At 41.8% G+C, this 144,179-nt stretch overlaps 1 protein-coding gene across 1 annotated transcript; it reads left to right on the top strand.

Annotated features, from left to right (window-relative positions):
* Positions 1-61,237: 61,237 nt before the first annotated feature.
* On the top strand, positions 61,238-121,518 carry LOC124804946 (LIM domain only protein 3-like; the record flags this gene model as incomplete). Its single annotated transcript, XM_047265331.1, has 5 exons — positions 61,238-61,306; positions 65,961-66,085; positions 88,603-88,728; positions 91,798-91,939; positions 117,776-121,518. Coding segments are annotated over 5 exons (654 nt in total), but the record flags the coding sequence as incomplete, so codon positions are not given.
* Between the last annotated feature and the right edge of the window lie 22,661 nt (positions 121,519-144,179).

The following is a 144,179-nucleotide window of genomic DNA, read 5'->3' as shown; positions in this document are numbered from 1 at the left end:
GCCCTCCAGGATTCATTGTGTCAGTTCCCTCCAGCACTACTTCAGGCTTTAGTCGAGTCCATGCCACGTTGTGTTGCGCCACTTCTGCGTGTTCGCGGGCGCCCTACACGATATTAGGCAGATGTTGCAGTTCCTTTGGTTCTTCAGTGTATTGTTGCATGACAATTTCTGTGGTGTCGATAAAGTGTTATTCTCCAATACATTTTCGGCGAATGTTCTGTTGTTTGGTTTAATAAAGAGATCACGTTGTCACTGTGTTCACCTGTTGTAATTATTGATCTGCAAACCCTCTATATACACTATTATTAATACATAATGACGGATTCGTGTCTTTGCTATATTGGGTCCGCCATCTTGTTAGGAAATTTTTAACTGAAAATCCGTAATCAGCGACCACAAAAAACGCCTTATGATGCGTTTTGCCGTAATTAAACTTCTCCTCGGGGTTTCGGCTACCTTTTGGGGTTTCGGCCCCACTGTGCGACGTCTGCTGCTACAGGTGGAAGCGAACGGAAGGAGTCGCCACAGTGCTGTTGGTGTTGCCACGTACGAGGGGCGTTCGTTCTCAATAAGTAATGCAACACTTTTTTCTCGGCCGTTTTCGGTTTAAAAAAGGCGGAATTTGTTGTGGACATCGTGAAATATTCCGCCTTCGGTCCCTATAGTTTCATGAAGCTCCGACAGGTGACGGCGCTGTACGTAACCTTGAATATGGGGTTTGTAACGGTGCTTTCCAACTGGGGGCTATTGAGCTCCTTTTGGCAGAAAACCAGAGCATTGCAGATACTCACAAGTGCTTGCAGGATATCTACGGAGACCTGGCATTGAACAAAATCACGGTGAGTCGTCGGGCGAGGCATCTTTCATCATGGCAACAAGGTCAGGTAAACCTGGCCGATCACCTTCGTGTTCCAGGCAGCAAGCACACCGCTCTGCTACCCTCGGGAAATTGAAGAAACAATTTCAGCGTGCTCGTCGCCACAAAAGTACAAACGACTTCTCCTTCTCTGTGCACCCGAGAACAGCTCACAAAACATCATTGGACTGTTGTTCCTCATCCGTCCTAGCCCCCTGGTGTCGCATCTTCCGACTTCCATCTCTTTGGTCGAATGAACGATGCACCCTGTGGGAAGCAGTGAGTGGATGATGGGGGGAGGTTATTGACGCGGCAGGACGGTGGCTCCGACGTGGTACCATGCGGGCAAACAGGCTCTCTCAGCAAGGTGGCGCAAGGCCGCCACACTGAACGGAGACTATGTCGGAAAATTGAGTTTTGTAGCCAAAAGAGTGGGCAGTAATATGGTGTACTGTAAAGCTGAATAAATCAAACTTGTTTTCAGAAAAAAGTGTTTTATTAGTTACTGAACGTCACTCGTAAAATGGTTATTGACAACGTATTAAGCTTCCTTGAGGACATCCGGTGTTACTTTCGTCTATGTTGAAACTCGCATTCCACTGTATCATGGCGGGTTCTATTAGCCAAATAACCGTCTTTGTTTTCCAAAAAATAAAAAAATATTAATACTAACCATACAATTATTCGTCGTGATACAGACAGCGTCTCATAATTATACGGTAGATTATAAATGTTCTATCGGTAATGAGACGGACGGTAAATACAAACAGACAGCTACAAAAATGTAACACATCAGTAAGTTTATTTACGCTTTGTACACTTAATAATTGAGTTATACGTAAGTTTGGACGGTACTGGTTCTTGTGTGGTCCGAGTCATATACAATTAGAAAAACGCTCCTGATACCACAAAATAGTTGCACTTATCGTGACCAGAGCAGCTACTTCCCGATCAAGTAGCTTCTCAAATGCAGCCCGCTTGCCAACAGCGCTCGGCAGACCAGACGGTCACCCATCCAAGTGTTAGCCAAGCCCGACAACGCTTAACTTCGGTGACCTGACGGAAACCGGTGCCACTACTGTGGCAAGGCCGTTGGCGTCCACCTAGTTGCAGTGTTCCTCTCTGCAGTCTTCCACACTGATGTTCATAAATCTGCACTTTATCTGCGGGACTTCTGGATTGCAAAAGGTTCAAATGGCTCTGAGCACTATGGGACTTAACTTCTGAGGTCATCAGTCCCCTAGAACTGAGAACTACTTAAACCTAACTAACCTAAGGACATCACACACATCCATGCCCGAGGCAGGATTCGAACCCGCGACCGTAGCGGTCACGCGGTTCCAGACTGTAGTGCCTAGAACCGCACGGCCACCCCGGCCGGCTTCTGGTTTGCAGCTACTTAAAAACATGCACCAGCCAATCAGTCTCGAGCAGTGAGGTCACGTGGATCCACTCGCTCTGGCGGCGTGTCTGCATGCTTGGCGCTCAGTTCGTGAGCTGAGCACGGCGCACTGTGTGCGCTCGACGGAGATGCTATCGATACTGTAATAAAAGTTGATGTTTTTTATCATAGTCGTTAGCAGTTCTTTCTTTTAATGGCTAGTTCTACAACACCTCACTGCCAGCAGTTTGCTAGTCTCCTTCTTCTTCTTCTTCTTCTTGTTCATTATTTATACCATATTACGAGAGCTATTTGTACATTTGGCTTCTTGATTTTCCAGTGTTAGTTTTCAAGGTGGTGCAAGCTGCCGTGCGATGTATTAAACAGGTTGCAAAATGCACAAGCATCCAGACTGCAACGTAGTTCTTTGATCTTGGGTATCTGTGTCTTTCTGTTCGTATCAATTCAGTTATGTCTACTATGGCAGGGAGTGTCCCATCGATCATCCCCCCTCTGATGGAGGAAATACAACGTATCACTTGCGCGTCAATATATACTTGTTCTTCCACCAGCACTGTACTCTGCCGTCACATCTGTCACAGATGGCCGCCTGTCCTGCTTAAGACTGCGCGCAGGCGCGTTTTATGGACGTCCCACACCTTGCTCGCCGCCTGCTCGTGTCCCCGCAGTTCTTCAGCTACGTACCGTAGATCCTCCCAGCAGAGGCGAGCGAATAGCCGACCGGTTTCGCCTTTTCCGAGCTATTCGTTCCTAGGCGTCCAGCCCATAAGAATGTGTGCTTCATCGCAGTCGCTTTCGTCAGATGGTTTCCCCATTTGCGACCCGTATTGCCGCTGCCTTTACTTTCAGGTGTCCGGAAACTTTCTTAGACCTAATATCGGGCCACGTCCGATATTTATTTCTTGTCAAGCCATACCTCGTCTAGGATACATCTCGTTGAGTGGTCGGGATATTATACTAGTTGTTTCATTTTCTGTCTCCCTCGTCTTTAAGACCCTATGTAATTGACTGGTGCTTCACCCGTTCTGATGCGTTCTCCTAATCTTCCAGCTTGATGTACTGCCACTGGGAATGTCATGTGAGGCAGGATAATCCTTTGGAGGCTCATTTAGCTCGGTACTAAGGAATCTCTTGCGCGATTGAAGTCCACCAGTTCCGCATTAAACACCGTGTGGAAGGTATCACACAGCAAAAATCTATTTAGATTTTCCTGTATGCTCGTGTGAAATTATTCGGGATTACGGATCTGAGAATCCGCCCGACCTATGTAGCTTTCCATGTGGTGCGGGTTTCATGCATTCTGCAGCTATCTGGCACGTGCCATTTCGTCTTTTATTGAGTTTTTTGGCATATGCGGTTTGGTCTATGCGGGGGAATGCATATTCCGCTGTGGAAAAGCAAAGAGCTTGCACAATCGTTCGCCGGCCGCAGTGGACGATCGGTTTTAGGCGCTTCAGTCTGGAACCGCGCCGCTGCTACGGTCGCAGGTTCGAATCGTACCTCGGGCATGGGTGCGTGTAATGTTCTTAGGTTAGTTAGGTTTAAGAAGTTCTAAGTTCTATGGGACTGATGACCTCAGATGTTAAGTCCCATAGTGCTCAGAGCCATTTGAACTATTTTGAACGACAGTCGTTCTTAATATAGTAGGTCTGGCTTCCCATTTGCTGTTCGCTAGATTCTTCAATATGTCGTTCCTAAGGCAATGATAATTGTATGTCAGTGATGTGTGCAACACGACACCCAGATATGTTGGTTTGTCTGTGTGTTCCAAGTGACATTCAACTTGCTAGTTTCATGTTGTGTCTTCGAGGGGTTTGGTTTGAGGGAGTTCTCTTGGTAGCATTCAGTCACGATGTTTAGGGGTTTTTCCCGTTTCCCTTCTAAGTTCTCAAAGCTATTTCCTTGTGCGATAATAGCCAGATCACCGGCATGAATGAAATTAGTATTATGGCCTGCTACTGACTGATCATTTGTGTATCGATTAACTTAAAAGAGGGCCAGGACACTGCCCTGAGCGAGACCGATCTCTTCTCGACACCATCGACTTTTCCCATCCTCCAGCGGTACAAAGTTTTGCAATAGAGATTGAATAACTTCTGTCAGCTGATGGTCCTCAGATGCGTTGCATAAGCTTTTCTTTTCGTGACAGTTGTATGCAGAACTTAAGTCTACCAGAGCTGCAACTGCTATTTGTTTCTTTTCGAATCCTTCCTCTGTGTGTTGTGTAGGAGACAGGTTTGACTTGTGCACGATTTTCCTGGTCTGAATTAGCCCTGTTGGAGAATGAGCTTTTGTTCTGCGGTATGTGCTACACGATTTAAAATGGTTTGTTCGTACAGCGTATGCAAATGGGACTAGAATGCTATTGACCGGTGGTTCTTCGATTGGCTGCTTCATAAGCTTCATTACCACTGTCCCTTTGATTTTCTTCACAAATTTGGCACGTTTCACGCTTTTAGACAGCGGTTAATGAGCTGTAAAGTCCGTCATTCGCCATTAGGAGCCGCGCGGGGTAGCTGTGCGGTCTCGGGCGCCTTGCCACGGTTCGCGCGGCTCCTCCCGCTGGAGGTTCGAGTCCTTCCTCGGGCATGGGGGTGTGTCTTGTCCTTAGCGTAGGTTAGTTTAAGTTATATTAAGTAGTGTGTAAGCCTAGGGACCGATGACCTCAGCAGTTTGGTTCCATAGGAACTTACCACAAATTTCCAAAAAATTTCGGCATTAATACTAGGGCGTTTGACACGTTTCGTGCGTACATCGTCGACTCCAGCTGCTTTCCCATTTTTAATTGAACTGTGTCTAAGAATGATTCCGTATCCGGCTCTGTACCGTTTGTATGTTTTCCTGACCGCATCACGTGGCGGCAACAGTGCCAGGTCGCCTACAGTCACGCGGCGTGCAGTGGTGACGATGTTTCGGCTCATCAGCCTCTCTCTCTCTCTCTCTCTCTCTCTCTCTCTCTCTGTTTCTTTTAAACAGTCGGAGCCTCAGCCTGGTGGCTCTGGTGGCGTAACCGCGGCCCCCGCGCTCAATTCCTCGAGTTGGTCCACCTGTGGCGACTCGCTGCCGCCAGACAATGCGGCGCCGCCCGCGGTGCGTCATAAAGACAGCCGGGGAGCGCCTGCCGGCGACAGTACAGTGGAGGCTGCGCTCATTGGCCGCCGCTAATGGCGACCCGCTATTCCGACTCTTCCTGCCGCGGCCCTGAATGCCTGTCACCGGCAACGCCGGCGCAGACACAAAACACGAAAAGATTACCGAAAAACCTCCCGCGGTGACGCAGCGCCTGCCGCCTCTGACCTTTCCACGTCGCTGTAGTAAGCCGCTTACTCGTCTACCCTAGAAATGTCAGGCACGAGACTAGCAGCTCACGTGCGTACGCTGTAGAAAAAGGAGGAGGAACGGCGTGTGCCGTCCCGTCGGTGACGAGCTCGGAGAACAATTCGAGAGTGGGAGTGGAAAACTTCCCGAGTGCCGATTTTTCGCAAAACACGTTTTCGTGCTGGTGTGTTCTCGGTAACCTGTTGCATGCCTCTAGAGTCGACCCAGGTTGAAACATATGCTACTAGATGAATCGTGTCATTTGTGCTACTGTATTCCTCTCAGGAGTTTCACAACTTCAAAGATATGAGAAGTGGTTTTTGCTGACATTTCAACTAGTTAAGTACCTAACACTGTATTTCTGTACTCGTATTATCACAAATAAAATGTAGTGCCTCAGTATTAACGAAACAATAACTTTCTCCCTGCTATTTCGTCGAAAACTGACATTTTCCAGACCATGGCTGTATACAAGTCGAATGTTTCAGAGAAGAAAACAGCAACACGCCACTCTTCATAGTACTGTTTATTCACACAAACAGCGCCTTTACCGGTTCCGCTCGACAGGTTTATCTTCAGATGGCTGTTCACGTTCACCTGTTGTTCTTTATATTAGTTGTTGGAGAAAAAACAGCCAACAACTGACGTAAACAACATCACATGTAATATAAACGTGAAGAGTCCTCTGAAGGTAAACCCATCGGTTCCAAACCGGTAATGGTGCTTTTTGTGTAAATAAATATCACTATTAAATACCTTTGTTGAAAAAAAAGCCAACAACTAATGTATCAAACACCACATGTAAAATAAACGTGAAGAGTGCTTTGAAGATGAACCCGTCAGTTCTAATCCGGTAATGACGCTATTTGTGTAACTAAATACCTCTATTAACAGTGGCAGGTTACTGTTTTCTTCTCTCCTAGAATCACGTTGGAAAAATTTCCTTGTTGGCACTTAGAATCAGTTTCCTGGCAGGGCGCTTAGACAGTTCTCAATTAAATATTTATTTTCGAATTTGTCTCATAATTTTTTAGGCTGATGCGGTGAGCATCATAATTCCTTTTTGAATTTTTGGGATACAAATCAGTTATATACAGACAGGGGTATATTGTCTCTGCATTCCCCTTAGTCATTTCCACTCTCTAAGTAGCGGAAGGGTGGGCATAATTTGACGGTTCGCACATTGCTGCATTCGTACGAAAAGTGCATGAAGGTGTCACCCAAAACACGTTAAGTTACGCATACTCATTTGAAGGAGCCACGATATCGCGTTGTCTCGCAATCATGTTTTGTACGGTTTTGAGATCCTCCGAGATAAGGCGAGATCGAATAAGTATTAAAAGTCTACGTAATAAGTTAGGTTTTCTAACATGGTAGCGCTGAAACAGTGGTTACTCAGCGACAAATTCCCAAATTGCCAACTAAAAACAACTTTTATAGAGTGACCCTCGAGTATGGTGTGTGTGTGTGTGTGTGTGTGTGTGTGTGTGTGTGTGTGTGTGTGTGTGTGTTGTCCTTAGCGTAAATTAGTTTAAGTAGTGTGTAAGTCAAGTGACCGATGACCTCAGCAGTTTGGTCCTATAGGAACTTGCCACATATTTCCAAAAACTACGGAATGCAGTTAAGTCGGGCACAGTAGCCAGTATGCCCGCCCTTACTCAAAACTTTTTTTCTTCCACTTTTATTGTTCTCTATGTGAATAAATATCGAAAACTGACAGAGAAAGGTTTTCAAAGGATTTCGGTCATTTTTACCTCAAAACACCAAAAGGAAATTTATGACCACCTCCAGTTGTTGGAGACAAGATTTGTCGGCATGAAAGATAGCGATCTGCGGTGCGAAACATTTGAACTGTCAGAGAGCAATAATAAGCTTAATTTTAGTAGATAGACTAGAACAACTGCAGAGGGATGTGGGTTGCTAGTTTCCGGAGAAGATTTCCAACATTGACGTTGTTGGCAGGTATACATCCAATCAATGTGCGCCCACGAACACTATGCAGCTATTGTTAAGGACATAATGACTGCTTGTGCGAAAACTGGGCCTAAAATTTTTTGATTCACTTTACGTATACTAGGTAGTAATTATGAATTTTCCTTGAAAAAGTAAATAATAGTTATATAGTCAGTTTTTGCCTCTCAACATATAATTTGTACTGTAAACAAGTTTTTTTTTCCTCTCAGTATACATTTCCAAAGTTAAAGCTGGTTTTCTCAATCTATTTAACCCATTTTAGCTATGAAGTCATTATGCCCTACCCCGACAGGAACAACGGCCACTCGGCTGTTTTTCAAACTATTTAGCAGCTGCAGTACCCGGCTTCGCTCAGGGTGTGTAGTAGTTGAATAAAAGGATAAACTTTAAATATAACAGATAAAAATTTTATTAAAACGTATTCTATTTACAATACTTGTTTATATACAATATTTTTCATTTTGTTGCGCGGGGTATATATGTACAAATTTTTGAATTTCCTACACGTAGAAGATTCTTCAATCCGTTCATTTTGCCGTTCGCCAGTTTCTCTGTTGCTCACGGTGCTCATACTCGTTCGTTGGGTACTCAAACGTTCTTCGCGCTCTTCGTCTGTTCGTTTATTCGCTATTCTTTTTGTTTTCGTCGTTTTGCTTCAGAACTAGCAAAATCTCCTCCTCTTTTACGACTGGGCGTTGTCTAAAATATAAATCAAATCAACTTTTTATTAACAAATACATTAAGTACACTTTACACACTTTTCACACTTTATTTTCGATCTATATTCAGTCACTGTATCACTTTGACTACACTCACTTCACTGTAAGTTTCTATTCAGTCTCTGCACTACTTTTCCTCCCTTCGTCAATGATAAGAAACTGACGTTCGATCGCACATTGGATCTTGCTTTATGTACCTCTACCAATGGGTAGCGCCACAAGTGGCCAATTTCAGAACATACCAAAAAGGCTTCGAATGGTCTGCAATGTTCCAGAACATTCCACAACATTCGAGAGTGTTCTGGAATGTTCCACGATGATCTGGGATGTTTCTAATGTTCTGGAATCTTACCGAATGTTCCAGACTACTCCCGAATATTCCAGATAGTTGTGAAACATTCCGCAACATTCTGCAGTATTATGGAATGCTCTCGAATACTTTCGAATGTTCTCGAATACTTTCGAGTGTCCTGGAATGTTCTAGAAATTTCTAGAGGGTGAAACTTCCGAGTCCTTATATCTTCCAAAGCATGCCCTTCGTGAAAATCGTGGACCTTCGTGAATGGGAGACAGAGGGATACCACACCATATAACTCCCTCGCTCGTACCGGTACTCTTTTCTGAGTTTTATCGGCACGCATGTTCGTTATGTAGGCGCTTTCCCTTTCTCCGACGAGAATGAAAAAAGTCATGCAGTTTGGAGGATAGCATCACTACACATCCTGCGACTTTTGAGTTCCTAGATCAACTACAAAACAGCTATGAAAATAACAAAACAGTATTTGAAGAAGTGAGAGGTTATTTTCAGAATCAAAAAGATCGCTTCTCCGTTAAAAAGTACTCTTTCCGAGAATAAAATGAAAACTATCCGCAATTGCAGAATCTGCATCTACGTCGACATGGATACTCTGCAAATCGCATTTAAGTGCCTGGCAGAGGGTCCATCGACCAACCTTCACAATTTTCTAGTATTCCAATCTCGTATAGCGCGCGGAAAGAACGAACACCTACATCTTTCCGTACGAGCTCTGATTTTCCTTATTTTATCATGGTGATCGTTTCTCCCTATGAGAAATAAGAAAAATTGTTGAGCAGCCGATTGAAAATAAATGGTACTCCCTGACCACGAACTCTAATGAGGTAGCTGTTATGTAGGTAAAACTGTCAACAATACGAAGATCGTCGTGACCACCACAGAACTTCACTAGACGCGGTCATGTTGGCTGTGCCTTCATCTGACATCTGAACTGGCTTTCCAAACTGCTGATCGAAGGTCAGACCTTTGGATTCCTAGTTTGGCACTCAACACTTTTTTTCTTATCCGTCTTGAATTCATCCTCCCCTTATAACCTCTCCTTCTGCTCTCCATTTTTTTGTCTTCTCGACCAGACTTCTTTTCCAGTTGTTCCGTCTGTTAAGGTACTTACCTAACATGTCGAAAGTAAATAACTTTCATCTGGTAAAACAAAATTAGGGTCCCTCTTCTTTCTTTTCCCTCTGCCTGTAGCCCTTTCTCTAAGGGCTCGGCACTGTTATGCATCGGTCTTGGCACTGTTGGTGACATTTGATGCCGGGGTGGCCTTCCTGACGGGACCACTCCCCCCCCCCCCCCCCCCGGGAAGGAATCTGTGTACGCCATCTGTCTGCTTGTAGTGTAAACCTCATGTGCAAGTGTGAACGTGTTCTAATGTCTGAGTTACGTGTATTTGAGGCGGGACTTCGGTACCACCGCGGCATTTACTTATTGGATGTGAGAAACCAGCTAAAGTCCACATTCAGGTTGTTCGCTTTACCAGCCCCGTCGCCAGTCCACGAGGTGGATTCCATCCGTGGCAGGGGCTCACCTCCCCGTGCCCTGCACGCGGGCGCGTCAGCAGTCTCGGCTATCCGGGCGGATCGATAAACCAAAATTTAGTATAATGGAAGAAAATTGTCTTTGCTTCATAATATTATAATATAGGGCACCTTTCGCAGCACTAAATATGAGGGTTTCCCAGAAAGTAATGAACCGCATTTTTTTTTCTTCAACAGTTCTTTAATGAACATAATGAGAATTACACAACGAAAGATTGGTGATTTATCTACAAACTCTATTTTTCGACTTAATCTCTATCCCATTGTATGGCCTTCTTGTAGCTCAAAACAAGGGCGTGTATGCCCTGTTGGTACCGATCCTTGTCCTGGTGGCGGAGCAGTGCTTCACTGCGTGAATCACCTCCTCATCGTCCTTAAAATGTCTTCCACGAATGGCATCCTTTGATGGCCCAAACAAGTTGAAGTCCGAGGGGAATCGGTCAGGTGTGTCAGTCGTGGATGGTCTCCCCGACCACTGCATATCGTGGACCTCCGCCGAACCGGCTTCTGATGACCTCACCCTCCGTGCCCAGCGACGAACTGTACTTGTGTCGACATCAGATGCTCCATAGACTTCGCACAAGCGTTTGTGAATATTCCCAACAGTTTCTTTCTCCCCAATGACGGCATGTTGCTTGTAACGTACATCACCTACAGACGCTATTTTGAGACGGTCCTGCAACTACGCTGTGCGTCGGAAGTGACGGAAACTTTGCGCGCTCACTCAGCAGCCTTAAAATAATGCGTACGTAACGTTGCGCATTCGTACCATTGTTTTCGGCTGAGAAAAAAATGCGGTGCATTACTTTCTGGGCAACCGTCGTAATATAAAATACGAAATAAACGTAAATAAGTTCCTTCTTCTTAATACCTAATCATCTTCATTGGTGCAATCTTCTTTCGTCACTTTCGCTACAGTCTTTATCCCGCATTGTACGCAGGGTCGGCAGGGTTAAGTACGGATTTGGCACGGTTAATTGTAAGGGGTGGCCGGATGCCCTTCCTGCCGCCACATCACAATCCCCACCCAGGGACGGAATTAGTGTACCCCAACTGTCTGCGTCAAGCGTAAATCGTGAAATAGTGTGAATGTGTTTCAAATGTCTGCGAGTCGTGTAACTGAGGCGGGACGTGGAGACCAGTCCGGTAGTCACCTAGTAGGGTGTGGAAAACCGCCTAAAAAACACATCCAGGCTGGCCGGCACACCGGCCGTCGTCGTTAATCCGACGGGCGGATTCGATCCGAGGCCGGCGCGCCGACACGAGTCCAGGAAGCAGTGCGTTAGCGCTCTCGGCTACCCTCTCGGGTAATCTTCTTTCGTCACTATATGGAGGAAAACAAATTAGTATGATAGCTCGTAGTTCAAATGGCTCTGATCACTATGCGACTTAACTTCTGAGGTCATCAGTCGCCTAGAACTTAGAACTAATTAAACCTAACTAACCTAAGGACATCACACACATCCATGCCCGAGGCAGGATTCGAACCTGCGACCGGAGCGGTCGCTCGGCTCCAGACTGTAGCGCCCAGAACCGCACGGCCACTCTGACCGGCCTACAACAACATCAAGCAGACATAATTGCGTAAGCCTCTGCAGCCAGAGTCAGCCGACATAACAGTTTTCTGGATATGGTACCATGCCATACATTATGACGCGCTGCCATACCCAGAAAACTTTTATCTCGATCAAGCTGACAGTTCATAGAGACACGTGCCGTGTCTGGACGAGCATTGTCCTGTCGAAAAATGCACCAGGATCCTGTCATATGAGATGTAGTACACGAGGGAGCAGTGAAGAGTTCCCTCGGCGACTACCGGCAGTGACCTCACGTCACGCAGTGACACCGCCGGGCCCGTCTAAAACACTGAAAGAGTGTCACCTCTGGCCAGGTCGCCGCCATACCTGGCGACAATCGGTCGACCGGAGTAGTTCAGAACAGCGAGTCGTCGCCGAAGACACAACGCGGTGCCACTCATCGGCAGTTTGTGCTTCGTGGTCAGATGATGACTTGTAACGCCGCCGGTTGTGTTGTGACGCTAACGCAGCCAATGCATGGCACGTTAATTCCCTGGTCCACCTGCTACCAGTCTCCGACCAGTGGTGCTGGATGACACAGGAAGTTGGAGGCAGTCCGTTACTTGCCCTCTGATGGTAGGCTCAGATGTGGGAAGGTTAACACGTACTTGGCTCACGACGCGGCGACCCTTTCTTGTGGTGGACCGGGTCCTTGACGACGAGTATGGCTGACCTAAAATTTCCATGCACTCCAACTTCGGGTCGCTGTCTCTCTCACCCCACGAATTTGAGTACTGCACGATTCGGCTAACCTCATAAATAGTGACCCGCAATAAGGCCGCTTTCAAACTCTCTCTACCGCTGATAACGCTCTCTCACTGCAGTACACGCTATCTCCGCGACCGTCAGTAATCTGGCACTGTTTATGCCTGTTCTGTACCACACCTAACCTGGTGACAAACCTCTGGTGCCTGTAGTGTCCGTAGCAGAGAACTGCAGCTCGAATTGTTTATGTACCCGCCGATGGCGAGCATGTTACAGTGACATCTGACTATATTGTCTTGGCGCTTCACGTTTTGTTTTTTGTAAGGAAGCGTGTATTAGCAGTCATTATTCCCGCACTTTAATAGCAAATGGAACGAACGAGAAGGAACCGTACTATGTAGTACAACGGGAAGTACCCTCTACCGTGCACTTCAGTCTTTTGGTGTGCGTGTGTAGTTAGGAGAGGAAGTCAGCCGTGCTCTTTAAAAGCAACTATCCCGCCCGTTTCCCATAAGCGATTGAAGGAATTCGCGGAAAACGTAACTCTGGAAGCATATCAGTCCAGTTGCTCTCCAGTGCGGCACCGAGCTAGGTTGAAACCTATAGACATTCATCTACGTTGTGCATTGTAAAGTTAACGAGTTGCGCTTGCGCTCTGACGGCGCTGAAAGAAGCGAATCTCTAGCACCGTGTCCTTCCACTAAACAAGACGTGTGGGTCGCAGTTTCTTTTCAGGTGCGTTTAAACGTGTGCAAATTTTGCTGCGTTCTAGATGTACGCGGCCGCCGCACCAAGATGCGAGAGGAAGCGCACAGTGATTCAAAGTAACGCATGCATCTCGTTTGTGAATACGAACCACCGCTGCAAGTGTCTCCACTCTATTCGCGGAGAGACGCGCTACTGACGTTTCCGCTTCTCCACAGCACTTACTGGTTTTCATGACGGCTGCCGATTATTGAAAGGTTTTGCACTTTTTCGCATTAGCACCGTGGCCGAGTGGTCTAACGAAAAACTAATAGAATTTGTGGAGGATTATCGTACATTTTCTTGTTTGTAATTCCGCCTGCAACAGACAGAGTGACAGGAAATGACTGTGTACAATTCCTCAAAATAGGAACAACGTGGATATAACGGCACACATCCGTGTCCACTGGAAGTGACCTTTACGTTAAATAGTTCTGATAATAAAAGCCTGCAGTGCCTTCAGAAATTTTAGAACAGGTATATCGAATATTGTAATAGAGGTACAGGAACTTCATGAGGAAGTTAATAATAGGGGCAATATTGTTTCACTTAAACACAATTACTTCTTCTCAGCGGAAAAAACAGACTACCCAACACAATACTACAAAATAAATGGCTCTGAGCACTATGGGACTTCTGAGATCATCAGTCCCCTAGAACTTAGAACCACTTAAACCTAACTAAGGACATCACACACACCCATTCCCGAGGCAGGATTCGAACCTGCTATCGTAGCAGTCGCGCGGTTCTGGACGGAAGCGTCTAGAACCGCTCGGCCACCCCGGCCGGCCACAATACTACAGCGAGTAGGAAAAGGCTGCGTAAATTTCTCTTTCCAGGCGACGCGTCCGTCGTAAGACGTAAAGTAAGTCACAAAGTTTTCTCAGCTAACTCTTGCATCGGATCTGTAATTCCAAAAAGTAACTGGAAGAACACTTTGAAGAACAGTCCCAAGTTACTCGCAATATCTGCTCTCTATTTTCTTGATATTATTCATCCCTTTCCTGCGTTTTAACTGTATATATACCCAGAGTGAAGTTATACTTCTACGAAGGACGTTGTGTAAGGAAACAAATGTAAGAGTAATGAGTTCACCTGCTTCAGCTTCCATGTTGATTGGCTTCCAGAAAATTCTCCATACAGTAGTTAAAATCTGAAACGCGTTCGCAACTACACGTCGGGTCGTTAAAAGCCTCTAACTGTACAAATGCCTCGCGGATCCTGAGTCCCTTTCACCAGGAAATGGTTTCATTTCTAGTTTGATAACAGAAAGCCATTATGTGTGATGAAGACATATGGTTTGGGGGTTAATACTTCCTGGATGAGGCTCTTCCTGAAGGATATTTACCTTCCCGTTTCCAGCAGCCACCCCCTCCCCCCCTTTCCCCTCCCCTCTCGCCACGCCACCAGCCATGAGAAGTCCGGTCTGGAATACCTTCGATCTTCGTTTACATACCGAAATACGAGTAAATAGTTTCAGTCGAACAGAGCAAATAAAACAACACTAAAATTTTGCTTGTAATTAAAATAGCTGTCTCCGCTGCTGTGTGGTCACTGCAGAACCACATGTTTGCCGTCTAAAGCTTCCAAAACAACGTTTGAAATTTCTTCGCTATCAGTGGCTCAAGAACATGAAAGATTAGCTCAGCTACGATTACCTCAAAGTCACCCGCTGTCATACAAGTAACGTTTCTAAACAGCCTTCGGCCTGCCACCTTTATCTCTTTCACCCTCCTCACACATGCATTACGACGCAGAAAGTGTTCCTTTATGGAGTTCTGGCGTTTATTTCTCCTATCTTATATTACTCTCATAATAATACGTCTGAGACGGCAGCCACTGCTAGCAAAGCGGGTTCTTGAACACTGGAATAGCCCGTCTGCTACATTGTACTTGTGAACAGAATGGAGCACGCGCACATGTTGAGAATGCAGCAGGCCCTCTGTCAGGCGCAGGTGTAGGGCGTCTAGGCCTAAGGCGCTCAGCTGTAAACGCAGTTTTAGCACTTCTTCTATTCCTACTGTCGGGCTCCGGTGACTTACTGCGAGTGAACAAGGACTGTAAAAAAGTTCTGGTCTACCGAGTGCATCAGATGAGGTAGACAAGTTGTTCCTTGAGGAGGAGGTCGCCTCGCAGATGATACTGCCTGGATTCATGCAGACTGCAGTCTTCATTCCGAATGAGGTGGCTCAGTGGTAAAACGCTGGAGTCGGTGGCGGTTCAAAAAACCGTCTGGCCGTCCAGACAGGTATTTTTTTTGATTTCGCTAAGATCTTAAGGCAAATGCCGGGTATAGTTCCTTTGAATTGGCACAGCCCCATTATCTTCCGCATACTTCCTAACCCGGGCTTGTGCTCCGTCTCTATCGACCTCATAATAAATTGTGGCGTAAAGCATATTACCAAACATAAATTAAATTTAGACAGTTGCACGTAACTGTAAATTCAAAAGTCGTGAACATAGCGGTTGCAAACACCTTGAGAGACACAAACTCTACGCGTTGGATCAAAGTTGTATGTCGCCTGGGTAATGTTCGTAATTGTGGTTGCTTTATTTTGGATAATGTCAGTAAATGACATCTTATCATTACAATGATATATTCCTGTTTTTCTTTTTTTTATTGTGTAGTTAAAAAGGTGTTTTCTAATATTTCAAATGGGTCGTACATTTACAATTTTCAACCTGTAAAAAATGGCTCTGAGCGCTATGGGACTTAACACCTGAGGTCATCAGTTCAAAAATGGTTCAAATGGCTCTGAGCACTATGGGACTTAACTTCTGAGGTCATCAGTCCCCTAGAACTTAGAACTACTTAAACCTAACTAACCTAAGGACATCGCACACATCCATGCCCGAGGCAGGATTCGAACCTGCGACCGTAGCGGTAGCGCGGCTCCAGACTGTAGCGCCCAGAACCGCTCGGCCACTCCGGCCGGCGAGGTCATCAGTCCCCTAGAACTTAGAACTACTTAAACCTAACTAACCTAAGGACATCACACACATCCATGCCCGAGGCAGGATTCGAACCTGCGGCCGTAGCAGTCGCGCGGTTCCGGACTGAAGCGCCTAGAACCGCTCGGCCACCGAAGCCGGCTCTCAACCTGTAATTGTCCCACACTGCAGACATATAATGCGTTTAACAAAAGATTTTTATACATATTGAACAAATAAACGAAATAATAATGAATTACGAGGAAACTTGAGCAAATTATAAAAATGGTTGGAGAAAATGAATATTTCTGGGCGGAAATAACAAAAGGCTACAATAGTATAGGAGGAATGCGGATAATCCCTCTAGCACTGCCATCTTGGAATGGAACATCTTCGGCTGGCAGCCCCTTATTGTAACTTGGTGATCCTACACGACAGTGGTGTTTTTCCAGACGGTCAGAATTCTCATGCATCCTGAAAAGAATCTGCAGAAATTAAAACTTCCGGGCTAAGAGGCCGTGGTCCAATAATAAAAATACTTCTCCCTGACGTTTCGTTGCCAGCTGCGGGCAACATCATCTGAGGTGAGTCTACGACTGGCTGCTAGGCCGTGGAGGTCCTGTTTATATAGAGCGCGTAGAGGGCGCCACCACTCGTCACGTGTTGTCAACAGTAAAACTATCTCTGGCTGGCGTCATTACTCTCGATCGAAGGTAATCGATTGTCATATCTTTGGTACAGAGTCGATCGCCATATCTTATCTAGCTTCAAGCCTTCTTCTTTCCTGTTAAACACCACAATAATTTTAACAGGAAAGAAGAAGGCTTGAAGCTAGATGAGATATGGCGATCGACTCTGTACCAAAGATGTGACAATCGATTACCTTCGATCGAGAGTAATGACGCCAGCCAGAGATAGTTTTACTGTTGATAACACGTGACGAGTGGTGGCGCCCTCTACGCGCTCTATATAAACAGGACCCCCACGGCCTAGCAGCCAGTCGTAGACTCACCTCAGATGATGCTGCCCGCAGCTGGCAACGAAACGTCAGGGAGAAGTATTTCTATTATTGGACCACAGCCTCTTAGCCCGGAAGTTTTAATTACTGAAGACGCCGGCCGTGAAAGCCTACACGTTATGATTAGAATCTGCAGAGTTAGTTACAGCTAATTAGTGTCAGTCAGTTTTTTTGTGTATTTGCGATCTTATGTCACAATTAGTCTCTACTACTTACACTTTTTGCACGTCTGTATGGTTGCAATAACTAGTCACAATTTACATTTACAATTTTTAACGTGACGTAGCGGCAACAGTAGTCGCTCACGATTTACTGTATGTACGTTTGCTGAGTAAGCGCTGAAGTTTGCTTTTTGGTGTGCCTATGTTTCCAAACGTTTACTCGGTAAACGTAAACACCGGTCACGGATTAGGCCTTAGGCCCGTTCCCACTGGCCGGCTGCTGCCTACGAGACAGAGAGAAGGGCGGTCTGCGATGTTGCGACACGTCATCAGCATGTCGCCAGTCGCTGCAGCCGTTATTGCCAGTGCTTGAATCCCGACGATGCCGCTGCCTTTTTATTCGCGAAGCTTCTCGTTTCGCCCCACGTGGTGATGTGGGCCCAGTTCCAGATCTCCCTACCACAGAAGAATCTGAGGAGGTAACGGGAATCGAACGCAAGTTGTTCTGCACCAAAGGGAGCGATGCTAACCTTTCGACTGCCGAGGCGTGTAATATTTCTGCCCTTACAGCCATCATATTCATGTACAAGAAGGTCTTTCTAGAGCAGTTGGGAAGGCAGCAGTTGCAAGATGACGTCATGTGGTGTGAGGTACCGATGACAGATGGTTTACTCGGTACGGGTACCGTGAGGAAGTCCGCCTAAATTGTGGTCCTTCTTCGCGATTGACTGCTGCATTCGGAAGTTGCACGTCAAAATGATAATCTTCTGTTATTGATATTATACAAATTAAAAAGAGTATTTACTTAAATTTCAGATGAAGGCATATCTCAATAGCGTGCTATCATTCCATTATTTTACAAGTATTAATAACCAGCAGAGTAGTAAACAACTACTAAACGAAGACAGACGAAGCACTTCGGTGATTTTCGGATCGCGCCTAACTTGGATGGTGGGCGAAGTGGTTCGTCTGTGAGATCAGTGCTGGTTCGGCAGTGTCTGAGGAAAGACATGTTGTCCGCCGTGGTATCAGTTACGACTTAATTTGCAATTGTAGTTTGTAAATGAGAGAACTGTAATTACGGAAATAAACAATTCATTAATTTGTTAAAGAACTGAAATTATTTGTGACTCTAAAGTGGAACATAATTGTGCAGTTTCTCGTGCTCTGCTAATAAATAGCGAGTGGTATCGCTACAACCAATACAGTTGAAAATTTAATTACTCACCTCATATCAGTTCCTCGCTAAGAGGTTCTTACAGCCTCAAGATTACAGATTCACGACCTACGTGCCGATTTCCACGCAGGAGACAACTACTATAGAAAACCGCAGGATGGCGAACATTTATTGGAACTCATGCCTTCCACTCAGGGTGGCGGGAGCAAATAGGAACCTCGAGTGTACTGCAGTCTTAGTATAAATGAGATCAGTGACACATCATCTGTGGTAACACAGAGGAGGTATGAGGAAGAGAAATTTCCGAAGGAACAGGTTTATCATACGCAAATATCCCTCTCCCTCACTCCCTCCCTGCCTGTCTCTTTTTTTCAACTTGCCGCGCATCATCTTGCCACTGCTGCCTTCCCAACTCCTCCAAAAAATGTTCAAATGAGTGTGAAATATTATGGGACTTAACTGCTAAGGTCATCAGTCCCTACGTTTACACACTACTTAATCTAAATTATCCTAAGGACAAACATGCCGGAGGGAGGACTCGAACCTCCGCCGGGACCAGCCGCACAGTCCATGACTGTAGCGCCTAAGACCGCTCGGCTAGTCCCGCGCGGCAACTCCTCTAAGAAGAGTTTGTCGTACTTGAATATGATGGCGAACTAAGTTTGCGTGGTGTAATCGGAATCATTGTTTAAGGATATGATAGTGTGTCGGTTTGAGCGCACAACAAGGTCTTTATCGTCTGTATTAAAATTTTATAAACCAGCTGTCGATAGAAGTCGTAAAGTAATAAAACTTCAACAAGAATTACAATATAACTCCCTACCCGGACGGGCGAGCGCACACACACACACACACACACACACACACACACACACACACACACACACACACACACACATGATGGATGATCATTGGAATAAAAAGAATGCGCCAGCCACCATGCAACACACTAACATCGCCTCTCCTGCCCAAAAGCTTATGTTCTTGCGCAGACACTACACCAAAGGGTTATAGCTTTACCATACACTTCTCGTCGTCATCATCTAAAGTACTAAAGTAGAGGCCATAGCCCCACACAAATTTAGTTCTGTCCTCCAACACAGTGTGTAGGATGCACTCAGTTAAGGTGTGGCGTTCAGTTGTTTCCACACCACAGGCATCGCAGTATGGGGGATCCTCTCCCTGGAAGACAGCGCCCTATTCGGAGGCAGGTCGGAGCCACTTCAGCTCGCCGGAGTGAACGCCACGGCTTGTTGTCCCCCACTGCCTGTCCTTCTCAACAGTGTTGTTCTGTACGGACGTGTTCGCCTCTAGTCCTCTTGTAACGCGGTCGATAGTTTGTCAGCGAGTGCCTTGATATCAGTCCATTTGTTTTGACTTTCGTACTTCATACCGCGGTGAGCCACGCGCGCTGCTGGGAAGTTGTCCCCCAGACGCTCAACTTGCCCGCCCCGCGGCTCATTGTCCCCGCCAGCTCTGCTGCACCCAGCCCCCTCCCCCGCTGTCCACAGCGCCCCCTGTCCTCTCCTCTCCTGTCCTGTCCTTCGCTGGGCGTTGTCTCTCTCCGCAGACAGGGAGGCGTGCCACGGTGTGGCCTGGTTCGCCGGCTTTTCACTCGGGCCGAGGCGCCCGCGGCAAGATTTGTGTGGCTAAATTACCGACCCGTTTAATTAAAATAGTTTGCGCCTCTCGCAGAACCGAGATGGCTGCTCCGCGCCCGTAGCGGCCGGGCGGCGCGCCGCTTCCGGAAAACTCGACAACACACCGCGTCTCGCAAGTGTCTGTCAAAAGTTGGCGCCGCAAACTGTGCACTCGTGTGTGGACACCGGCGCTGCTCACCTCCGCCACATGACAGCTGCCAGTTTCCGTGAAGTAAGGGCGCGCACTTTACTAATACTCTGAAGTTATGTCCACACGGTAGCTCATTCTTCGTGCGTAAGTGCAACCTGACGGAAACAGAGCGCATGCGCACTTAATTAGTGCGTAGTGCTGGTATGCGAGCTCCCATAAACACAGGTTCTCTCATTGTTCAAGCAGGCACCTCAGCATCCACTTCTTCGCTCTGGAGTTTGTGCTGCGTTTATTGTGACGAAATGCGACAGAAAGAGAAAACACGAAGGCACGCATGAGTAACATGTTATCTAAATAACAGAGGTGCTATGTACGAAAAACACAAAGTGACGGCGCCATTTGTTTGCAGATTTCAGAAGAACGTCGTAGTAAGATTTCGGCTTTCGACGTTGTAAACTTCAACTCGTTATCTCTAGGCATGGTACTGTTTGGTGTAACGCAATTTCCGCGCGATAAGGTTAGTAATATCACTCCGTTATCTGGCAACCGGTGACTCATATAACCAGTCGGAGCAGTTTATTCCGCGGATCGCTCGAGTGATTTTCTTAGTTGCAATGCGAGTGCTAGTTGCTTTTCATTACGTAAATTATACCATTTTAAAAAAAGATTCTATAGCTTCACACAAAAATGATTAACTATCAACATCCTTGGATTCGACATATTCAGAAATCTCATAGGCGAGCTACGTACCGGTTTGCAGCGTCAGGTGAAACACAAAATTCTTCAGCTGCAGATTACGACACACTGAAGAAATCCAAAACGAGGCTCTCAGTCGAAAAATTGTGGTGAACGTGAACAAAAATCTAGCTATTGTTTCTACCAAAAATGGCTCTGAGCACTATGGGACTTAACAGCGATGGTCATCAGTCCCCTAGAACTTAGAACTACTTAAACCTAACTAACCTAAGGACATCACACAACACCCAGTCATCACGAGGCAGAGAAAATCCCTGACCCCGCCGGGAATATTGTTTCTACCTACAAACGAACAAACCAAACCGAAAAGTTATTACAGATGGAGAACCGTGGAAAAATTACGTCAAATATCGACGCCTCTTCACAGGTTCAAAATTAGCATTCAAAAAGCACATCGAATATACCCATAATAAAGGAATCGACTCTTTTGTCAAATATATCCCCTGATCAAATGAGATTCAGGAGATTCAAACGACACAAGAACTGAACTGAAAATTTTCAAAATGTTTCTTCTACTTACGCTCACTTATGGCGCTGAAATTTTGTCATTAGCCACCAATTAATAACTTCAAGAACGTTCAAGTTGTACTAAGCAAATTTCTGTGCATAGCAATAGATGCGCCTTGTTAGCTGCCAAACTCAATCATTCACACAGACCTTCAGATTCCAAAAATTGGAGTAACAAGCTCAAAACTTCTACACAAAAATGGAATATTTGCCACCTCAACTTGTGCATTCCATAGCACCAGTACCTCCACTCCCCCACCTAGAAATAAACTCCCTAGATTTATTCTTCGTCTCAACAATTCAGTTTCTAAATTACTAAAAATCTTGGAACTCACAAAAAGGCAATACTCGTGATTAGTTCAAAAACATAGTTTTCGTAACCTTTAGGCTCACGTGAGAAATAAGTACGAGCCTTTGCTGTCCCCATCTACACACGTGATGAATCCTGAATCCCTTCGAATTGCTCTTTATCGAAGTCACAACGGCTGGTTCTCGAACATAGCTACGAACTAACTTTTTGTGAACCGATATGTTGATTCGCAAATCTTTTATCTCCTCTGTTGTTGTGTAAGACGATTCTAGTTTTTGTTAATGAGTACTGATTTATGCTCGCGTTACATGTGGTCGTAACGATCTCTGTTTCCTGCTTTTAGGCTATTGAGTTAGCATCGACTCGGTTTTCACAAACTACGTGACCTGCGTCCTTTAGTATGAGGCTGCGTGTCTGCCACGGTCGGAAGCAGCAGACAGCTCCATCTCCAGTTAGAGCAGAGAACGTAGTCGAATACTGGTTGTGGGGAGATGTGGAGTAGCAAAACAGAGCTCTACGCGCAAAACACCATCGCACTCACTTATTTTGATACCCATTTATTTACGAAGAGCAGATGGTGAGTCCGCGCGGGGACAAGGTTTCGTCGTTGCCGTTTGCCAGAAGAGAGCAGCGAAAGCACTTTGTATAGAATGTGGGAGTGACAGAGACGGAACACGAGCTGTTGTCTCTTCACCTATCTACCCAGCGTGCATTACTCGGTAGCCTTCTTAGATGGAACGCCGCTGCAAGCGTCACAGCTGATTTCTACCTCTATACTCCCTAGTATCTGGTGGAGGGTACTTCGTGTGGCAACGTCACTTCCTCTTTTTCTTTTCCCATCGCGTATTGTTCGCGGTAAGAACGATGCCTGGTAAGAGCGAGTGTGAGCTCGAGTCTCTCTAAATATTACCTTCATGGACTTTTCGCGAGACACACTCGGGAGGAAGCAATATATCTTATGTCGGTCAAATCTTGTAGGAACGTACCCTCTCTGAAGTTTAACAGTAAAGCAGAGACCACGCAGAACACCTGTCTTGCAGCCTCCTGAGGACTCTTGCAGTGAATCTGTGTCTGCCGTTTGTCTCAGCCGGGATTTAGTTTATGAAGTCGTTCCACTTTAAATCTGACCCTACGGATACTCCTAGATATTTATGGGTGTGATTGCTTCCAGTGATTATTCTGCAATTGTATAATCATACAATAATGTGTGTTGCTGCCAGGTTATGTTCAACACGTAACATGTGTATATGTTGAAAGTCAATTGCCAATCTCTGCACCAGGCGCTTATAGTGTGCACGTCTTCTTGCATTTCCCCAAATTTTTTGCACATAAAGCATCACCCGCAAAAAACCTCATGGAACTTCAGACATTATCCACTACGTCATTTACATATTTTGTGAAAAGTAATGATCCTATAACGCCCGCTCGGGGTACGCCCGATGTTGCATTTACGTCTGCATAGTCCTCTCCGTTGAGAATGACATGCGACGTTCTGTTTGCTAGAAAGTCTCCGTCAAATTACACAGCTGGCCCGGTACTCATTCCGCTCTGTTCATTAGGCGACGCTGCTGAACTGCTTCGAACGCCTTCCGGGGGTCAAGCAGCATCGCATCGACCTGGGCGCCGGTATCTACTGCTTTCTAGCTACCTCTCGTGGACGAACAGGGGGCGACCGATGTTTTCGGAACGCATGTCTACTCTTACAGAGGAAATTTTTTGTGCCTACAAAAGTCATCATACGCGTAGACAGAAGACGTTCCAAAATTCTACAACAGACCGATATCAAAGTTATAAGGCTACGGTCTTTTGCGTTCGTTTAACGATCGGTCTTGACAATGGGGATGACCTGCGCTATTTTGTTCAGTCATCACGAACACTGCCCTCCTCCTGCTACCTACGGCACACTGCTGGGAGAAAAGGGATAAGTTCTCTCGCATCGTCTATTGTAAAATCGTATTGATGTCCTGTCAGGTCCAGTGACTTTTCATCTGAGCGATTTCAGTTGCTTTTTTTTTTTTTTTTTTAATCCCATGCTCACTTATTTCAGTATCTGTCATTGTCTCGTTCGGGCGACGCTTTACGGGAGGAACTACAGTTCCCAAAGTACTCATCCTATTTCGAAATTTTTTTTTCACTACGAATACCCATGGAAGACCGAGGAAAACCACCGTTCAGGTCGTGTTGTCGGTGGGGCCGGGAGGTGCTTGCGCCTGATGTATTCTACTAGGAGCCTTGTAGGCTCAACACAAACCGTTAGCGTCATTACCTTTATTACTTTCACCACAAGTACCTTTTCATTAGCAACTTTGAGCAAACCACAAAATCAGTTACCTCTCTATTGTATTTCGTAAATAGTTTAGCAGGCTGGACATGGAGGTCTTAGTCTTAGTTTCTAGCTTTAACGTACCCTAATCTCTTCTAGTTAAGGTAGTTTTCAGGATGGTAGATGTTAAAGACATGGTAAGCGATGGCCAGCGTCTTGAGGGTCATTCCAAGACCCGGGCCGCCGCCCACAACCAAGTGACGGGCAATATTATACCTCTCTCTCCTCTATTCAGTTCTCTTCCTTCCTTCTTTCTAAATATTTAATTTCGTTTTGTTTATTAATACCTCAGTTGATTTTGTATTAGTTATAAGTTTTTCTAATGCTGCACAAAAAAAGATACCAAATGGATCTAAACAAATAGAGCCCGCCTCCACGTGGCGGGACACGGGCAACGGTGTGAGTGGGGATGGGAACCGGTGTGGTGTTACTTTCAGTCACTCCGGACCCCGGATCCAGTCACAGCGGCTAAGTGGCAACATACGACCCATCATAAGAATTTAGACGGTGGGTCATAAAAAACAAGCAGCTAGTGAAAAAAAAAATTTCGAAATCTGAGAATGGCCTCACCGTGCTGCCGGCTGCGCCGTATGGAACAGTTAAAGAACACCACGACGTCGGCCTGCCCACCCTGGCGGTCATACGCAATTCCTCCGCAGTAACGGAATTATTAATTTCACGGCATGGCGAGTACAATTCAAAAAGTTTCCTTCCTCCAGAGTGACGCGAATGTTTCCTAATTTAACATCCGTGCTCATTACGTTTGAGGGAAGATTGGGGGGAAAGCGAAATTCATAACGAAGATTAATCACCCGTGACGGCAATTCGCCCAAAAATCGGAAGTTGGCATTAAACGGGACGGGCGGGCTGCCCTCGGCTGCCCTCCCCTCCCCTTCCCTCCCCTCCACTCCCACCCGTCCCGCATTCCCCCACCCCACCCCCCACCTACTGTTTTCTCCGAGGCGCCCCCACTCCCCCTCCCCCGCACCAACCTCGGCCAGACTTCTTCACGCACACACACACACACACACACACACACACACACACACAGGAGGGGGGGGGGGCGGCTACCCATCCTACCACACGCTGGCTCGCTAGCGCGCGCGCAACTTTTTTAACGAGCAAATTGTGCTGGCGCGTTTTATTAATTAAAAAGTCTTTCCTAGGCTGCTCCTCTTCTTTTTTTTTTCCTGCGGAGTTGGGACTTTCTGAAAGACAAATGAATGGTGCTCATTAGACGGCAGGGAAACAAGAGGCGGCGATATTGCGTTAAAAGCGGCCGACTAAAGATGGCGTGCCGGCGGGGCCCGAGGTGACGCAGCGCGCGGCCGGTAATGAAGACGAATGCGCCCAAATTCCGCGCGCCTACAAAATAAATCCATTACCCCGCGGGCGCGCCAGCCGGCGATCCGCGGCCGCCGCCGACGCGGCGCTCCGTTCGGCCGCCGCCCGCACAGCGCAGGTGCCTGCCGGCGTCGGCGCTCTCCTGAAACGCGCCTGTCTTTGCCCGGGAGTGGACTGCAGCGGGCATGGCCGAGAATTCTGCCCGCGGACCGCGCCGTGGCACTGAGCCCAGCTCGCGCACACCCGCCCACCGCCACGGCACGCTGTCTCAGCGTGACGAGTAGAGATGGGTAGTTCGCGAACGAACGGGTGCAATGGAACGGTTCACCAACACGAACGAAAGGGCCGAGGAACGAATTCCAAGGAACGATCGGTTCATAGTTCACTTCGGTCGCGGCGGTCTACTTATAGTTCCCGGGAACGAGGAACGATCGGTTCATAGTTCACTAGTTCACTTCGGTCGCGGCAGTCACTTCGGCAGTTCTCGTTCCAGCTTCGGTCGCGTGCTCGTATCAGTCTCGGTCTCCCTCGGCCGCACTCGTCGTTCTTCGCATGACCACCTGTCTCAGTTCCACTGCCGACTGCTCCTAGTTACTACAGTATCCAGTTGTTCGTTTCGTTCACTGCACTCGCCTATTTTACATGTGTTCCAAAATGTTCTTGCACTTGGGTCTGGCTATTCAGCGTCCACGACCGATAATCAAAAAGTATTTTATAGTTACGTGAATTACATAAAAATTACGTTGTATGTAATAGGTACGTCTTTTCAGGTAACAAAAGGGCATATCAGCTCACTTCATTATATCGATGAACAGCAGAAGACATACTTATAACTAGGCAAGTTTTTTTTTTTATTCATATATTTTTTGGTTTCATCGACTTGATTTAGCAGCTAACTTTCAATAATTTCCTTAATTTTTAGTGTAAGATAATTCGTATAAAACGATTTTCGTGTATCTTTCATATACAAAACATTACATTTAGGAAGGCTCTAATTATTTTTAAGTTTGGTTGTTTCCAATTTGCATTACCTGCTAGTTAGGTTTCTTTGAAAAAAAAAAGTGGGTTGTGGGTCATTTTGGCTCAGTAGGAAAAGCAGTGCCTCTCCATTTGAAAAGACATAGATTACCAAAAATCGTATTTACTTATTATCTCAAAAACATTTGTTCAGAAGGAGCTTTCAAACCAAAAGCTTTACTACTGCGAACTTAATTATTATTATTATTGCTGCATTAACTTTAATAATGCAACATAAACACCTAATTTTTACTAGGCGTGTGACGCAAGTATGATGAGAAAACCACATTTTATTTTATGCTTCCATAAAGTCTACTTCGCCTACGAACTCAGAGACAACGTGAAGTATGTATAGGGTGTAAACGATTATTGTTTACAACGTGGCATAGCTATGTAGTGGAAGTCGAAACGAAGAATTTTATACAAAACACTTATGGTCTATTAAGATGGGAAATAGCCACCAACAGGTTTACGAGACTACATGTGCTATAGCCCATGCGCGTCGCGTGAGATTTTCATTATCTCTTCTCCAGCTCTCTACACATCGTCATCAATTGTTTCGCCATTGTTGTTTGCATTAGCTTGTTATTTCTTCACTGCTTAGTTATTACATATTTATCTGTTTGTTGTATCTGCTCGTAACGGGCAACACATCGCCCGTAATTGGCGAGCAGTCTGTACTCGGGGCCGGTTGTCCGTGCGCCACCCTGTATTATTTCCCTGCGATCAGCTACAGTTGGCTAAACGAGAGGTTCTGCAGAATCACAGAAATTACTTCTAAATGTGTGTAAGAATTCTGTAATGAATAAAAACTCTATACTCCAGGGGGGGGGGGGGGGGGAGGTAAGTGCCCCCTCTTGGTGCGCTCCATCCCTCAGTCACCCACACTACTAGTTTTCAGTTTTTCATAAGAAATATATACCAATCACAAATGAAGGGTGAACGAGTAAAAATGAACGGTTCACAAAAAAGAACGATCAGCAGTGAACTAGTTCCCAAGGACGAGCGAGTTTGCCCATCTCTAGTGACGAGGGGTAACTGCAATGCGCCGCGTTTAAATGGCAATACAGTCGCAATGCGTATGGTCCCGTTTTGTATTTCACACTTCTCAAGGACATAGATATAAAACAACAGAAATAATCAGTATTATTCAATTATTTTTGGAACGCTGAAGAGATAATTTCGTCTGGTACAAACTGTCAGCGTACGGACAGACGAAGACAATTTCATAGATTTCCGCATTCGGGTTGCCACGTAATCGTGGGTTATTTAGTATTGTAATCGAGATATTGCAGCATTTTTGAAACCTAATAATGCAGACGTGAAAATACCCGAGGAATGTATGAAGGGCGTTCAAAAATAAACGAGCCGCAGGCATAATTAGAGAAACCAGTAACTATATGTTAGAAGTATTGACCCTGGCTGTTGAGACACTTGTCCCACCGTGACAGAAGGCGGTGAATGGCTGTCTCATAAAATTCCCGCCCGCCGGAGTGGCCGAGCGGTTCTAGGCGCTTCAGTCTGGAACCGCGCGACCGCTACGGTCGCAGGTTCGAATCCTGCCTCGGGCATGGTTGTGTGTGCTGTCCTTGGGTTAGTTAGGTTTAAGTAGTTCTAAAAGGGGAACCTCACCAACGCACCCCCCTCAGGTTTAGTTATAAGTTGGCACCGTGGATAGGCCTTGAAAAACTGAACACAGATGAATCGAGAAAACAGGAAGAAGTTGTGTGGAACTATGAAAAAAATAAGCAAAATATACAGACTGAGTAGTCCATGAGCAAGATATGGAACATCAAGGAAAGTTTGAGCTCAGGAGCGCCGTGGTCCGGTGGTTAGCGTGAGCAGCTGCGGAACGAGAGGTCCTTGGTTCAAGTCTTCCCTCGAGTGAGCCGGCTCGGTAACTCAGCGCGTTCGGTCAGAGGGTTAGCTGCCCTCTGTAATAAAAAAACTGAGTTAATGGAACAACGACGAACTGAAATAGGTGTCTTGCGACGTCCGCCCCGAGCAGATACAATGAACGAAAACGGACAAAATGAGATTAAAAAAAATGAAAAATTTAATTTTTTATTTTCAGGCAATCGGTCCGTCCGATGTGAGGTTTTCGACAAGTGAAATACTATGTGAAAAGATTCTATGCTTTTGCGAAGCTGCATAGGTACACAGAGCAGTATTGTTTACGTGATCGTGTGTCAATTATCAAAGTTCAGGCACTCATACACAATCAACTTCGTTCTCCAAAATTCCAGGACATGTTCAGATTTGCATGGACATATGCAGGATTTGACGGTCTACACACGGAAAAATTTGAAAACGTTAAAAACATTTGTTTTGACAGAGCACAGGGAAAACTGTGCGACTGTGAAACTGTTGCATTCATTTGTTGCAGTTTATGTGACAAACTCTTTATGTTTTCATCACTTTTTCGGGAGTGATTATCACATCCACAAGAAAACCTAAATCCATTCGCCAAGTGTACAATTTAGGTGGGTCGACAACATATTCCTGTCATGTGACGCACATGCCGTCACCAGTTTCGTATAGAATATATCAGACGTGTTTTCCTGTGGAGGCATCGGTTGACCTATGACCTCGCGATCAAATGTTAGCAGTTCCCATTGGAGAGGCACGTCCTTTCGTCTACTAATCGCACGGTTTTGCGTTGCGGTCGCAAAACACAGACACTAAACTTATTACAGTGAATAGAGACGTCAATGAACGAACGGACAGATCATAAAGAAAGTAAACTTTTCACTCGACGGATGACTTGAACCAAGGACCTCTCGTCCCGCAACTGCTCACGCTAACCACCGAACCACGGCGCTCCTGGGCTCACACTTTCTTTGATGTTGCCTATCTTGCCCATGGACTTCACAGTTTGTGTATTTTGCTTATTTTTTTCATAGTTCCACACAACTTCTTCCTGTTTTCTCGATTGATCTGTGTTCAGTTTTTCAAGGCCAGTCCACGGTGCCAACTTATAACTAAATCTGAGGGGAGGTGCGATGGGGAGGTTCCCTTGTAAGTTCTAGGCGACTGATGACTTCAGATGTTCTATAGTGCTCAGAGCCATTTGAACCATTTTTGAACCACAAAATTCCCGGGGCTGCGATGTTAATCAGTTCCGCACGTACGGCTGGACGTCGTAGACCGAAGTGAATCGTTTGCCCTCGAAGCCTTTTTAAGAGGACCAGAAGTGGCGTAATCACAGGTAGAGAGGTCCGGACTGTGTGGAGGGTGGCCGAGAACCTCCCATTTGAATTTCTGCAGGAGTGCCACAACTGTGTTGGCCACATGAGATTTTGCATTGTCATGGAGCAGAATGACCCCACAGGTGAGATTGCTTGGTCGTTTTGATTTGATCGCTTGGCGAAGGATGATCAAGGTTTGCGAGTAACGCTGGGCATTCACTGTTGTCCCTGTGATTACACCATTTTTGGGTCCCTTAAAAAGACTCTGAGGGACAAGCGAGTCACCTCTGACGACGACGTCCAGCTGCACGTGCGGAACTGGTTAACATCGCAGCCCCGGGCATTGTATGAGACAGCCATTCACTGCCTTGTGTCACAGTGGGACAAGTGTCTCAACAGCCATGGCCCAATACTTCTAACGTACAGGTACTGGTTTCTGTAATTATGCCTCCGGCTCGTTTCTTTTTGAAACGTATAATATAGACGTGTTGGATAGTTTTAACGTTAAACGGATGTTCTTTAAAACGAGAATTACCTTGCAGGTCAAGCAGTTACATCTGCACATGTAAGCGGGAGCTTTCAACTGAAATGGCAAACGCTCTCGGAAACATTTAAGATTGGCAGTGTCCTCAAAATGTTTCCTTGTGGTTGTTTCAAGGCCACAATGAATTATGGAAATCTTACGTTTCCTATAACTCAAGTATTAGAATGTGTTACTTCTACAACATCATTTTCTTTTCATCCCCACCAAATTAGGAAGGAGTTGAAACTTGCTGACAGATTAAAACTGTGTGCCGCACTAAGACTTGATCTCGGGACCTTTGCCTGTCGCAGGAGAGCTTCTGTGAAGTTTGGAACGTGGGAGATGAGTTACTGGCAGAATTAAAGCAGTACTGAAAGGGTCGTGAGTCGTGCTTGGGTAGCTCAGATGGTAGAACAGTAGCCCGCGAAAGGCAAAGGTTCTGAGTTCGAGTCTTAGTGCGGCACACAGTTTTAATCTGCCAGGAAGTTTGACATCGGCGAACTCTGCGCTGGAGAACGAAAATTTCATTCTGCATTAAGAACTTGTATCTCATCTTCCATTATCTTACTGTGGGCTGCATGCAGTCACGTACACATAAAATACAAGGTCTGTATTGATTCCACTTGCTCTAATTTTCGTTTCTCCACTCCTTTTTCTGTTTAGTTCACTTCCATCGAAAACTATTGAAACTGACATCCTGCGTCCAACTTCAAAAATTTTGTTCACGTGCTCCATTCCTGAAAATGTGCTCCATTCCTGAAAATGTAGCACAAAGTGCTTTTTGGTGTACAGACCAATGAATTCCGTCTGTCGATCTTCGTAATTTATCCCACTTTCATTGCCAGTTAAATCTTTAAATTCTCTTTGCGTGGTACTGAAGTGTCGTTTCATAGGAAATTTGCAATAATTGCTGTTTATGCTACTGCATAATATATATCAAGAGCTCTCGTCCCCCTATTCTGTCATTCCTTTTTGTTTTTGAAGGCTCGTGGAGATACATCGCTAGACTGCCTGTTTTTACCTCTTTCTCTGCAAATATCGATTGGGCCTGTGAACGTCCTTCATACCGCGAACTAATAGTGAAGGGTAAACAGTGCTAACACCACGGTGTTGCCGAACTGAAGAGAGTTGTGCCGACCGAAAGATGCCACACCGCAGTACTAAGCGAAATGTGTCTCTGTACCGGGTACTTCCGGGAAGGAACTGCCAAAACCGGGACAGCTCGCACCTTGACCCGCTTATAACACTGCTTTCCGCTACTGTTATACCATAACCTTAAAGTTGGAGGCACATTGTGAAATAACACTATCTTGATAAAGCAATTATGGTATAAAGCAACAGAGCAGTGTTACCCTCTGAGAGGAATTTTGTTATGTTCATCGTGTTGTACCTAACGGAGGCGGCTTATCGGTAGTGAAAGTCAGGATTACGTAAATATTTAAACAGTAACAAACAATATTTTACCTATCTACACTGTTCAAAGAATAAGGAAAACGGTCGCCAGCTTAATTAGGCAAGAGAATGATTGACATTCTTGTTCAAGAATATGAGTAACTTTAATGGACAAACACAACCTATACAGGGTGAAAAGTATTTAAACCGACAAACTCCGGGAGGTTCTAGGGGACATCAAAACAAATATTTTTCCCTAATGTCATTTTTTCCTATGAGGATTATTTAAACCGGTGGAAGCCGTATTGCGCTCTTCAGTTGTTAGAGACACTATTACGATGTTCAGTTGTTAGAGGGCGTATTACGCTCTTCAGTTGTAGGCAACTGCTGTCCACCAGTGTAGTAGTGCATTGTCTCTGTTTTCTAATGGAGCGATACACCTGGAGTGAGTACACTGATATGGTTGGTGCGTACTACGTAGCGCACCACAACGGAAGAGCTGCACAGCGGGTTTATCAACAACAATATCCTAATCGGCGTATCCCGCATCATGCGACCTTCGCTGCTGTGTACCAACGTCTGCCTGAGACCGGGTCATTTAGCAGATTACCTGGACAGGGACGCCGTCGCACGGTAAGAACGCTGCAACTTGAGGAAGCTGTCTTGCAGCATGTGGAGCGGGATCCTTCAATCAGCACTCATGAAATTGCACGTAACATGGGGACGAATCAGACGAATGTAAGAACAGTCCTTCGAGAGCAATTGTTACGTCCATTCCACTTACAGAGTGTCCACAACCTGGAACCAGTTGATTATCCACTCAGAGCACAGTTTTCGCAGTGGTACCTGGAACTGTGTGAAATGCATCCTACATTTCCATCCTCTGTGCTGTTTACCGATGAAGCAACGTTCGGGCGTGATGGAGTCTTCAACATGCACAATTCTCATGTTTGGAGTGAGGATAAACGACATGCCACAGTTACTAGCGCTCATCAAGTGCGGTTCTTCGTTAATGTGTGGGTCGGTGTTGTTGGAGACCGTATAATTGGGCCGTATCTGCTACCTAGTTGTTGTGCCTTGGTTATAAAAAAATGGAAAAGTGTTTGTTGGTTTAATTAATTTGCCGCCAGAGAAATCTTCCTCTACCGGTCTAAGTACTCCTCATAGGAAAAAATGACTTTAGGGAAAAATATTTGTTTTGATGTCCCCTAGAACCTCCCAGAGTTTGTCGGTTTAAATACTTTTCACCCTGTACTTTGCCACACGCGAGTGCACTTAACTCTGACACCTGCATATGTTCACGGTAAGATTGAAAGCTGGCAGAGCAGAACAGACTATTTGCATAAATATAACAGATAACAATACACACTATTACTTTCAGGGCTTATTCAAACTGAATGGTCTTTATAACATTACTATTAATATTCACTGTAGAATCATAAATTGGACATAGGTTCAGTATTACTTTTCAAACATTTTCCTAGCTGGCATAAAATTGTAAATGTATTTCACTGCAAAATTATGAACTGATCACAGGTTAAGTCTCTTTCAACTAAATACTTTTCTATTTAGAATGAAAGTTAAATGGAATTCACTAACAAGTTACTTCTCACTGTCTTTTGAATAAAGAAATTATTGTTTTCATAGATATTGGTCTTTCTATTAATCGTTATCTAGCATGAGAACAATAGACTATCTGTTGATCCTGTTACGCCATTAATATGCACTTTTAATACACAAGGGGAGTCCAATATTGTGCAGAAGTTCACTTGAATAGGAAGAGTAATTGAAACTTGCTATAATTAAATAGTGCACTTGCACTACTTTCAGTGGAGGGGGGCCCTTAATCTTGACCACTGTAGCAGAGCATACTAAACACACTTTCAATACACTAAAGAAACACGTATTAGTTCTCAACTCTTACTGCAGTAGAACACAACTTGACATATATGTAAGAAACTGACTCACCTTTTGCGATTTGCAACAAGCAGCAATGTGATCATTTACCAAGAAAACTTTACCATCCTCAGTTTTATGAACTTTTAATTTTGAAATTGGCAACAATATATTAATAAGGAGTTTTAATTGAAAAATTATTTTCAGCAAGCATCATGTACTTTAGCTCACTCTCTTGCCACATTAACTTTAAGTTTCTTTCAATAAAGGACACTCAGTAAGCACTTTAGCGTGGGAGGGGCCCTAAGTGGATATGTGTCTGAGGATAAATCACGGTAGGTACAAAAGTTCAGTTAAAAATTACCTTGTAGACTAAACATGCAATGAGCTGATCCTTCACTGTACATTACTATAGTGTTCCATTACAGTGATTGCGCAATGTGGTGGCGATTGCATGTTGGTAGGTGGATTTGCAGGTAGAATTGCCGGACACTCTCATTTCTTGGTGGCGATGATAGACATCAATTCCAGAATAGCTCCAGCTCTTTATCCATCCATCCGAGGCATTGGAAAGCCCCACGAAAAGCCTCTCTCAGAACCAACACAATACTCAACTTTTACATGAGCAGTTGACAGTTTGGTAGCTCGTCCCCGACTGACTCTTTGTTCCAACTTTTCTACCTAGGGCAACCACAATTTGCACGCGCTCACAGTTCCGTTCCCGAGAGGAACCACAACACCTTTTACATACAGAATAACTGATAACCCTAAGTGAAGGTCAGCAGTTTACATAACAGCAAACAAACATCTTAAATAAAACAGAACCTCTGCACATATTGACATTTCTATAAAAAAAATTATTTAGATAAAATTATTCAACCTTAAAGATAACCAAAGAGATTAAGTGAGAAAAAACAAAACATATCATTTGCTCATATTGCACATGTCACAGAGATTACTCTTCATTACAGTATCGAATTAATTGTACATTAATTACAGAAGTTCAGCTATGGGATGTTGAACAAAACAGAAAGCTAAATAAATCAACCAAAGGTATGTAGTGTGTAAGCTTTGGTGTTACACGCTCACCCTGCACGCGGGGAGTTTGGCGCGCCGTTGCTGGCTCTGGAGTATAGCATATCAGCGATATTCGACACTGTGGAGTCACTGCTGTACGTTACGACTGTCTGTTGGCTGGTCGCTAAAGAGGTTTCTCCGCGCATTGATCTGTTTAAGAACTTCGTATCCTACGAAGTCGTCAGATTCGGATGTAATTTCAGTTCAGTTTTACAGAAAGTACTCATGGACATTGGCTCTTTACTTAGCTCGCACGTGTAGCGAGTCTCTCGCCCAACGCAGAGCGTCAAGCGTCTGCAAAAACGCGCTAGTGGCTACTGTGTAGCAGAAGGACCCGCAAAATTACGGGCCAACATCCTCAACATCGGTGTGCTGCAGAAGTCTAGAGCACATTCTAACTTCGAATATAATACACCTCATTCAGAAAGCGTCGCCCGAGCGAAACTCGTGTGGCTGTTTCTCTCAAGATCCTGCGAGGAATGGATGAAGAGCAAGAGGCGGATTCCATACTCCTGGATTTCCTGGAAGCGCTTCACACAGTCCCGCCCTGAAGACTGTTAACAAAGGTTCGAGGACACGGAACAGTTTCTCTGATATGTGAGTGGTTGGAAGACTTCCCTTGTAACAGAACCCAGTACGTTGCCCTCGACGGCGAGAGTTCACCAGAGACAAGGTCATCGTCGTGAGGGCCCCACGGAAATGTGATAGGACCGCTCTTATTCTATGCACAAACGATGCGAGCGGTAGAGTGAGTAGCAGTCTATGGCCGTTTGCTGATGACGCTACAGTGTGAGGGAAAATGTCATCATTATTGACCTTAGAAGGATACAGATAATGACTTAAAATTCTTGGTTGGTGCGCTGAATGGCAGCTTGCTCTAAATATAAAAAAATCTACTGCAAATGAGTACGACAAACAGTTGTGTACTGATCGAATACAGTCACTTCAATTAAATATGTAAGCGTAAGGTTACAGAGCGATGTGAAATGGAACAAGCACGTTTAAGACCATAGTAGGGAAGACCAGTGGTCGACTTTGGTTTATTGGGACAATTTTAAGAAAGTGGAGCACATCTACGAAGGAGACCGCGTCTGGAGCACTAGTGCGACCCATTCTTGAGTACTCCTTTAGTCTTTGGGATGCACGTCAGACGGATTAAAGGAAGGTATCGCAGCAGTTCAAAGGCCCGCTGCTAGATGTGTTCAAATGTGTGTGAAATGTTATGGGACTTAACTGCTAAGATTATCAGTCCCTAAGCTTACACACTACTTAACCTAAATTATCCTAAGGACAAACACACACACACCCATGCCCGAGGGAGGACTCGAACCTCCGTCGGGACCAGCCGCACAGTCCATGACTGCAGCGCCTTAGAACGCTCGGCTAATCCCGCGCGGCGCGCTGCTGGATTTGTTGCCGACAAGATCGATCAATACGCGACTATTATGAAGCTGCTTTATGAATTCCCATTCTCAAATGGGACTCCCTGGAGAGAAGACGGTGTGTTCTTTTTGCGAAGTGCTAAAAATTTGTTGACTGCAGAACGGACCTCCTGCCGCCAACGTTCAGTTTTACTTAAGGAGCACGAAGATAAGATAAAAGAAATAAGACCTCGTATGAAGGCATACAGACAGTCCTTTTCTCCTCGCTCCATTTGCAAGGAACAGGAAAGAATGACGTAGTTGTAGATGGTACCGTCAGACACGCACTAGATATGGTAGCTTGAGGCGTATGTATCTAGATGCAGATTTACATGTACGACCGTCTGTTGGATAGTTGCTATGAGATTTGTCTGCTCATTGATCTCTTTCAGAATTTCGTTGAATTTTATTTCTGCATAGCAGGTCTTGTCATCATCCAAAAGAAACAACCCCATCGCTTCTGAGGTCTTTCTGTCTTCAACAGTGTCCACCTTGCGCATCAGTATAGGGGCACACTCAGGATGAATGTCTTGACAATTTTTTTTCTTTTTAGTATGCAAATATTATATAACACTCCATCTAAAATATATCTTGAGCGTGTTCACACACACACACACACACACACACACACACACACACACATTCGTGGTCTAGTAATAAATAATGTTGTTGCTGTTGTTTCTTGTTGTCTTCAGTCTGGCCTCTGGTTTGATGCAGCTGTCCTCGCTACTCTATCCTGTGCAAGCTTCTTCATCTCCGAATACTTACTGCAACCTACATCCATCTGAAGCTTCTTGCTGTATTCCTCCTTTTGTCTCCCGCTACAGTTTTTGATCCCCACACTTCCTTTTCTTACCAACTGGCGATTCTACTACTAACCAAACACTTATTTTAGTCAAGTCGCGTAATAAAATTCTTTTCTCCCCGTCAGATTCAGTGCCTCCTCATTAGTTATTCCGGCAACCCATCTAACCTTCACTATTGTCCTGTAGCACTACATTTTAAAAGCTCCTATTCTCTACTTGTCTGAACTTTCGTACACGTCATTCCATACAGGGCTACACCCCAGACAAACTGGCACAGAAAAGAATTTCTAACATTTAAATCTATATTCGATGTTAAAAAAATTGGAGCTGGGGCTTCGGTATTTAAAGAGCTCTCCGTAGTTTTGTGACGTGAGGTTTACTACACATGACCGCATGTGGCCTCGTTATTCTGCTACCCTTGCTTTACTTCTCTCTTAGCAGCTAGTTAAATTGGACGATGGGTGTTTTCTCTAGCCGTGTCTATTGCTTCTTGCGGCATCCCGCCGCGCGAACGAACGTGCGTCTTATTTTGCTGTCCTCCTCTGTTTTCCCACTGCGTGTGCTCGGTCTCATTCAGCTACTGCAGAGTTGCAGACTGCGCTGCCCGTCTGTCTTGAATCACCGTGCTTCTTGGTCCGCTGTTAATGGTGGCGTAACCGGCCTATCTTCCCTCAAAGTGGTTGAACTCCGTTAAAAATTTTATAACTTGGAACCCGTATTGCTCTGTGCTGTAACTACACTTTTATTATTAACACGGAAAAAAATCACTATTCTGGTATGAAGGTTGAAAAGTAAAGTAATCTGTGAGCTTCTGGTGGGCCCCCTAGAGTCTCACCTGTACACAGAGGGAAGCCTGTGGTGCTGTTGTCCGAGTACACAGCGGGACATGATGCTGTTGTGGCCTGGCGTGTATAGACCGCGGTGTGTGCGACCAGTCCGTGTGTCCCTGGCTTCGGTAGGGGACGCCTAGCAGCGTGGCAACCCGCTAGCCGCAGATGTGTTCCACGGTGGTATGCGGACAGGCGAGTGCCCGGACACCCGATTAACAAATTCATCAGGGGTAATTCAAGAGTTCTAAAACCGCCCAAGTCGACTGTTCGTCATGTCGCAGTGAAGTAGAAACACGAACGGTCAGCTGCAGCCCGACTGAGGCCAGGCAGATCTCACGCGCTGATGGAGAGGGACCGTGGAGTATTGCGAAGTGTGTTTGTAAAAAGAAAATCACATAAAATCAGCCGAACGAATCACTCGTGAGTTGCAAAGTGAGCGGTGCTCACTCCCAACTATGCGTTTTCGTGAACTTCGCTGCCTAACTGTGTTTGGTTTCCCGCCCTTGTTGCGGTTACGTCGTGGTTCTTCTTCTTTCTATGTGTGGCAGCAGTGATGTGTATCGATATTTGCTCCGTGTACCATCTTTGGTTTGGTGAATATAGTTTCTGGCTAGGGGATCTGGAGGCAGTCGGTCAGTTGTTGCGGACGAGGGAAGTTATCTCCACGCGGTGCAGTCGGCTGGGGCCGCTGGCAGCCCCTGCGCAGTGTCGGAGCGTGTGTGGAGCTGTCCGATCGCTACGAACTTCATGGTTCACCGACCCTGGACGTCACAGTTGAGGAGTGGTTTCAACTACCCAAGCCACGTCCATTCATGTTTTGCTGGTTTGTTTCGGTGGTTTGCTGGTGGGGAGGTTTCCCTGTGAGCAACACCGACTGTTTCTACTGCTGAAATTTAGCCACCATGCGGCGCAATTAATTATTTTGGTCGACTACAATTTGAGTGCACGAGTGGAATTTTCTGTCTTGTTGCCGTTAGCGTCCTGGTTATCTGCCCTGGCCACTAACGTAATTTCAGGCAGCGTCCTTTCCTCACCTGTTGTCGCTGTACAACATGGTGTGTAATTTTGACAGCTAATACATACTCCAGTGTGGATTATCACGTTTGTAACCTTTCCGGTTTGAGTTTTCATGTACTGATTGACGGGAAGCAAGTCGTTGTGTCGGTCGGTCCGTGGCTGTCCCCTGGTTGGGTTCCGACGGATCAAGTGTAGTTGGGCTCACCACCTGTCTGGCCTAAGTGAACGAGGGCAGACCGATCTCCCTGGAGGCTTCTGAGTGCCACCAGTGTTTAATTATCTGTTATCAGCTACTTTAAATTCGAGGCTTATGGCTATTTTTTTATATCCTTAAAAATGTTGCAAAATTAAGTTTTAAATTTATCTTTCAAGCTTAAACATTGCGGCCTTCTGCCTTTATAGTAATATGATTTAAAATTTTGAAACTTAATTGTGGCCTTCAGCTATCGGTATTGGACCTTGCATATGTATGTTATATCTGCTTAGCCTTAAGGCTTTCCACGTAGCCGTGATACGTTTCTTTATTTATTTGATTTGCCTCTTTAATTGCATTTTAATCTTGTTGATTTTTAAGATTTCTTGTTGTTAAACATTCTGGCCTTCTGCCTTTAAAAGTCTATGGTAATATATTCTAAAATTTTGAAATTGAATTGAAGCCCTCATCCATTTGTATTGCACTTTGCATATGTTTGCTGGTTTTTTTTTAAATTAGTTTATTGCTATTTTAACTGGATTTTTATCTTGGCGATTTGTTAAGATTTCTTGTTTGGAGGCCTTCAGCCGTGAAAGTGTTGCATTCGGTAAAGGTCCGGCTATGTGCCGCTTTGGTTGTAAAGGTTACTAAATGACAATAAATGACAATTAGAAGGAGAAACTGACCTCAAACTTTGGCGCTTTCCAGAATCCTATTACCTGTTCTGGCCAGCGGGCTTAGCGGGCGTATCACAAAGGGTTACCAACAATGCAGCTGGCACAGTGACTGTGCACAGAGCGTTAAAAGGAATGCATTAAAATGGCCGAGTAGCTCCTCATGAGCGACACATTTCGGCAGTTGTCAACCGCACTGGTTGAGGAACTCTACGTCCTATTACAAGGATTCCTTACCAACCTAGTGAGCAGCGTGGGACCACGTGGCAGAGTACGTGTTGCCGTCCGTGGTCATCACACACCCTACTAACAAGGGAATCTCCCCATCGCACCCCCCTCAGATTTAGTTACAAGTTGGCACAGTGGATAGGCCTCGAAAAGCTGAACACAGATCAATCGAGAAAACAGGAAGAAGTTGTGTGGAACTATGAAAAATAAAGCAAAATATACAAACTGAGTAGTCCATGCGCAAGATAGGCAACATATAGGATACGCTGAATTCAGGAGCGCCGTGGTCCCGTAGTTAGCGTGAGCAGCTGCGGAACGAGAGATCCTTTGTTCAAGTCTTACCTCGAGTGAAAAGTTTAATTTTTTATATAATCAACTTCGCTCTCCGAAATTCCAGGAGAGGCACGTCCTTTCGTCAACTAATCGCACGGTTTTGTGGTGCGGTCGCAAAACACAGACACTGAACTTAATACAGTGTACAGAGACGTTGATGAACGAACGGACAGATCATAACTTTGCGAAAATAAAGATAATAAACTTTTCACTCGAGGGAAGACTTGAACCAAGGACCTCTCGTTCCGCAACTGCTCACGCTAACCACGGGACCACGGCGCTCCTGAATTCAACGTATCCTATATGTTGCCTATCTTGCGCTGGACTACTCAGTACTTTGCTTTTTTTTTTATGGTTCCACACAACTTCTTCTTGTTTTCTCGATTGATCTGTTTTCAGTTTTTCAAGGCCTATCCACTGTGCCAACTTAAAACTAAATCTGAGGGGGCTGCGATGTGGAGGCTCCCTTGTAAGCAGCACATCCCACCTGCTGTAATGTCCAGGGGAACATCACCAATTGCCGTAACTTCATCGTAATTACTGGATTTGTTATTTCTGTTCGTCTCATAGAATCTTTCAGTTACCTTCTGTACAAATTTATAGCAGTTCCTCCTATGTATTGTCCAAGTTTTATCGAGCTATTTTACTTGGGAGTGACACATCAAACGAAAGTTACTTTTGCTTTAAAGTTTTGCTCATCAGTATAGTAAACTTTGGATCTGACAGGTTGCGCATTTTCTAAATGCAATAAATAGCAGTTTCCTGTAAGAAAATATGTATTTTTGTTTTATCTGTGTTTTTTTCCGTTATGTCACTGGTACGCGTTAAATAATGGAGAGCTGAACTGGTGGACACCTCTTGACTAACGCCTGAAATAGATCACAATTAACTAAAAACTGGCGATCTGTCAGAGTGGAGCTAGCGGAAAGCGCTGTAAAGTAGCGCACGTGGGGAAACTCGGAGCGCGGTCGGAGAGGCAGCCCTGCACACGGGAGGCGACGCAGCGTTGCGGCGCCTTAATCACGTGTTTTACACGTGCCCCGTGGCCCGGCACGCAGGTAATCTCATTGGGCGGCGCGCCCTTACCTCAATGGCTAGAGTAATCACCGGCGCGCTGAATATTCAGCACTTGTTAACGAGCGGCGCCGAGTCCGCCGGGGAGCGCGCTGCGCATGCGCGCCGCGGTGCGTCCGCGCGCCACACGCCGCCTTATTGAAAGGTTATTTCTGTGGCGACGCCGGCGCCACCAAATGAGCGGCTTGCAGCTTTCATCGCCGCGTCATCAGCGAACGGACAACAAAATAGGACACCGCCGGCTTTTAATGACTTCTTTTGAAAACGCACCGTGCAGATCACTTCTGTATCCTTTTCTATTTTCCGCTCTCCAAGAGAGATGGGGAGAGAGCGGGAAGCTGAAATTACATCGAGAAATGTCTTAACGCGGACAGCGCCCGGCGAGATACGTGCGTGTCCCCGGCTGCCGTGTTTATTACGCGCGCAGCCATTATCCGTGCGTGTGTCGGCTAAACTGCGGGCCGCAAATGAGGCGGCGGTGCCAGCCATTCAACAGTTGGCGGACGCTCCGCGCTCAAAAGGCGAGCGCGCACAAGGGAAACAGAAAGGCGAGGCTGAGTGGGAGGGAACCGCAGTGCTACGCGCTACAGTTCGCTTAACTACGTCCCGCGCACCGCCGCGTTCCGAATTTTAGCAATTTGTGCGCGTGGCGAGTCCACTGTAAATAAATGGTAAGAGGTCAACGGGAAAACAGTTTCGCGAAGGAAGTAAAGGCGTGGCACTACCATACAGTACGAATATACACTGATGGGAAAAAAGAAGGAGTTGTGCGACGTAAACGAAAGTTGGTGGGCGGTTTCTACATATTAAAGAGGAAGAGTCGCTCCAGTACCGTCACCATGAGGATGCAAATCAGGTTTGCTTTAAATACGCGCTTCAACGGTGTAAGCGATGTTACTCGAGAATGCCATTAAGGCGACAGATACGCCATTATCAACATCTCACTAAGTATGATCGAAGGCTAGAAGAAGCAAAACGTTGAAACCTGGGGGTCAAGGGAAAGCAGGATTGTGGACGGGGTCGTAATCAGTTACTATTGGTTGCCTTTTACAGTTACACACATTTATTTTTAAAACAATAATTCCAGACTCAACAATAAATAAGAAATAACACACGTTATTAATGAAGGAATAAACAACTGTGTAAATAATAGTGTTTTCAGCGTGTTACAATTTAGCAAATCACCATAAAATACAGATACAGATAATGTTAAAAAAAAAGCCACTGTGATCACGGCTGAAGGCCTTACACGCCAAGAATGGCAATAAATTAAGAATGTTTAAGAACTCGCTGGAATTACAATTTACAGGTATTGAAATATCAAAAGGCAAGTGGCCACAAAGACAGCAGAAGGTATCAGACGCCAAGAATGACAGTAAATAAGGTTTTAAGGCTTACTGCTAAAATACAAATATCGAATTATTTTTTCAAAGCAAATGACCACAATCACAGCTGAAGGCCTTACACGCCATGAACGGCAATTATATAAAAAGTTTAGAAACCTGCTGTAAAACAGCAAATACAAGCAAAGGTTAATTAAAAGAAACAAGCAATTGACCACCAAACGGGTGAAATGAGATGATGGTAACCTTGTAACAAAACCCTTACATTGCTAGATTTGTTCCAGAAGGCGACCGGAATTATTAACTAGACATACATAACCTTTAATGTAGGCACTACAAGGTATGGTAATAAATAATACAATAATGAAACACAAAGACCAGCCACAGACAGTGCTCCAGCAAGGTCCAACAACAAACACTTCCGCGAGCGATGAGATAGGCAGCCAAGAGTTGCAGCCACTTCACAAGATGGTAACTGAGACTAGTAGCAGTCTAAGGAATGACTAATGATAATCTTGCTGAAGCTACCTAACGTCCAGTAAACCAAATGCAAGAATGGAACAGCACGCCAAAGCCAGAACCGGCGGACTGCACCATACAAGCAGAATACTGTGCTTAGAGCACCCAGAACGAAAATGGATCACTACCACCAGAGTAGAAGAATCTCAAACGCTCTACAATCAAGAAAGCTGTCAAAACTACACGCCTTACTGAACAGCAGCGGCGAGGAAACTACACAGCCATTACATACACTAACCCCCAGGGCAGGTAATTGGGGCGTTGGCGGCCACCAGGTGGGAAAAATACCGCTGGTTGAACTTGTCGAATTGTTACAAGGTGAACGCAGTAAATAGTAATAAGAAGTGGAGGAAAGATAATCAAATCCGCTTTCCCCAAGCACTCCACTCTCCGCTCTTCGCCTCAGTGACACTACGAGCAGCAACACGAACCCAGAAATGGTTCAAATGGCTCTGAGCACTATGGCACTTAACATCTGAGGCCATCAGTCCCCTAGAACTTAGAACTACTTAAACCTACCTAACCTAAGGACATCACTCACACCCATTCCCGAGGCAGGATTCGAACCTGCGACCGTAGCGGTCGCGCGGTTCCAGACTGAAGCGCCTAGAACCCCTCGGCCACACTGACCAGCGGGAATTTCATGAGACAGCCATTCACTGCCTTCTGTCAAAGTGGGACAAGTGTTAAAAAATTTCTCCTCATCAGAAACGGTTTTCTTGTCATTGCCATTCAACGTTTTATATCCTCTGTAATTCGGCCATCGGCCGGCCGGTGTGACCGAGCGGTTCTAGGCGCTTCAGTTTGGAACAGCGCGACCGCTACGGTCGCAGGTTCGAATCCTTCCTCGGGCATGGATGTGTGTGATGTCCCATAGTGCTCAGAGCCATTTGAACCATTTGAACCACCCTGGCCGGCAACACCAACCCAAGTCACTGGAGAATCGCGAGATGCCACGGTGGTGGAGATTTCTCTACTGAATTGAAATGCACTCATCTTAAAGCCTGCAGGATCTGGTTTACGACGAGATCGTGCACCCTCGTGACCACAGCCCTTCCATCCGGCAGTCCATGCGCGCCGCTAGCGGCCCCGGCGTGTTCTTGCACTGCGCTCAGCTAAACGGATTGCCACACTCACACGACACGGAAAAACAACGACGTCGCTCCAAAGATAGGGCAACAGTACTACATATCGATAACCACCGTTGCTGCCACTAGCGGACAGGCAACGCTTGCGAAACCGAGTGGCGCCGGCCAGCACAAGAAGAAGACAAACAAGCGCAACCATGCCAACTAAACTATACCGTCTGGCTTCCAACAGAGGGCGGAAACGTACAAACAGCACCAACGCGAGCCGCAGCACGGCTCAAATGTTCCTTCTATGATACTGCAGAAACAATTGGCAGGCATGGAGACGCAGTACACCGATACCTGCAGCGGTGGTCGTGAGAATACTGGGCTCCTGATGAACACGTGGCCATACCGAGAGAGAAGACCGTCGTGATCGGCGTGTGGCTCTGGCGCATCGTACTGCATCTGCAGCGGCCATTTGAACAGCAGCTGGCATCACTGTGACACAGCGAACTGTTACAATACTGGTTACATCAAGGACAGCTCAGAGTCAGAACCCCTGTTGCATGCATTCCACTACCGCCATTTGCAACTTACGCGAGAGCTCATTGAAGGGCAGGGTGGAGGTCAAATGGCTCTGAGCACTATGGGACTCAACTGCTGAGGTCATTAGTCCCCTAAAACTTAGTTAAACCTAACTAACCTAACGACATCACAAACATCCATGCCCGAGGCAGGATTCGAACCTGCGACCGTAGCGGTCTTGCGGTTCCAGACTGCAGCGCCTTTAACCGCACGGCCACTTCGGCCGGCGGGGGTGGAGGTCCATTGCGTTTTCTGTTGAAAGCTGGTCCTGCCGTGGTACCAATGATGGCCTTCTGTTGGTTAGGGCAGTTGAGGGCCTGAAACCAACCTGTTCACGGCCTAGACACACTTGGGGTTACGGTCTGGGGCGCGATTTCGTATGACAAGAGGAGCGCTCTCGTGGGCATCCAATGAACCCTGCCTGCAAATTTGTCCGTCGGTGTGGTGATCCGGCCTGATGGGCTGCCATTCTTGAACAGCATCCCAGGGGGGGGGGGGGGGGTTCCAACAGCATACTTTCCCACACATACTGCTGTTGTTCCCCCATGAACCATGGACCTTGCCGTTGGTGGGGAGGCTTGCGTGCCTCAGCGATACAGATAGCCATACCGTAGGTGCAACCACAACGGAGGGGTATCTGTTGAGAGGCCAGACAAAAGTATGGTTCCTGAAGAGGGGCAGCAGCCTTTTCAGTAGTTGCAGGGGCAACAGTCTGGATGATTGACTGATCTGGCCTTGTAACAATAATCAAAACGGCCTTGCTGTGCGGGTACTGCGAACGGCTGAAAGCAAGGGGAAACTACGGCCGTAATTTTTCCCGAGGGCATGCAGCTTTACTGTATGATTAAATAATGATGGCGTCCTCTTGGGTAAAATATTCCGGAGGTAAAATAGTCCCCCATTCGGATCACCGGGCGGGGACTACTCAAGAGGATGTCGTTATCAGGAGAAAGAAAACTGGCGTTCTACGGATCGGAGCGTGGAATGTCAGATCCCTTAATCGGGCAGGTAGGTTAGAAAATTTAAAAAGGGAAATGGATAGGTTGAAGTTAGATATAGTGGGAATTAGTGAAGTTCGGTGGCAGGAGGAACAAGACTTCTGGTCAGGTGACTACAGGGTTATAAACACAAAATCAAATAGGGGTAATGCAGGAGTAGGCTTAATAATGAATAGGAAAATAGGAATGCGGGTAAGCTACTACAAACAGCATAGTGAACGCATTATTGAGGCCAAGATAGACACGAAGCCCACACTTACTACAGTAGTAGTGAAGGGAGACGAAAATTTAATAGTTATGGGTGACTGGAATTCGAGTGTAGGAAAAGGGAGAGAAGGAAACATAGTAGGTGAATATGGATTGGGGGACAGAAATGAAAGAGGAAGCCGCCTGGTAGAATTTTGCACAGAGCACAACATAATCATAACTAACACTTGGTTTAAGAATCATGAAAGAAAGTTGTATACATGGAAGAACCCTGGAGATACTAAAAGGTATCAGATAGATTATATAATGGTAAGACAGAGATTTAGGAACCAGGTTTTAAATTGTAAGACATTTTCAGGGGCAGATGTGGACTCTGACCACAATCTATTGGTTATGACCTGTAGATTGAAACTGAAGAAACTGCAAAATGGTGGGAATTTAAGGAGATGGGACCTGGATAAACTAAAAGAACCAGAGGTTGTACAGAGATTCAGGGAGAGCATAAGGGAGCAACTGACAGGAATGGGGGAAATAAATACAGTAGAAGAAGAATGGGTAGCTTTGAGGGATGAAGTAGTGAAGGCAGCAGAGGATCAAGTAGGTAAAAAGACGAGGGCTAGTAGAAATCCTTGGGTAACAGAAGAAATATTGAATTTAATTGATGAAAGGAGAAAATATAAAAATGCAGTAAGTGAAACAGGCAAAAAGGAATACAAACGTCTCAAAAATGAGATCGACAGGAAGTGCAAAATGGCTAAGCAGGGATGGCTAGAGGACAAATGTAAGGATGTAGAGGTCTATCTCACTAGGGGTAAGATAGATACCGGCTACAGAAAAATTAAAGAGACCTTTGGAGATAAGAGAACGACTTGTATGAATATCAAGAGCTCAGATGGAAACCCAGTTCTAAGCAAAGAAGGGAAAGCAGAAAGGTGGAAGGAGTATATAGAGGGTCTATACAAGGGCGATGTACTTGAGGACAATATTATGGAAATGGAAGGGGATGTAGATGAAGATGAAATGGGAGATACGATACTGCGTGAAGAGTTTGACAGAGCACTGAAAGACCTGAGTCGAAACAAGGCCCCCGGAGTAGACAATATTCCATTGGAACTACTGACGGCCGTGGGAGAGCCAGTCCTGAGAAAACTCTACCATCTGGTGAGCAAGATGTATGAAACAGGCGAAATACCCTCAGACTTCAAGAAGAATATAATAATTCCAATCCCAAAGAAAGCAGGTGTTGACAGATGTGAAAATTACCGAACTATCAGCTTAATAAGTCACAGCTGCAAAGTACTAACACGAATTCTTTACAGACGAATGGAAAAACTAGTAGAAGCCAACCTCGGGGAAGATCAGTTTGGATTCCGTAGAAACACTGGAACTCGTGAGGCAATACTGACCTTACGACTTATCTTAGAAGAAAGATTAAGGAAAGGCAAACCTACTTTTCTAGCATTTGTAGACTTAGAGAAAGCTTTTGACAATGTTGACTGGAATACTCTCTTTCAAATTCTAAAGGTGGCAGGGGTAAAACACAGGGAGCGAAAGGCTATTTACAATTTGTACAGAAACCAGATGGCAGTTATAAGAGTCGAGGGACATGAAAGGGAAGCAGTGGTTGGGAAGGGAGTGAGACAGGGTTGTAGCCTCTCCCCGATGTTGTTCAATCTGTATATTGAGCAAGCAGTAAAGGAAACAAAAGAAAAATATGGGGTAGGTATTAAAATTCATGGAGAAGAAATAAAAACTTTGAGGTTCGCCGATGACATTGTAATTCTGTCAGAGACAGCAAAGGACTTGGAAGAGCAGTTGAATGGAATGGACAGTGTCTTGAAAGGAGGATATAAGATGAACATCAACAAAAGCAAAACAAGGATAATGGAATGTAGTCGAATTACGTCGGGTGATGCTGTGGGAATTAGATTAGGAAATGAGGCACTTAAAGTAGTAAAGGAGTTTTGCTATTTGGGGAGCAAAATAACTGATGATGGTCGAAGTAGAGAGGATATCAAATGTAGACTGTAAATGGCAAGGAAAGCGTTTCTGAAGAAGAGAAATTTGTTAACATCGAGTATAGATTTAAGTGTCAAGAAGTCATTTCTGGAAGTATTTGTGTGGAGTGTAGCCATGTATGGAAGTGAAACATGGACAATAAATAGTTTGGACAAGAAGAGAATAGAAGCTTTCGAAATGTGGTGCTACAGAAGAATGCTGAAGATTAGATGGGTAGATCACATAACTAATGTGGAGGTATTGAATAGGATTGGGGAGGAGAGAAGTTTGTGGCACAACTTGACCAGAAGAAGGGATCGGTTGGTAGGACATGTTCTGAGGCATCAAGGGATCACCAATTTAGTATTGGAGGGCAGCGTGGAGGGTAAAAATCGTAGAGGGAGACCAAGAGATGAATACACTAAGCAGATTCAGAAGGATGTAGGTTGCAGTAGGTACTGGGAGATGAAAAAGCTTGCACAGGATAGAGTAGCATGGAGAGCTGCATCAAACCAGTCTCAGGACTGAAGACAACAACAACAACAACTGCTGTTGTGGCCCAAAATGCTCTACAGCGTGTCGACATGTTTCCTTGGTCCGCTCGATAACCAGATCTGCCTCCAATCAAGCACATATGGACAACATCGGACGACAACTCCAGCGCCTTCCACAAAGAGCATTAACCGCCGCAGTGTTGACCGACCACGTGCAACGGGCTTGCAATTCCATCCAACAAACTGGCATCCGGCGCCTGTACAACACAATACATGCACATTTGCGCGCCTGCATTCAACATACGAGCGGTTACACCAGTTATTAATGTAGCATAATTTCACATATGCAATGGCTTATCTCGCGTTCATTTTAACCTTTAATGTTAAGGTATTCTCGAATGACGAATGTATTCTCCAAATTTCATTACTCTACATTAGTTTTTCGTGTTGCGAGTTTGTCCGTCAGTGTATATGGACCTGCAGAGCATGGCGCTTTGCGCATGTGACCAACGTAAAACGGAAACAGTCACGTGGCGCTGGTATGACACCGGTGATTACGTTTGGCATTAAGACATAAATTTTAACATTGCAAATATTTACACCGAGCGAGGTGGCGCAGTGGTTAGACACTGGACTCGCATTCGGGAGGACGACGATTCAATCCTGCGTCCGGCCATCCTGATTTAGGTTTTCCGTGATTTCCTTAAATCGCTCCAGGCAAATGCGGGGATGGTTCCATTCAAAGGGCACGGCCGACTTTCTTCCCCGTCCTTCCCTAATCGGATGAGACCGATGACCTCGCTGTCTGGTCTCCTTCCCCAAAACAACCCAACCCAAATATTTACTCTGCTTCCTGATCTACATCTCTACGTCTACTTGATTATTCTGCAGTTCACAATAAAGTGCCTGACAGAGGGTCAACGAACCAGCTTCAAGCTGTCTCTCTACCGTTCCACTCTCGAACGGCGGGCAGGAGAAACGAGCACTTAAATTTTTCTGTGCGAGCTCTGATTTCTCTCACTTTTTCGTGGTGATCATTTCTCGCTATGTAGGTGGGTGCCAACACAATGTTTTCGATTGCCACTCCAGTTCACATTTCATATATGTAGAACTATCTCCCCTATTTCGCGATAATACAAAACGAGTTGCCCTTCTTTGAAATTCTTCGATGTCATCCGTCAGTCACACCTGATGCGGATGTGACCCCGCACAGCAATACTTGAGGATATGGCGGACAAGCATGGTGTAAGCAGTCTCTTTAGTAGACCTGTTGCACCTTCTAAATGTTCTGCCAGTGAATAACAATCTTTGGTTTACTCTATCCGCAACATTATCTATGTGATCGTTGCAATTTAACTTATTTGTAATTGTAATCCCTAGGTATTTAGCTGAATTTACACAGTTCAGATTTGTGTGACTTACCGCGTAATCGAAATTTAGCGGATTTCTTTTAGTGCTCATGTCAACAACTTCACACTTTTCCTTGTTCAGGGTCAATTGCCACTTCTTGCAACATAGAAATATCTGATCTAAATCATTTCGTAATTCGTTTTGGTCATCTGATGACTGTACAAGCCGGTAAATGACAGCATGGTCTGCAGTCTAAGAGAGCTTAACAGATTCTCTCCTTTGTCGCTAATGTACATCAGGAACAACAGAGGGCCTATAACAGTTCTTTGTGGAACGCCAGGTATTACTTCTGTTTTACTCGATGACTTTCCGTCTATTACTACGAACTGTGACCTTTCTGACAGGAAATCACGAATCCAGTTGCACAGCTGAGGCGATATTCCACAGGCTCGCAGTTTGGTTAGAAGACACTAAATAGTCATTTATAAAACAAAATGTTGCTGCTATGGATCCAATTCGAAATTAGTCAAAGGTGGGAACTACTTTTTCAAAGTGAGTATCTCAAAGATCAGATTATAGTTATCTTAATAATAAGAAGTACCTAATGTATCGATTTATATGGAAAAGACAGCGCGGTCAAGGCATCAAAATTCAGGCTCTTAGGATAAGCATTTTAGAGCATATTTTACTGGACTTTTTTTCTTGTTATAATTCATACGACCGCCTCTGAAAATTGCCTAGCCTACAACCTCAGCAACAACAGTATCGGTACCTGCACTGTCGGAGGTACCAGAACGGTCTTCGCTTATAACTTTCACTTCGGTCGTTTCCAGAGCAGAGTCCTTTAACTAAAATCTATACATTTACTCTCCTCCGTCGCCCTGAAAGCGTGTAACGTCACCACGGACTCACTCTCTTTACGGCAGTCTGAATTATTTCCTTCTTATGATTGTTTTTTCTGAATAATTGTGCTTATTCTAGAGAAGTCATAGAGTTACTAGGACGTTGTGAATGATTACGTACGATTAGTATTTTACTTTATTACCCGTGTAGGTCTTACGGGAAGAACAGTACCCCCAGCTGTGGAAGTCCCGCATCCAGTCAAAGACAGGGGCGGACATAGTTCGCCGTTCCAGTCCCTCCAGGATCCACTCAACCTATCAGGTCACTGTCAGGGTTCTTTCTTGGGGTGCAAAACACGGCGAGAAGCTGGCTAGGCTAGCTCGCCCGCCTCCTCCCAGTGCCGCGGTGAAGAAGGGCTTCATTCTACGTACAGCAGGGCCAATAGACCGGCCACAGGCTTGTGCCCCAGACTTTACCATTGCCTAAATATTACAGTTTCCCTAAGGTTGAACAGAGATTAAACATTGTACCCAGAAAGTAACACATAATAATTTACTTCCTACAAATATTTCAAAGTGTCATAAACAGCTAATTTGCTACACGACGTAGCTCCAAACTCGGATTTGTCGGGCCACTTTCAAATTGCCGCTCTAGAAACGCATTTCGCAATAACACCTCAGCATAATTTGTTAAAACAGAGTTTCGGCAATATGGGTTGCGTCATTCACCAGTCCCTCTGCAGGTCATTTTGCAAATGGATGCTGTCTTCTGGCGTTGCTGCTTTGTTGTAGACAACAACATCAACTTCGAGCAGCCTTAAAGCGCTTCCGACGCTTTCTACTAGGTCAGTTTTGTACACTGTAAACAGTAAAGGTCCTATCACACTTCTTTGCGGCAGTACGGAAATTACCTTTGAATCTGTCGATTTTGTTCCTTTAAGACCGACGTGTTGGGTTCTATCTGCAAGGAAGTCTTGAATGCAGCTGCATCCACTGATCAGGTACTCGGTAATCTCGTCTTTCACGAAACGGCACTGCGGGACGGAGTGAAAAGCCTTCCTGAAGCCAATCGGCATCAACGTGAGCGCCTACGTCTGCAGCGCTATGGATCTCGTGGATGAATCGAGTGGCTGAATTTAGCAAGATCTCTGTTTGCGTGAATCTATGTTGTTTATAGAGGAAATTTTTGTTCCCTAAAAACGTAATAATCCTTCAACATAAAACATGTTCCACATTTCTACAACAGATTGACGTCAACGACATAGGCCTATAACTGTGTGCATCTGGCCTACGACCCTTCCTGAAAAAGGAAAACACCTGCGCTTTTTTCGAATCGGTACGTACCCTTTATTGCTCCAGCTGCTGCTTGAAGGGGAGCACGTTCTTTCACATAATCTTTGTAGAATCGTACAGATATCTCATGTGGTCCCGATACCTTTCCTCACTCGACACATGCACCTACTCCGGGGACACTACCGCACTGTGGGAGTAGCCAACCTGTTGTTCTGACCAAACTGAGTATGGGGTGACATTCGCGGATATGCGCACCAGAGGCGAAAATATAAGGCACTGTTAATGTTCGACTTCGGTCGGAATGTAAGTGGAAGAATCGTTTGCGTCCTTTCGAGGGGAAAAGATATGAGAAAGTAAGATTTTTGTCTGAATGTCAGTAACGGACTTTACATTAGCTGCCCGAGTTCCTCACTGCGGCCATATACTAGGGTGTAATTCTTATTTTGTATTACGTTTTTTTTATGTTTGTGTCAAAACGACTTCAAAAGGTAAGACAAAGAAAGCAAGTAACACAGCAGTGCTGCTAAATGCAGAAAAGCATGACACTTTAGTGGCAGCTTAATACTGAGCAGCAGACTCAGAGCCGGCACCGTATACCTGTTCCACATAACTGACTAGTGTGTTTTTTTAATTATTATTTCATTTTGTAGGGTTCCGACCCGAGGTCCTTACAACCAATACATAAACAATATTGTAAGTAGCTTAACATCACAATAACGGGGCAAAGTATTTGCCATGGCGGTAATAAAAACCCCGCACCATGACAGATTACAGATGCGTAAACTTTTTGTGTTGCAATCAATAGTTCATAACTAAATTGTAAACAATGTTACAATTTACAATATTACTCTTTACAAGTTTACAATTTACAATAGTACAAACGACTGTTTACAATGATATTTAACCCGTAACGTAGATGACTGTGTGGTCACTATGGTTATTGAGCTGTACGATTTGTCAGCCTCGGTTTGCATCAGCCACGTGATGACAGCAGCACCATTCCACCTGCCCAGTGGGTCTACCACTTCCAGATTTAGGCGACAGTCTTCAAGTGTCTGCCTGTTCAGGGTTTTCAGCATTTCCGTGATGCTGTTCCATAAATCGATCCACCTTGTCGCCTTTGTGCTACGGCACTTCCCTAGTACTCAAACGATGAACCGAAGTCTGCCGCCTGCTTCACCTACGACTGAGCGTGTGTGATAGTTTCCTTGTATGACCTGAGCGGTTCCATCTGTCACTTATTCATATTGTAGTCACAGGATACGACCTTTTTTTGTGAAGTGCAAAATTTCACATTTCTGAACACAGAAAGGAAGTTGCCTTCATTTGCACCACTTTGAAATCTCCTGAAGATCTGCCTGAATATTTGAAGGGATCGCATCACTGTAGATACTTGCATCATCTGAGAAAAGTCTGAGTTTACTATTGACATTGGCCGCAAGGTCTTTGACGTACATTAACATCAAGGGTATCAACACATTTCCGTGCGACACAGTGGAAATTACTTCAACATCTGTCGATGATCGTGTATCCAGAATACTATACAGCCCCCATCTCTTGATATACCACAAATGATCGTGATTTCAAACGCTCAAAACTGCTCAAAAATGTGGTTAGAATACAAATCGCTCATCCCGAAAACAGTGGTGCGAACCATTCGCATGCAAAACTGCGCCTCTTAACCAAGAGATACATTTGAAAGATCACCTAATCAAGGACTATGAGAAGAACTTTGGTAAAGCAAACTAACAAAATATAGATATAATAGGACCAAAATCACGCTGCAGACAAAAAGATGTTAAGTTCGTGATGGGTGGTTCTGTGCACAATATAAGCTCTACGTGACAAGGACCACTGATGTTGACTAGAATGTGAAAAACCGCAAGTAATGTAACATGATCGTGATTTTATCAGCAGCCTTCACTCTGTGGTATAAGATAAGCTCTCTGCACCGAAGTGAAAGCCTGTGTTACAATATGCTTTGTAAAAGGCTGGTTATGTCACTGACATAGCAACATAAGCTATCTAAAATGCAATTATTGAAACGTTTAATATTGAACTTAAATGCAGAAGTGATGTTAAATGTGAAACAATAGCTTTAGTCACATGTGAATTTCTTTCTGTTCCACTTTGCTTTTACCAACTCATTGAAATCCTACATCTGCAGCTTAAGGACTGAACTGGTATACAACGCTATAAGGTGAACAAAAAAGTTTGTTTTTCAGATAGCGTAATGATTTTATGCAGAGGGAAATATAGCAACAAGTCACTACATTGAAATATGTGTATCTTTTGTCCTGCTATATCAAGATTTTGTTTCTTCTCAATACCCAGGTTCCTTTCTTAGACCGTGAACAGGTGGTTAATGTTCTCGTGGTAAGAAACGCTGCTCGGCATGCGAATGGGTCATGCCATTATAACAATGCAGCCTCGCGCGGTAACATTCAATAAAATGTTCTTGGGTTTCCACGAGATTTCGCCCAAGTTCTCCTTAGCCATTGTCAAGTGATACAACTGCCAGTGGGCTGTTGGTAGGTCACTAGCTGCCGGCTGTGACGTCATTGGTGGTCACGACACCGCGAAATACGGGCATACATTGACTGGGCGTTCGATGCGCTCATTTCAACCGCGCGATCGCTAGAGCCCGCGCCGTGCCGAGCTGGAGGTCACCGTCTCTATTTAGAGTGTTATCGATGGTTTTTATTTCAATAGCTTCTTTAATTATACAGTCCCAGAAGGCGTTAGTGGGAACAACGACTGAGGTTTCGTCAAATTTTATGCGATGAGAGTTTTCTAAACCATGGTCAGCCAAAGTAGATTTGTCGGGGTAGCGCAGGCGATAAAACGTGTCACGCTCCTACCTGCTTTGTTGCACAGTGTGTACTGTAAGTCCGGCGTAAAACTGGCCACACAGGCAACGTATCTTGTAGACCACAGGTGTTGGTAGACCTGTTGCGTCTTTAAGAAGTCTCATTAATTGACGGATATTTGTCGTACACCTGAAGATCGATTTAAGTCTGTGTCTTTTCAGTAGGCGGCTTACCTTGCTCGACTTTCAGATTTCTTGTCTTTCTGTAGCTCCTAGTGGAGCAAGATGCCAGCTGAACAGACAGAAGATTATATAGATCTTCAGGTCTTCGACGAAAATCCAGTAATTTCTGACACCACTTAAAGATACAGCAGGTCTTAGAACGTCAGGCATACAGTACGTACTGTGCACCAACGCAAGTAGGAGAGTGAAAGGTTTTATCGCCTAAGGTGCCCCGACAAATCCTGTTTGGCTCAACATGCTTTAGAAACCGGTCACTGTGACGAAAGCGCTGTCGTGACACGATCTAACGGCTGTTTTGACTGTGTAACAAAAGCCGTGAAAATAAAAATCGCAGATAACAGCCTCAATAGAGGCCGTGGCCTGCTACTCGGCGCGGCTTGTGATCCAGCGATCGTGGACTCATCGAACGCCGAGTCAATATTTGGCGATGCGGCGTCACAGCCGGCAGCTAGCGTATGCAAGGGCGTATTATCAGCCCGCTGGGAGTGACACCACTTACCAATGACCAATGAGTGTTTGGTCGAAAGCTCGTGGAATTTTAAGAATGTGCTATCTTTTTCATTCGACTCTGTAAGATGGCAAGAACTATGCCCCTTACATGAAGTCATTAAAGATCACCTAATTCACGTTGAGCGAACAGTAGGGCTGAACAAAAATGACTGACAAGGCACAATGCATCTTGTAGAGGGTATACTATGGACGTATTGGAATAATTAATGTCGGGTGATGGTTTTAAAGTAATTCATACGACATGAAAACTTTGCGGAAACGCGTCGATTTACTGGAGGCTAGTTTAACCCAGGGAAGTATTCGAGTTGATCGCGGCTAGGTAGCGGCGTGCGGCTGGGGAGCGGCGAAGGGAAGCGACAATAGACAGCTTAGGGCGGCTCAAGCTCTGAGAAAGCGGTAACAGGGCGCGGCCTCCGGCTGCCTTAATATGAGTGACAGGGAGTGGATGGTTGACACCATGCAGGTGTATCGGGAAGCTGACGGAGAACTTGTACGCCTGTTGATAAATGTCCGTCATCCCGTTTTCAGTGAAACATGTGAGTAAATCACCCAAAGCTATGGTGGAGCGGTCAACAGAGGTCAAAATATGCGTGTTTGTGACTATAGCAACTTCACACTGAATTAACGGTCCGCAGAGTCTGAAGTAAATCAGGTGAAGAGCGACAGAATGAAATACGTCGGCCTCTGATGGGAACATAGGACTGAGGAATTTGAAGTACTCTCCTGGGAGTCAGAATTCCGGAAAAATTGGTGTTTTGTGCAGACATTAACCTTGATAGGTGGCCTGGGAGGAGCTAAATAGCAGGAGTTGAGAGGAAGGGAAATTTTGTGGGAATTTGTTCACTTCCCAGAGCAGGCATTGGTCGGCGCTGGGAAGCGACGCATAATTAACGCGACTTGCGCTGCAATTGGCATAAGTGATTTTGCTGGAGGGGAAACCGAGGTGAAGAGCGGACTGGGAGAAGTCCCCGTAGTGGTCTTCCGTTACCAGCTTGCCTAGAGTGCGGACGTGGCGTTCTTCACTCAGCTTGCCTGTGAAAGAGTGAGCATCTCTGCAGTTTAGGACAGCAAATTGAACGATTGAGCTTGGAGATAGAAAGTTTTGGTTCAGCTATGTACTGAGCAAGATAGCTAGAAGTGAATAGACGAGTGCAGCCTTGCAGCACCACGAGGTCAGCCGACGTCCACACAACGACGCCGCTCTGTCACGCTGTATTCGGTGATATTGCGCCAGCTCCGGCCACTGATTAATTTGTTGGATCACGTCGGCAAAGTTTCCACGAGGGTTACATGGGCCGTGTATTGTAGAATTCTTCTCGCACTTCGCATTACGCCTGGGTCAGTCGATAGGAATTACTTTTGAGTTATCGCGCTTTACTCCACGCAAACGCAATTTATTACCACTGCCTGATAGGAGAGTCTTGTAATGTGATGATTGAAGGTCGGGAGTTAAAATAAATTTGTGCTAATCGACTGCATCTGTTTTCAATCAAGTAGTTGAAATCCCAAGTCACTTTCTTAATTAATTTTATGTTCAACATTTTCATCTGGTATTAGTTTTAGTTAAAAGTGATCAATTCTGAATCAATTAAATTCAACACTGCCACCGCAGTTCAATCAGGAGTCACAGGGCCTTATTACTTTTTTTGCGTTATCCGATATAGCGGCAGGTTTGCACTCTCTGTTGATCTGTTAGTCAATTATCTGAGGCGGACACACGCCAAAACCAGATAAGTGACGGATGGGGTGTTACAACTCATATCATTGGTTTTGGGATGAGCGATTTATTTTCTAAGCACATGTCCCTGTGGTTTTGAGCGTTCTACATGACGCGTTCGGAGAGACTGTGAGAACGTGTCGCAAGTTGAGGACCAGTGCGCAGGGGGAGCGCAGAGGCGGCTGTGCGCGCGCCTGCAGGCCGGCTGTTGACGCGACGTGTGGGCACGACGCCACGTCGCCGCCGGCTGCAGCCGGCTAATCACGGCCCGCGCTTCTAAGGAGCGAGCAAGACGCGGGCGCGTCTTTGTCCGCCGCCGCGCCGTCCCCGTCCTAATTACTGGCGGCCGGCGCTGCGCGGGACGCGCCGTCACAGCCGGCGTGGCGTCCGGGGCGGCTGTGTCCCGCCGCACCGCTGGGCGGGGCCCACCGGCTGCGCTCCCGAGCTCGTGAGGCGGGGGCGTAAGGGGTGTGCTCCAAAGTGTCAATTAGCACTTCCAGAAAATGAGGTTGCCTCACTATATTCTTGTTATCGAGCACTGCAGTCTTTCACGACCGGTGTGTCTGTCCTTTCTGATACCTGTTTTATGGGCATTAGGCCGTGGTCCGAGCCATATACAGGGTGTTACAAAAAGGTACAGCCAAACTTTCAGGAAACATTCCTCACACACAAATAAAGAAAAGATGTTATGTGGACATGTGTCCGGAAACGCTTAATTTCCATGTTAGAGCTCATTTTAGTTTCGTCAGTATGTACTGTACTTCCTCGATTCACCGCCAGTTGGCCCAATTGAAGGAAGGTAACGTTGACTTCGGTGCTTGTGTTGACATGCGACTCATTGCTCTACAGTACTAGCATCAAGCACATCAGTACGTAGCATCAACAGGTTAGTGTTCATCACGAACGTGGTTTTGCGGTCAGTGCAATGTTTACAAATGCGGAGTTGGCAGATGCCCATTTGATGTATGGATTAGCAAGGGGCAATAGCCGTGGAGCGGTAGGTTTGTATCGAGACAGATTTCCAGAACGAAGTGACCCGACAGGAAGACGTTCGAAGCAATTGATCGGCGTCTTAGGGAGCACGGAACATTCCAGCCTATGACTCGCGACTGGGGAAGACCTAGAACGACGAGGACACCTGCAATGGTCGAGGCAATTCTTCGTGCAGTTGACGATAACCCTAATGTCAGCGTCAGAGAAGTTGCTGCTGTACAAGGTAACGTTGACCACGTCACTGTATGGAGAGTGCTACGGGAGAACCAGTTGTTTCCGTACCGTGTACAGCGTGTGCAGGCACTATCAGCAGCTGATTGGCCTCCACGGGTACACTTCTGCGAATGGTTCATCCAACAATGTGTCAATCCTCATTTCAGTGCAAATGTTCTCTTTACGGATGAGGCTTCAATCCAACGTGATCAAATTGTAAATTTTCACAATCAACATGTGTGGGCTGAAGAGAATCCGCACGCAATTGTGCAATCACGTCATCAACACAGATTTTCTGTGAACGTTTGGGCAGGCATTGTTGGTGATGTCTTGATTGGGCCCCATGTTCTTCCACCTACGCTCAATGGAGCACGTTATCATGATTTCATACGGCACACTCTACCTGTGCTGCTAGAACATGTGCCTTTACAAGTACGACACTACATGTGGTTCATGCACGATGGAGCTCCTGCACATTTCAGTCGAATTGTTCGTACGCTTCTCAACAACTGATTCGGGGTCCGATGGATTGGTAGAGGCAGACCAATTCCATGGCCTCCACGCTCTCCTGACCTCAACCCTCTTCACTTTTATTTATAGGGGCATTTGAAAGCTCTCGTCTACACAACCCCGGTACCAAATGTAGAGAGTCTTCGTGCTCGTATTGTGGACGGCTGTGGTACAATACGCCATTCTCCAGGGCTGCATCAGCGCATCAGGGATTCCATGCGACGGAGGGTGGATGCATGTATCCTCGCTAACGGAGGACATTTTGAACATTTCATGTAACAAAGTGTTTGAAGTCACGCTGGTACGTTCTGTTGCTGTGTGTTTCCATTCCATGATTAATGTGATTTGAAGATAAGTAATAAAATGAGCTCTAACATGGAAAGTAAGCGTTTCCGGACACATGTTCACATAACATATTTTCGTTCTTTGTGTGTGAGGAATGTTTCCTGAAAGTTTGGCCGTACGTTTTTGTAACACCCTGTATATCTGCCTAACGTTTAGTCCTTCCAGTACTGGAGACCTGACCAGAGGCTGTAACACTCAAAAAGGAGTTACAGTGTCAAGCAAGTTCATCTAGCCGAACTGTATCCACGTAACGCTCGAGCCGTTACGTCATCAGGCCAGTGCCTAAGGTCGTGAAGTCCCACCGACGAGTATTATGCAGCTTGCAGTGGGGACGAACTGGCGCTGTTTGCTTGATCTAGCCCTAATGCCCGCAGCTATTCTATTTTCAATGCTTTTTCTTTTCTGTTAGTTATTTTTGTGCAGACTGATGGAGTGTCAATGGGAAACGCTGTAAGTGTCGTTGCATCCAGTTTCTGTGTGGAAAAAGTTGAGGCAACACACCTTCAGACGGTGAAGAACGAACTCTCTTGCTGGTTTCGATACGTTGTTGATGCTTTCATTATAAGGCCTAATGCAGAGTTATATCTGTCAAACTTCTCAAGTTTTCTGCATGCTATTAATCTCTACACCTCAATGCACAGGTTGAACCATATGATTTTCTATTTCCAGGCCACGCTCTATCTCTTTTACACCTCTGTCTTCCTCTACTGCTGCGTCTGGATTCAGCAAGTTATCAAAACATGTCCTCCAGAGCTCTTTGAGATCATACTTCTTGTCTACTTCTTTTTCATCTGTATCAACCATTTTTACGTTCCCTCAAATTCCTCGTCTCCCTTTCCTGATCATTCCAACAGTATTTTCTTATTTCGTGTGCTATCGTGTTCCATCACTGTGATCCATTTGCTATGCACTTCCAAGTTTCCTCTAAAACCGCATTCTGCGCATCCCTCTTTCTCACCTGGTATTCTTCTTTTGCTTCTGCTTTGGTTCGTGCCGAGTTTACTATTCTCTAAACGCCTTATTCTTCTTCAGAACTGCTTCTTTAAATTCAGAATTCTGCCAAGATGTCTCCCGGTATCTCCTGCTATTTCCGGTTCTCGCACGGACCACCTCTTATGGTTCTACTAGAGTGCTGCTAAATCTCGTCCAGTCTCCTACCACAATTTGCAGCTATTTTTCACGTATTGTTGCTTCAGCTGAGCTGCTTTTAGCTTCAGCTTCCGTACTCTTATTTAGTTTTCTGCTCATTTTCTCTCCTTAGTTTCTCTGATGTTCATTACTAATTCGTTGCTTTTAAAGTTCTTAAATTACTTGTGTGACTCGTGTACTTCTCTTTTCAACAAAACGCATTTCAAATAATGTATGTATTTGAACTACATTTTATTGTATAAACCGTGTTAAAGCGATGTAGTAAGCACTAATGTAAACTAATAATTATTATTATTTTAAAACCTGTTATGTATTTTACTGTTATTTTTGTTATTATTATTGAATTCATTCGCATTTGTGGCACACTAAAACTCTGAGTAGTGCGAATTATATTTGATGGTGAGGCGTTAACTATAGACATTGATACTCTACAAAAAAAAGTAGACTACATACAGAACAACAACAACACCAAAAAAATCACGTGGAGGGGGTGTAGGTGTGATTCTCGTCCCTTTCTCTCCCTTCCAAACTACAGAGATGATAAAACACATTTTAAAAATAATTCTAGATCACGAAAATTCTGTCACCTCTCCCTGCGAAACAGAACGCTGTGTCGGCGTACTGGACAGCAATGCTTTGCTGGTTTTCATCTGAAACTGATGACGACGGTGTTGTTTACGTCGTAAAAAAACCATTCAACCGCCAAGATAGCATAAACTATATCGTTATTTGTTGTTTTCGCCTCGTTGCAGAGCCTGGGGCGCTGGAGCAGCAACAGCAGCAGCAGCAGCAGGCGGCGGCCGGGGGCGGAACGGGGGCGGCGGGCGCAGTGGCCGGCGTGGCAGTTGGCGTGGGGACGGCTGGCCGGCCGGTGGCGGCGGCGGGGGCGGCGGGGGCGGCGGTGGCCAGCGCGGGGGCCGGCGCGCCGCCCAGGGAGTGCGCCGGCTGCGGGAAGCGCATCACCGAGCGCTACCTGCTCAAGGTAGGCCTGCACACACACACACACACACACACACACACACACACACACACACACACACACGTAACTGAAAGAAGCGGCCAGCGACGTCACCGTCGGCTGGTGGTGTGTTCGCTCCAGACGGAACGCCAGCACGTCACGACGCTTAGTCCAGTACCAAACGGCGTTAGTGATGTTACAGGGTACGTTTGGTGACACAAAAAGTTGGAGTATAGTATCAGAACGAAGCAACTGCCAACGATAAAGTTTATTAATGGAAAAAGCTAACTTCATTACGGTGTTCTTCATAGAATTCTTACGGTATTCTGCGGTATGATAGATAGGAAAAGTGTAGTCCAATTATTTCAGAAGATCAACAGGTATTTCCGAGCGAAAATATACACATACAAATACATCAAACAATATTAATGTGGGGCGACACTAAGAGCCTTTTAACCGTGTTCATTGTGGTTATTTAACGTTATGTGTACCAAAACCTAAAACAAAACAATTGTACGAGGATAGTTTGAAAAGTTATCGGAATGGAATAGAAAGAAACGACTTACCTTAGCGGAAAACATTTACTTTTCAGTGTAGTTTCCTTGTGCACTAACGCACTTGTTACAGCAATGATCCAAGGTATTGGTTCCATCTCCAAGATTATATTCCTCCAGGCCTGCACAAAATACCTGTCAACTTTTGCACTTGCACCTACATCTACTTATATATATGGAAACATTCCACGTGGGAAAAATATATCTAAAAACAAACGAAAGCGTTCGTATGTTGATAGACACACAAATAAACACAAACACACACACACACAAAATTCAAGCTTTCGCAACCCATGGTTACTTCATCAGGAAAGAGGGAAGGAGAGGGGAAGACGAAAGGATGTGGGTTTTAAGGGAGAGGGTAAGGAGTCATTCCAATCCGGGAGCGGAAAGACTTACCTTTGGGGGAAAAAAGGACAGGTATACACTCGCGCGCGCGCGCACACACACACATATCCATCCACTCATATACAGGCACAAGCGTCTATGGGCGCTTTGTCACTGTTCGCGCGGCTCCCCCCCGTCGAAGGTTCCAGTCTTCCCTCGGGCATTGTGTGTGTGTTGTTTTTATTGTAAGATAGTTTAAGTTAGTTTAAGTAGTGTGTAAGCCTAGGGATCGACGACCTCAGCAGTTTGGTCCCATTGGAACTTACCACCACCCCCTATTATCATGTATCTTTTACTGTAATTGATCCATGACGTTGGCATAGTATTGTCCCGTAATTGTCTGACAAGTGGAAAGATATCAGCGTAATCCTTGCCCCATCCCAGAAAACTGTGCTTTGAAAATCGACATGGATTTCCTTTGCTTTCGTAGCTTTCTTTACAAAGTGCTTCATCATTGATCGAATATCGGCTTTCTCTCATCTTCACAAATCAGTACACGGAAACAACAAAGAGACGTCCTCACCACAGATCTCAGAGCACTGACGCGTCACTTGTTTACTGATAGAGGATGACCCATTATTGCGTGGTAATCTTGTTGCGCTAGCGGTGACATCTAGCGGTGATTCCACGAACTTTTCAAACCACGTCGTATTTTTTACCATCCAAGAGCTGAATTATTCGTTGTCAAAAAGACGTTATTTAATAAAAAAAAAGTCTTCATCTATTAAAATTCTTATTCGTCGTGGAAGAACAGTCATGGGATAAGCCAAGTTATCACGGAAGCCTTTGCAATATGTCACGAAAAGAAAGCAAAGTAGCACTTGGTAAATAAAGAACAAGAATGTGGAATAGCACGAAATCCACTACTGTAGCATAAGTGACCTTGGGAAATACATGTATGTTAACGACGACGACACCATCCAGCTCACCAACGTCGATGTCAAAACTTTCTTGCCGACATACCTTCACGTTGATTTCCCGTTCTGTTGACGGCCTCCCTGAATGCCGCCATTTGAAGTGCATTGTGCAGTGTTCTGACATTCCGTTTCTTTGCGTCTAGTGTGGATCGATTTTCGAGTAAGTGACTTCCCTGCCTCGGTCAGCTACTCGTGGCTGGTGACCTTACTGCAACGCCTCTGCTATATTATTTTCTGCACTGAAACTCGCCTATCACCAGTGATCGTTTTTGTTTACATGTTGGCGCCGAAACTGCGTGTATTCTGAGTGCTGTCTGCTGCCAAGTTTGATAGCGAAAGGTTCAAATGGCTCTGAGCACTATGGAACTTAACTTCTGAGGTCATCAGTCCCGTAAACTTAGAACTACTTAAACGTAACCAACCTAAGGACATCTCACACACCCACACCCATGGCCGAGGCAGGATTCGAACCTGCAACCGCAGCAGCCACGCGGTTCCGGACTGAAGCGCCTAGAACCGGTCGGCCACGACGGCCGGCGTAGCGAAAGGAATTCATTACCTAACTCGTAATACAGTATCAGTATTAAGGAACTAGTGACTACTAATGTCCGAAGCGAAATTAATTGTGGACGTTCTTCAGACAGGTTGCGTGATAAATTCTTCATATTGCTGAGACCCGAAGAAATAGGAAATGTGTCGTCCACACATTTCAGAATATCAATATTTATTTGCTGCAGGAAATATAATGATGCAATCACGTCAAACAATATTTATAAGGCTATACAGAGCGGATTTTTGCTTCGTCCTTCGTGTGTTTTTATTTCTAAGTGCCAAATAACATCCAGAACTATTTTTCTCCTTCGACAGACCTTGATGTTTGAAACATCATCAATTAATGAAAAAGCCAAATTAACGAAAATAACGATCGATAACACTTCGCAATAACTTATGAAGAGAGAGAGAGAGATACGCGATGGAAGAAAATCTATTTCCACTATAAACGATACGGCTTCTGAGCGTAGCGCGAGCCTGTTCTACGCATCTAATGCCGTCGACCTAGACTGGACGTAGAATACTCGCGTTCCTTCTGGCGTAAAACAATACATCGAATGCTTACCGTCTCACAATACTTCTTGCGCTTTTTTAAGCAATGTTTCTTCAGTTTACCTTATCCACTGAAATTAAAAAAAAAAAAAAACATTAGTATTGATAAACATATAAGCGGCCGAAGTACGTTTCAACAAAATTCTTCCGGGAGATTGGCGTGTCCTGATTTGATAATAATACCACACAGCCTAACACAGGGAAAGCTAGATTCACTAGAAGCTAACTGGCAAGTGACTACTGACTTAGATAGCCGATGAATGCGAACAGTACCTTTTATATTGACTTGTATGGTTTGTACAAAATGGGTCGCTCATAGCGCAAGAATTGTAGAAATAACAAAAACCAGACACCCAATGTGCCATTTTATGGGTTTCCTAAGGACCATAAGAGAAATGAAACGGCACATTAAATGACTGCTTAATTACGATAGTCTAGAAAGACTTGTTGCTCTTTCGTTCGCTGAAATACGAAATTCCTAGAGCTCATGCTTGACAAGAAACTTTATTGGCCTCCTCACGTGTCTTACTTGGCTGCACGCTCTACCTGGTCCCTCAGTGTCCTACGTGCCGTAAGCAGCCCTTCCTGAAGAGCTGATTGGACTACCATTCCCCGTTTGTCCATTCAGAACTAGACTATGGTTGTTCCTTTTATTCATCTTAACACAATCCACCATTGTGGAATACGTTCGGCTGGCCCGGTTGAGATTCTCTACCCAGAGACTGCCGAACTACCACTGTCATCCAGATCCTCCTCAGTGGATACGCATGCTCTTTGTCAGTCATGCCCAGCCACCCATCCTAGGCCCTCTTTTTCGATGACTGGCTTGAGCGGCAGTATGGGGCGCGCCCTTCTTCTGTTACCTCCCACAGTTGGCTTTCAGCTACTGCTACTGCAGCTTCACTTCACGCTACCTGGCACGTTCCCAATGGGTGTGAACCCTTCGCCACCTAGACGTCGTGTGGCGGCTACTGTTCATTTCAGACTTCATTCACTTCCTAAGGACAGTACTCTGGATTCGGTCTATCAGTTTCTCCACCTTCGCACGCAACTTAGCGACAGCACCTTCGTGTACACTGATGGCTGCTCTTCCCCTTCTATCAGGCCACCCAGTACACTCAGCAACATATTTTTAATTGTGTCATATGCTCTGACTCTCTGTGCCTTTCAGAGCGCTGTGTGCTATGCAGAGTCCAACCCTTACTACAACAGGATCAAGAAAGCTTCCACTTGTTCACTCTTTAGGGACCGACTGTGATGTTCATGTGGGTTCCTGTGACGTCAGTCTGACGGGAAATGAGGCTACTAACGCTGCTGCCAAGGCTTCCTACCTCGGCCTGCTAGCTCTTCCATTCCATCGGATGATCTCCGTGTTGTTGTCTGTCGGCAGATGCTGTCACTTTGGCATCGCCACTGGTCTTCTCTTCATGGGAACAAGCACCGCGGGTATTGAATCTCTCCCAGCGGCTTGGTCGACCTCCACTCGGCCCTCTCGTCGCGAGGAGATCATTTTAGCTAGGTTGCGTATTGGGCACTTTCTCTTTAGCCATCGCCTTTGGTTAAGTGGTGATCACCCACCACTTGGACTGCAGTGGGTGTCGTGAGTGCGTGTGTTAAGACTGTGGCAACTACTTGTGATGAGTTACAGCCTTTCAAAACATACGTGAATGAGGAGCCGGCGGCCGTCCAGTACAGTGATGCGTGTTTTGCCGGCAGGCGCTGGACCTGTTCTGGCACGAGGACTGCCTCAAGTGCGGCTGCTGCGACTGCAGGCTCGGAGAGGTGGGGTCCACGCTCTACACCAAGGCCAACCTCATCCTCTGCAAGAGGGACTACCTGAGGTGAGTCCATCTCAACCTGTCCGTCGAACGACGCTCCAGTTTCACTGGTATACTATAATGGTTCAGTTTAGACTATTTATAACGAATCTGTCAAATTGAAGGTAAATACATCTAATTTATAAACGTTCTATATGTGCACCTTGAATTATTCGGCACACATCCAACCTAAAATATAATTCTTCCAACAATACAGTTAAAGGTTCAGGGTAATGGAAACAATAGCGTCTTCAATTTTGTATCTTAACTTTGACATATCATTAGGTAATGGCTGTATGTAGACAGGATCTTTTATAAAGCCCCAAAGATAAAAACGACATGGCATGATGTCAGGTGAACTTGGGAGCCCAGCAGGAAAGAGCTCTGTCGTGTTGACTGTTACGAACAACCCAACAGTCAGGGGCTTCGACGTTCAACCACTGTCGTTCGACGAGATGCCAGAGGGGAAGAGGGGAAGAGTTCTATCTTGTTGGCAAATAATATTTTCAGGTTCCCCTCCTAACTGGGACAGAGGAGCTCACAAAAATTCGTTGGATTGTTCTTCCCCATCCATCCTACAGCCCTGCTCTCGCACTTTCCGACTTCCATCTGTTTGGCGCAATGAAATATGCACTCCGCAGGACGCAGTACGTGGACGAGCGCGGTTATTGATGCACCAAAGACATTGGCTCCGACGTCGACCAGTAGAGTGGTAGTATGCAGGCGTACAGGCCCTATCAGTAAGGTGGCGTAATGCTGTCGCATTGAACGGAGATTATGCTGAAAAACAGGTTTTTGTAGCCAGAAGGTTGGGGAGTAACATAGTATATTCGAATCCAGAATAAAACCAACCTGCTTTCAGAAAAAAATGCGCTGTATTACTTACTGAACGTCTCTCGCACAATCACTGTCGCTGCGTGTCCATTAATTTCACATGCGTAGCAACATCTCCCCGAAACACTGCCCTCCCTCTCCCACACAGCACCAACCAAACGCCTCCTCCATAGATAAAAAGTACATGAATACTCGTTGCTCTATGCTGGAAAGACGATAGCGCTGTGACTTAACAGGACCTCCCCTTTCTACAGTTACAACCTTTAGTCATCGGGAATAATATAAAATATGAAGGTGGCATTTATTTCCATTCTCGCTGAATGGAGGTGGACACTTTTTGTAGGTTTTCTCAGCTGATTGATTGATCTCTCCAGCGAGGTCCAGCTCATGACGTAGGGCACGCCATCCAACAATTCCATCCGCCTTTATAAGTACTCTGCTTTTTCTTTTATTCTCTGTCTTGAAAGGTGGAGCGCGCTTCTTATAGGGGAAAGTGCCTATTATCGGGTTCTCTTTTGAAATTTAAAATTATCGGTAAATTAGAAGTTATGTTAAGTGTCTTACACTAGTACTCAGGAATATTTAAATACTGCCCTTCCAAAATATCTGCCAAATCTTTTCTCGTTCTTTAACATCAGAACAAAGAATTGAAACTTGTAGTTTTTACCTTCGGAGAGTATGGTTCCTAATTTCTGGTTTTCGGATTTCCTAACTACCCGTGAGTAAGATGAGTAAGCAAATCTCCTTTATAGGCTGACTGTATTTTACCTACACCCTGTCAATGAGCCGAAGGCTGCCGTTTCCTTCCGTACCACTGTGCCTTTGTGATCATCCCGTTTCATATGCGTGCAAATAGCTACCCCCTACATAGGAGTAGAACGATTGCAACTGTGACTCATAGGAATTCACGCTTAAATCTTATCAAGATCTGACAATATTTGAACTTCCCCAAAACCGTGGTCTCAACTAAGGGCTTGAAGTCAATTTTATTTTGATTATATGGTGATGCGTCCCATACAACAATATCAAGGCAGTGTGTGTGTGTGTGTGTGTGTGTGTGTGTGTGTGTGTGTGTGTGTGTGTGTGTGTGTAAAAGAGAGAGAGAGAGAGAAAGTGTATGGTTTACTCCATTTCTGGTACCAGTTCACTGGCATGCTGAGAGAAGCTCACTATTCTCTATACTGTTTTACGAACGAGACAATCGAAGCAATTGATGGACGAAATGGACCTGCACAAAGAAAGCCAAAGTCAACTGCAGCTGCCGGAAAGGTGAAGCCCTTGATTTCTGAGTTACGAGAGTGATTGTCGTTCTTGATTACTTTGCAAGGAGTAAAACAATAACTGTCGAAAACTATGCAAGTATTTTTCGCCAGATATATGTGAGACAGTGTGTGAAAAGAGACTTGAGGTACAAAAAAAAAATTATCTTTCATTAAGACCATGAAAATTGTTTCGGCGATGGAAAATGTAAATTATATGAAGTACAGAACGTTGCAACGTTCATACTGTTTTGATACTATTCACCAGATTTGGCACCTGTCTGACTCTCAGATGCTCTCACATTATCACATCGAAACTTTTCTCTAAAACGTCACTAAAGGTCTGGAAGAAGAAATAAAAACTTTGAGGTTTGCCGATGACATTGTAATTTTGACGTAGAAAGCAAAACGCTTTAAAGTTGGACGGAACGGATATAATCATGAAAATAGGTTTCGTGATGAATATCCATAAAAGAAAAAAAATAATGGGATGTTTTCGAATTGAATCAAACGATGCTGAGGGAATTAGATAGGTAATGAAACGCTAAAAGTAGTTGGTGAATTTTGGAAGTGGGCAGCAAAATAATTGAAGATGGCCGAAGCTGAGAGGATATAAAATTCGGATTGGCAACAGCACGAAGGGCATTTCTAAAAGGGTAAATTGTTAACATCGAATATAAATATGTCAATAAATTATTGCGAAAGTATTTGTATGGAGTTTGGGCTAGTGCGGAAGAGAAACGTGGACAATAAACAGTTCAGACAACGAGCGAATAGAAGCTTTTGAAATGTAGTGCTAAAATGCTGAAGATGAAATAGGTTGATAGACTAATTAATGAGGCGGTACTGAACCGAATTGGGGGAAAATGAATGTTATGGCACAACTTTACAAAACGAAGGGACCAGTTGATAGGAGACAGTCTGAGATATGCAGAATTCGTGAGTTTGGTAATAGAGGGAAGTGCGAGGGGTAGAGAACAGGGAGACCAAATCTTGAATACACAGAAGGTTCGAGTGGATGTAGGTTGGATTAGTTCAGCGGAGAAGAATGGGCTTCGAGAGCTGAGACGAAGCTGTCTTGGGACAGAAACAGCAACACAAGAAGCATAAGGGAAGCAAGGATTTGATTGTTGCACTAGTGGGGTGGGTTCAACAAATGCACGTGGTAATAAACTGGACTTGTAATAGAACACAAAACGGCACTATATACATGTTAATATATAAAATTTAAGTTATTGTGGATACCGGGTAGAAATCAATCGGTAAAATTCTTTTGTCAGTGGTATCTCGAAAGAGAAATTTTTCTATATGGCAGTGAAGTAAACGTCGTTTAGATATGGCAGTAAACATTTGCGCATGCATGTCGGGAATCCACGTCTTTCCAGCAAGTGCTGTAGTATTAAACAGTAATGAGTTAGTGAACGGGGCAAGCAGGACAGTGAAAGTCATGAAGAGAGGAGAAGTACGTGGAAAAGAACTTCCATCTTGTTTAGTGCTGACTACACAGTATAGTAAAAGTAAGAGACTCAGTGTAGTGTTTTCTGTCTCGACGACAGCGAAAGTCATTAGACACGATCTTTGCTCGCGTTTTTTGTTATTGCAACGGAAGGAAGGGCGCGTCCTTTTGAAGGACATGTCCGAAAGAACAGAACCATCTTCATATAGATAAGGCTTATCAGCCAATGATCTTCTTCAATGCGAATGCACTCACATTGCCAGAACTCTTACGGGAATCTGTATATTGATTGCCGCTAGTAATGAGTATAGCGGGTAGGGGCACTACAAATGCCATACAGTGTTATAGCCCCTTTGCTGTTCCTTATCTATATAAACGATTTGAGAGACAATCTCAGCAGCTGTCTTAGGTTGTTTGCAGATGACGCTGTCGTTTATCGACTAATAAAGTCATCAGAAGGTCAAAACAAACTGCAAAACGATTTAGAAAATATATCTGAATGGTGCGAAAATTGAAAGTTGGCCCTAAATAACGAAAAGGGTGAGGTCATCCACATGAGTGCTAAGAGGAATTCGTTAAACTTCGGTTACACAATAAATCAGTTTAATCTAAAAGCCGTAAATTCGGCTAAATACGTAGGTATTACAATTACGAACAACTTAAACTGGAAGGAACACAGAAAAAGTTGTGGGGAAGGCTAACCAAAGACTACCTTTTATTGGCAGGACACGTAGAACATTTAACAGATCTACTATGGAGACTGCCTACACTACGCTTGTCCGTCCTCTCTTAGAATACTGCTGTGCAGTATGGGATACTTACCAGATAGGACTGCGGAGAACATCGAAAAAGTTCAAAGAAGGGCAGCACGTTTTGTATTATCGCGAAATATGGGAGAGAGCGTCACAGAAACGATACAGGATTTGGGCTGGACATCATTAAAAGAAAGGCGTTTTTCGTTGCGACGGAATCTTCTCACGAAATTCCAACCACCAACTTTCTCCTCCGAATGCGAAAATATTTTGTTGACGCCGACCTACATAGGGAGAAACGATCACCACGATAAAATAAGAGAAATCAGAGCTCGTACGGAAAGATATAGGTGTTCGTTCTTTCCGCGCGCTGTACGAGATTGGAATAATAGAGAATTGTGAAGGTGGTTCGATGAACTCTCTGCCAGACACTTAAATGTGCTTTGCAGAGTATCCATGTAGATGCAAATGTAGAAATGTACTTTGTGGACAATAAGTTGAAAGTGTGGGTCGCACGGGGAGCGTGCCAGAGATAAGGCCCTGCAGTCACCTTATCCTGTGTGTCCTCGATGGCTCAGTCGGATAGAGCGTCTACCATGTAAGTGGGAGATCCCGGGTTCGAGTCCCGGTCGGCGCACACATTTTCAACTGCCCCGTTGATATATATCAACGCCTGTAAGCAGCTAAAGGTCTGGATTTCATTGTAATGTCATTCTACGAGAGCTGCAAGATCACCAATGGTCCGAAAGAACAGATTCCATCTTCATAACCATATAAAAAATTATAAGATTCCATTAATATGCAGAAGAGGAAAGCTTATGTTCGAATGTAGTATCTACTTATTAATAATAATGAATATGAAATTAAATTAACAACTTTATATGGGTAAGCCCCCCCCCCCCCACCCCCTGAACCATGGACCTTGCCGTTGGTGGGGAGGCTTGCGTGCCTCAGCGATACAGATAGCCGTACCGTAGGTACAACCAAAACGGAGGGGTATCTGTTGAGAGGCCAGACAAAAGTATGGTTCCTGAAGAGGGGCAGCAGCCTTTCCAGTAGTTGCAGGGGCAACAGTCTGGATGATTGACTGATCTGGCCTTGTAACAATAACCAGAACGGCCTTGCTGTGCGGGTACTGCGAACGGCTGAAAGCAAGGGGAAACTACGGCCGTAATTTTTCCCGAGGGCATGCAGCTTTACTGTATGATTAAATGATGATGGCGTCCTCTTGGGTAAAATATTCCGGAGGTAAAATAGTCCCCCATTCGGATCACCGGGCGGGGACTACTCAAGAGGATGTCGTTATCAGGAGAAAGAAAACTGGCGTTCTACGGATCGGAGCGTGGAATGTCAGATCCCTTAATCGGGCAGGTAGGTTAGAAAATTTAAAAAGGGAAATGGATAGGTTAAAGTTAGATATAGTGGGAATTAGTGAAGTTCGGTGGCAGGAGGAACAAGACTTCTGGTCAGGTGACTACAGGGTTATAAACACAAAATCAAATAGGGGTAATGCAGGAGTAGGTTCAATAATGAATAGGAAAATAGGAATGCGGGTAAGCTACTACAAACAGCATAGTGAACGCATTATTGTGGCCAAGATAGATACGAAACCCACACTTACTACAGTAGTACAAGTTTATATGCCAACTAGCTCTGCAGATGACGAAGAAAATGAAGAAATGTATGATGAAATAAAAGAAATTATTCAGATAGTGATTGGAGATGAAAATTTAATAGTCACGGGTGACTGGAATTCGAGTGTAGGAAAAGGGAGAGAAGGAAACGTAGTAGGTGAATATGGATTGGGGCTAAGAAATGAAAGAGGAAGCCGCCTGGTAGAATTTTGCACAGAGCATAACTTAATCATAGCTAACACTTGGTTTAAGAATCATGAAAGAAGGTTGTATACATGGAAGAATCCAGGAGATACTAAAAGGTATCAGATAGATTATATAATGGTAAGACAGAGATTTAGGAACCAGGTTTTAAATTGTAAGACATTTTCAGGGGCAGATGTGGACTCTGACCACAATCTATTGGTTATTACCTGTAGATTAAAACTGAAGAAACTGCAAAAAGGTGGGAATTTAAGGAGATGGGACCTGGATAAACTGAAAGAACCAGAGGTTGTACAGAGTTTCAGGGAGAGCATAAGGGAACAATTGACAGGAATGGGGGAAATAAATACAGTAGAAGAAGAATGGGTAGCTTTGAGGGATGAAGTAGTGAAGGCAGCAGAGGATAAAGTAAGTAAAAAGACGAGGGCTAGTAGAAATCCTTGAATTTAATTGATGAAAGGAGAAAATATAAAAATGCAATAAATGAAGCAGGCAAAAAGGAATACAAACGTCTCAAAAATGAGATCGACAGGAAGTGCTAAATGGCTAAGCAGGGATGGCTAGAGGACAAATGTAAGGATGTAGAGGCTTATCTCACCAGGGGTAAGATAGATACTGCCTACAGGAAGATTAAAGAGACCTTTGGAGACAAGAGAACCACTTGTATGAACATCAAGAGCTCAGATGGAAACCCAGTTCTAAGCAAAGAAGGGAAAGCAGAAAGGTGGAAGCAATATATAGAGGATCTATACAAGGGCGATGTACCCGAGGACAATGTTATGGAAATGGAAGGGGATGTAGATGAAGATGAAATGGGAGATACGATACTGCGTGAAGACGTTGACAGAGCAATGAAAAACCTGAGTCAAAACAAGGCCCCGGGAGTAGATAACATTCCATTGGAACAACTGACGGCCTTGGGAGAGCCAGTCCTGACAAAACTCTACCATCTGGTGAGCAAGATGTATGAAACAGGCGAAACACCCTCAGACTTTAAGAAGAATATAATAATTCCAATCCGAAAGAAAGCAGGTGTTGACAGATATGAAAATTACCGAACAATCAGTTTAATAAGCCACAGCTGCAAAATACTAACACGAATTCTTTACAGACGAATGGAAAAACTAGTAGAAGCCAACCTCGGGGAAGATCAGTTTGGATTTCGTAGAAATATTGGAACACGTGAGGCAATACTGACCTTACGACTTATCTTAGAAGAAAGATTAAGGAAAGGCAAACCTACTTTTCTAGCATTTGCATACTTAGAGAAAGCTTTTGACAATGTTGACTGGAATACCCTCTTTCAAATTCTAAATGTGGCAGGGGTAAAATACAGGGAGCGAAAGGCTATTTACAATTTGTATAGAAACCAGATGGCAGTTATAAGAGTCGAGGGGCATGAAAGGGAAGCAGTGGTTGGGAAGGGAGTAAGACAGGGTTGTAGCCTCTCCCCGATGTTATTCAATTTGTATATTGAGCAAGCAGTAAAGGAAACAAAAGAAAAATTCGGAGTAGGTATTAAAATCCATGGAGAAGAAATAAAAACTTTGAGGTTCGTCGATGACATTGTAATTCTGTCAGAGACAGCAAAGGACTTGGAAGAGCAGTCGAATGGAATGGACAGTGTCTTGAAAGGAGGATATAAGATGAACATCAACAAAAGCAAAACGAGGATAATGGAATGTAGTAGAATTAAGTCGGGTGATGCTGATGGAATTAGATTAGGAAATGAGACGCTTAAAGTAGTAAAGGAGTTTTGCTATTTGGGGAGCAAAACAACTGATGATGGTCGAAGTAGAGAGGATATAAAATGTAGATTGGGAATGGCAAGGAAAGCGTATCCGAAGAAGAGAAATTTGTTAACATCGAGTATAGATTTGTCAGAGAGTCTTTTCTGAAAGTATTTGTGTGGAGTGTAGCCATGTATGGAAGTGAAACATGGATGATAAATAGTTTGGACAAGAAGAGAATAGAAGCTTTCGAAATGTGGTGCTACAGAAGAATGCTGAAGATTAGATGGGTAGATCACATAACTAATGAGGAAGTATTGAATAGGATTGGGGAGAAGAGAAGTTTGTGGCACAACTTGACAAGGAGAAGGGACCCGTTGGTAGGACATGTTCTGAGGCATCAAGGGATCACCAATTTAGTATTGCAGCGTGGAGGGTAAAAATCGTAGAGGGAGGCCAAGAGATGAATACACTAAGCAGATTCAGAAGGATGTAGGTTGCAATAGGTACTGAGAGATGAAGAAGCTTGCACAGGATAGAGTAGCATGGAGAGCTGCATCAAACCAGTCTCAGGACTGAAGACCACAAAAACAACAACAACAACAACAACAACAACATGGGTAAGGCTGGCTATATTCGGCTACTGCAAAAAGTTTAACGACTTCTGCCGACACAAAGACCTATTGATTTCGACTATAGATTGTAAAAATTTTCTAGGCACATTCATCCCCGTTTTCTGTTCTGTATTTCTCGGTAAAGTCGGAAGTCATAGTTACGCTTGTGTTCTGTTTGACGTCCCTGCGAACGTTAGTAATCAACTGATTAACTGGAAGTGTTAGAATAGGATTAATGGAATTTCACACTCGCTAATATAAATAAGTATCGCAGTTGAATGTGAACGTACCTATAACGTGCTCACACGGCACACTGGTACTTCCACGCCTTGCAGGCTATATCATGAGACGCAAGCTTTTCAGATTTCGATATACACTCGTTTCATCGCCGTAAAACTTGCAGTATCTGAGTATTGGCTAGTTAGAAGATAAAATCTGTAGGCGATTATTCGTAGCGCACGTGAATGTTTCCAAAAAGGCTAAGAAGGTGTCGACTAACCTAGTTGGGTTAGTAAATATTTCCATTTACCAGTTTTCTGGGAATCCCAGTGAATGACCGTCAATTCTTTTTTTTTCCATTCAATTGTTTTTGCCAGTATTCGCCCTTATTGCTCCATTTATTTATCTATGCAATCATTCACTGTATTTTGTGGTCTGCTGCTGAAAGCATTGCTTTCCGTCGGATCTTTTACTGACCACTGTTAAACCTGGCAGTGAAAGAGGCATCAGTCGTCAGCTGACCGTTCTTTAGTTACGCCCGTCAGTGGAAGCCGGAGCAATGTCTGGACGCTTTGTTTGTGACGAAAGAGTTATTGACGGGGTATACCTAACACAGTGAAGGAAAAAGGCGTACAGACGTTTATTGAGAGGATTAAAACGAGAAAGGATGGATATCTTGGTGAACTGTATCACTTTTGTTGCTGAAACGTGAAGAAAATCTTGTTAGAAAGATCATTGTGCTAGGATGGGTACAGTGAAAATGAGTCTCACGTTTATTGATCGCCAGTTCAAAAATTTTACCTTAAAACAAACTGTTTATTTTGTGGGGAAGAAACATCACATGATGAGATGGAAAAACCTTTTTGCCTAAAAGTGTTATTCGTGAAGTTACAAAGACTTTTCAAAATTGATAATGGAAATGGTGACAAAACAGAATAATGACTGGGGAACTAAAAAAATTTCGAGTAGGGCGTATTGAAGATCATCTCGTTGTTGGAGGTCAATACTATGGTAATTGTGCCAAAATTGTTTTCAGAGCTTATGCTCCATTTCACGGTAGCGCTGGACGACAATAAGATGTTGAGGTATCTGCCTAGGTGAATTTCATTTACTAGCATTTAGAAGCAAATGAAGATAAACATTAGTTTGCACACCAAGACTTCCTGAAGAATTATCATGAATACTTCCCAGAGATCTAGACTATACAAAAAGAGATGTTTTTATTGGTTTTAAAAATAAGTCTGCACAAGGAAACTATTCTATTCTCTCGAAAAAAGGGCTACTCAGTCTTACCTGACATGCGGTATGAGGTCAGAAGCATTGACCAGCAAGAGGAATGTACCTGAATTGTTGACACTGCTGCTGTAATCCCGGAAGGGTGGGGCCGGGGGTTCAACCCCCAAAACCTGCTCTCTACGCCCATGGCAACAAGTAGATAAATCAGTACAATATACGAGGATCGGAAAGTAACTCACAATAATTTTCTTCTCCCCTGGTATTGCAGCTAGAATGTTGAAATTTCACGACGATATAGTCCGAAGTTTGCGCTACAAAGGTTATTTTGCTTTGATGTGCAGCTGTAGCGAGAGGAGCCTGAACTACGAAGCAGACATGGCGCACACGTTACTGTCGTCAACTTGTGAAGACCTGCGAAGCGTAGTTCGATATTTGTGGGCCTAAGGGCATATACCGAGTTAAATTCGCAGCGATATGCGTGGCGAGTGTGGGGACGACTGTATGGACCGTATCAATGTCTGCAGGTGGTGTGCAGTCTTGCAAGAGGGCCGTCTGAACATTAGTGATTCGCCACGCTCCGGGCGGACGGTAACAGCTGCAACACAACTGAATGTCGGGGCCATTGAGGCAGCAAATTTGAACGACCGACGTGTGCAATTGCGGAACTTACCGCAGCAGTTTACCATTTCCTATGGTACAGTGTACGATATTGTTCATGACACGTTGAAATTTCGTAAGGTTTGTGCGCTCTAGGTGCTTAAGAACGTGACAACCACAAGGACCAGCGAATGATGACAAGCTTGGGTCACTTAACGTGTTACGCCGCAGAAAGGCATGACTTTCTGAAAAGAATAGTCACTGGTGATGAGTCGTGAGCATACCACAACTTGTCCATTACCAAGCAGGCCTGAACTGAGTGGAAAAATGCCGGTTCCCCACTGCAAAAAATGTTCGAAGGAAATTGCTCGTGACATGAATACGCATGGTGTGTTGTTGTTGGACTTTGCTGAACATGGGACCACTGTGAATGCTGCAGCCGACATCAAAACTTTGGTTAAGTTGCGTCGCGCCCTTCGTGGCAAACGTCACAACAGTAATGCTGGCGGTGTCGTACTTGTTCATGACAATGCTCCTCTCCCCCCCCCCCCCCCCCTCCCCTCTGTTGCTGCTCCTGTTCGTGAGCAAATCGCCAAATTTTGGTGGGAGACTTCCACCATACATCTAGACTTGGCACAGTTCGATTTTCATCTGTTCGGTGCCATAACAAAATTCGTAGGCGGCCAAAGCTTTGCGACAGATGCGGAAATAGCAGTCCGCAGGTGGCTATACTCCACCCGAACGAACTTCTACGAACAGGACATCTTGAAACGGGTACAATGATGGGAGAAATGTGTTGAGAACATTGGTGACTATGTGGAAAAGTAGGTAAAAGCTGTAAGTTCACTTTTGTGTGTTTTGCTCTGTTACCTATTGAATATTTTGGTAATAAAATTATTGTACGTTACTTTCCGATTTTCCTTGGTATTTTTACATAAAAGACACCGATTTTCAATGCCAGAGAGAGAAATTTACTCCTTTCTCTGATACGTGAGCAAAGTTTCGGAGATTTATGATGATTGCTTCCTCAGCGTGGCGAGCAGCACGAGATACAGGGAGAGGGAACGGCAGAACGAGGCGCAGGAGGGGGCGGGAAGTAGCGGCCGGAGGGGGAAATGGCAGCGTCCCCTGGGGCCCGGGAAACGAACCCGCGGCCCGCCAGTGTGGCCCGGCGCGCGCTATCCGCAGAGTTAATTAGTTTAGCCGCATTTGAGGCATTGTCCCGTTTAATTTCCTCCGATTGTTATCTGCGCCGGCGAAACGGGGGAGCCCGTCCGCTGGCGAGCCTCTTCCGGCACGCGGCGCGGCCGTTTTATCTGAAAATGAAATCTTGGCAATCATCGAGCGAGCCGGAGATGCGGGATTGCGGCATTTGCTCCAGCTGCTGCCTGCTCGTGTAAACTGCCGCCGGGCGCAGCTTCGCTCCAGACGCTACGCCACGACTAAATTTTATGCTCTATGTAATCGGTATTGTCGAGGCACTTACCCGTTACACAGAATTTGTTACTGGACGTCATTACAGACGAGTATAACGCGTTTAAAACATGCGGTTACCGCTGAGCAATGAGCACGCTGTTTCATTGACAAATGAATGGCGCGGATAGATATGGACCAAAACCTCGGCGGAGTTGTACCACTTTCCTCAGAAATTTTACACTGTTGACTAGGAGACGAGTGAAGTGGTTGTAGAAAACTGTAGCAGACGTGACAGGTATGATGGAAACAAACTGGAAAAAAAAACTATCATACGTGATTATTGTACTACACGCTGAGAAAATTTACAAAATTTCCGTTAATATGAACTTAGAAAACTAGAATAACGAGTCGTTGTAAAATATTAGTGACAACTCCACTATCATCACAACTGAACTTTATAATAGAAGTGAACCGTTTGCAAAAACGCGGGTGAGTCAAACTAACAAGATAGGTGGTAATGGAGACATTACATTTTCGCACAATTAACTCACGCCATTATTGGACGCGCGAAATGTATCTGGTAATAAGGAACTGGAGGATTACCGAGGACCTATAATATATACCTTCTCGAGGATTACGATTATTGTCGACTCCACCCACGACGGGTACGAATTACAGTACATGCGGGGAAAAAACATGACGACTGATACAACATATTCGGTACTCCCTGTATTTCGCTGAGATTAAGAAACCGGAGGAATACGAAAATTATGAAGTACGCGGCAAAGAGTAACTGCATGTTTCCGTTAGGTACTTGGAGTCCACTCAGGATAACGAACTGAAGCAAGTACCAGTTATTCGGTATTTTTCCCGTTCTATTCACGTAAGGAACGAGGCAAAAATGATTGTTTACATGCCTCTGTGTGTGTTGTAATTAAATTAATCTTACCCTCACAAACCTATGGGAGCTGTATGAAGCGGATCGTAGTATATTGCTAGAGTCGTCATTTAAAGCCGGTTCTTGTAAGGAGGCTTTCTACTGATAGAATTCGCCTATCTTTACGAATTAATTGTACCAAATCGAAATGTTCCCCAGATCTTTTCTCATTTCCTTTTGATCTGCGAACAACTATACTTTCCAGCACCACCAGCGAACGATTTTATGGTGCTACAGGCGCTAATGATAAATCAGTTATATACACTGACAACGTTAGCTTTCTTGGGACACTCCCCATATTACTTCACTTCCTATCGAACATTCACCGAACTAGCTTCTTCTTGTCTAATATGCAAGGTCAATCAGATATGGAAACAAAATTTTCAGAGTCTGACGTGGATATTCATTCTGTCCAATTGATCTTCAAAAGTTTGTTGGTTCAGTTCTTTCAACATCACAGCGACACTCTTCCGCGGATCAAAAGACTCTGTTACCGTTCGTGCTGGCTTTCTCTATATACATTCAATATCCCCTGCTAGTCTTATTTGGTGCAGGTCCCGCATACTTGAGCAATATTCTAGGATGGGTCGCACGACTGATTTGTAAGCAATCTCCTTTGCAGACTGGTTGCATTTCCCTTGTATTCTATTAATAAACCTAAAACTCCTACCTGCTTTACCGACGACAGATCCTACGTGATCGTTCCACTTCATGTCCCTACGAAGTGTTACATCCAATTATTTGTATGAGACACCAGATGTGACTCACTAATATTATTTTCATAGGATACTATGCTTTCTTTCTTTTTGTGAAGTGTACAGTTTTACATTTTTGAACATCTAAAACAAGCTGCCAACCATTGCACCACTTTTGGAATCTTATCAAGGTCTGACTGAATATTTGTACAATTGCGTTCATGTTGTACTTAATTGTAGATAACTGCATCATCTGCTAAAAGTCTCAGCTTGCTATTAATATTGTCCGCAAGATCATTAATATACAACATGAACAGCAGTGGACCCAACACACTTCCCTGGGTACACACCAAGTTATTTCTAAATCTCTCGATGTCTCCCCATCCATAATAACGTGCTGCGTTCTCTCTATCAAGAACTCCTCAGACCAGCACATATTTCGTCCGATACTCCATATGGTAAGCGAAGGGGTATTGAGTCAAATGCTTCCCATAAATCAAAAAAACCCTTGTGCATCTACGAACTGCCTTGATCCATGGCTTTCAGGATGCCATGTGACAAAGTGTGTGTTGGGTTTCACATGATCTATGTTTTCGAAATCCGTTGTGTTTGACCTCAGAACTTGTTCAAAGATTCTACAACAATTTGACGTCAAAGATATTATAGGTAGTTTGTGGATCACCTCTGATACCCTTCTTACGGACAGGTGTGACCCGTGCTTTCTTCCAACTACTGGGTGCACTTTTTGTTCGAGGGTTCCATAGATTATATTTAATAGAAAGGCTAACTCAGCTGCGATTTGGGTATAGAACATGATAGGGATTTCATCGGGTCCTGCAGCTTTATTCAGTTTTAACGATTTCAGCTGTTCTCAACTCCACCGACAATAATGTCAAATTCACTCATCTTTTCAGTGGTAGGGGAATCAAGTTAGAGCAATGCTCTCGGATTTTGCTTTTTAAAGGGACATTTGAAAATAGAGTTAAGGATTTCTGCTTTTGCTTTGCCACCCTCAACTTCAGTTACAACCTCGCCCGTGAGTGATTGGACACTTAACTTTGGTGCCACTATCAGCCTTTAATTGTGACCAGATTTTCTTTTTTGGGGGGTGGGGGTGGGGGGTGGGAGGGGGTAGGGGCAGGGGGATGTGAAAGATCATTTGACAGTATTCTGCTATGGTAGTCACTGAAAGCTTCACGTACTGTTCTCTGTCTAGTTTGCTGAAAATATGAATCTTTCTGCTTGTTTTAGCAGTCTTCCAAATGTGCCCTTTGTGTTTTGGTATTCATTGTTGCTATAATTGCGTTATGGTCACCGATACCAGCTTAAATATGGTCTTCCTCAAAGAGGTTAGGTCTGTTTGTTGCTATTAGATTTAATGTATTTCCATCACGAGGGTTCTGAACGATGTGGCATAGGTAGTTTTCAAAGAAGGAATTTAGTAACATATCACAGGATGTGGCTCAAATGGCTCTGAGCACTATGGGACTTAACTTCTGAGGTCATCAGTCCCCTAGAACTGAGAACTACTTAAACCTAGCTAAGCTAAGGACATCACACACATCCATGCCCGAGGCAGGATTCGAACCTGCGAGCGTAGCGGGGTTCCAGACTGTAGCGCCTAGAACCGCGCGGCCAATTCGGCCAGCTTCACAGGATGTCTTTTCATGCCCACCACTGATAAAACTATAATTTTCCCAATCAATTGTTGGATGATTAAAGTTTCCTCCAATGATTACAGTATTATTGGGGAACTTATGTATAAGCAACTGAGATTTTCTCTAAAGTTTTCAGTTATATTAGGAGGAGAATCTGATGATCGATACAGAGAACCTATTATAATTTTTTGTTCGCCCTTTATATGGAGTCTTACCCAAACAATTTCACATGCAGTTTGTTTCTATCTTGGGAAATTTGAGTTTCTTGTCTACTGCAACAAATACACCATATCCATTTCCCATTTCCCTATCGTTTCAGTATAAATTTGCCCCAAAGATCTCACTAATGTAATTTTCAGGTTTTAACCGGATTTCTATGCCTATTAGTATGTGAACCTGAGTGTTTTTTAGAAGCGCTCAGAACTTTGTTATGGATGCTTCGGCAAGATTCTGATACTCTCATCAGATGGAAGTATTTCTTGGAATCTTAAACTGATACTTCTGAGTTTTCCACAGCTGTCGTTATCTGGATTGGAGGGAAAGTTGCCTAATCTGAAAGAACTCTTGTGTGTATCCCCCACACAGTCAGCTACTTGAGTAGCTACATCTGGTGTGTAGTGCACACCTGATTCATTTAGGACCCGGCAGCTCTCAACCCTATGGCTCACGTCTAGGAAGTGCCAGCCTAGCTTGTCACAGAACCCTGGGAGTTCTGGGTCAAGCATTCCAGTCGACTCAGAAGCAGAGGCCACGATTTGTTGTGGACACAATGCTGCAGATTGTGAGCTTCGTTGAAACTCTGTGAGCAAGGCTTGTATTCTCAGCTCTCTCTCTGCTAGTTGCAAGAATGGTCCAAGTATGAGCTCAGAGCCCAGACGATTGACATCTGTTCCAAAGTGCATGACAGTTCGTAGGTGGTTGCACCCTGTTCCCTCAGTGGCTGCCAGAATAGTTTCTTCATCACGGTGAATGAGGCCCTCAGGCGTACTAACTTAGTGTACCTGGTGTATTTCTTTGCATCCCTTGCTGCAATTTCCCTAAGAAGTACCATTATTCGCCGTATGTTGAACTGTCAATGTTTAATGGACTCCTACCCTTTTGTGCTTGCCTCCTTTTGACATGGGACATAGGTTTCCCCGAAACAGGTGAAGTAGTCCTATTTGCTCAGTTTCAGTGAATGAAAGCACCTCGAACTTGTTTGTTAGAAGGATCAGTGTAACACCCTGAGTCCTCGTTGTTCCCTGTCTACCCTGTGCAGAATGGCTAGACCTAGTATTTACATGCTACTCAAAGTCAAGTTGACAGGTACTGATGGGACTTGTATTTCCTCCAGGAGAAACAGTGTCCACAAGAGAGGAGAGTAACTGAAGTACCTTTGGTACTTCTGGCACACAACTCTTGGTAACCCTTGCACACATCAGCTTGTAATGGTTTGTATCTTTCAAAATGGCTCTGAGCACTATGGAACTTAACATCTGAAGTCATCAGTCCCCTAGAATTTAGAACTACTTAAACCCAAACTCCCCCCCATGAACCATGGACCTTGCCGTTGGTGGGGAGTCTTGCGTGCCTCAGCGATACAGATAGCCGTATCGTAGGTGCAACCACAACGGAGGGGTATCTGTTGAGAGGCCAGACAAACATGTGGTTCCTGAAGAGGGGCAGCAGCTGTTTCAGTAGTTGCAAGGGCAACAGTCTGGATGATTGACTGATCTGGCCATTTAACAATTACCAACACGGCCTTGCTGTGGTGGTACTGCGAACGGCTGAAAGCAAGGGGAAACTACAGCCGTAATTTTTCCCGAGGGCATGCAGCTTTACTGCATGGTTATATGATGATGGTGTCCTCTTGGTAAAATATTCCGGAGGTAAAATAGTCCCCCATTCAGGTCTCCGGGCAGGGACTACTCAAGAAGATGTCGTTATCAGGAGAAAGAAAACTGGCGTCCTATGGATCGGAGCGTGGAATGTCAGATCCCTTAATCGGGCAGGTAGGTTAGAAAATTTAAAAAGGGAAATGGATAGGTTAAAGTTAGATATAGTGGGAATTAGTGAAGTTCGGTGGCAGGAGGAACAAGACTTCTGGTCAGGTGACTACAGGGTTATAAACACAAAATCAAATAGGGGTAATGCAGGAGTAGGTTTAATAGTGAATAGGAAAATAGGAATGCGAGTAAAATACTACAAACAGCATAGTGAACGCATTATTGTGGCCAAGATAGATACAAAGCGCACACCTACTACAGTAGTACAAGTTTATATGTCAACTAGCTCTGCAGATGACGAAGAAATTGAAGAAATGTATGATGAAATAAAATCAATTATTCAGATAGTGAAGGGAGACAAAAATTTAATAGTCATGGGTGACTGGAATTTGAGTGTAGGAAAAGGGAGAGAAGGAAACATAGTAGGTGAATATGGATTGGGGCTAAGAAATGAAAGAGGAAGCCGCCTGGTAGAATTTTGCACAGAGTAGAAGTGCAAAATGGCTAAGCAGGGATGGCTAGAGGACAAATGTAATGATGTAGAGGCTTATCTCACTAGGTGTAAGATAGATACTGCCTACAGGAAAATTAAAGAGACCTTTGGAGATAAGAGAACCACTTGTATGAATATCAAGAGCTCGGATGGAAACCCAGTTCTAAGCAAAGAAGGGAAAGCAGAAAGGTGGAAGGAGTATATAGAGGGTCTATACAAGGGCAATGTACTTGAGGACAATATTATGGAATTGGAAGAGGATGTAGATGAAGATGAAATGGGAGATATGATACTGCGTGAAGAGGTTGACAGAGCACTGAAAGACCTGAGTTGAAACAAAGCCCCCGGAGTAGACAACATTCCATTGGAACTACTGACGGCCTTGGGAGAGCCAGTCCTGACAAAACTCTACCATCTGGTGTTCAAGATGTATGAAACAGGCGAAATACTCTCAGACTTTAAGAAGAATATAATAATTCCAATCCCAATACTGACCTTACGACTTATCTTAGAAGAAAGATTAAGGAAAGGCAAACCTACTTTTCTAGCATTTGTAGACTTAGAGAAAGCTTTTGACAATGTTGACTGGAATACTCTCTTTCAAATTTTAAAGGTGGCAGGGGTTAAATATAGGGAGCGAAAGGCTATTTACAATTTGTACAGAAACCAGATGGCAGTTATAAGAGTCGAGGGACATGAAAGGAAAGCAGTGGTTGGGAAGGGAGTAAGACAGGTTTGTAGCCTCTCCCCAGTGTTATTCAATCTGTATATTGAGCAAGCAGTAAAGGAAACAAAATAAAATTCGGAGTGGGTATTAAAATCCATGGAGAAGAAATAAAAACCTTAAGGTTCGCCAATGACATTGTAATTCTGTCAGAGACAGCAAAGGACTTGGAAGAGCAGTCGAATGGAATGGACAGTGTCTTGAAAGGAGGCTATAAGATGAACATCAACAAAAGCAAAACGAGGATAATGGAATGTAGTTGAATTAAGTCGGGTGATGCTGAGGGAATTAGATTAGGAAATGAGACACTTAAAGTAGTAAAGGAGTTTTGCTATTTGTGGAGCAAAATAACTGATGATGGTCGAAGTAGAGAGGATATGAAATGTAGACTGGAAATGGCAAGGAAAGCGTTTATGAAGAAGAGAAATTTGTTAACATCGAGTATAGATTTAAGTGTCAGGAAGTAATTTCTGGAAGTATTTGTGTGGAGTGTAGCCATGTATGGAAGTGAAACATGGACAATAGATAGTTTGGACAAGAAGAGAATAGAAGCTTTCGAAATGTGGTGCTACAGAAGAATGCTGAAGATAAGGTGGGTAGATCATGTAACTAATGAGGAGGTATTGAATAGGATTGGGGAGAAGAGAAGTTTGTGGCAAAACTTGACCAGAAGAAGAGATCGGTTGGTAGGACATGTTGTGAGGCATCAAGGGATCACCAATTTAGTATTGGAGGGCAGCGTGGAGGGTAAAAATCGTAAATGGAGACTAAGAGATGAATACACTAAGCAGATTCAGAAGGATGTAGGTTGCAGTAGGTACTGGGAGATGAAGAGGCTTGCACAGGATAGAGTAGCATGGAGAGCTGCATCAAACCAGTCTCTGGACTGAAGACCACAACAACAAAAAACCTAACTAACCTAAGGACATTACACACATCCATGCCCGAGGCAGGATTCGAACCGGCGACCGTAGCGGTCGCGCAGTTCCAGACTGAAGCACCTAGAACCGCTCGGTCACACCAGTCCGGCTGTATTTTTCAGTTGCAGACTACTCAAGTATATCCTCAAGTCTTAGCTATGGAATTTTTTCTGGGTCACAAATAAACAAAATATCAGCAAACAACAGAAAAGAGCTATTAGAGTAATAACCAAAAATAGTAGCTGTGCTCAGTGTAAAGATATGTTTAAAATAGAGGGTACACTTTTAAAGTTACTGCACAAACAGTTTTGTCTGTGACCATGGCGCAGGTTCTAGACTGAACCTGCATTTACAAAAAAAGAATAAACATAAATCAAAACTAATGGAGGGACGCTGACACATCTTTTCAATCAAGCTACTGGAAAGGCGTAGAACACAAAACGAAAATCAAACATACGCGTTGTGGTCCTGGTGTCAGCGGATAATGTGTTTGTAATGTGTGCAGTGACTACTATTCAGAAATGAATAAACTATATAGTACCGGTACTAAGTTTGTACATTACATGTGAAATAACTTACTTATAACAATGTATTAACAAAACAGTACTCTACACTCGGTATAGACTGACGGTGATTGCACACTTTCAAACAGGCCGGCCTTGTATTCGGCAAACTTGATTTAGGTTAAACCACACTCTCTATAAAGGCCTAAATCACTTCAAGCTAATAACGGGACGATCATTGCTGGAATACCACTGTCGACTACCTCTTCCGTCCTTGTCAAACCAGACCTGTTGTTAAGTATGGAAGTGCCTGTATAGATGAATTATGGTTTTGGTTCTTAAAGTTTTATACCACGTAAAGGTGATACACATAGTACACAACACGAATATGACAAAAATCGCAACGAATTTGACAAAAAGTTGCACCGAATTGGATACAGAAGCACCAGAATTGGCTACAAATAAAACCGAAATTGCTTAAAAATAACACAGAATTTGGCCATAAAATAGAATGACTTTTCCTGTCCCCAGTTATTATGGCTTCTTCCCATTACATTTCCATATGGCGCAGAAGAATGGTTGCTTAAACGCATCTGCGCGCATTGTAATTAACCCAGTCTTGCCCTACAGGAGCGATACATAGGAAGTTGTAGTCTTTTCTCTGATTCCTCATTCTTGAACGTTTGTGAGTAGGCTTCCATGGGATGGTTTGCATCTATCTTCGAGCATCTGGTAGTTCTCATTCTGTGTTGCTCTTCCATGGATCAAACGAATGTGTATCATTTGTGCTGCCTTTCTTCACATGCATTCAATATTCCTTGTTAATCCTATTTGATGTAGTTCTCACACTCTTGAGCAATATTCTAGGATGGGTTGCATGAATCAGTAGTAAACAAACTCCTTTGCAAACTTCATTTTCCTAGTGTTCTACTAATGAACCAAAGTATGGCTCCTAATTAACCTAGACTGAGCTTATGTGATCATTACAGCCAGGTATCTGTATTAGTTTAGTGATTACCATTGTGACTACTTGATGTTGTATGCCTAGTTCAGAAAGATACGTTTCTGCATTCTGAGTAGTTTACAGTTTTATATTTCCGAACATTTAAAGCAAGTTGCTAATCCTCTCACCACTTTTAAGCCCTATCAAGATCCGAATGAATATTTATCATGCTTTTTTTTTTTTTCTTTTTTCAAAAAACTCTTCATTACAGACAACTGCATCAAGCTCAAAGTACTTATCTACATTAAGATATGGCAAATAATAATTAATGTGTTTTTCCATTTGTAGTTGTATAGTGTTGTTGTTGACGATGATGATGATGACCTCCCTCTATAGTATCCCCCCCCCCCCCCCCCCCGCCACACACACACACAAACACATACACTTCCCTCCATTACCAAACTGACTATTGCTCAATGCCTCACAGTATGTCCTATTGACCAGTCTCTTCTTTTAGTCAAATTGTGTCATAAATTTATTTTTTCCCCATTTAGATTAAGTACCTTCTCATTTATTACATGATCTACCCATCCAATCTTCAGCATTCTTCTGTAGCAGCACATTTAAGAAGCTTGTATTCTGAGCTGAAATGCTTATCACACACACTTCATATCCATACAGTGTTCCTCTGTAGCACTACACTCCAAAAGCTTCTACTCTCTTTTTGTCTAAACTTTATATTGTCCATATCTACTCCAGACACATACCTTCAGAAAAGAGTTCCTAACATTAAAATTTATTTCTATGTTACAAATTCCTGTTTTTCTGAAATTCTTTTCTTGCTGTAGCCAGTCTACATTCTGTATCCTCTCTTCTTTGGCTATCACCAGTTACCTTACAGCTCAAATAACAAACTCATCTGCTACTTTTAGTGTCTCGTTTCTTAATCTAATTCTCTCAGCATCACCTGATTTAATTCAGCCACATTCCATTAATCTTGTTTTACTTTTGTTGATGTTCATCTTACACTCTCTTTTCAAGACACTGTCCATTCCATTCAATTGCTCTTCCAAGCTCTTTGCCGTCTGTGAGAAAATTGTTTGAGGGTGTAAGTGCTTTTTGAGTCATTAAAGTCTCTGACAACATCTCCTGCATTGGCAGACAAAATGTTTGGTGGAGTCTTGTTGTGGACCATGGCCTTACCCCTCCCCCCCCCCCCCCAAAAAAAAAACCAAACTTACCTTAGGGGGAAAAAAGGACAGGTAGACACTCGCGGGCAACCCCCCCCCCCCCCCCCACACACACACACACATCCATCCGCACGTATACAGACACAGGAAGATGTCTGCCTGTGTCTGTATATGTGCGGATGGATGTGCATGTGTGTGTGTGCACGAGTGTATACCTGTCCTTTTTTCTCCCTAAGGTAAGTCTTTCCTCTCCCGGGATTGGAATGACTCCTTACCCTCTCCCTTAAAACCCACATTCTTTCGTCTTTCCCCCCGCATAGCTGCAATCTCTAAGCTTATTTGTGACAGTCTTTTTGTTGTGCCTATTTCCACTATATGGAGAGTGACAACTTGCTTTTTCATAATATTTTTAATTCCATCCTGGATTTTCCATTGTTTGGTAAACCGTTCGTTGTGTTATGAATAAACAAGAGACATTCCATATGGAAATTAACTAATAAATGGTAGAAACATATCAACAGAACTATTATTAAATGTTTCAGGCTCTTTGGCACAACGGGGTCGTGCGCTGCCTGCAACAAGGTGATCCCAGCCTTTGAGATGGTGATGCGTGCTCGCAGCAATGTCTACCACCTGGAGTGCTTTGCCTGCCAGCAGTGCAACCACAGGTGAGGCAACATCGCTGAGCAAACGGTTGAATATGTTCAAGATGTATTGCTCTGCTCCACTTGCCTTTTTTTCCCTGCAGTAGTCAATTGGGACATCCCTAATACATCTCAACTACCAGAACAGCTTGTAGGGATAACATTAAGGCTACAAAATGTGGTGCAAAATGTATAGAATGGACAATGGGGTCTCAGTGTCAATAAAATAAAGAAAGTTGATGCGTTAAATTACTGTAACAAAGAGTGGCTCGTGTGGCCTGGAGGCTTAGTACCAGTATGACTCAATGGCAATAATCAACAGATGCTAACATGCTCAAAGTGAGTATCCGTGGTTTACAGTGGTAACTGACTGATGTCTTATTGATTTCCAGAACTCTTGTACCCTCTATAGACTTCTTTACTACAAATATGTATTTCCTTTACAAAATTCTGCATTTGTCTTGGGATGGATACCAAAAAATTATGTTAAGGCCAGAATCAAATAAACACTTTTATTGTTAATCATGCATTCAACAGAGATAAGAGAACTGATTTTTTTGTGCATTTTGAATTGTTAATTGTGTATCAACAGTACTGCTGTTGCACATAGACATATCCTTCAGTCCATAAATGAACAGAGATCACAGTGCCTGCTCTATTCCAGTGTCATTCAGCAACAATTTTTCACCAGGGAACAATGCCTGTGCCGCAAGATTCTAAAAATTTTACATTGTTGCTGGCAGCAATCCCGTCTATTATGGCTTATAAAAATACAATTTTGTTATCATGCAGAATACTGCAACTCAAACTGCCATAGATTCTCCCTCATGCTATACAATAAGAATAAAGCAGTCTGGAAATTCTTTAGACTTGGGGTTTTCTCCAAACCTAAATATACTCTGTAGCAGTATACTGTGTGCCAGTATGTATTTCACAGTTGTGCACCTATCACAGCAACTCTCTTCAACATTAAATAATTTCTCTCTGTTATGGTTCATTTTTTAGCACTATTTCTGAGAGCTGGTTGCATCTATAACTGATTTATGTAAGAATTATAATCTTATGCATAGGACTCATTGTTAACACTAAATAAAATTATACAGGCTTTGTAACAGCTACTTTTGTTGTGAGTGTACCTCAGTCTGTCCTTTTTTTAAGTCTGCCACTCTATTGTAGATCTTGGCCCAAGATGCATAATGTGCAAATGGCATACATGAGAACTTCATGAGGCTGAAATAACTCTAGTGAAAGTGTGTGTTTCCATTACTTTTCTCATCCTATATGAGATTTGATTACAAGAAATCACTCAAAAGTCAAGGAAAGCAGTGACATGGAAGAGGTTGCAGAGACTGAGAAGCAGACTGAAGATGAGATCATGGCAACTGCAAGAACATTGGAAACATGATATTAAATAAAACCCTCATGGTACTGGAACCAAGCATACCTTAATCAGCCTAAGCAATCATGTGCATATTTCGCCTGGACTGAATTAACATACGCAGGAGCACATGCAAAGGTTGTCGGATCATATACCCATTACAGCAGTATCCTCCAACATTCCTTTTTCTACATTCATCACTTACGTGAAAACAAACTACTTTCTTTCTTGCTTGTTGCATCTAACTTTTTATTTAAAAACATCTCAATCCTCCATCTCTTTATCAATAAACTATGTGTTACTTCAACAATTGCTAAACATGTATTTGGGTAGAGTGGTGGGAGAGAGAGAGAGAGAGGGGGGGGTGGGGGGGGGGGGGGTGGGGTGGGGGGGGCAGAGAGGATAATGAGCTATATTCCACATAATTCTTGTCATTGATGTATACTGAATCTTTGATGGTACGGGTTGTAATGGAGTACTATCGTGTAATATCTGGGAAAAGGAATCAGAGGAAAAGGATAATGAAGCATCAGCTAGAAATTTTAATATGTGACATTATACCTCATTGAAGAGAAAATAAACAAATGTGTGAAGCACAAAGGAGCTGCAGTGAAGGCATTAATTTATTGACAAAAATTTACATGTACCATCATGCGAAAAGTAACTCTTTCATTTTTGCTATTTCATGCCTTCTTGTGTAGTTTATACATTTGATGGTTAAGGACAACACCATTCTTATTCAAGGCATTCTGCTCACATGACAGAGCTATAATTAAAGTTGGTTATTTTTCTTTTGCATACAAGTAGGAATTTACAAGACCTATGACATCTTTCCTTGAGATTTAGATGATGATTTTCATGTATTTAATGGTAGTTAACTGTTTCTGAATACTGTGTGTTTTTGTTTCCTATAGTCAGTGGAATGGTAAAAAGCCTGTAGTTCAGAAACACAATTTTTGTTTTATTTTGTCTTCACTGGATTGTCATCATTGCACCACCATGGAAACATATTAATAAGAGAAGCACACATAATTCTCTGATGGGCCCAGTATATTTCAGGAAATGGCAGATGCAAGTTACGGGTGATGTATTATTCACACACTCCTTTGTGACACTCAGTGTGATGGATGTTGGGCACTAGCTGAAATGGTTTAAATAAAAAACACCCAAGCAGCAATGACTTCTTCCCTCCACTGCCAACCTTCCCTGAATGCATAAGAACTGAGGCTAGATCCCATCTGCTTTTGTATATGGATGCAGACACTACACACAGAGTTAAAGACACAAGAAACAAAATGCATCACAGCAAAGACAATACAGAATAGTGGCAACAGTACTAATATACACAAATTGTGTGCTGGGCTAAGGGTGGCAACAGCCCAAACTAAGTAAATATCAGTCCAAAGTCATACACTGTCTTGCGATTGTTGATGATTCTGCTGCCCCATCAGCCACCACACTGAATTCTTTTCAGAGTGTACAATTTGTATTAAAACATTATCAATAGTATAAACCTCTGCACATCCTAGCCTTAGAGAAATTGGTGTTTTAGGGTAGTCTTCAGTATATCCATAACAACTGACAGTAATTTCTAAAACATTTTTAAAAACATTGAATTATGTATATACATATTCATTGTGAAAGCTTTGATGTTAAAAGTATTTCCTATTCTGTGAGTATGTTCGAAAGCTATTAAATTTTCATCTATGATTCAGGTTTTGTGTTGGAGACCGTTTCTACCTGTGTGATAACAAGATCCTGTGTGAGTACGACTACGAGGAACGCCTCGTGTTTGCAAACATGGTGTACAACCCCAGCAGTCTGGCGCACATACGAAGGCAAGTCAGTAATTTGCAGGTATGCCCCACACGTACATGTACATGTTCGTGACTCATTCTCCTTGTATGACTTTTCCTCTTGTAGAGTCTACGAACATTCTAGAAAAAACACAAACATTCCAGTAATGCTCTACATTTAAAGAAATGTAAGTCCTCAGTGTTCATTATAGTTATATAATAATAGAATGCCACTTTTTTGTGAAAATACTGTCATTTTGAGCTTTATTTCTTATATGTTCTAAACAGTTACATTCACTAAACAACCATTTATTGTAAACCATGTTCAAACAACCATATCAGATTAAATTTATCAGAAACATTAAAGGACCTATTGTTGCTAAGGAAACAAATAATGGCAGTAAAAGTTACAGATCAACAGAGAAAAAAGCAAAATTCTCTTAAGAAAACTATAAAATTATGAGACAGCTTTACTGTCTAGAAGAAACATTAGCAATGTTGATGAATACGTATAAAAGTACAGTGTACTCCTGATTATTCAATTGTAGATTATCTGGTTTGCAGATTATTCATGCATCTAACCAAAAAAATGCACTATTTCTCTCTAGAAAAAGAGCAATAAACAAACCACTAACAATAAGTGTCATTTCCGTTATTTAAACAACTGCCGTGTGACAACACAGAATATGTGCTGGCACTAAAACAAAAATTAGAATTAATTAAAAGATTTGAGAACAGAGGAAACTGCTGCAAAACTAAGTGTTGATTATGGAACTGGAATGCACACTATTCAGGACGTTGAAAAGAATAAGCATAAAATATATGATTTTGTCAGAAAATAAAAGTCTATTTCTGGACACCTGCATGAAAAAGCATGAAGAGATTTACATTTGATGAGTTAGATGCCTCTCTTTTGCAATTGTTTAGCCAAAAACGAGCAGGAGGTGTCATTGGTTCAGGTGTACTGTAATGCCGATGAAAGTACTCTGTATTGGAAATATCTACCAACCAGAACACTTGCTTTTAAGAGTGAAGTTCATGCTCCTGGATATAAGTTGTCTAGGGAACGCATTACAATTTTGTTCGGTGATAATGCTTCTGGAAACCACAAAGTGAAACTACTACTGATTGGAAAATCAAAATAATCCCGAGCATTCAAGGATGTTGCACTATGGCTCTCCCTGTGCATTATTATGACCAAAAAGGAGTGTGGATGGATAGCGAAATTTTCAGAAAATCATTCCACTCAGATTTTGTACCACAACTTCAGCAGTCTCTATAAGAGAAAGGATTGCCACAGAAGGGTGTTCTATTGCTTAATAATGCCTCTTTGATCCTGATGAGAGGGTTCTCTTATCTACTGATGGTCTCACTGTAATTATGTTTTTACCTCCCAATGTGACTGCCATTGGACCAGTTCCATCTGTAAAACAGCATTGCTGGTTGGTATACTGAGAATGCAAGTTGATGAGGATGATTTGGCGGAATTCTGGAAGAAGTTGATAGTCCTAGATGCCACAAGCAGGATTTTTTATGCCCAGTAGGAAATCAAGCCACATACACTAATTCGATCATGGAGGAAAATTCTTCCAGATATAGAAGAAAGTGATTTTCAAGGTTTTGGTTATGAAGAAATAATAACTGCACAAATAATGTATCTGGCAACGGGTTTAAATGGTTTTGAAGATGTTGAAGAAAATTTGAATGAGTGGCTAAATATTGATGCATGTGAACCCAACTTCTGGTACAGAGCGATGCCAAAACTGTGGCCGCTGCTTCACAACAAAACAAATGAGAGGACAATGAATGTGAAAGTAGGGATGAAGACAGTGACCTTGTCAGTCATTGTGCCACATTGCAATGTGTTGTACTCTTCCAGATTATATGGGCCAGAAGAGGGTCTTGATACAATGAAATTTGAAGTACCGTGCAATTCCTGTCATAAGCAGATCAAATCACAGACTGTTTCAAGAAATAAACAGACCTATGCACAGAACTTGTAGAAATGTTTGAATAAAGAATGCGTGTTTGAAAATATCTTGCCTTTTTTTTATTATTCGTGCATCTTCTCCCCTATATTACCAAAAAAAAATCAGGAGTACACTTATATCCAAAATCCTAGCTTTAGGGACAAATAGTGCCATCCCCAGAGAGAGAGAGAGAGAGAGAGAGAGAGAGAGAGAGAGAGAGAGAGAGAGAGAGAGATGGGTATAGGCCCCAATGGAAGGGCAGGTCACTAAGACACCAGGGTGAGAGGGGTTGTTCTGAGGCAAAGATCTTTATAACCATCCCTAATAAGTTCCTTGCTTCTCCCTGAAGAGGGGTCAGTTCTGGAAGCTAGGATAGTGTATGTCATTTTATGTGGACTGACATTTCTCCTGAAGATGTGTAGTGGCCAGAAATTCTGTCTCACAATTTTACGGAGAAAGAAGCAGATCTATTATATTAAGAGAAACAAGCTAAAATCAGAGCAAATATATTACTCAGTCTGAAAGTGTGAATGCACCTAGTCATTTGGATGTATAATGTTGCATTTGAACACAAATGTACTTCAGAAGTGAAACAGGTCAATGAGCCACTCAGCCAGTAATGAGATGATATGCTTCAGTAAAATGATACACTAATTCTTTACAATATTAGAGACAGAAGGGAAGCATCTATGTATCAGTTATTGAAACAAGAACTAAGGTAGAGCTGAAAGGCAAATTAAAATCTTATGAGATCTCTTTGAATGCTTTTGAATAGTTCCTTTGACAGGAAAAAGAAAACTATATAAAAATACAACATGAAACCAAAATTCTCTGGACATCCTAAGCCTCTGTGACAACAGGTTCCAAACAGAGAGAGATATAGGTCCAGTCACAATCCCACAACATTATAGACATATTTCCTGACAGAATGAGTCAGTGGAAAGAATGAATGAGTTCAAGCAAGACGTGGAAGAAGCAAAAAGATTGTATGTTCTCACTTCAGGGGCAAAATGGAGTTTCAAGCAAGCATCTTTTTGTTAGACCTAAAGAATTAACTAATAGAGATTGCCCATCTTGTTACTTCTCCAGCTGTTTGTGTCAACATAATAGAAGACTTCCATTGTGGATCTGCCCCAGAGGCCAGTGACAGAATTCATTTACATGCAACAGAACCTGATTGATACTGTTATTCTGCTACCCAGACAGAGCTGCTTTGAGAACATTTTTCCACACGAGTGACTTATCTTCTCCAGCCCTTTTTCTCTTGTACACTTTCACCCATGTCAGTTTTCATGACTAATTTTGAAATGTACAAATCATGCAGTTTGGATATCCTTTCTCCTTGGCACCCCAAGTGGCTGCTACTAATTGTGACACATCCTGCATAAAAATCTTGCAGCTCAAAACCGACTGTTCTAGAAGACCAATGTCTAATACAGTGGTGGAGACAACTCCATTGTTGCTATGTGGATGGTTTCATATAACAGTGAGTCACACAGTGTGGCATGGCATGCAGGTGGCCATTTGGAAACTTATTGAAACTGCACTTTTGTTATTGTGAAATATCTGGTGAACCATTTCTGTGTAAGAACATTGTGGCAGCAGTGAAATTTGGATATTGTTTTGATGATGGTTCAAGACTTTTTGTCCTGATTCATGCACTGATCATTAATTTTTGTCAGTGGTAACACAACATTTTAGATAATACACTAATGTTAGTGTAATCTGCAACTGACAGAAAGAATGCCCCACATGAATCCAGACTCAGAAGATGTGGTAATGACACACCAGCAATAGATAATTAACTCCACATGGAGATGGTGTACACTTAAGCCAAGTGGCAGCCTCTCTTGTTTACCCATATAATTCAGCCTTACAAGAAGCTTGCCACTGAAGAGTTATGAACTAAAGTGGAAATCTGAAACCAAGCGCTGATGTGGCTCACTGATTTTGAAGTGCATAACACCAATTTGTGGCGCAGTTTGAACAGTGAAGAATGATTAGTCTCTTGCAAAAAAAAATTAAACTAAAGTAGACAACACACAGATGCTAGTGGAGGAGGCTGGGGTGGGGATGGAGAGGGATGCAGAGTAGGGGTGGGAGGTTGCAGGGACATGGCAAGGGTAGGGTAGGGTAGGGCAGCTAGATGCACTTGAGAGGTTAGGAGGTTAGGTGAGGGGAGGGAGGGGAATGGGAGTAGAAAACAAGAGTAGTAAGAGGGGAAAAAGACTGTGGGTGCATTGGTGGATGGTGGAATAGAAGGCTGTGTAGCGCTGGAGTGGGTTTACAAAATGGGGTAGGTGGGTGAAAGACAGGGAGTATGAGGACAGTCAGTTTACAGGAAGGTATAATATATTGCAGAGAGAGTTCCCACCTGTGTGGTTCAGAAAAGTTACTGTTGGTGTTGGTAGGAAGAAGCTAGAGGGTGCAGGCTGTGAAGCACTCATTGATTCCAAACCTACAACCTACTTCCTGGGCACCATGATCGACTCACCCACAATTACTTCACATTTGAAGGCATCACGTACAAAGAAAACCATGGTACGGCAGTGGGCACCCACAAGGCATCATCCCATGCCAGCCTATTCATTGGCCATTTAGAGGAATCCTGCCTAGCAACCCAGTATCACAAACCTCTCACCTGGTTCAGATTCACTGGTTACATATTTGTGATCTGGGCCAAGGGCGAGGACATCCTATTCACATTCCTCTTGGACCACAACACTTTCACCCTCATTCACTTCATCTGATCCTCCTCAATCCAACAAGCCACCTTCCTTGATGTTGACCTCCACCTCAAAGATGGCTGCATAAGTGCCTCTGTCTATATCAAACCTACTAACGACCAGCAATACCTCCACTTCAGCATCTGCCACTCATCCCAAACCAAGAAGTCCCTTTGATACTGCCTAGCCACTCATGGCCATCACGTCTGCAGTGATGAGCTGTCCCTCTCCAAATATACCAAGGGTCTCACTGAGGCCTTCACAGACTGACATTACTCTCCCACCCTTTTACTGAAAGAGATCTCCCATGCTTTATCTCTTTAGTTGCCCACCCCTCACATTGCCCTATCATCTGACCACAAAGGAGCATTCCCCTTGTAACTGGAGCAACTGAATCACATTTTCTGCCAGGGTTTTAGGTAACTCTCGTTGTGCTCTGAAATGAGGAATATTGAATGCACTCTCATTTCTGCCCCCCACAACACTGGTATTCTGCTGGCCACTGAACCTATGCAATATCCTCATCCATCTGCACTCCACCCATACTCCCAACATCTTGCTTCATGGCTCATATCACTGTAATAGATCTAGATGCAAAACCTGTCCCACACATCCTCCCACCATCGCCCACTCTAGTCGTCACAAGCATTACCTATCCCATCAAAGGTGGGACTACATGTGAAACTAGACATGCGATTTACAAACTAAGCTGCAACCATTGTGTTGGATTCTATGTGGACATGAAAACCATGAAAACCAACAAGCTGTCTCTCCACATGACAGGCCACTGACAAACTATGGCCAAGAGAGAGCTGGAACACCAAGTTACTGAGCATGCTGCCCATCACAATGTTATTCACTTCAATGACTGCTTCATAGCATGCACCATCTGGATCCTTCCTACAGACACCAGATTTTTTGAATTGCACAGGTGGAAACTCTCCCTGCATATATTCCACATTCACATAATCTCCCTGGCCTCAACCATCATTAGTTTATGCCTTCACCCACCTATTGCCATCCCTGCCCCCACTCCAGCAATGAACAGCCTTCTATTCCACCATCCACCAACACATGTGCAGTCTTTTTTCCCCTCTTACTTTTCTCTTTTTCTGCCCCCTTTCCCCCTCCCCCTCATTTAACCTTCTGACAGTGTCTAGCTGCCCTACCCTGTCCCCACCATGCCCCTACATGCTTTCAAAAGCAGCACTGTACCATCCCCCACCCCTACCCTGCTATCCCTCCCCATCCGCACCTCAGTCTCCTTATTCCCACCACCCAGATATACTAACTTCTAAAGCCAGATAACATTTCGGTTGTTTACCTTGATCATTTTTGTATTGTCAGGAACCTATTATGTGGTATAAAATATGTCTCAGTATTCTTACCATATCAGTTAGAATCTGCCCTTTTCTGTACCAGTGTGGTAATGTAGTAAAGGTCCTGTTCACAAAGCAACAGGTTTTGTAGCAGGGTTAAAATAAAACTGTTCTGATGATGACAAATGAATTGTCACAAATGTGAATGATTGGTGGCCAGTGCTAAATAGAAACATACAAGTCTGTTCTTTGTATATACAGCAGGTTTGTCAGTGAAGTCGATAAGGAGATGGGTGCATGGTCTGGATTGTAATTACTAAAATGCATTTAAAAAGAAGCAAAAATAACATGCTAGTACGCAGAGAGATGTTAGTGGTCATATACCAAATGAAACAGTATGGGGTCTAGCTGGATAACAATCTAAAACAGGCAACACAGACAAATAAGTTAATCACGAACATCAGGTCAGCATATTTTGCACTTGCAAATGCTTCTAATAATTGTATTAACTAGGCTTATTTTGCATAATTCAAACTCTACTGGCTTACAGATTTTTCTTCTGAGACAGTGTACCTATAGCACAAAATGTGTTTGTTCAGCAAAATCAAACAATAAGAATAATTCAGGTAACTAAGAGAAGGCTATCCAAAGATCGTAGAATCATTAAACTTACTTTCAAGTGCACTGCTCTATAATTGTTTCTATAATAAAAAAATCATTTTCTGTTTAATTATGTTACATAACATCAACACAAAACAGAAAAATAATTGTCATGTAGACTTTGCCTCTCAGTGGATTTCAAAATGGGTTTCTGTGTCTTGTTCACACAGTTCAGGCATGCTACTATCTGACATAAAGCATTAAAAATTCCTATCAGTTCAAAAAAATTAAAACCATGTTACAAAACTGTGGTGACAACGATTACAAAAACGCAAAGGACAACTAAAAGAAGTACAAATATATATGTATATATCTTTTCAGTAAACTACATAAAAAAGGGAGTCATGTCATACCTCAATGAGGAACTTGAACTTTTAGCTCTGGGCAAAAGCATGTAGAGGAGCTATGGCTCAAGTTTATAAGAATAGTTGACACTGCAATGCATAGATATGTACCCAGCAGAAGAGTTCATAACAGGAGGGACCATCCATGGTATACAATCATGGTAAAGAATCTTCTAAAGACACAGAGACTACTGCATTATAGGTATAAAACAAAGCATATGGCTATACATAGAGACACAGTAAATGATGTGCACTTGGCTATCAAGAGAGTAATGCATGGCTACCAATGCAGAATTCGATCAAATGACCTTTCATAAAACCCAAAGAAATACTGGTCACATGTAAAGGCTGTTAGTGGCACCAAAGTTAATGTCCATACATTCCATTTCCATTTTATTGATCATCTGTTTTGTCATATAAAATGATACAGAACTTGTTACACATTGATACAAAGAAAACTTAACCAAATGTGTCTGTATACAAATCATACTCATAATTAAATACATAAACAGAAACAAAGCATACAGATATAGATACAAAACTCACAAACAACCAAATACATGAATGAAACAAATTCTAAGTTTACATTATGCCCAACATATGCAGTGACACATGTATTCGAATTTGTAAAATTCATGTACTCATCAACACTGTAAATTCTTTCACTTATAAGCATCTTCTTAAGCTCATTTTTAATAATGTGCAGCTTTGATATCCTTTTAATTCATAAGGGAAGGACATTCAAAAGAATTTTGGGGTGATATATTACACTTTTATGATACTGGGATTTCTTATGTACTTCTCTATGAAAGTCAGTTCTGTGCCTAGTTTCATAGTCATGGTAATCGCTGATCAAAGAAAAGAACTGGGGGAATATGATTTCAAAATGCTCATTTTTGAATAGTAAGGGACTGTTTTGCTAGACTTGAAATACCCCAAAATAAGTCACAATATTGCAGTAGACTGTGCATGAATGCATAAAAGGCACTCTTACTCTTTCTTCACTGTAGGAATTTTTGAGCATTCAAAATATGTAACAGCATGTACTTAATTTTTTATTGAGCCCTTCTGTATGTTTATTCCATTCATGATGCTCATGTAACCAAATTCCTAAAAATTTAGTATCTGAAGTTTGTAGTATTTTCCGTTCATCTAACTTCGCTGTTATATTAGGGTTTACTTTATTTGATGTATGTCTGAAATTCATCCATTACATTTTCTTCTGATTAACAAATAGAGTGTTATCTCTAACCCATGTAACTGCTTCTTCAGCTATTATTTCTAATTTTTTTTAAAGTCAGTCACATTCTGAATTTTAACAAAGAACTAGTATCATCATCAAACATAGCATCAGCTTGTGTTAAACAACTTGGTAAGTCATTTAGGTATGAATATCAAGAACAGGGGTTCCAACACTGATCTGTGGAATACACCGTGAGTAACTTTCACATATCCAGGAAATTAGGATTTAGAACTATTTCTGCTTTCTGGTACAATTTAAACCATGGACTCCACAGCAGTATAGTTTGTCAAGCAATACTTTATGATCAACTAGCTTAGCACCGGCTGCTTTGCTCACATAGACTGTATGGCCTGCAGAGATTTTTTTCTTTTGTTTCTGTTTTTACTCAATCAAATTTTTATGTTGTACACAATTGCAACACCTTCTAAGCTTTTCACTTTTATGAAGGCCAAATAAGCATGGTCTTTTCCAGATGAACTTCTGACCAAACAGTTATTCTGGTAGCTGGAGTCCAAAGTTTTTGTTAATCATGTCTTTTGCATTCTTGTGGAGATATTTCCATAATAACTATCATACCCTAACAAATATTTCTTTATATCTAACCAAGATGCAAAATACCAGTTTTCACAAATTTAGCTTTAAAATTTTTATAATGCAGTGAAATATTTCCTTAAAAATTTGCATCCTCTATTACACATCCTTAGGGGGCTGAATTTCCAGAAACACTGAAACTCATATCTTTTTTATTTCTAATAAGAAGTTAAATGCCAATTGGCACAGATGTAGCCTTAAAAATCCTTTAGTAGTTCTTTCTTAATCATTTATTTTCAAAATACTTTTACCCATTATTTTGCCCCCTTAGTGGTTGAATTTTCAAAAATTTTGAAACAAGTATCATATACCAGTTGTCATAGTTCTGTCTTCAAAATCTCCTTAGTAGTTATATACTTTCAAAAAGCCTTTCATTGCCTGTTTCACCCCATTAAGAATGTAGTTTCGGACAATCCTTTCTTAAATAATGCCTACAGTATAAGATCCATACCCTCTCCATACTTCAAGTATATACTTAGCAGTTTGGGCTGGATAATTATGAGTCACTCTGAGCCTATTTCACCCCCCTTATGGGTTGAATTTCCAAAAACAGTGGCATGTATATGTTTTATTTCTAACAGAGAAGCCAAATACAAATTTTCATATTTAGCTTCAGAAATGCTTGTGCAATGAAACATTTCCATAAATACTTTGATCCCCCATTTCACCACCATAAGGGTTGAATTTCCAAAAACAGTGAAACACATCTTTTCTTATTTGTAACTGAGAAGACAAATTTAAATTTTCATGGATTTAGCTTTAAAAATGCTTTCATAACAAAATATTTTCATTAAAAATCTCAACCCCTATTTCACCAACTTAGAGATTCAGTTTCCAAAAACACTGTCACAAATATTTTTTTAATTGTACAAGAGAAGTCAAATACCAGTGTTCGTAGATATACCTTAAAATACTTTAGTAGTTCTTTAATAATGATATTTTTCAAAAAAACCGTTTACCCACTGTTTCATTCCCATAGAGTTAAATTTCCAAAAAATTATGGAACAAGTATATCTTTATTTCTGACCGAGAAACCAAATACCAATTTTCATAGGTAGCAACATTTTTCAAAAAACACATTCCTCCCATATTTCACCACCTTAGGGTTGGAATTTCGCAAAATCCATTCTTAAATGACACCTACAGTATAAGATCCACATCTTCTCCAAATTTCATGTTTCTATCCTTAACGGTTTCGGTTGGGCAATGATGGGCCAGTCAGTCAGTCAGCCAGGACATTGCCTTTTATGTATAGAAATAACTTCAAATGCCTTAGATAATCTAAAAATAGCCACAGTTTATTCATAGTGTGTAAGCTTTCATGACCAGCATCTTCGTCATTGAATGACCTCGAATGATGTTTCCCCCAGTTGGCAACAAAACATCAGGAAGAAGAAGTTTTACATATCGACCATGGCCTCTCAGCCCAGAAGTTTTAACTAATGAATCCACAGTTTACTTCATTACGATCAGTGGAATTTAGAACAAGTCTTAGAAAATAATATAAAGGATGAGTCACTAACTACTGCCACCAAGAATAACTCCGAAAGTATGATAGGAGCAGAAAAGTTTGTGGGACAAAAGTTGCAAGGGGCAACGGGGGCCATAATGTGACATTGGTTTTTTGTTGCTAGGTGGGGTCACTTCAGAGATATGAAGGTCAACTTTGTTTTTTTTTAAATGTGATGCTATAGTTTGGTACTTATTTTCTGATAGCGGCTATCAAGACAAATCCAGTGTAATGTAACAGTAAGGTCTTTGAAGATCAACGAAGGTCACAAAGGTGGCATGACTGTCCATTTACAGAAGGTGTTTGAAGTGTTGACCATTGGTATCAATGCAGTGGTGCAGTCTTCTTATCATGGATTGAGTGGTATTCTTTACCACTTTGGCACTTATCAAAGCACATACTCTGACAATTCTCTCTCGCATATCTTCAGGTGTAGTTGGAACTTCTTTATAAACAATGTCTTTTACAAATCCCACAAGAAAAAATCCAGAGGTGTCAAGTCTGGCAAATGAGCTGTCCATGACACATTTCCTTCCCGTCCAGTCTAAAGATTTGGGAATTTTCTCTGCAACTCATTTCTAGGCATCAGCGAAAAATGTGCCAGACACCCATCATGTTGATACCACATTCTGTTCTTTGTCCCTAAAGGTATTTCTTCCAATAACAGACCTAATGTTTCTTGCAGGAATGTGGTGTACATCCTACCATTAAGATTTCCTTTGATGAAATAGGAGCCTATAATTCTGTCCTCCATAATCCCACACCATACATTCACAGACCACAGTTTTTTGTGTGCAACTTTCCTCAACCAACATGGATTTTCAGTTGCTTAATAATTCATGTCATGAAAATTAACATTTCCATGGTTCATCCATTCCAGTCTCATCAGTAAATAAAATCAAATTAATAAATTAGTCATCATTCTGAGTAAGAAGTTGAGCCCATTGGCAGAATTAAATGTGACACACAAAATCCTTACCAGGTAATTGTTGGTGGAGACAGATGTGGTAAGGATGATATTTATGGCAACGTAGAAGACCAGCAACATTACTCTGGCTCATGCCAGATCCCCTTGCGATTTGACACTAACAAACACAAGGATCTCGAACCACAGTAGCAAGAGTACCAATTTCCATTTCCTCATTAGTAACTTTCTTTGGCCGGATATGTTTCCGATACATTAAAGATCCAGTTGTTCTAAATTTAACATACACATATTTAAATGTACAACATGTACATATAAGTCTCTATCTCTCACTGAACTTCATTGGCATTCTCCGTAAATGAGAGGCATATCAACTTCATTGAAGGAATACATCACTCGCATTTGCTTGATTCAGCGATACTAGTCTTACCATTCCTATTAGTGTTGTATTGCGAAACCATCGAATGGTGTTTACATGTCAATGGCATGTTAGAGGGATACATGATACTTGGCTAATATGTACTATTTGCACGATGTATGAACTGTCAGGCATGTGCTTTGATAAGTACCGAAGTGATAAGGAATACCGCTCAATCCATAAGAAGAAGATTGCATCATGGCATTGATACCAATGGTCATCACTTCAAACACCTTCTATAAATGGACACTCATGACACCTTTGTGACCTTTTTTGACCTTCAGAGACCTTACTGTTACACATCATTGGATTCATCTTGATAGCCGCTATCAGAAAATAAGTACCAAACTATAGCATCTCATTAAAAAAAAAAAAAAAAAAAAGACCCCGCCCAGTAACAAAAAATCAATATCATATTACGGCCTCCATTGTCACAAGCAACATTTGCCCCACAAACGTTTCCGCTACTGTCATACATGCGGAGTTATTCTAGGTGGCAATAGCTAGTGACTCACCCTGTATAGCAGTTTGTCAATCTATTTTTTTTTAAACCAATTTGTTCACTGGCAAATATTCCACTTTTGTTCAAAACAACAGAGAGTGTTTTGTGCACTATTCTTTCAAAAAGTTTTGAGAAATAACTTTGATAAAGGTCTGTATTTTTTTACATCATAAGGATCACTGTTTTTATATAATGGTTTTTTTAGTGATAGCTTAAGTTCTCTAGGGAAAGTAGCGCTGAAAGAATCATTAATTATATCAACAAGCAGAGGAACAATATATTTGCTGTGTTTGATGACTTTATCTAAAATGCCATCTGTAACACAGGACAATTTATTTTTTAGTTCACTGATTTTATTCTCTGCCTCTTGCATTGTTACAGGATACAAAAACATAGTTTTGGGGTTTACAGAGATGTTATGATTAGCCTTTATGTGACCTTGGTTTTTTTTATAAGATTTTGTACCATACTTGTACAGTGACTAATGAATATAGTGCCAATATGTAAAGGATCATTTACATTTTTACCCTGCTTTTGATAACAATGTTGATGTTTTGCTTTGCCTAAGCTTGTATTTATCACATTCCAACTGATTTTACTTGTTTTGTTTCTGTTGATATAGGACTCATTGCTTAATTTTTTTTCTGCTGTAATGACTTTCTTGTAAGCTTTTCTGTAACAGTTTACATACGTTTCAGAGATGTATTTTGCCTAGCTGATTTAATTAGCTTTCTGAGTTGCTCTAAAGATTTTCTTATCCCCTGTGTTATCCAAGTGTTGGTTCTGGTTTTTACTTTACTTTGCTTAAGAGGCAATGCAATTTCTTAGTTATATTTGTAACAAGCTAAAAATGACTCAAACTTCATATCTACATTGTCATATTTTTCCAAATGCCAGTTTGAATTTTTTTAACAAAGACTAAAATATCCTAATGTTGTCCTTATTTATACATTTTCTGTACAAATATTTCTCACTTTTCCTAGGATGTGTTCTGAGTACATTTACACTAAATTTTATTGCCCCCATGATCTGACAATCCAGTGTCAATCACTTTTAGATTACGGCCAAGTGTTTCCAAGTCAATTGTAGTTTTAGAAGTCTTTCCAACTCTAGTGTATCTACAGACAGTTGTGAATATAACAAGTTATTCAGTTTAGAAGCATTTTAACCGGTTATTTTAAAGTTTACATTGAAATCTCTGGCTACAATAATGTTTTCTTTCAAATTATTTAATTCACTAAAGAGTCTTTCTACACTGCCCAAAAATGACATAAAGTTGCCTGATGGGTAACGGTATATGCACACAGTGATTATTTTGGGCTCTTTAAGTTTGCAAGCATAATATTCCAACTGTTTTTCAATGTTATTTATGATACTGGACTTAATCTCTTTGCATTCAATTCCTTGCTTAACATATAAGCATATTTCTCCATCTATAAAAGTCTCTACAGAAGCTACTAACAATTTTAAATCCTTTCATTCTAGCAGTAAAGGCTTGGTTTTCCTTTAACCAATGTTCACTCCCACACAAAACTGAAGTATCCTTTAGCTGATCAAATAAAAGTACTTGTAATTCAGCAATCTTGCTAGTTATATGCTGGATATTCTGATAAAAAATACTATTGATTTATTACCCTTGAGAACTGTCACACTGCTCACCTCAATGTTTGGTTGCTACTTGTCTTCAATAAAAAATCCTCATAGTCTGGTGGTGACACACTTCTTTCACTTGATGGGCAGGTGGTTTTTACTGCCTTGGGTGGTTTAGTTGATACTGTTGTTGTTGGTAGCAGTGGTGTAAGCTATCCTGTTGCTTCTTAAGATGATGACTACAGTGCAGTAAAGCATGCTGTTGACTGGGAAGTAGGATGTAGGAGAATGCCTACTGAGTTTATGGTGTCTCGAATTTCATGGCATAGTGGTGTCTTTCCCTTAATATTTGGATGTGGACCATGTTGTGTAAAGTGTTCCCTCTCAGAGGAATCCACAGATACGAAATGTGGGTTCCAGAACACTTTGCAAATCTTTTCAAACTGCCTCTTGGTCTTAATGATTCCCTCATTCACAACTGAAGTGTTTACAAGGTCACCTCTGTGAGGAATCCCAATGATAATTACTGGTATTCTACTAGTAGAGTTAAGAATTTCTTTCAAATTCTCTGTGGCTTTGAATAATTCATTCCTGTACTCATCATTAGTGCCCCCAATAATTACTGCATATTGTAAGAAACTGGAGAGATTTTCAACGTTAATGTTTCTTGTGATTTCTACCAAAGGTGCCCCAAGGCCATGTCGTGGTTATCACAGTACATCATTACATCAGCTCTGGAAATTTGCAGATGTTTGTTTGTAAAGTTCGCTGTGCCTGAATGTAGTTATATCTTCCGTTCAGTCTGTGTATTGAAGCATTTTTAAGAGTATGACTGTAGGTAGGCCTACTGTGTTTACTACGTATTTCAGATTTCCCTGCACTCATTTCTGCCTTAATTGCATGACTGTTTAATGCTGAATGACATGTTTTCACATTGTTTCCAATGCACTAGCTTCATTGACCTAACATGTTCGCAGCTGTTACCATCTAAATTGTTATGAAGGCTTTGTGTAATTTTTTAAGCATTTCAGAATACTCTTCACACATTTCCACATCACACTGTAGAGAAGTCAATTCATTTTCCATTTGTCCACTGGCAAAAATTTCAGTTGCAGACTAACAACCTTCACACACAAACATGCTACACTCATAATTTGAGTAAGTTAATATCACCAAAACACTCTGTATGGTACCATTTTTGTAATGTAGAACAAATTCAGATTCCTTTATGAACAATTTTGAGACATAATAAACACTCTACAGAGTCCAAGACATTAGGTTTCTCTGAATGATTTATACACAGTTCAGTATTGGACACAATCTTGGTGACAATGATTCATGGACAAGACAGGAACTGAAATTGGGGTAGGAAAGCAGAAATCCTTAACTTTGTTTTCAAATGTTCCATTACAGAGGAAAACTCTGGAGAACTGCCCCAATTTAATTTTTGTACCTCTGAAAAGATGACTGAAATAGATATTAGTGTCAGTGGCATTGAGAAACAGCTGAAATTGTTAAAACTGAACAAAGCTACAGGGTTCAATGGGATCCCTATCAGAGTCTATACTGAATTTGTGGTCGAGTTAGGCTTTCTTTTAACAATGGTTTATCATTGACCCGTCAAACAAAAAACCATATCTAGTAGTACAAAGAAAGTGGAGGCCACACCCATTTGGTGGTGGAAGTGATCCACGAAACTACTGTCCAATATCCTTGACATCAATTTGTTGTAGAGTCTTAGAATATATTTGGAGCTCAAACATAATGAGATATCTCCAACAGCATGATCTCCTCAGTGCCAACCAACATGGATTTCCAAAACATCAATCTTGTGAAACCTAACTCACACTTTTCTTACAAGATATATTGCAAGCTGTGGATCAAGGCAGAAAGGTAGATGCAATATTTCTTGATTTCTGAAAAATCATTTGATTCAGTACCACATCTACACTTATTATTGAAATCAAGCAAAATCTGTGACTGGATTGAGGATTTCTTGTTAGGGACAACACAGCAAGGTATCTTGGATGAAGAGTAATCAATAGATGTTGAAGTAGTGACAGGTGTGACCCAGAGAAGTGTGTTGTGGCCCTTTCTGTTCATATTGTATATTAATGACCATGCAGATGATATTAATAATAAAGTAAGGCTTTTTGTAGATGATGCAGTCATCTATAACAAAGTACTGTCTGAGAAAAGCTGCACAAATATTCAGTCAGACAACTCACTTTCAATGTTTATAAATGTAAAATAGTGCACTTCACAAAAAGAAAAAAACATGACAGTCTGTGACTACATTATCAATGAGTCACAGATGGAATGTGTTGACTCATACAAATTCTTAGGTGTGACAGTTTGTAGGGATACGAAGCGGAACAACCACATAGTGTCAATTGTAAATAAAGTTTATGTTTCTTTGGTAGAAAAACCGAAAAATGCAATCCATCTCTGAAGGAGACTGTGTGCAAAATACTCCTGTGACCCATCCTAGAATATAGCTCAAGTATGTGGGACCTATATCAGATAGGACTAACAGGGGTAATTGAATGTATACAGAGAAGGGCTGTGTGAATGTTCACAGGTTTGTTCAGTCCGTGGGAGAGTGTCACAGATATTATGAAGAAACTAAACTAGCAGGCTGTTGAAGATAAATGGTAACTTTCCTGAGAAAACCTACTTACAGAGTTTCAAGAACCAGCTGTAAATGATTACTCTAGGAATATACTACAACCCCCTACGTATTGATCCTATAGGGATCATGAGGACAAGATTAGATTAATTACAGCTCCCACTGAGCCATTTAAACAATCATTTTTCCTACGTTCCATACATGAATGGAATGTGAAAAAGCCCTAATAACGGGTACAGTGGTATATTTTCTCTGTCATGCACTTCAGAGTAGTTTGCTGACTGTAGATGTAGATTTTGTATTATCCATACACCAATTCATCTAGATTCAAGGACTGAAGATGCCTCATAGTTGCATGATAAGTAGCAGTGCTCTTTGTAAACAGGCTTCCGCTCCTAAGGAAGATAGATAACTATTTTATGTGATACATACCAATGTGATCCTGTAAATATTTTGCTATAAATATGAGAAAAACAAGAGACATTTAATATATTTTAGAATCAGTAGCTTTTTCCTCCAAATTAGCTACCACCCCATTAATTTTTCTATTTTAAATTTAGCCTGATAAACAAAAATAATTTATTGAAGTTCAATTGTAATTAAATATTAATGCAGTTTCTAACAGCTGTTTCACTTTGATAATATGTTTTAATTCAACAACACTGAAGGAGCTCATCTATAATTGGACTAATGGATAATGATGAAGGTAAATCAATGTAAAAATGAAATACCTAAAATTAACTTTCTACGTGTCTTTACAATAATTTGCAATCTGTGATACAGATATTTTGTTTGTTAGGAAAAGGAAAGAAGGAAGAAAGGAAGGAAGGAAGGAAGATTAGGATTTAAAATTCCTACAACGGATAGGTCATTACAGATGGAGCACAACAAGTTCCTCTGGGGGAAGGAAGTTTGGCCATTCTTTGTAAACAGGCTGTCCCAGTGTTTGCTTTGCATCTGCATTTCTGTCAGTCCATGACTTCCTTGTTAAAGCTTTTGTATATGCTGCCATCCAATACATCATTCATGACTTGCTATTTCTTCCTCCCCCATCTTCCCTTTGTTCCCCATACCATTCTGAGAGGCTTTTTACAAGCCTGTCCTTTTCATATATGGCCTATCCAGTTTCTTTTTTTTTTTTTTTTTTTTTTTTCTTTCTTCCTTACCTCCTCTTCTCTTACACATGTCCTTTTGAATGTATTTTTATAAACTACTCCTTTCTTCATATATGTTCCATCCAGTTCCTTTTCCTTTTATATTATTATTAAATTAAGTAATGGTGTCTACTCCTCCACTTCTCACTGATCTTTTTTCATCTTATCTATCCAAGTTTCTTTTTTCATCCTCTGCCACATATCCATTGCAAAAACCTCTAGTCTTGCTGTATCCTCCTCCCTCAATGTTCACATTTAAGCACCATAGAGGTGGACATTTTGCAGCAGGAAACTCTTCCTGCAGACTGTCTCTTATGCCATTACTATCCTGGTTTTAAATCCTGTGCTGCACATTGTCACTAACTGTTCTGCTTCCTAGTCATTTAAAGCTTTGCACATGTTCTAGTTTTTCTCCACTTAAAATTATCTTTACATTTCTATCTCCTGTTAGTGCTATTATATCTTTGTATTGTTTTGATTCCACAGCTATTTCCTTTAACTCCAATGATGGCTTTTTTTATTCACTGCCAGAAAGAACCACGTCATATACAAACATCACTGACCATATCCTTCTCTCTCCAAATTTATAAGACTCCTGCTTTTCCAGTCCACTCACTTTTTACTTATAGATATAACCTTATCCCAAGCCACATTATCAAAACATGATGAATGCATAAAGAACAGAAAAATAAGTGAAAAGAAAAAACAAGTAATATTTATGTGAGGAGTTCTATTATAACACGCGGTTCTATACCACTCTGCTAAATTTCATACTTCTTTTGGCATTTCCATACAAAACTGTAGAAAAGCCTAAATCTGGTTATCTATGTAGGGATTTGAGGCACTGTCTATCTTAATGTGAAGCTAGTGTTACACTCTGCTTTGTTCAGTATTTGTTCACAACATTTAAAAAAATCATGTCAGTTATACAAAACCCTCTTAGAATAAAAGTGATAATAAGAAAATGTATTTTTGATTTGATACAATTTTCACATAAAGTGTACTTACATGATTTCATTATTTATTGTAACAGTGTTCTTCAGTGGTATCCATAAAGTCCATTATATGAGGTCTGTTGGAAAAATTCTGGAACATTCATAATTTCACACAAATGATGTGCTGGAGCAAAATGTGGTTGGCTCCCTCCACATGCCTGTGTTTAATGTGTAACTGCCAGAAGTTTTATTGTTGTATATCTGTTAGTTACTTTTTGGTGCTGTATTCAGTTGAATGGTGTGTCACACAGTTTGCGGTTTTTGAGATGCCAGAATTAGAGGAGCAACATATCTGCATTAACTTTTGTGTGAAGCTCAATAAAGCCTTTACAGAGGCACACCAAATAATGAAGGAAGCCTACAGTGATGAGTATTTAAGCTTCACCCAGTGCTATGAATGGTTCACATGGTTTAAAAATGGTCAGATGGAAGTTAAAGATGATCCTGATTCAGGATGCCTTTTACATCTACCAATGACCCTCATGCCAGGAACATCAACAAAATTGTGCATGCCAATCAAAGACTGACTGTCCAAGAGACTGCAGGAGAATCCAACATTTCAGTTGGATCATGTCATGAAATCCTGGCACAGCATATTGAAATGCATTGTGTTGCCACCAAGTTGGTCCCACGACTCATGAGTCCAAACCAGAAATCTATGAAGAGCTTTTAGATTGCAGAACTGAGAACAAGATGTACCTTAAGAGAACTGTAAGTGGTGATGAGATGTAGGTCTATAGTTATGATTTTGGGACCAAGGTTCAATCTTCACAATGGATCAGGAAAGTTTCTCCAAGAGCAAAGAAAGCTCACCAGGTCAGGTCAAATGTCAAAGATGTATTGATAGTTTTCTTAGACTTTGAAGGATTATTTCACCAGGAATTTGTGCCACAGGGACAAACTGTTAATCAATCATACTATCAGGACACGTTGTGATGTCTGCAAAAAAATGTGAGAGGGAAAGACAAGTCATGGCTCTAGCATCGCAATAAGACACCTGCACATTCATCACTGCTGGTGCATGATTATTGCACAAAGAATGAAATCACTTTGCTGGTTCATGCTCTGTACTCTCCAGACCTAGCTCTAGTGGACGTTTTCTTATTTCCAAAGTTGGAAACACTATTGAAAGGAGGAAAAGTTGCAACAATAGACAAGGTAAAAGAAGGCAGACGGCACTTCGTATGATCCAACAAGAAGCATACCAAGACTGCTTCTGGAAGTAAAAATGGCACTGGGTGTGGTGTATCAATTGTGGAGGAGTGTATTTCAAAGGAGATCAAGCACAATAAGTAAAAGGTGAGCATAGAACAATTTTGTGGACAAAGTTCCAGAAGTTTTTGAACAGCCTTATAACTACACAGATAAACCTCATATCTAAATTGTAAAATGCGATGAACATATAGAAATAAATTCCCATACAATATCATCGTCATCCTAAGAATATGCCTTTGCAATAGGTTCTTGAAGCCAATGAATTCCAAAATCATATAATTTTTGTTGTGGGTGGGCACAGTGATGGATTGTTGTTGTTGTTGTTGTGGTCTTCAGTCCCGAGACTGGTTTGATGCAGCTCTCCATGCTACTCTATCCTGTGCAAGCTTCTTCATCTCCCAGTACCTACTGCAACCTACATCCTTCTGAATATGCTTAGTGTATTCATCTCTTGGTCTCCCTCTACGATTTTTACCCTCCATGCTACCCTCCAATACTAAATTGGTGATCCCTTGATGCCTCAGAACATGTCCTACCAACCGATCCCTTCTTCTGGTCAAGTTGTGCCACAAACTTCTCTTCTCTCCAATCCTATTCAATACTTCCTCACTAGTTATGTGATCTACCCATCTAACCTTCAGCATTCTTCTGTAGCACCACATTTCGAATGCTTCTATTCTCTTCTTGTCCAAACTATTTATCATCCATGTTTCACTTCCATACATGGCTACACTCCATATGAATACTTTCAGAAATGACTTCCTGACACTTAAATCAATACTGGATGTTAACAAATTTCTCTTCTTCAGAAACGCTTTCCTTGTCATTGCCAGTCTACATTTTATATCCTCTCTACTTCGACCATCATCAGTTATTTTGCTCCCCAAATAGCAAAACTCCTTTACTACTTTAAGTGTCTCATTTCCTAATCTAATTCCCTCAGCATCACCCGACTTAATTCGACTACATTCCATTATCCTCGTTTTGCTTTTGTTGATGTTCATCTTATATCCTCCTTTCAAGACACTGCCCATTCCATTCAACTGCTCTTCCAAGACCTTTGCTGTCTCTGACAGAATTACAATGTCATCGGCGAACCTCAAAGTTTTTATTTCTTCTCCATGGATTTTAATACCTACTCTGAATTTTTCTTTTGTTTCCTTTACTGCTTGCTCAATATACAGATTGAATAACATCGGGGAGAGGCTACAAACCTGTCTTACTCCCTTTCCAACCACTGCTTCCCTTTCATGTCTCTTGACTCTTCTAACTGCCATCTGGTTTCTGTACAAATTGTAAATAGCCTTTCGCTCCCTGTATTTTACCCCTGCCACCTTCAGAATTTGAAAGAGAGTATTCCAGTCTACATTGTCAAAAGCTTTCTGTAAGTCTACAAATGCTAGAAACGTAGGTTTGCCTTTCCTTAATCTTTCTTCTAAGATAAGTCGTAAGGTCAGTATTGCCTCACGTGTTCCAGTATTTCTACAGAATCCAAACTGATCATCCCCGAGGTCGGCTTCTACTAATTTTTCCATTCGTCTGAAAAGAATTCGTGTTAGTATTTTGCAGCTGCGGCTTATTAAACTGATTGTTCGGTAATTTTCACATCTGTCAACACCTGCTTTCTTTGGGATTGGAATTATTATATTCTTCTTAAAGTCTGAGCGTATTTCACCTGTTTCATACATCTTGCTCACCAGATGGTAGAGTTTTGTCAGGACTGGCTCTCCCAAGGCCGTCAGTAGTTCCAATGGAATGTTGTCTACTCCGGGGGCCTTGTTTCGACTCAGGTCTTTCAGTGCTCTGTTAAACTCTTCATACAGTATCGTATCTCCCATTTCATCTTCCTCTACATCCTCTTCCATTTCCATAATATTGTCTTCAAGTACATCGCCCTTGTATAGACCCTCTATATACTCCTTCCACCTTTCTGCTTTCCCTTCTTTGCTTAGAACTGGGTTTCCATCTGAGCTCTTGATGTTCATACAAGTGGTTCTCTTATCTCCAAAGGTCTCTTTAATTTTCCTGTAGGCAGTATCTATCTTTCCCCTAGTATGAGCCTCTATATCCTTACATTTGTCTGCTTAGCCATTTGCACTTCCTGTCGATCTCATTTTTGAGAGGTTTGTATTCCTTTTTGCCTGCTTCATTTACTCCATTTTTATATTTTCTCCTTTCATCAATTAAATTCAATATTTCTTCTGTTACCCAAGGATTTCTACTAGCTCTCGTCTTTTTACCTACTTGATCCTCTGCTGCCTTCACTACTTCATCCCTCAAAGCTACCCATTTTTCTTCTACTGTATTTATTTCCCCCATTCCTGTCAATTGTTCCCTTATGCTCTCCCTGAAACTCTGTACAACCTCTGGTTCTTTCAGTTTATCCAGGTCCCATCTCCTTAAACTCGCACCTTTTTGCAGTTTCTTCAGTTTCAATCTGTAGTTCATAACCAATAGATTATGGTCAGAGTCCACATCTGCCCCTGGAAATGTCTTACAATTTAAAACCTGGTTCCTAAATCTCTGTCTTACCATTATATAATCTATCTGATACCTTTTAGTATCTCCAGGGTTCTTCCATGTATACAACCTTCTTTCATGATTCTTAAACCAAGTGTTAGCTATGATTAAGTTGTGTTCTGTGCAAAATTCTACCAGGCGGCTTCCTCTTTCATTTCTTAGCCCCAATCCATATTCACCGACTACGTTTCCTTCTCTCCCTTTTCCTACACTCAAATTCCAGTCACCCATGACTATTAAATTTTCGTCTCCCTTCACTATCTGAATAATTTCTTTTATTTCATCATACATTTCTTCAATTTCTTCGTCATCTGCAGAGCTAGTTGGCATATAAACTTGTACTTCTGTAGTAGGTGTGAGCTTCATATCTATCTTGGCCACAATAATGCATTCACTATGCTGTTTGTAGTAGCTTACCCGCATTCCTATTTTCCTATTCATTATTAAACCTACTCCTGCATTACCCCTATTTGATTTTGTGTTTATAACCCTGTAGTCACCTGACCAGAAGTCTTGTTCCTCCTACCACCGAACTTCACTAATTCCCACTATATCTAATTTTAACCTACCCATTTCCCTTTTTAAATTTTCTAACCTACCTGCCCGATTAAGGGATCTGACATTCCACGCTCCGATCCGTAGAACACCAGTTTTCTTTCTCCTGATAACGATATCCTCTTGAGTAGTCCCCGCCCGGAGATCCGAATGGGGGACTATTTTACCTCCGGAATATTTTACCCAAGAGGACGCCATCATCATTTAATCATACAGTAAAGCTGCATGCCCTCGGGAAAAATTACAGCCATAGTTTCCCCTTGCTTTCAGCCATTCGCAGTACCAACACAGCAAGGCCGTTTTGGTTATTGTTACAAGGCCAGATCAGTCAATCATCCAGACTATTGCCCTTGCAACTACTGAAAAGGCTGCTGCCCCTTTTCAGGAACCACATGTTTGTCTGGCCTCTCAACAGATACCCCTCCGTTGTGGTTGTACCTACGGTACGGCTATCTGTATCGCTGAGGCACGCAAGCCTCCCCACCAACGGCAAGGTCTATGGTTCATGGGGGGGGGGGGGGGGGGGGAGTGATGGATATGAGCTAATAAAAATTTATTTGACAATGCCCTGTTCAGTTATGAATCAACTATCACAAATTGTGAATAAACTAACATATACATCTAGCATTACAGGGAAGAATAAAATATAAAATGATTGTGACAGCTTGCTCACATACACCTCTTATGATGCAACTCTTTGGCTGGGTCTTTGGAAAAATTAATATTCTCGATAGAAAGTTGAATAGTCCCAAATATGCCAGCTTTGTCAGTTATACATTACCAGAATTGCTAGAAAACATTCTTCATTGTACAAAGCACATAGGATGTGCTAAAAACATGATGATTGTCCCTCATGATCTGCATTTACAGCATGCGATGTTCTGAACAGAAAGTTCCCAAACAAATAGATTGGCTGAGTAATATGCATCACTTGGCTGGTTCATTCTGTATATTTTTTTCTTTGGGTAATAGTCTAGGAACTTGTCCACCAGTCTCTACAGTCAATGTGCAAAAACAAATGAGAGCATATTAGTATAAGATCATCACATCAGAAATGCTTCAATGAGCAAACTTCTTTTCTCTTCTTCTCCTCCTCCTCCTCCTCCTTCTTCTTCTTCTTCTTCTTCTTCTTCTTCTTCTTCTTCTCTACAATGCTTGATGGGCCTTGACCTACTCTAGGACATAGTTCCATTTGTCTCTCTCCAGTGTCTTGCATGTCAATAATAATTATTAGGTCATCTTGTATGTCATCCATGTTTTGGTCTTCCCTTGCTTCTTCATTCCATTGTTGCATCACTATTTTTTGGGGGTATTCTCATGATTCATACAAAAACCATAGCAAACCCATTTCAGGTAGTTTATTTTAATGAACTTTATGAATTCAAGATCTTTATATAATCTGTAAAGTTCAAAACTATATCATTTATACTATACTCCACCTTCACTAGTCACCCATTGATTTTGCACAATGCTTCCATTCAAAACATCCTAATATGTTTTCATACTAATGTGTCAATGTCTAGGTTTCTGATCTGTATGTTTATATGGGGCATATTAAAGTTTTAGACAGTTGACACTTTGTTTTTCTGGACTTAAGTTGTTTGGCCAGACCATAATAGCATTTGTTAGCTGAGTGGCTTCACTTTATTTTCACATTAATGTCATTTTGTGATATGAACAGGTTTCCCAGGTAGACAACTCCACTAACGGATTCTGTTCACACCTATCAAATTCCAGCACCTTATTTAGTCTCATTTCTGTTGCTGCTGCCCCCAGTGCCTTATATGTTTCTTTTGCAGCTAGTTCTGCTTTTGCAGTAATATCCACAAAATCTGCATAAGTCAGAACTTGCAATGTTCTGTTGAATCTTGTGCCTCATATATTGATTTGAACTGAACCTATTACTATCTCTAGTGCTATGTTAAATACCACATATGGCTCAATCAACAGTTTGTCTCAAAGTCACATGTGCAGTACATGATTTTCTGAACAGAAAGTTACCAGACAAAGGACTGGCTTAGTAGTGTGCATCAGTTGGCTAGCTCATTCAAAAAAAAATTTTGTGGGTAATAGTCAAGTAAATTGTCTTCCATGATCTACAATCAGAGTAAGAAAACATGCGAGAGCACATAATGTGTATCAGAAATGCTTGAATGAACTAATCAGTCAATGATAAAATAATTTCAAAATTTTTTAAATGATATGAATTTTACTTTTTAGCTGTAACTGTTTTATTGCACTGTTGCAACTCAGCTTTTATGCCTTTTAAAGTCTATGATTTGATGTTATATCACAGAAATACATTAAAAATAGTGGTCTTGCAGGGCTGTACCACTCCTGATGGTAATATGCTTGAAAATGGCATAAAAGTGCAATAGCACAATAAAACAGATGCAGCTAAGAGGCAACATGACATTATTTAAAAATCTTAGAAAAGCAGTGATCCCCTATGACAAGAAGTAAATTTCAGAAATGTGTCAGCTATGCAGATCATTGCTTTAAGCATTAAATAAAATGAAGTAAGACAAGAATTGGATCTAGTGTCGTATTTTAGATACTCAAAGAGGATAGGTATTAAGAAATGCAATGGGCATTAAAAAAAAAAAAAGCTGTTTTCCAAGTTCAGTTTCATTTAATCACAATACATCATTCAAGTGATTTTTGATAGCAGAACACATAGGGTTTTTGGAACCAAATAATCTGTTTGATTCATTTACTTGTCATATCAAAAATTGCATACTTATTGTAGAGAGAGTTGCAATACAACAAACAGCAGTTTTTTGTCATAATTTAATAGTCCCTACCACATTTTTAAAATCCTCGTTTTTGGGTTTCATTTTATGCTACATAATTTCTCCAGTTAATAAGAGCATTGAGGCATTTTGTACCAGATAAAGACAATTTTAAAGTTTTTGTTCAAGGTAATGTTTTAGTTGAGTTGTGAGCAATTCTTATATGTATTACTTTTTTCTTGTATGTTATGTTTGACAAAGAAAAAAGATCACAAACTAACTATATAACTTTTTTTCAGCCAGCAGGAGACAATTTAACCATCAACTACGAGAACCATGTTGTACACCTCCATCATGCACAACCAACAGGACAGCCACACTCGTACAGTGATAAAGTGTCCATCCCCAATACCAACCAACATGGTCGTGATGATGGCTCTAGTGGTTATGGCAGCCCAGACTCTGAAACATTTGACACCCAGTGCAACTGATTTGGACCTATTTGTTTAGCTACATCAAGGTAGTAGCAGTCTATGTGACTCATTCTAAACAAACACTGGAAGACTGCTTATTTAATTTTTTGAAGGAAAAAGCAGAATATGGAAGTGAATGCCCAAAGTGCAGTGAAATGCCATATAAGTAACAGTTTATAACAGAGGAATGACTTTTGTATACTGTGGACTCAAACTGTTGCAACCAGTGAGTGACAAAGTGTGTGATATTATCAGATGTGAAATGTATTTAGCTTTTCTTAGAATTACAAAATTTACCAATATATAAACTCAAGAAGAATCTGAAAAGATTTCAAGCCTCACCTTGTTATACTCAAACATTTTCCTGTAAAATAAGTTACTAGAAAGAAATCATTTGCAAAATATAATTGTAAATGACAAAAATGCAATATACATCAGAAACTGTAATACATAAAGCTAAAGAGACTGTAAAGATATTTTTACACATAGTTTGTGAATCTGTGCTAGTCGATTCGCCAAATATGAAACTTTGTTTCACGTATCCTTATTAATGAAGTATACGAAATTAAGAAAGAATATAATGGAGATCAGTATCCTCATGTATACCATGTAGTGGCCAGTGACAAAATAATGAAAAATTTACTCAGACGTGTACAGTATAATTCAGAGACATAATAAAATATTTCAATCAACTGTGTAATTAAATACAATGTGCTCAAGGAATCTGTGCAAAATTTGGAAGTATTGTCACTCTGTACTTTTTAAATGTCAATGTTCCAGTAGGAGAAAGCTTAAACAAGTGAACTACAGTGATATTATATTACATTTAATGAAATATAAGGTCATGACTTCACTATTGCCCTAATTATGCTCCAACATGGCATGTTTAGTCCAAGAGACTCCAATGACTGGGCAAGAATCTTTTGTTATTGTTAAAAATCTGGGGAAAATTACAAAACTTTTCAGATGTGATTGAAGGTTGACAGGAATATAAATGGTTTAATATATGCAGAAATAATTGTGAAAACCAATAAAATATTTTCTTCAGGCTTTTCTCATTTTGTTTACTTGCATTAATATGGAGTAGAAAAGCTGTCAGAGGATGTTTGCAAATAGGAAGCTAAGATGAAGTCTTTGCATTCAATGAATTTTATCAGAGTCTTGAACTAAAACAAGTGTAAATGTAATAAACAGGCATCTTGTAACATTCATTAAGAGTATGGAAAATACAACAGTAATAATAAGTCCCAGAATGATAAGGGACTTTCCTATAAGAACTACAGCAGCAGTAACAATGGAATCACAGGGAAAACTGATTCACCCTAGATTCAAAACAAAAGTTCACAAATAATACAACTGACAGCAAAGCCAGTCTAAAATACCTATTGAAAATTTAACACTATGTCTTTCTGATTGTGAAACCAGAGACTATAATATGATCTTTGTCCCTTAAAATTTTGTTTTTAGAAGTTTCCCATAACCTTGTCCCCTCCCCCAACAATCCCCACTCCTCCACACTGACTCAAGGCTTAATGAACAAGTAAGTAAGATAAAAGGAAGGTAGAGTTTAGAATCTTGAAATAAAATTGCAATTATAGCACCAGACAAATAACAAACTAATTCTGAATAGTTCTCCTCAGAAGAGCCGTAAGGATCACATTCTCCTGTGGAAGTGGGATTGTTCATGTAAAGCTTGGAATTTAATCAGAAGCAGATTTATGGGTGCTAAGCCAGCCATTGCAAACCTAAGAACCATGTAATCTACTCACAAGTAGTGTGGCAAGTAAGACTCATGCCTTCAGTGCTAACCAATGTGTATTTCAACAGACCATGGTTCCTAATTAGTAATCACTGGTGTTGCCACTGGGCATAAACAGTCAGTAATAACGTGCATGGTTATAGAAATGGGTGAAAAATTATGTTCTGACTAGTGGATGCAAATTAATTGCTGTGTGCTTTGTGAATGATAGATCTAACATAATATGTTTGTTTTTCTGTAACTGTCTGTGGTTACAAACTGGATACAGTAGGCACATTATTCTAAAGTGGTTTATGCAAAAGGATGCTTTCAGGAATTACATGCATAAATAAGTAATGGGCCTATGCTTTTTCATGAGGATGTGGTTTTGAAGAAGCGTGCATTTCAGAACAAGTTGGATGACGTTCATCTTCTGGCTGCACTGTTTCTATACACTGTGGACTAAATTAGCACAAGGTTACAGTTTATCATTGTCAAGCCTACTGGGCCATGAATATTTACAATAATAACCATTTACTGTTTCATAGAGGCATCTATATAGCTTTAATATACCTTGCAACACGGTTCTGAATTTTTATATTCACTTAGGTCTGTTATTTCTGAGTGCTGGTAGGTGACATCAAAAGGCCAACTTGGCAATGAATCCATTTTTTTTGTTTTCCAGAAATGTTTTGAAAGGATTGGGTACAAAATAGAGCAACCTGTCGTCTGCAAGACAAAGCTCACCAATAAACCAGTGGTTCATCAATATGCTTGTTAGCAGAGTCTCTTCTGTCCACAGAGAAGATATGTTTGTCTGTTTTTATTTTCATGCAATCTTAAAGAATAGATAACTCCATTGAATTTTACATATTAAGAAAATAATCTCAGACTTTCATGCCTGGTTTCAGATGGAAAGTTTCTAGTTATGTATGAGTGTACTATGTCTTTCTTTTCTTCTTCATTAATTTCCTAGGATATGACCTTGCTTCGAAACAACAAAATAATGATCCTATCTGCTTATTGTGGTGGGTATAATATAAGTGGAAATTAAGATAATGATCCAAATCTACTTACTGTGATGGGTATGAAACAAGAGGAAATTGCTTGTGAATTGAATGTATAATCATTCAGTTATGCCTCTTCAACAAATGTAACAGAATTCATATGGTTATGGTCTAACTTCTACTGTCAACTTAGTTTCAAGGGAGCATAGCCTTTACAATAGTTAATTTTCTTTGGAACTACAATGAATCACATTTTTTCTCTCATTAAAATGTGGAATATAGTGACACTCACTTGCTAGTTCCTCAAAAATAAGAAATGTTTCACAACTTACATAATTTGATTGAATTATTTTCTTGTCATGTCTTTTTTAATGAATTGAGGAAGATATCTTGCTGATTACTAAGACAAATATTTGCGTGGATGTAAAACAGTTTGTGAAAATTAATTTTGTTGACAACTGGAATTTATGTATGCAAAAGGAGATGCCAAAGAGCTTTAGGCCTTCTTTCAGTACTTAAACTGGAACTTACATCAACTGGAAAAAGCAGAGTTTGATGTGAAACTGACTACATGTACAAAAATTTTATACTGTGTAAATTTCAGAGCTGTAAGACCCCTAATCTTGAAGTGTCAGTGTGTTGTAAACATTGTATTTATTAATATCAATTTTGCATTTTAATTGAACATTTATTAAGGGAGGAAACCTCTCGGTCAGTTTCAGTGACTGCTGCTTTTTTTATCCTCACTTTCTGTGATTGTATAGCTTAAGTCTGTTATACTTTTCACAAAATTTAAATATGTTTATACAATAAAGTGGAGCTAAGTGCACTTTCCTTTCTTCCATTTATTTTGGGAAAACACTCTCTGTAAGTTTTTCTGAAAATTAAATGTAAATATGTTACCATGAACAAAGATGAAATAAATGTTGTCTTTTGTTACACAAATGTTTCCACACAACTTAATGTTTTTATTTCTGAATCATATTCATTTTTTATGCCAGGAAGTTTTCACATAACGTTGTTGGGATGAACACATTATTACATGGAAATGGAAATGAGCGTCTGGTGTCATTGGCCGGGAGGCCCCTTGCAGGGCAGGTCCGGCCGCCCTGGTGCAGGTCTTATTACATTCGACGTCACATTGGGCAACCTGCATGCTGGATGGGGATGAAATGATGATGAAGATAACACAACACCCAGTCCCTGAGCGGAGAAAATGTCTGACCCAGCTGGGAATCGAACCCGAGCCCATAGGATGGGAATCTGCCGCGCTGACCATTCAGCTATAGGGCCACACACATTATTACATGATTAAGTGTAAAGCACTACAAAATTGTTACAAATGCATGTTCCATTTTTCACAATATGTGAGCTGTGTGGTTGTTTTAAAACAAATATCCAGTGCTTAATCGATACTGCATGAGTCGTGAATCAGTGACAAATTTGATGAAAAGGAAATCAGTCATTCTCTTATTGTTGCAGCCTGCAACATATAAAAATAAATAATAATCATGTTTTCTTCTAGTATTATTCATTTTCAAATTGCTATATTTTCCAGAGTATTACATGTACAAATTTGAACGAACCCTCTGACAAGTCAAACAACTCTTTGAACATTTGTGTCAGACTTCTTTCAATATATTTAATATCTCCTGTTAGTACTGTTTGGTATAGGACCCACACACTTGAGCTATATTCTAAGATGTGATGGCCAAGTATTTTGTAAGCAGGTTTCTTTGTAGAGTGACTGCATTTTCCTAGTGTATTACCAATGAACTGAAGTCTGCCATGTACTAGACCTGCAGTTGATCCTGGGTGACCATTCCACATCATATACCCACAAATTGTAACGCACAAGTATTTACACAAGTTGTGACTCATTGGTATTGAAATCATAGTATACTACTTTTCCGCATTTTGTGAAGTGCACAATTTTATATTTCTGTACATTTAAAGCAAGTTGCCAATTTTTGTGTCTCTTTGACATCTTATTGAGATCTGACCTGATGTTTCTGAAGCTTTTATCAGACAATGCATCATTAAAGATAACTGAATTCTTCACAAAAAGTCAAAAACTACTATTTATATTTTCAGAAAGATCAATAATATGTAGCAGAAACAGCAGGGCTCCCAGTACATTTACCTTGTGGTATGCCTGAAATCATTGCCATGTCTGTTGATGACTCTGCACTCAAGACAACATACTGAGATCTTCCTATCAAAGGCCTTCCATCCATTCACAAACTTTTTTCAATACCCTATACAATCGCACCTCCGTTAAATGTGTGTCTGGTATTGAGTAAAAAGATTTTGGAAGTCAAGACATCCTGTATCCATTTGTTTGCCTTGATCCATGGCTTTCAGGATGTCATGTACAACGTGTGATCAAAAGGTAATGCTTTGAGCAGTGATTCCACCATGACTGGTACGCTTTCTGGAAGGTGGTGTCTGGAATTTTCTTTAGAGCATGTGTTATCACCTTTTAGATGTCCTCAGTGGTATAAAATGGCACCCTTTCATCTTTGTTTTGATGTGCAGAAACAGGAAGAACTCTGACGGTGCCATGTTGGAACTGTACGGTGGCTGCAGCAGCATTGCCAATTTGCACTTCGCTAGGAACTCCTGAATCAACAGACCCGTATGGCACAGTGTGTTGTCATGGTGCAGCACCCGTATTGAAGTGGGCATGTGCCTTGTGTAGGTAATGTGATCTGCTAGTCTTTCTAATATTCTGAAGTAACAGGCTGTTCAGTCATTCCTTGGTGCAAACTCTGAATGGATCAAGCCTTTCATATTGAAGAAGGTGAGAACATGGTTTTCGTTTTTTATTTGTTCATTCTTGCTTTCTTGTGTTTGGAATATAAGGGAGTATGCCTCTCTAAACTTTGGCATTTCATTTCTGAGTCATACCCAAAAACCCATCTCTCACAGCCGGCGATGACATTGTCTAAAAAGCCTGGGTCTTTTTCCAGCTGTTCCATAAGTTCTGTCATGACCTCCAAATAGTTGAGCTTCTGTTTGTCACTCAACACTTTTGGAACCAATTTGGCACACACTTTATGCATGTTCAAAACATCAGTAATGATGTTAAACATAGCCCCATATGACATGTTAAGCTCATCCGCTAGCCACCAAAGCCTTGTACATTTGTTGGCATTCAGAAACACACACACACACACACACACACACACACACACACACACACACACAGGTTACATTACCAGGTGTTGAACTTGTTGACTGTCATCCAGAGCCGGCTTTATCAATAACCTCTTCCCAGCCCTCGTTAAATTGTTTTAGCCACCTGGAAACTTGTGAGTAAGACATCGCAGACCCTGCAGGCCTCTTGAATCATTTTGTAAGTTTGAGCCAGAGGGTTTTTGAGTTTTGAACAAAACTTGATTCAATAGCATTACTCCAAAGTTGACTGTGTCTTGAACAACAACACAAGCAGTGAACAAGGGTTTACGCAAGACAATGATGCTGACAGTTCCACAGTTTCAAGCAGACTGTGGAAGAAAGTGCTGAAAATCTGATGGCCTCCCACTCCACCATTCCTTGCCATCAGGGTAGTGCTCTGGCCAATAGGAGCATGAGGAAACGATCAGTTGCACTACATTTTGATCACACCTTGTAAGAGGATTCTGTATGATCCATATTTATGGAAGCCATACTGGTTACCATGGATATCATTCAGTTCAAGATACCACATTACATTTGAGCTCAGCATGTGTTCCAGTAGTTTACAATAGATTGATATCAATGGTATTGAACAGTAGTTATGTGCATCAGTTCTGCCTATCCTTCCTGCAGACAGAGTGTGAGTTGTGCCTTCTTCCAGCCATTAGGCATAGTTTTCTGTTTGAAGGACCGATGGTATATTACAGTTACAATATGAGCTATCTCAGCTGCATATTTTGAATAGGATCTGATAGGGATTCCATCAGGCCCTTAAGCCTTGCTTAATTTTTGTAATTTCATCTTATCCTCCATGCTATGTCACTCATGTTCACAGTGGAATGAGAATTATACTGGGGCTGTACTTATATGCCTTCCTTAGTAAAGGAACACTTGAGAAAAGAATTCAGAATTGCTGTTTTTGCTTTGCTGCCCTTAATTTCTGTTCCTGCGCTATCCATGAGTATCTAGAAAATAACTTTGTTGCAACAGATAGCAGTAACATATGATTAAAGTCTTCTTGGTTTTACTAGGTACATATGTATCCAGTCCTTAGTCAACTGTTCCCTTAAACTTGAGCCACAGTTCTCTTTGTGCCTTTCAGATGTGGCATAACTGACTCTTTATATTTTACTGAATATGTAAATTGTTCTACTTGTTTCAGCTGCCATTTCTTTGTTCATAATCAAACCAATCTTGTGACATAGAACACATTCTGGATATGGCACAGTTGGGTTTTTTATGCAGTTGGGTGGCTAAAGAATCATGTTCAGTAGCTGAGTGGCATATGGCTATTGATTCTCTTCTTGGTCCATCGCATACTATTACGTCCCAGCTAGCACTCAAGCTTATTTCAAGGTGGATATTGAGTTTAGGTTCAGTTGAAAATTCAAGATTGAAAAATGAACCTGTTACACAGTTTACATCAAGCTGTAAAAATTTAGCTTGAATTAAAATAATTTTCCCAAGCTTGAAATAAACTGTAATTTCTCTGGGAGGCTGTACAGCATATGCGTGCGCAGCATAGCTTCCATAGACGTCCACGGGAAGTGCCACAAGCATTTATAAGCCTTGCAGTTGCACTGAATCTGCTAGGTTTACGGCCATTTTATTTTTGTGACGTGCATTAATGATTGTTGACTGTTGTGAAGTTTGTTTTATACTGGAAAATAGTTCAGAAAGTGTGTGGTGTCCCCTGCCTTACTGCTACACCGGGTCTGAAGAAGGTATATAGTGTATTACAGGTACGCTGGTGCATTTTTTCTCATATTAAAAATGTTAAATATTATTACGTAACGTAAAGAAATATGATATTCTTTTACGTAGAAAAATTGAACCTGGATGAAAGTGAAACGGATTACCAGCTAAGAAAACATATTACAAGTTGTTCAGCAAAAAGAGGTCATTTTAAACTAGCGCTCTAAAAATAAAATTAAAACTTAATGTTATTTTACCTTTTTAAAATCTCGCCTTTTTATATATATCGCCCTATTACATTTGTTTACTTGTAAATACTCGCGTGTGTCACACCATGAATGAATAATCGTGAAGTGTGAAACGTTTCTTTGCTAATACAAATAGTAATGACATGGTGAACGGGAAAAGTGCATCAAGAACCAGTCACTACATAGGTGTCAGTATTTTTTATTTATGTAGCTTTGACTGGTCTTCAATTGCTCTTAATTTTGTTGTTCCCTAGGTGAAATAATACTGCAAATCCTACTGGTACTTCTTACTTTTATTGTTATTTGTAATGTGGCTGAAATCTAATAAAAGGCAATATTAAAATATGACAAGGAGAACATTTTTTGTTCTTTTACATTTCAGTTCCACTGAACTGGTAATTTCTTAAATTCATTTCGATTTCATCTTTTATTTCATTTTGATTCAGTTTTACTCACCAAAATATAATTGTGGATAGAATAAACCGTCTACATTTTTCTAAACGGTAGTTTCCTTATAAGCTTACAGTATGATGTGTACATGGTTTCAAGTAATTGTTTCTTTAAAATTTTAGATTAAATGGCCCTGAAACTGTTAGAAATAGTGATGTGTGGCTTCTTCATGAAGTCATCGCAAAATTACCCAAATGTCATCTTTACTTTCAATATTTCAAACAAAAAGTTATTTCAAATTACTTTAAAAACCCTTTGGAATGAAGTCACCAGAAGCAGCTGCTTACTCAGTGACGTTTATACTAGTTAATGATTCTTACCACATCAGTGAGTTTGAAGTTATTTTGCTAATCTGGGGCATAAATTATATTTAGGTTGATCAGTTTCAACTTTTTACATTTTTTATGTTTAGGTATGGCTAACATTTTCTTTTACCTGTTACAGGATCATTATACTAGCAGAAGTCAGCGATATTTGATCCTGCTCTCGTCTATCTGCTGGGGCCGGAGGGGCTTCAGAATAATTAAATTTTAAAATAAAACAATTTTAAACACTTTGAAAATAAAAGTTTTAAACATACATGTCTTGATAATTTTTTTTCACACCATTTCCATTCTGATATTTATTTAATTAATTAGGTTCAATAAATTCAGATTAATAATTATATAGCTTAAAACAAACGGTAAATACCAGGCTGTATTCCACGTGTGTAGATACAGCTGGAGCCAAACTTGATAAGTCAAGCTTGAAATATAACTTGAACTCTGCCAACTTCGATGTTTGTTTCAAGCTTGAATCCAACTAACAGGCTTGAATATTCCAGCTTTGATCAAGCTTATATACTTGAACTTTACATCTGGAAACAAGTTTGAAACCGGCTTACTGTGCTATCTGGGGTTGTCCATGAGGTTTTTCCCTCACATGAAATTTTATTGAATCATTTTAATTTTTCTTGACATGTGTTGTTAATGGTGCATTTTACTGAGAAGTATGGCATTTTAATTTTTCAAACTGTTTAATTTTTGTGCCCTTTTTGACTAGAAAATCTGCTGTTTCATTACCATTAATACCAGTGATAAGGTATCCACTGAATTCCAGTTTTATTTTTCTTCTTTTGTAGAGATTTAATTGGCCTTCTTTAGTCTGAATAGTTTTTATATCTTGCATGTTGATAAGTGTTAATATTGTTGCTCTAACATCACAAAATATGTCTGTTTTGTTGAATGTGTGTAAAAAGTTGTTTAACTGACTTATTGCAATTCTGATAGCTTCAGCTCCACCTTCAATATTTGAGTGGTGTGGTTCTAAGGTCTGGCAGAAAGAGAGAATTTTTCTGTATATTCCTACACCAATGTTTTCTTCTTTTTCCATTGATGAGCCATGTGAGTAGAAGGGGAACCACTGCTCTTCGATGTATCTCAGATTTATTGTTTCCAGTACCATAGTTTCACTATCAATTTGTGTGTTTCACTTTTTTTTATAGTTACTCATTAAGTATTTTAATTGAGGAAGTGTAACTGTAGAGAGTGAGAAAATAAATTCTTCAGCATCAATTTCTGGCAGCTTATGTTGTGATTTTATGTCTTGTAGTTTTTGGATGATGCCAATCGACGTTTTAACTGTCGTCTATTATTATTATTATTATTATTATTATTATTATTTCTTTCCTTTCTCAGATGTTATGTCTGGTTAAAAACAGAAAGTGATGCAGACCTTGATCAAGCGTGACTTCCTTTTAACTGTACGGTATATGTTACATTGCATTTAGCAACTTTCGGGTAATTAACACATATCAATAGTTATAGATTTCTGTAGTTGTATATATACCTATGGATGTAGCTGTATTGCATTGATGTACTGGCAGATATTGTGTGGTATGACTCCTGTAGTCCATAGTTATTATTGTTGTTATTATTATTGTTATTATTACTATTATTATTATGTTGTTGTTGTGGTCTTCAGTCCTGAGACTGGTTTGATGCAGCTCTCCATGCTACTCTATCCTGTGCAAGCTTTTTCATCTCCCCGTACCTACTGCAACCTACATCCTTCTGAATCTGCTTAGTGTATTCATCTCTTGGTCTCCCTCTAAGATTTTTACCCACCACGCTGCCCTCCAATACTAAATTGGTGATCCCTTGATGCCTCAGAACATGTCCTACCAACTGATCCCTTCTTCTGGTCAAGTTGTGCCACAAACTTCTCTTCTCCCCAATCCTATTCAGTACTTCCTCATTAGTTATGTGATCTACCCATCTAATCTTCAGCATTCTTCTGTAGCACCACATTTCGAATGCTTCTATTCTCTTCTTGTCCAAACTATTTATCATCCATGTTTCACTTCCATACATGGCTACACTCCATATGAATACTTTCAGAAATGACTTCCTGACACTTAAATCAATACTGGATGTTAACAAATTTCTCTTCTTCAGAAACGCTTTCCTTGCCATTGCCAGCCTACATTTTATATCCTCTCTACTTCGACCATCATCAGTTATTTTGCTCCCCAAATAGCAAAACTCCTTTACTACTTTAAGTGCCTCATTTCCTAATCTAATTCCCTCAGCATCACCCGACTTAATTAGACTACATTCCATTATCCTTGTTTTGCTTTTGTTGATGTTCATCTTATATCCTCCTTTCAAGACACTGTCCATTCCATTCAACTGCTCTTCCAAGTCCTTTGCTGTCTCTGACAGAATTACAATGTCATCGGCGAACCTCAAAGTTTTTATTTCTTTTCCATGAACTTTAATACCCACTCCGAATTTTTCTTTTGTTTCCTTTACTGCTTGCTCAATATACAGATTGAACAACATTGGGGAGAGGCTACAACCCTGTCTTACTCCCTTCCCAACCACTGCTTCCCTTTCATGTCCCTCGACTCTTATAACTGCCATCTGGTTTCTGTACAAGTTGTAAATAGCCTTTCGCTCCCTGTATTTTACCCCTGCCACCTTCAGAATTTGAAAGAGAGCATTCCAGTCAACATTGTCAAAAGCTTTCTCTAAGTCTACAAATGCTAGAAATGTAGGTTTGCCTTTCCTTGATCTTTCTTCTAAGATTAGTCGTAAGGTCAGTATTGCCTCACGTGTTCCAGTGTTTCTACGGAATCCAAACTGATCTTCCCCGAGGTTGGCTTCTACTAGTTTTTCCATTCGTCTGTAAAGAATTCGTGTTAGTATTTTGCAGCTGTGACTTATTAAGCTGATAGTTCAGTAATTTTCACATCTGTCAACACCTGCTTTCTTTGGGATTGGAATTATTATATTCTTCTTGAAGTCTGAGGGTATTTTGCCTGTTTCATACATCTTGTTCACCAGATGGTAGAGTTTTGTCAGGACTGGCTCTCCCACGGCCGTCAGTAGTTCCAATGGAATATTGTCTGCTCCGGGGGCCTTGTTTCGACTCAGGTCTTTCAGTGCTCTGTCAAACTCTTCACGCAGTATCATATCTCCCATTTCATCTTCATCTACATCCTCTTCCATTTCCATAATATTGTCCTCAAGTACATCGCCCTTGTATAGACCCTCTATATACTCCTTCCACCTTTCTGCTTTCCCTTCTTTGCTTAGAACTGGGTTTCCATCTGAGCTCTTGATATTCATACAAGTCGTTCTCTTATCTCCAAAGGTCTCTTTAATTTTCCTGTAGGCGGTATCTATCTTACCCCTAGTGAGATAGGCCTCTACATCCTTACCTTTGTCCTCTAGCCATCCCTGCTTAGCCATTTTGCACTTCCTGTCGATCTCATTTTTGAGACGTTTGTATTCCTTTTTGCCTGTTTCACTTACTGCATTTTTATATTTTCTCCTTTCATCAATTAAATTCAATATTTCTTCTGTTACCCAAGGATTTCTACTAGCCCTCGTCTTTTTACCTACTTGATCCTCTGCTGCCTTCACTACTTCATCCCTCAAAGATACCCATTCTTCTTCTACTGTATTTCTTTCCCCCATTCCTGTCAATTGCTCCCTTATGCTCTCCCTGAATCTGTGTACAACCTTTGGTTCTTTCAGTTTATCCAGGTCCCATCTCCTTAAATTCCCACCTTTTTGCAGTTTCTTCAGTTTTAATCTACAGGTCATAACCAATAGATTGTGGTCAGAGTCCACATCTGCCTCTGGAAATGTCTTACAATTTAAAACCTGGTTCCTAAATCTCTGTCTTACCATTATATAATCTATCTGATACCTTTTAGTATCTCCAGGGTTCTTCCATGTATACAACCTTCTTTCATGATTCTTAAACCAAGTGTTAGTTATGATTATGTTGTGCTCTGTGCAAAATTCTACCAGGCGGCTTCCTCTTTCATTTCTGTCCCCCAATTCATATTCACCTACTACGTTTCCTTCTCTCCCTTTTCCTACACTCGAATTCCAGTCACCCATGACTATTAAATTTTCGTCTCCCTTCACAATCTGAATAATTTCTTTTATTTCATCATACATTTCTTCAATTTCTTCGTCATTTGCAGAGCTAGTTGGCATATAAACTTGTACTACTGTAGTAGGTGTGGGCTTCGTATCTATCTTGGCCACAATAATGCATTCACTATGCTGTTTGTAGTAGCTTACCCGCATTCCTATTTTCCTATTCATTATTAAACCTACTCCTGCATTACCCCTATTTGATTTTGTGTATGGATCTTTATTTTTTAGCTATTTGATATGACTGGATAGCCAAATCAATTTCTCACACTGAAGTAGTTGTAATCTTTGAATACTTAAGTCAATCCAGATAGAATTCTCACAGATCCTAAAGATGACAATTTGCTCCACCAGTTTGTATCCTTAATCCCTGGTGTGAACTGTCTCAAACCTGTTGTATTGCTAGTATCAGCTGTTAAAAGTGCTTCACTACCACATTCTGAAACTGGTCTTACGTAGGTTTTGTAGGTATTGAGGAGTAGTGTTTCTGAACACCCCTGTTTACTACTGGCTAATCTCTTCAGTATGCTGATTCTGTTTTTTGCTTTCTCAGCAGTTTTATTTATGTGTGTGTGCCAGTTTAATTTTTGATCCATACATGCCCCCAAATATTTAGTATGTTCAGAATGCTGTATGTTTTCCCCTTCAGTTTTTATTTTTGGATGAGAGTGACATAAAATATTCAATAGCAGATTTTCTGAGTATTTATTGCCATAAGGTTTTGATGTTACTGTTCTTGAAGTCAGTTTATCACTTGATTCATTATATTTTCTTTTGTTGTTTGGAAATGAAATACAGATAACATCATAATCTGCATACAGTGTGGTGTAGATACATATGAGGAGAGATCATTGATGTGTGTTAAATGATGTCAGATTGGTCACAGTACATTGATGAACTCCCTTCTTAGATTTATTATATTTACTTAATGTGTTAATTATTTAGTTGCACATAATCTGTCTTGTGTGAGGGCATACATCCATTTCAACATTCTCTCAGAAATGTTTAAATTTTGTATTTTTTCTAGTGATTTTATTCTCCATAATGTGTTTTGTCCATATTATCTGGTGTTTCTCATGGTTTTAGTATTGGTATAATGATGGTTTTTCTTGTTTTGTTGATGCATCTGCCTCATGTTCACTAATAAGTTTCATATGGATGTCCACAAACAGATGATGGCAATTTGTTGCCTTTCGATATATCTCCATCATGAGCGGTCTTCTAAAATATTTGTTCCAGATAGTTTTCAGAGAAAACATTTCATTTCATAATAATTTCAAGGCCTGTCATGCTCACCATTTGCAGAAGTGCTGTTACCCCAGTCACTTCTTGGATTATTTAAGTCTTCTCCAATGACAGCTGGTGAATATATGTATTAGTTAGCTGAGCATTTCTGTGAAGGTTTTGGTTACAGCTGGAGGTGAATCTGGTAGTTACCAGAAAGACCCAGTTACATTTGTTTCACTCTTGATACTGAGTCTCACTGAAACAATCTTGCATCCAGCTTCAGTTTCTCAGTGGATTTGAGTTTCTTGTTTTCTTTGACAAAGAAACCATCTGAAAGTGCTTCCATTTGCCTATCCTTTAAATATACACATAAATTTACCTTCAAATTTCAGCTTTTACCCTGCATTTTGTATCTAGCATTAGGAGTGATTCAAACTCTAGCATTTTTGTTGTGAATGCTGCAGCAGCTGATTAGTAAGATTTTAATCATTTCATCAGGCAAAAGGAGGTGGGGGTTGGGGGTGGATGTATTTTTGTGAGCGTTATGCTAACACTTCACTCCTACAGCTATCATGATTTGGATCAGATGGAGCTGCCAAAGCTCTTGAGTGGACTCTGCATACAATCAGCCACTTGGGTAGCAGCCTCTGAGGCATAGCACACCCCTGACCATTTAGGGAAACCATACAGTTCTTAATCTTATGACACAAGTCTAAGAAGTCACAGCTTAGCTCCTCACATAACCTTTAAAGTTCTGGGGTAGGGTGGACAGAGAATTGAATGAGGATTTTTTTTTTTTTTTTTTTTTTTTTTTTGAGTCGTCAGTCTTCTGACTGGTTTGATGAGCTTCTGTAAAGTCTGGAAGGTAGGAGACGAGATACTGGCAGAAGTAAAACTGTGAGACCGGGCATGAGTCGTGCTTCGGTAGCTCAGATGGTAGAGCACTTGCCCACTAAAGGCAAAGGTCCCGAGTTTGAGTCTCGGTCGGGCACACAGTTTTAATCTGCCAGGAAGTTTCATATCAGTGCACACTCCACTGCAGAGTGAAAATCTCATTCGGGAATGCCTTGCTTGTTGTCAATGTTCCCAACCATCACAGATGCAATGGCTGCTCAGCCACAGTGTCTGCAAGAAACCAATGCACACTAAGCTATAACTGCCTGCCATGAAGTATCCCCCGGCACAGCACCATACTGGAGACGATGTTGATATTTGGTTCGTGTGGCACTCAACTGCGCTGTCATCAGCACCCGTACAAAGTCCCAAGTTTTACACAGTCCAAATTTTTCACACCCAATCTAGTCACTGTCATGAATGATGATGATGACAATGAAATGATGAGGACAACACACACCCAGTCTCCGAGCAGAGAAAATCCCCAACCCAGCCGGGAACTGAACCCGGAACCCCGTGATCCAGAGGTAGCAATGCAAGCCACTAGACCATGCGCTGTGGATAACACCGTACTGTTACACACACTGCTACATAATACAAGAAAAACATGACATGATGATAACTTGTGCCACAAGATGAACCACCTATGTGAAGTAGTCACAAAGAAATGTTGGCAGCCCTGCAGCCAGGCGACTAGCGCGAGTTTTGGTGTTCTCGTAAAGATAAGTCATTTTAGATTATAAAACATATAGATTAGTACTGATTACGTGGTAAATAAGTGTATTAGTGTGCCGTTTAAGTCTACCATTAAAGGTTTCATTTTTCTTTACATAATATAGCAGAAAACGCGAAAAGACCGTACAGTCGTATTTTCTGTTTACGTTCTGCTGAAGCAAATCTACAGAATTTCGTTTAGTTGTTCCTTGCTCTCTCCAGCAATTTAACTTAGCATGCCTCTTCATTATTTAACTAGCATTTCCGGAAAGTAGTGTAAAGTTTAAGTTGTTGTTTCAGAAACTTTGCACTTTTGTTTTTGTTTACACACAGTTGCGTAAACAGTTGCGTATAGGCCAAATTTGTGTAACCATATTTTCGTGTTTATCTGTAATTTAACTGACTTATTTTTAATAAACTATTACGTTTATCATGAGTGAAAAGTGCTTGACTTGCCATAGAATTGTTAGGTCAGGGCATTGGTGTGATGGGTGCTGTAGTTTTTTCCATGTGGGTGACTGTAGTGGCGTGGGAATAGGGGAAGTAAATGAGACTCATCAGTGGTTTTGTAGGATTTGTAGTAGAGATAGGAAGATACTAGAACAGGAGGGGAAAATTGCCGCCCTTCAGGCTGAGTTAGACAAGGCCAGGGGAGATCTTGACAGGTTAAGGAGGGAGAAGGGTAAAGTGAGGTGGGAAGTGGCAACAGGAGGAACAGGCCTAGAACTTTGTCTGACAGCTTTATGGTGAATGTGGAAAATAGATTTGACCTGTTGCTTCAGTTAGAAGCTGGTGAGCCTCAAGCAGTTGCAGGTGTAGACAGGGCACAACAAACTTTCAGCAGCAAATTGAAAAGTAAGAATGTAGGGAAATCAGTAAAGAGAAAGAAAGTGTTGTTGTTAGTTAGTTCCCATGGAAGAGGTGTTGGCCAACTTTTGCAGGATGAACTAGGTTCAGAATACCAGGTCACCAATTTTTTTAAACCTAGTGCTGGTCTGGAGCAGGTGACAGAGGATTTAGGATCACTTTGCAAAGATTTCACTAAGGAAGACACCGTGGTTATAGTGGGTGGGGCAGGTAACAGTATTGACAGAGATCCTGGGTACAGTATAGAGTGTGACCTGGCGAAGATTACATCAGCATCGAAGCATACTAGTGTTGAGTTTGTAACTGTTCTTGGGCGCCATGACCGACCTCATTTGAACTCTTCTGTCAAGAGAGTTAATTTGGAGCTGGAACGGCTGCTCATGTCGGGTGCGGGCTCACACATTGGTGTGGTTCATGTTGATTCTCTCAGTAGGTGGGATTATACTAGGCATGGCCTTCACCTCAACAGGAAGGGGAAGGGTAAATTGGCTGGGGAAATAGCAGGAAAGTTAAAGGGGGGAGGCACTGTCATGAGTGGTAAAATACCAGTGGTTATAGGATTCAGAAAAGACCCTTTTTTAGGGTAAGGAGGACAGAAAGAAAGCAAATTTTAAGAGAGGTTAGAACTGAGACAAACCTTCAGTTTGAGAAAGAAATCAAAAAACATAATTCCAGCTTATTACATCAGCATAAACAGCCATTGGTTAAGAATTTTCAACTGTCAGCAGATATTTTAACTCCACCCAATTTTAACTCAGTCAATGAGAAATGTCAGCTATCTTTATTGCATCAAAATATTTGAGGACTGAGAAATAAAATTAATGAATTAACTATCTGCATAGATGAATTAGAGTCTTCAAACCCAGCTGACATAATCTGTCTCTGTGAACATCATGTGACCACTGGTATAGAACTTTTAAGTGTTACAGGGTTTAGGTTAGCATCTCACTTTTGTAGATCAGAAATGGAGAAAGGAGGAGTTGCCACATTCATCAGGAACTGTCATAAATTTAAGAACATAGACATTCATAAATTTTGCCTAAAACAGCATATGGAAGCATGTGCAACAGAATTAGAATTTCACAAAAAATCCTTCATAATATTAAGTGTATATCGAGCACCTGCAGGTAACTTTAATCTGTTTGTCAACCACCTTGAAGCTGTACTGGCCCATTTAACAACCAAAAACAAAGAAATAGTGGTTGCTGGTGATTTCAATGTATATTTCCTTAAAGACTCTCCCAGTAAGAACTTATCTGAGTTAGTAACACTATCATTCAACTTAATTCCCACTGTAAAGTTCCCCATTAGGATAGCCACTTGCTCACAAACAGCCATTGATAATATCTTGATAGAAAAGTCCAATGAACAAAATTATATTACATAACCAATAGTCAATGGCCTCTCAGACCATGACATGCAGTTCCTTCTGTTAAATGTTAATACTGAACAGGATATAAAATCTGTTAAATCTGAGCTCAAGAGGGTAATCAGTAAGCCAAAAATTGATTATTTTAGGACACTCCTCAGAGACATTCACTGGATTGATGTTTACAGTGCTCATGGCATGAATGAAAAATATAACATTTTTGCTGATAAAGTGCTTACCTTATTCGAACACTGCTTTCCCCCAAAACTTACCAAGGTTAGAGCAAAGTCTACAAAGAAGCTATGGATTACTCGAGGAATAGGGGTATCTTGTAAAACAAAAAGAAAACTGTATCTGTCAATCCGAAACATTTCCAATGTTGATGCTATAGCACATTATAAGAAATACTGCAAAATATTAAAGACTGTAATACGGATGTCAAAGCAAATATATTACAAGGAAAAGATAGTCCTATCAGATAACAAAATAAAGACAATATGGGATATAGTGAAGGAAGAGACCAGTAGAACCAGACATGAAGAGGAACAAATAACATTAAGAGTAAATGATACATTGGTGACAGATGTGTATAGTGTTGCAGAACTTTTTAACAAACATTTTATAACTGTTACTGAAAAGATGGGGTTGTCAGGTTTGGTAGATGCTGCTATGAATTACCTTAGACCAGACATTTCAAGTAACTTCCATAATATGAATTTGACCCTCACTACGCCAACAGATATAATGTCCATCATAAAATCAAAAACATGTAGTGGGTATGATGAAATATCAACAAAGTTAATTAAACAATGTGATTCTGAGCTAAGTAACATATTAAGCTATCTGTGTAACCAGTCGTTTATTAGGGGAATATTTCCTGAATGGCTGAAATATGCTGAAGTTAAGCCACTGTTTAAGAAGGGAGATAAAGAAATAGCATCAAATTTCCATCCAATTTCACTGTTGCCAGCATTCTCAAAAATTTTCGAAAAAGTAATGTACAGCCGTCTTTATAACCATCTTATCTCAAATAACATACTGTCAAAGTCACAGTTTGGATTTCTAAAAGGTTCTGATATTGAGAAGGCTATCTACACTTACGGTGAAAATGTGCTTAATTCATTAGACAAAAAATTGCAGGCAACTGGTATATTTTGTGATCTGTCAAAGGCATTTGACTGTGTAAATCACAATATCCTTTTAAGTAAACTAGAATATTATAGTATAACAGGAAATGCTGCAAAATGGTTCAAATCTTATATCTCTGGCAGGAAACAAAGGGTGTTATTAGGAAAGAGACATGTATCAAGCTATCAGGCATCATCCAACTGGGAACTAATTACATGTGGGGTCCCACAAGGTTCCATTTTGGGGCCCTTACTTTTTCTTGTGTATATCAATGACCTTTCATCAGTAACATTACCAGATGCCAAGTTTGTTTGTTTGCCGATGATACAAACATTGCAATGAATAGCAAATCAAGTGTAGTCTTAGAAAGATCAGCCAATAAAATATTTGTGGACATTAATCACTGGTTCCTAGCCAATTCTTTGTCACTAAACTTTGAAAAAACACACTACATGCAGTTCAGAACTTGTAAGGGTTGTCCCAAGAGTATATGTCTAACATACGATGACAAGAAGATAGAAGAAGTGGACAGTGTTAAATTCTTGGGATTACAGCTTGATAATAAATTCAACTGGGAGGAGCACACCACAGAACTGCCGAAGCGTCTTAACAAATCTCTGTTTGCAATGCGAATTTTGTCAGACATAGGGGATATAAAAATGAAAAAGCTGGCATACTATGCTTACTTTCATTCCATAATGTCATATGGAATTATTTTTTGGGGTAATTCATCAAGCCAAGCTAAAGTTTTCCGGGCACAAAAATGTGCAGTGAGAGTTATATGTGGTGTGAACTCAAGAACATCCTGCAGAAGCCTGTTTAGGGAACTAGGGATACTAACTACTGCTTCCCAATATATTTATTCCTTAATGAAATTTGTCATTAAAAATATATCACTTTTTCAAACCAACAGCTCAATTCATGGAATCAATACTAGAAATAAGAATAATCTTCACAAGGATTTAAAGTCACTTAGTCTTGTACAAAAAGGTGTGCATTATTCAGAAACACACATTTTCAATAACTTGCCAGCAGCCATAAAAAGCTTAACAACCAATGAAATTCAGTTTAAGAGAAGCCTAAAGGATTTATTGGTGGCCAACTCCTTCTACTCCATTGATGAATTTCTTAGTAAAACCAACTGATTTGTATATAAGTACAACATAACTTCTGCACAATTTCAGTGCAGTAATGTTTTCATTGAACATTTGTGTGTGTGTGTGTGTGTGTGTGTGTGTGTGTGTGTGTGTGTGTTAGTATAATCTAACTTCTGCACCATTTCAGTGCAGTAATGTGTTCATTGTAAATAAGTATTACAGTAGTTGTATTACCTTATAAATAAATAAAAACCTTTTTATTTTAAATTCAGTGCATTAGTATTTGTAAAATGACTCTTAGTGTTCATTAAAAAATGACGATCATTCCACTTGGGACCTGTGGAATGGTACATTAGCTTATTTGTTTTAGTTGTAAATATTTGTCATGTATTGTTGATTTTCTGACATGTTCCACATCCTGGAGGACCTCCTCACTACGGATCAATTGGAATGGAAGTAAATCTAATCTAATCTAATCTAAATGCAGACAACAATAATTCAATAAATGATGTGATCTCAAGTAAGACTCGCATTAAATTTATATTTTTGATGCTCTGTGGATCATTGTCAGGTAAGCTATGCCGGCTGATTAAAGGTGAGAGCATCAAATTGATCTCAAGCTCTCCCACAAAAATGTGACTACTTTTTAGGACACCTATGATGTACAAAATATCCTGCAAGATCTTATATTGGATAAACAGTGTACAATAATGCAGGAAGGAGTATGAGAGGTTTTCTCACTCATGTTACCCCTAGAAATTTTCTGTGACTGAACATGGTCTCGCAAATAGTAACCGAATAAAATCTTATGAAACCTGGCTAGCACTTAAAATCTTATGAGACAGTGTAGTTAAAGCAGCAAATTAAATACTAATCACTGACAACAGTTTAATAGAGATGGCAATCTACAGCTCAGCATGGCATGGGATCCAGCGGTCACGAGGTTCAAGCAGGCGCATCAAATCAGGAGTCAATATATATCCCAATATGCCTACCTGCAGGCATCTGTGATGTCACAGCCAGCAGCTGGAGTATGTAACAAAGTATGATTAGCTCATCAGCAGTTATACCACTGACAATGTCGAGGAGTACTTCAGCAAAAGCTCATGTCTTTTTAACCACTTGAAACAGCTGGAAGCCAATGAACATTCTACTTTTTCAGTGTTGTGATGTTTCCATAAGAACAATCACTTTCTCCTCTTGTCATATTTTTAAAGCCCCATAAATTGAGATGAGCTGCCTTCATCACAACAACATGCATTAAACCTCTGACTGTTCTGGACATGTCAGTGCGCGACACTCCTACCATTCTTGGATGCTCTGGATGTGTTTACATGTACCATTGATGCTTCCCTCAGGTGTTCTTAGATGTATATACGTGCACCCCTTTGCTACCACCTTTGTGCTTCCAAAGTGTTCACACAGCCAGCTGCTCAGGTCTCTGTGTGCTCTGGATGGGTTAATGTGCGAAGCACTTAGTGGCCACGCAGAGCAGCCAAATATCCACATTTCTGCCCTGAGTGCACAGCAGGATTCCATTGTTCAACCTGTGTGCATTGCTGCTGTGATCTTATTTGTGTTGCTGTCTTCATCTTCGTTTTTGACTGAGAAAATGGCACACCATTGTGGCTGCACAGAAGAAGAAATCATGAAGGTGGTGACAGGCAATTACATATGGTACTTGGCATCACAGGATAAAAGAAACAGATGTAGAGTTTCAGACGCATGCACATAAAGGCCATTGCAATAGTGTTTGGAGAGACTAGTTGGCAAACTGATGTCATTACACGTACCTACAATGCATAACACTTTCAGTATCAGTTGAACGGTCAGTGAGCCAGGACATTCTGTTGCTGCTGCAGATAAGGCAAGTACACACTTGTCTGTGAATTATATTTACGAGCTTTGATGTGGATACTAGTTTAGTTTCTGTTTAAATTCTTGCATATTTTGGTATTTACTAGGCATTAATAACTGTGTAGTGTATAGTTTTACTGTCATTGGTATGGATAGGGACTGTGACTACCGTGTCAGATGTGAGCTGACTTGGAGACCCTTTGCGCACAGTGCCGGGTGGTGTTGTCTTTGGTAAAACAGCTTGAGGCTGTTGACAATGGGAGTCATTGAGGTGGCCAGACATGGGGATCAATGGGGCGTCCAGGGCATCCCACATGTCTCCTAACTGGTTCAGTACTGTAGCCATTCTGCGTACTGCTCACAGTGAAGTTGACCCTTCAGCTGTGGTCGAGTGGGAGGTCACTCCAATGTGTGGCAAGCAGTGAAAGACTTTCCAGGAGGACCTCCCTGGATCATCTGATGAACAGGTTTTGGGTGCTATCTCTGGCTGGCATAGTTCTTGGGCCAGATGCAGTCAGTCGATCTGTTCTAGAGGAAGCCTCTCAACCCACAAGGTATGGGGATTCACAAAGGGTGGAATTACTACCAGTTGGGAGCTATAACATTAGGTGTGTAATGAGGCCCCTCACAGATATGGCTGCCCAGGAGGGGAAGCCTTTCCAGATGTGGAAAGGCTGCTTCTGGAGGTTCTGAAGAGCACAGGGCACAGCCAGCTGAAGGTGGTGGCTCATGTCAGAACTAACAATGTGTGTCATTTTGGACTGGAAGATATTTTCTCTGGTTTCAGACACCTAGCCCCAGTGGGGCTTGTGAGATGGAAGGAAGAACTTGGCGTCTATAGTATCATTGACAAAACCAACTGTGGTCCCTTGGTACAGAGCCAAGAGGAAGGTCAGAATCAGATACTCTGACAGTTCTGTGACTCTGTAGGCTGCGGATTCCTTGACTTGTGCCATAGGATGGTGGCTTTCCAGGTTCTGCTTGAGAGGTCAGCAGTCCACTGCACACAGGAAGCAGCTACTTGGGTAATGGGGGCAGTGCCGAAGGGACTGGGAGATATTTCAGGTTAGAGGGTCTCGGGAAACTGTAAAAAGAGTGTCAGTCTAAAAGGGTGCAGGACAAACACAGGAAGGTAGGCCGTGCAAGAATTGGTATTGTAGTTGTAAATTGTTGTAGCTGTGTTGGAAAAGAACCAGGGTTCCATTCACTAATAGAGAGCACTGAAGTTCAAAGCATTACAGTTATAGAAAGCTGGCTAAAGCCAGAAATAAATTCAGCTGAAATTTTTACAAAGGACCTAACCATGTTCAGAAAGGGCAGATTAAATACAGTTGGTAGTGGAATGTTTATTGCTGTCAGAAGTAGTTTACCATGTAGTGAAGCTGAAGTAGATAATGTCTATGAGTTAGGGTGGGTAGACATTATATCTGACTACCCAAATAAACTAATAATTGGTTGGCTGGTTGTTTTGGGGGACGAGACCAAACTGCGAGGTCATCAGTCTCATTGGATTTGGGAAGGATGGGTAAGGAAGTCGGCCGTGCCCTTTTCAAAGGAACCATCCTGGCATTTGCCTGAAGAGATTTAGGGAAATCACGGAAAACCTAAATCAGCATGGGCGGACGCAGGATTGACCCATAGTCCTCCCGAATGCCAGTCCTGTGTGCTAACCACTGCGCCACCTCGCTTGGTAAACTAATAATTGGCTCTTTTTACTGGTCCCTGGACTCATATCATACAGTTGCCGCACAGTTCAAAGAGAACTAGAGTCTCATTTCAAATAGGTACCCCATTCATAGATTTCAATCTACCTCGATATGTTAGTGAAAATACTTGTTTAAAGGTGGTGGTAGGCATAAAATGTCTTCCAAAATCATTCTGAATTCATTCTCAAAAAATTATTTTGAACAATTAGTTCATGAGTCCACTCGAAGTGTAAATGGTTGCAAATGCATACTTATCTCTTTTTAACAAATACTTCTGTGCAAACAGGGAGCATCATGATGGATACAGTGATTAGTTACCACAGGGTTGTTGTAGCTGGACAAGATACTGTAACATCAAAACCCACCAAAAGCAAACGCAAAATACGCCTACTTAAAAAAAAAAAGCAGTTAAAAATTCACCTAAAGCTTTCCTAAGGCACAGTCTCAAATCCTTCCAGTTTGACTATGCAAGTGTATATCAGATGCGGTTTAAACTCAAAGAGATATTAATGACAGCAACATTTATACTGGATGATAGTTATTGAACTATATGAAATAAAATCGTCATAACTTCTGAATGGTTTGCATTAGGTCGTTCGAACTGCATGGTTGGCCGCAGGCCATGATGGGAATTAGTATGAGCATGTGCACGCACCTTGTTGCTGCCAGCCATTTGCACATGAAAATGTCATGCTACAGTGTGCCTAAGCATTCAGTCCTCCTGAGGGCCTACTACGTGAGCAATAACAGTCCAACTGCAGCTCAAAGGATGTTTGCAACTGAGTTCAAGCTGAAGACAACCAGACCAAGTGTGCTAACAATCAAAAATTTGATTCACAAGTTTGACAGAACATTGGTGTTCATGATGACAGTGGTGGGAATGCGGTGACAACACCTGAAAACATAGAGAAGACACATGCTGTGTTTCAAACCAGCCCCAGGAAATTGATCAGACAAGCTATGCAACAGGTGGGAATCAGCCAGGAGACATTATGATAAATTGTTTTTGAAGACTTGCATCTCTTTCCGTACATTAAGGCCCAGGGCCATTATTGAACTACACAAAAAAACATAAATTAGTTATAAACTGTGCCATGCACACACTTTGTTCAACATGTAAACGTCACTACAGATATTCAGATTTAGGTTATGACATGTTTGATATGCCTCTCATGATTGGTGATGATGGGGTGCAGGCAAACAGTGGTATTCTGCATGGTCCATCTGAAGTGTCAGAACATTGGTGCTGTCAATGACCTCCTGAATGCATTTCCAGACGTCTAGACACACACACACACACACACACACACACACACACACACACACACACACACACAGTGAATTTTTCCACTGTGCACAAACTCTAGGCAATGATCGATGAAAGATTGCAGAACAAAGAAGGTCTGATGAATTTATGTCCAGAAATGCTTGGTTTTCATGCTAGAGATCATTTATTCAATCACACATTGCTATAGAGACTGCAGTCTAATACGCGCTGTACCATGCAGCCACAGTAACATCTGAACAGTCAAGAGCAACGTGAATATGCTGCTCCCCTCATCTGATCCATCGATCAAGGAAGACACGATTGGGATGCATCCAAACATCAGTGGTGAAGTGGGCTGCATCACCATCATCCAGCAACCATATAACCCTTCCACTCATCAATGTCACTTCTTCCAGCAGCGGAGGCAAAGTCACCCACAAGAAACGCCGATAGTTCTGGCCTGTTAGGCGATGTGGCAGGAAACTGGTCCCAAAATATAGTTGCCAATTAACCCCAGCCCACACATTCTGGCAAAACACTGTTGCAAACATTCAATGCTGTGGTTGTTGGTGGCAGAGATAGGTCTCCTGATACATCGCTGCCTGCCTCCCGTTTCCATTTGCCTTTGTATAAGTAAACACCTTGTCAGCATGCTCTTGATATGAATACAGAACCATTTTGTTAGTCAGCAAGAGAAGTGAATCTGACACTACATTACCAATTACTATGGCTGTAGAGGGCACTAGGGCACGATATGTGAAGAAAAGTACCACCCGCTAGGAGGAAACCATTAAACTGCAACTATTGCTTCATAGTACAGCACTTATTAGGCCGCAGCCTCCGTAACAAAGTATGATTGAATAAATGGTCTCTAGCACAGAAACTATGTATTTCCAGACATAAGTTCATTAAACCTTTTTTTGCTCTGTATCCTCTCATCGTTCTACCCCTAGAGTTCAAACTCAGTTTTTATACAGGGTGACTTTTCCCCTCCATCACAGAAGCAATGAAAACAGGAAATAATTATGCCAAATTTCAAAGAATGCAAAAACCCTCAAGATTGGCGAAGTTTTAGAGAAGCTCAAAATTTAGCACAAAATTCAAACCAAGAAGCAAGAAGCTGTTAATATTTTCCACTACAAAATTCTGTCTTGAAATGTGGCAGAAAATCCAAAGATATTTTGGTCATATGCAAACGCACCAGCAGAAAGACACTGTGTGATAATGGTGATGTCATGGATGACAGTGCCACTAAAGCAGAGTTACTACATATAGTTTTCTGAAATTCCTTCACCAAATAAAATGAAGTAAATATTCCAGAATCCAAATCTATAACAACTGCCAAATGAGTGA

This window comes from Schistocerca piceifrons, chromosome 7 (genome assembly GCF_021461385.2).
Source record: "Schistocerca piceifrons isolate TAMUIC-IGC-003096 chromosome 7, iqSchPice1.1, whole genome shotgun sequence".
NCBI lineage: Eukaryota > Metazoa > Arthropoda > Insecta > Orthoptera > Acrididae > Schistocerca > Schistocerca piceifrons.
The sequence above is the reverse complement of the archived record's forward strand: the minus strand, read 5'-3'. Positions and strand labels throughout refer to the sequence as shown.